Genomic DNA, 144,179 nt, shown 5'->3' with positions numbered 1-144,179 from the left:
TTTGCATGTATTGATAGAATTAGTGGATCAACAGGTATTAAACAGTTTAGATCAGTCGATGTTTGGGTCTTTATGGGTTAATCGACATTAACCTGTTAAATTCAAACTCATTATCTCACATAACCTTCGGCTTACAGATCCACACTTATACAGACAGATTTTTTAAAGGTGTGATGGTGAATTATAACCGTGCCTTTGCCTTGTTAATACTACTCAGAAATACAAACCTACTGAAGATAAGAACCAATAAAAACATGCTTCATGTCTGAGCTGATGGGATCCATACATGCACTGTGATCACACATCAAGCTTTTATATTAAACCTGTCAGTGATAACATGTTAAAAATGGTGATTGTAAAGAGGTTAATAGCACATAAACACACTCTAGGTCAGGGGTGTTGAACTCAGTTTAGTTCAGGGGCCACATTCTGCCTAATATGAGCTCAAGTGGGCTGGACCAGTTAAATAATAGTTAAAAAAAAAAAGTAAAATTACATTATGTAAATTTTTACATCTGCAAAGTTTCCTTAAAAATCTGAATAACATGAAGAACCTGAAATTTCTTGCGAAAAATAAGTGCAGTTTCAACAATATTATGTCTCAGTTTATCATTTACTCATGTGCATTACAACTTACAGATCACAGTGGATCTACAAACATACAAAACTTTTAGTAACTGGCAGAATATTGATAAAATACATTTCGGGCTCAGGAGGTAGAGCGAGTCATCCAATAATGGAAGAGTTGGCAGTCGGAGTGTTCGAAAATATCGGTACTGCAATATATCATGATATTTCATTTCACAATACTGTATCGATATTTTTAGGTATTTATTCAAATGCAGATATTGCAGAGGTTCATTTTTGTTTTTTGTTTATATTTGTTGTTGTGACATTAGTTATGTACTAATAGAATATGAACATTTGAGCAGGATCTTAAACTGTAATATCTGTAAAACATAATTTAAGTTTTAATAGAGGAACATTTTGTGATATAACATTCAATCCTATTCTGATCAAATAAAAATGTATTTGTGCATGTTCCTGGTGTAATTCAATTCTTCCAGGAGATAATCTTTAAAAAAAAAAAAGAAACAAAACCAATAAAAAAATTGCCTTTTTAACAGTATCATTATATATTATGATATATCGTATTGTGATCCTAGTATTGAGATTTGTATCGTATCGCCAGATTCTTGCCAATACACACCCCTAGTTGGCAGTTCGAATCCCGCTCTGTCCTTGTCTGTCTGTTGAGTCCTTGGGCAAGACACTTCGCCCCCCTTGCCTCCAGTGTCACTCACACTGGTGTATGAATGTGTGTGAATGTTCGGTGGTGGTGGGAGGGGCCGTAGACGTGGATTGGCAGCCATGCTTCGGTCAGTCTGCCCCAGAGCAGCTGTGGATACAGGTGTAGTTTAACTCCACCAGAGGGAGAGTGTGAGAGTGAATGAATAATGGGTCAATAATGTAAAGCGCTTTGAGAGCCCAAATAAGCGCTACAGAAATCTAATCCATCATTATTGTTATTATTATAAAATGTCACTTACTTTGGTCACTTTTTTGAGAGAGGATAGTTTGTAAAAGTAAACATGTTGATGTAATTTTTTCCTTTTACACTAAAACAAAGATTAAAGTTGTTGTTATTTGTAGGTTATGTTATTATTACACTGGTTCAACCCACTTTAGATCATACTGGTCTGTATATGGAACCTGGAATCCACCTTGGTTGTTAACCCTTTCATGCATAGTGGTCACTACAGTGGACAGCTACTCTTCAGCTGTTCTCTTGTATTTTCATGGATTTTATTGTTTTAGTTCCATATCAGCGAATACAGTGGACGCCTATGCATCATCCCCTACACTGTAATTCATACCATTACTGTAACTTTGCTGTTCTTGATAAACCTGATCTGCAGTAACATGTTTGAGTGTAAAAAAAAAAATGGTACTTGTGATTAGACTGTAATTAACAGGTTTTTTTTTAAGTTTTGGGGGTTTTTTGCATATCATCTCCATGAAGTGAGTTAGAGTATGTTAAAATGTAAGAAAACATCAGATTAGCAGCGTTAAAAACGTTTTTATTTCATAGTTCTCACATAATATATCAATAAATTCAGGTTTCTTTGCTTCTAAAATGAAATGCATGATGTCCAGCTGAGTGGACATTTTTTTAACTCCATGAAAAATAAGTTAACCCTTTCATGCATGAATTATGAAAAAAAGTATATATATATATTTTTTTTTTTTTTGATTGATTTTATTACTTAAAATTAGGCTAAAGTTGAAATGCATTTGAATTTTTTTTAAAATCTTTTTTTAAATATGGTTTTATTAAGAAGATATTTAACCTCCTGAGATCCAGGAAAGTACAAGTTTTGGCTTTTTTAATTTAATAATTGGCTTTGTTGGAAACATCATGATGCAAAAGTTTTGTTGTTGTTTTTTTTTGTTTTTCAGATGCATTTTTTTTTTTTGGAATGTCCTTTGCAGTGGACTTTTTTCTTTTTTTTGTATTTTTGTTTGCTTTTTGGTATAAATCTGCGAAACTCTTGTTCATAAACGTGGGCAGAAAACCCACATCTGGGTCTTAGGAGGTTAACTTTATGACGTCACAGAGCAGTCCAAGTTCAAAAACTAAGATGATACTTTTTTTTCACTGGGTCAAGTCACGCGGTTATGTAGGGAGTGCCTGACTACATTTTATACTCTAATTCAAAAAGTATTTAAGCTAGAGACATGAATAATACATCATTTTAAAGGTATTAACTAGTACTTGGAGTTCATAAAAAGAAACAAAAGCTATAGTGCCATCTTTTGCCATAAAAATTTGAAAAACTGCATGGTTATGTAGGGAACAAAAATTAACATCTAAATTAACATCTAAAGTGTCTCCTAACTATGAAAATTTGCTCAGATGTTCTTTAAGGTGTCTATTTTGATAAACTATGGATGCATTTTTTATTTTTTAAATATAAATATGACTTTTGGCAAGAGTTCTAAAGATTACTGTATTGATTGTACAGGGTGTCCCATAAGTCTCCATACATAGGAGACATAATACATTCCATACATATATGGTTCTAACATGTATTTCTTTATAGTTCTTCAGCAGTGGAGGACACGCATTGAAATGTGTTCCCGACAAAATGGCAGTCACATAGAGCATATTATATAAATAAAAATGGTTTATGTCAAGAAACATTTATTTTTCCTATGTATGGAGACTTATGGGACACACTGTATTGCTTTAGGGTCTATAGACACTGCCCCCATGTGGTTTGGAGAATACTGCCTTTATATATTTATTTGGAAAGTGAATTTAGTTAACAAAAAAAAAAAAAAACTCAATCACTGTTCGTTTGTTTTTTTCATGCCTAAAGAGGAATAAAAACACTCAGGGAAAAAAAAAAGTCTTGATTATGGTTCTCATAATTCATGCATGAAAGGGTTAAAATGTTCAGTGTAATTCTTTACATGTAACAAATTCATCCCATGGGCTGGATGTGACCCCTTTGGTGGGTCAGTTTTGGGCCGCGGGCCATATGTTTGACACCTGTGCTCTGGAGTGCTTCAACTTCATTTTTGTGACAGTATTTGTGAATGCATGTTTGAGTGCTTAATTATTTCACTTTTCACATCTCAACAGGCACTCCACTGCCTCCTCGTGCACCATTAAAGTGAAAACAGGCCACAAAGAGTGATGATGGATACCCCTCACCCCCCCACACACCCCACACCCCCTTCCCCTCCCACCCTCCGGCCTCGCCCCTCTCCTCTCCGCCCTCGTTTGGGGATGCAGGGGCTCATCCGTGTCTGTGGTCCAGACGCGCACTCCCCATACGCACACACGCACAGACAGAAAGCGCTGCATCGCATTGCACAAAACCCTGGAAATTGCTTCCAGCTGGCTGTGAGCAAACCGGGTCCCGACTGAGACACACAAGAGAAACTGAGACAGAAACAAAGCGCTTTGGTTGCACAATTATTTGTCCAGTGCGCACGCCGTGTTGCACGTAGTGCGCACATTGCCCTCAGACTGTGCGCTGCAGCTCAGTTCACAAATCTGTCATCAGACCTCACAAACTCACTTTCACTGCTTTAAAGCGTCTTCAGTTCGTACTTTCTTAATGCGCTTTAAACTGTGCCAAGGATTTGTACTCGGAGATCAACTCCCCAGAGCGTAAAAGACAGATAAATGTGCAGACTTTGACGCTTTTCTGCGGGTTCCAACAGCGGATGAGGGTGTGATGATGCTGCGCCCTCGTCCTGCCCTGCGCATCCTCAACGTGCACCAACCAAAACCCCCCAAAGAAAGACCTAAAAAAAAAAAAAAAAAACCGAGGAAACACGGAGAAGGAGCAGGGACAGGGAGCGGGGAGCGGAGCTTGGATGAGGCCGGCCGCAGGACTCACCAGTCGGTGTCGGAGGACTCGTCAATGACGTCCTGGTAGGCGGTCAGCAGGGCCAGTCTGTTCTTCCCCAGATTCACAGCCATGGTTCTGTCCCTGCAAGCATCCAGACCGCTGCTGATGGAGAGAGACACAGAATGACTACAGAAGCACGGAGAGGAGGAGGAGGAGGAGGAGGAGGCGGCTCTGACTGGTGGAGACAAAGAGACGCGCATTGGTGTCCGACGGGTCCTAGCGCCGGCCGCATCCGACCGTCTGATGCAGGGGTGTCAAACTCATTTTAGTTTAGGTTTTTTGTTTTTTTTTGCTTAATTCATTCAAGATTTTTTTTTTCTACTTCATTAAAGATTTTTTGGCCTAATTCAAGATTTCTTCCTTAATTCAAGGTTGTTTTTGTTTTTTTTGTTTTTTTTTTTTTGGATTAATTCAATTCAAGACTGTGGAATTTTTGCACTTGGCAAAAACATCCCAGGGGCCGAACTGGACCCTTTGGGGGGCCGCATTTGGCCCACAGGCCGCATGTTTGACACCCCTGGTCTGATGGGTCCTAACGCAGGGGTGTCAAACTCATTTTAGTTCAGGGGCCATATTCAGCTAAATTTGATCTGAAGTGGGCCGAACCAGAAAAATAATAACACTAGAAGCACTCGGAGAGCGCAGACCTCCGCCAAGGCTGATCAGTGCCCCCCCCCCCGTCGGCCCCCCCACCCCCGATCACCACCAACATTTAATCATTTCTTCCTTATCCCATTTCCAACAAACCCTGAAAATTTCATCCAAATCTGTCCATAACTTTTTGAGTTATGTTGCACACTAACGGACAGACAAACAAAACAAACAAACAGACAAATAAACAAACCCTGGCAAAAACATAACCTCCTTGGCGGAGGTAATAATAACCTATAAATAATGACAACTTCAAATTTTTGTCTTTGTTTTAGTGTAAAAAAAACCCATTAAATTATGAAAATATAAAGTACCCTTTTACTACCCTTTTACCCTTATACTTTTATAAACTACCCAAAAAAAAAAGAAAAAAATGAAATTTAAATTAAAAAAGAAAATTTAGTGCAACTTTAACAATGTTCTGCCTCCACTTGTCATTTCTACATGTGCGTTGTGGATCAGATCAACAACGACACTAAACACTGAGGAACAGGCAGAAAATAGTTCAAATTGGGCTGAATTTTCTACAGACATTTCAGGTTGTTCACATTTTAGTGTTACAGGATAGTTTGGAAATGTAAATATTCTCATAATTTAATGTTATTTTTTGCACTAAAACACAAGAAATTTAAGTTGTTAATTCTAGATTTTTTTTTTTTTTTTTTGCTTAATTCAAGATTTTTTTTTTCTACTTAATTGAATTTTTTTTTTTGGCCTAATTCAAGATTTTTTCCTTAATTCAAGCAAATTTTTTTTTTTTTGCTTAATTCAATTCAAGACTGTGGAATTTTTGCACTTGGCAAAAACATCCCAGAGGTCGAACTGGACCCTTTGGGGGGCCGCATTTGGTCCCCGGGCCACATGTTTGACACCCCTGGTCTGATGGGTCCTAACGGATCCAGTTTGGACCACATGACACTGGTTGGAAGAGACTTAAACCACCTGTGAATTTATGTATAAACTAGAAAAGCATTTGGAGAGGCAGACCTCCGCTAAGGCATATCACCCCCATCACCACTAAATTTAACCCTTTCATGCATAGTGGTCACTACAGTGGACAGTTTGTTTGTTTGTTTTGTCTTTATTTACTTCGAAATTGCAAAAACAAACAAAAAAAAAATTAAAACAAAATAAAAATAAAACATTCAAATGGACAGAAATGGACTCCAAGCACATAGAAGTCTGAATTTTGCATGGTCGAAAAGGAGTAGCAAGAAGTATAAACTGATAAGATAAGATAAGATAAGATAAGATAAGATAAGATAAGATAAGATATTCCTTTATTGATCCCACAATGGGGAAATTCACAGTGTTGTCAGCAGCAAAAATATACACATAAACATACACATACACGTAAAACGAAAACAGTCATATAAATTTGAGTAAAAAAGTGTTTAAAAGGAGAGTGCAAATACGGTTTGATATGAATGTAGTGCAATGGTTATAAATATAAAAAATATATATAAATATGGATTTGAATATATACAGATTTGGACAGGTGCGGTTTAAGATATATAAATATGGTGCCTATAGACTGTGATGCATATGGACAGTGATGGACAACATAAATGGAATGGAGGGAGGGTTGTTATTTAATTCTACCCCTCAGTGCTTTTACACCTTTATCACTAACTTGATACAAGAGTCAAACAATACTATTTTCCTAATTTTGACATCAAACCACGACAAATCCATAATGCAGTAACTGAATTACACCCAACAATATGCTCATGGCAGTATAGTCATACAAACAGACTCAACAATTCAACCATTTTCTTCAATAATTCCAGCAGATTTATCAGTACAACATCATCCATAAACAAACAGCCCTCATTGTCATTCTTAAATACTGTACCTCTCAAGAATCTTTTTTTTATATCTTTTTTTAAACTGAATTATGTCTGATATTTGTTTTATCTCCACACACAATTTGTTCCACAGTTTTACTCCACAGATGGTGATACAGAAACTTTTTAATGTAGTGCTCACTTTGTGAATCTTTAAATTTAACTTTCCCCTTAAATCATAGACTCTCTCTCTCACAAAACATTTCTTGAATATTACCAAGCAGTAAGTTATTCTTTGCTTTATACATTATTTGAATAGTTTTGAATTCCACAAGGTCAATGAGTTTTAAAGTTTTAGATTGTAAAAATAGTGGATTTGTGTTTTCACGAAAACCAACATTGTGAACGATTCTTACTGCTCTTTTTTGCAGTTATTCTACAGCTGTTCTCTTGTATATTCATAGGTTTTGTTATTTTGGTTCCATATCTTCTCTCTGTAGCACTTTGAGATTCTGCTGAATGGAAAGTGCTTCATAAATGCAACTTATTATTATTATTATTATTATTATTATTATTATTATTATTATTATTATTATTATTATTATTATTATTATTATATCAGCCGACACAGTGGACACTTATGCATCATCCCATCCACTGCAATTCATACTGTTACTGTAATTTTGCTGTTCTTGATAAACCTGATCTGCACTAGTATGTTTTAAATCAATTGCTAATTGTTATTACAGTATTTTACAGTATTACAGTAGTGATTACAGTATTTTAGGCTACTTTATATTTCGCGAGGTGTGTTTTTATTTATTTATTTTATTTATAAACTGAAACTGTGGTGAGCAAAGCACCGATATTTCGTTTAATAAAGTACTGATGGTGCATTTATTGAATGACAATAAAGAAAGTGAAGTCTGAAGTCTATTAGACCGTAATTAACAGTTTTGTTAACAGAAACAGTTTTTTTTTTTTTGCATATTATCCCCATGAAGTAATAACTAGTATTAAGGTATGTTAAAATGTGAGAAAACATCAGATTATCTGCATGAAAGATGTTTTTGTTTCATAGTTTTTCTTCTTCCAACTTCTTTTCGAGTGTAGATGAATGATTTTGGAATTTTGAATTTGCATGTATTCTGTAAATGCTTGAAATAAACAAAAAATGAATGAATGAATGAATGAATGAATGAGTAGTTTTCACACAGTCTATGACCTTCTGATAATGGGTTTTCAATACATCTTTCTTTGCTTCAAAAATTAAATGCATGGCATCCAGCTGAGTGGATGTTTTTGTAACTCCATGAAAAACCAGTTCATTAAAAAAAAAAAAAAAAAAAAAAAAAAAAAAATCAATTGTATTGTTTTTTTTATGCCTAAACAGGAATAAAAACACTCAGGAAAAAAATCTCAACTAAGGTTCTTTTAATTGATGCATGAAAGGGTTAATATATATACAGAGTCAGCCAAAATAATGTATACACACATCAGGAAAAGAAAAACTTGCATAAATACTTAATTTGTATAAGTACTTCTACATATAGATACCTCTTTCGAAGTTTGATCAAATTACGATAACACTGTACTGTTGTACGATGTTCTCCCAACAGATGGCGTTACCCTCATGAATGTAGCATCAACAAGTGACATCTACAACATGGCGGCGGTACGGTTATTGATTGAGAAATGTAAGATCATTTTAAAGTGGTACTTCATATTTTAGAATGTTGCTGAAGTCCAAAGACAACGGAGGCGTGAGTTTGCTTCAGAACCTCCAACACGTCTGACAATTTCACAGATTTGTGATAAATTCGAAACACATGGTACCGATACGTTACCCAAGCAGTAGTTCACCGTACGCATAAACGTCTGGAAGTCAATGGCCACTACTTTGAGCACCTCTTGTAACTGTAGAGGCCAAAGGTAACTTGTGTTAATGTCATGATGTCTGAATAAATTTGGTATTGAAACATTTATGCAAGTTTTTCTTTTCCTGATGTGTGTATACATTATTTTGGCTGACTCTGTATATATATATCCTTTATTTAACCAGATTTTAAAAAAGCCTAATTGAGATTGCGTATCTCATTTTCAATAGTGACCTGGCCAAGAAAAGCAGCACAACACACAGTTTCAGACAAGACATAATCAACACATAATAATAAAAAAAAAAACCAAACCCTTTCAATCGATAGTGGCAAAACAATCATCTAACAGTCAACAACAATCAAACAGTTTGATTGACCAAGCTCATTGATTTCACGTTCCTTTAAAATAGCTTTAAATTCACCTGTAGTAACAAATTCAGATAATCATTTGTTCCTTGTGCCAGAATCAACATTTCCTGAAAATTTCATCAAAATCCATCCATAACTTTTTAAAGACATACACATCAATCACCACATTTAAAAGGAAGTTTAAAACTAAAGCATTCAATAAATATAAAATATCTGGATAAACTAAGTCTATTATCAGTATGAATATAAGATTTTGCTTAGATTATATTATTTGTTTTATCTATATTATTGTTTAAAACCGCACCATGTTATTATCTTGTTTTGTTTCTGCAACTTTCCTTCTTGTAAATAGTGTAGGCCTAAATAAGCTGTTGCTTCTGCCTATACCTTTTCACCCATGTTTAATATAGAAATCCAAACTGTATGCATGTGTATATCATGTTTTGTTAAATGGACAAATAAATTACTTACTTAAAAAAAAAAAAAACAAAACTTTTTGAGTTATCTTGCTAACAGACAAACAAACAAACAAACAAACAAACAGACAAACTCCGATGAAAACATAACCTCCTTGGCAGAGGTAAGTAGTGGTGGGATTTGATTAAAAACATTTATTTAGAAAAGACATATCAAGTAAGATAAATATTTGATTAAAATCCTCTTGGTAGCATCTAAAAAAGCCATCACACGAAAATGGTGTAAAGAGGAACCCCCCCTACCTTAAATAATTGGAGAGACATTGTGGAAGAAATTCACAACATGGACAGAGTTACTTATATCATAAAACTACAGCAAGAAACATGTGAAGATCCACGGAAAAAGTGGACAATATACAAGACAGCTGACACTATGTTCTAAATGTTTGTGTTGTAAAATTTAAAAAAATTACAGAATAGCCTTTGTTCTATAGAATCAAATGAAACAGTAAAATATAAGAATTGTCTTATTTATTAGTGACCTTATAATTAATTGATCGTATTTTAATCGCAAATCAATTTGACACCAGCATTTTCCAATTAGATAGATAGATAGATAGATAGATAGATAGATAGATAGATAGATAGATAGATAGATAGATAGATAGATAGATAGATAGATAGATAGATAGATAGATAGATAGATAGATAGATAGATAGATAGATAGATAGATAGATAGATAGACTTTATTAATCCATGAAAAAAAAAAATTTGCAGCTTACAACACCTCAGAACTTATCCAGATACTGCAACACTGGCACTGACATGTGTAACAAGAAGAAGCCTAACTGGATCCAAGGCATCTTAGGTTTGGTGCAAATCAATAATAAAAAAGGTACACAGCTTGTGGATTAAAATTTAAGTATTCAGCAGCTTTGCATACAGCAAAAGACGACAAAAAACAGACAGACCAAAACAAAACAGGTGGGTTAGTAACCAGGCTGACATTAAGGTTAGTATGTAAACTGTGACAAACACCTGATAAACAACTTCCTCCAAAAGAGTTTCCTGTACAGTACTGTAAATAAAGACTTCTGATTGTATTTACACATTTCAGGGCACAGTGATGTAAAGTGTAACAGTGTTTTAACTGTTTTTCAACCAAATTTGGTTGGCCAAATTCAACCAAAAACTTTAGCTTCTAGAATGTTAACAAAGAAACAAACAAACTAAACCAAAATCAATACCCCTTGCCTCTCCTCCGGGGGGTGGGGTACTTAACTAACCCCTTGATAATGAAACCTATCAGTGAGTTGACTGGTTGTCTAGCGCCACCATCAGGCCAAACTTTTAAATTAGAACTAATGTATCTTGAAATATTTTCATACGAATACAAGTGTATGAACCCTGTTGGTTTTGGTGGTGATATGACCTTTCCATCAGGTCGAACTGGTCCTTCTACTAACTTCAGTAAGGTGGAGGTGCTGCTCAGTGTGTTCAGCAGACACACAGTCAGCCATGCTGAAGACAAAAGCCTTAAAGCCACAGGTGGAAGTAATTCATGAGCTCTGAACGGGTTCGTAACAGGATTCATCTGGAACAGCACATTTGTCTTTTTGCAGAATTGTTCTCATTTAATGATTGTTGCGGCTTCGCGTCTCTTTCCTGTGTCTATAAAAAACAGCTGGGGGTTTTATTGGATGAGATGGCAACATGTCCATTGTTCACTCATTTTCTATCATTTTATTTTTAGGTCTGTAAAAAAACCAAACATGTCATTTTAAAGCTGACAGCTGATCATTACAAAGGCCAGATGAATGGTTTCTGCTGATGCACAGTAAACAGTTTTAACAGTACTTTTATCCATTGTACAATAAATGGAGCCAAATGTTCAATAATTTGATCCTTTTGTGACAGTTTGAGTCTGTCTTCTTGTGTAATTTCTTCTCGTTAATTGATTAATGATTGGCATGTCTCACAAGGACAATGATGTCAATTAAATGCTCGTTACGAACCAGAAACGTGACGTATTCAATGATCATTTAACCCTTAAAAAACAAGAACTACTCTGGTGCTGACTTCCAAAAGATTTTTTTTTCTCTACGTTTAACCTTTTTGAAGTGATTTATCACCATTTTTATATTAATATATATTTAATTTTAGCCAAAAAAAAGGTCTCCGTTTTGAATGTCTGGGGTAGCCAGAAATTTGCAATGTTAAAATTGGGTCATGAGCCAACAAAGGTTGGGAATCAGTGTTCTATGATCAAATTTGGAGCCATACAGTGTTTATAAAAGGGCGAAGTCAAGGGAAGGTTAACATCTGGTCAAAAAAACTAAATTACAATAATCTACACCAAACTTATATTTCTGGGTAGGTACTTACTTATATTTTCAGGAAAATGTATTAGAAATGAGATAAAATTTGTAATAAATAAATAAATAAATAAATAAATAAATAAATAAATAAATACAATTTGAGGAGTTTTCTGAGTGTGAATGTTTGGAAAGTGACACAGTTTTGTGCTGTCATTCTGGGTTCATTTAATAAACTCTCAAATAAACTACATTTATTCCAAATACATTGATATTTGACTATTATATTATTTATGTCATATTCTAAACACAGCGTTTAAAGTTATTAAATGCATATATCTATGCAAAATACATTTGAATATAATGTTAATATGTATATGTATGTATATGTATACATGTGTATGTATGATAGTATATGTGGATGTGTGTATATATATCAGGGTAGAGACTGCGATCTGGTAGGATTGGCGATTCTACCAGTAGAAACTCCGATCAGAGTCTCTGACCCTAACCCTAACCGTAACCGTAACCCTAACCCTAACCCTAACCCTAACCCTAACCCTAACCCGATCGGAGTTTCTACTGGCAGGATCAGAGTTTCTACCAGTAGAGACTCTGATCGGAGTTTCTACTGGTAGAATCGCCGATCCTACCAGATCGCAGTCTCTACCCTGATATATACATACGTACATATTGCTGGTTTAGACAACGGGATGAGAGCTAATTAGCTATGCTTCTTCAACACTCCTTTTTGAATATGACTCTCTTGTTTTCTTTTTTGTGTGTATTATCATTTTTTGCGTCCTTGAATTTTCATTTCTATATTATGTTGTGTAAAGAAGTCAATTAGTCGCAATCAGGAAGCTTGTATCATTTCCATGTTTGACATAAATCAATAAAAAAATGCAAAAAATTTTAAAATATTATTTGCATATTGTAAATATTGTAAAAAAAAATAAATGTATATGATATTGATAATTGAAATTAAAAAAATGTTTAATTTGATATTTACTTTTGTTGTCCATCCGTGACGCTGCCATTTGTCTAAACTCTTTCTATTTAGGTCTGATCAAATATTTTTTTCTTCTAACCCAGGGGTGTCAAACTCATTTTAGTTCAGGGGCCACATACAGCCTAATATGAAATAAAGTGGGCCGGACCAGTAAAATAATGTATATAATAGGATAAGAACGTAGAAATAATATCAACTCCAAAGTTTTTTGTATGTTTTTGAGTGAAAAAAGTAAAATTCTGTAATTAAAATGTTTACATCCACGAACCGTACTTGATTGTAACATGAACAAATATGAACAACCTGAAAATTCTTCAGAAAAATAAGTGTAATTTTAACAATATTACACCTCAGTTTATCATTTATATACTTACAGATCACAGTGGATCTACAAATACACAAAACATTTGATAATAGGCAGAATGTTGTTAAAATACTACATACTTCTCTTAAGACCTTCAGGTTATTCATATTTTTTGTGAAAAGCCAGTCTGTAAATGTAAACGTTTTTGTGTAATTTTACTTTTTTGACAATAAAACAAAAGAAAAAAATAGCTGTTTTTATTTATAGGTTATTATGATAGTATTTTACTTTAGATTGAACATCCTTGATTGATAATATCTTCAGTGTAATTTTTACATCTCACAAATTCATCCCAGGGGCCAGACTGGACCCTTTGGTGGGCCGGTTTTGGCCTGCAGGCCGCATGTTTGACACCTGTGCTCTAACCAATTATTCAGTTGTAAAATAGATGGTTTAAGGTGTACACTGAATACATTTGAGGATGAAAATGTCAGAGGAACTTCACTTTGGAGAACTTTGGAATTCTTGCAAAAAATAGACGTTAATTTTTTTTCCATCCGTGACGCAGTAGTTTTTGATATTTTTCATTTAAAAATATTTTAAACTAAACTTTGCCCTTTGAGTCTGTTTCAGATGGCATTTAGACCTTTACAGTTATGTGGAATATTTGTCTTAAACTTGTCTGGTTCAAAAGTTAAAAATCAAACAGTAGTGGGCGGTCCATCTGGGACACCTTTGACCTCGCCCTAAAGTCGAGGGTTCTTCCATGGCTGTTGAGTCCATCAGTGGTTCCACAACAGTCATTCCTACCCTTCTACATATACTTTCATGAATACTATAGTCTAGTGAACGTTGTGAAAAGGTCCCATCGCTAATTTGATGACTCATTAACACACACAGTCGTGGCCAAAAGTTTTGGCAGTGAAACTAATCGACGCTTCGCATAAATCGGATTCATTTGCCAATAACAGTCTTGGAAACGTGTAAAATGCTTGTAATTGTGGTACAATGTACATCTGAGACACATGGGGGAAAAAAACTAATAAAGTGAAATAGCAAAGCTTATGAAAACAAAATTTGTGTCACTGCCAAAAGTTTTGGCCACGACTGTATCAGACAATAATGGGACTGAACTGAAATGCATGCTGGGTAGTTAAAGAACAGTGAGGATGCACAGAGAAATCCTTCAGTTTTCATTATAAAACAGGTCTGGGAGCTCTAAAAATTAAAGTATTAAGAAGTAGAAGAAATAATAGAATACGTCCCTGGGAAATTGTCCAAATGAAGGACTCAGTCTTCAGTGGAAGGACAGACAGCAGAACGGTTCTGCTGTTTGTAGGCCTGTAACGGTACACAAAATTTTCAGTTTGGTACGTTTTCGGTTTTGAAAGCCACGTTTTGTTTTTTTTTTTGTTTTTTGTTTTTTTTTTTGGTTCAGTACGGGAAGAAACAAAACTCCTCAAAATGTATTTAATGCATTTATTATGAATTTTTAAAACATTTTTCTCCCAATTTTTGGAGACATTAGAATATAGAAAAAAAGGAATAATATAATTCTGCTGCTATAAATCAAATAGAAAATAAAATAAATAAAATATTGCCAAAAATATTTTAAACATCAGTATTGCACTTTTCCCGGAAAGGTAGTTTTGAACCAACAACAAAAATCTAATCACAGTTCTGTCAGTTCACATTCTGCATAAAAATAACAACCAAAAAAATTCCACATGAAGTGCAACATTAAGAAGAGGGTGAACTGGTTTTCTGTTTAAACAAACTGAAGAGAAACATTGACAACAAAATTAAATTAATTATTTATTTTAGGACAGAGAACAAACTGTTTAGGCCACCTTGTGTATTTGTCTGTGTGTATGTGTGTGCAGGATGTGATTTGTCAAAAAAACAGGGGGGGGGGAGGATTAATATACATGTGGGTGCGGTCCATAACTAACGCTGGCGTGAAACAAAAGTGAAATTTTACAAACTTTCAACGTCTTACTCCCGGGTTCTATTCCTCTATTATACAGTGTGTATGGGGGAGAGAGAGAGAGAGAGAGAGAGAGAGAGAGAGAGAGAGAGAGAGAGAGAGAGAGAGAGAGAGAGAGAGAGAGAGAGAGAGAGAGAGAGAGAGAGAAAGAAAGAAAGAAAGAAAGAAAGAAAGAAAGAAAGAAAGAAAGAAAGAAAAAGTGTAAGTTCAGAACTGAAATTCACTTCACAAGACAAAAGCTCCATTTCATATAAAATCTCTCTTGTGTTCATCAGGTTCTTAATGAGCACCTCAAGTCATTTGTTCTTGTATGAAATTCTGCATCTAAGTGTTAAAACGTGATGCTCTTATATTTAACTGAAGTCTCTTTCTTTTGCAAGTTTTCTTGAAAATTCGGTTAAAATCAGTCGGACCAGTTGTGCTATTTTTGTGCTGACTTCCAAAAGATTTTTTTTTTCTCTACATTTAACCTTTTTGAAGTGATTTATTGCCATTTAAATTTGTTGTTTTCAGTGAAAAGTTGGTACTAAACTAAGAAACTACTTATTATGTACTGTACATGTTCTCAACATAAAAACAACAACAAGTTTATTATATCAAAACTGAAGCAAAACTTCACAACTGAACATAAAATTAGCATCTACACCCACTGTCATTGATCCAAGTCCATGGGCTTTACTGCTGAATCAATGTTGTAGAAGAAGACGGTGTTTCCACGGCAACTATGGAGCCTCTGAACATTCACATGATCATATGTGATGACCGTGAAAAGCTGAGAAACTGCATTTTACCTGAATTATTTACATGTATTGAGAGGATTAATGGATCAACAGTTACTAACATTTTAGATCAGTAGATGTGTTTGGTCATTAGTGGCTGTTTGGGGTTTTGAAGGTTAAAACTAAAGTAAAACAAGTTTATTTAACAATGATCGGAGCAGTAAGTACAGATATTTATGTTTAATGTAGGGAGTAAAAGAACAGGCAACTATCTTTTTCTACATTGTATATTGTGTAAAAATAAGACAAGACAAAAGCTATATTTCATATAAAATCTCTCTCATGTTAATAATAATAATAATAATAATAATGGATAATGGATTAGATTTCTATAGTGCTTTTTTGGGCACTTTTTTCTTCCTCAGGTTCTTAATGAGCAGCTCAAATCATTTGTTATTGTATGAAATTCTGCATCTAAGTGTTAAATTTTGACGCTCTTATATTTAACTGAAGTCTCTTTCTTTTGCAGATTTTCTTGAAAATTCGGTTCAAATCAGTCGGACCAGTTAAATGAAAACCAACTCTCCACCCTGTATCGGATACGCCTGTGACAGTTTACCTAAAAGCTCAATAATAATCCAATTATTTCTGTCTAGACATGTAATTTGTGTTTGCAGTAAACCCTAGCATCACTGTGAATTCACCCAAACACTTTTTTGGACAGAAGCGTGTCCTCCTAAAGCCAGACTGCGTCTCGCGCTCCTAGTGAGAACATGTTTCTGAGCAGCCGATCCTGATAACACCACCACCACCACCTCCTCCTCCTCCTCCCATCCGTCCCTGACTCACTGTCTCCAGGATCTGAGACGGTGACGTGCAGCTGGGGGCAGATCTGTTCAGTTGGTTCTGGTTTGTGGTTTGGAATCGACACAAAGATGTTTGGAAGGCAGAGACCAGGGCTGTGTTTACTCCATCACCAAAACCAGTTTGGACCAAAGGAAGTACACTCACACACCCAGTGATTACAGAACCAGTGGTTTAAAGGGTTAATGCACCTAAAACTTAAAGAAAACACATCCTCATTCACTCCAAGAGCTGCACAGAGTAGGTAAGCAAGAAGTACAAATACTTCATTCATGTATCTGTACTTTATTGTTGTATTTTTCTGACCACTTCCTTTAATCCCATTTGTACTTTCTACTCTACGCATTCTCAAAACCACCTTAACCCATAAAGATCCAGTGCTACTTTTGTGGCTGTTCCCATATGAATTTCTCCAGTGGTGTAGTCCAGGGTACACGGCGGTATACAGAGTATACCACAGGTGTCCAACATGCGGCCTGGGGGCCAAATCCAGCCCGCCAAAGGGTCCAGTCTGGCCTTTGGGATGAATTTGTGAAATGCAAAAATTACACTAAAATTTTAACAATCCTTTTAGCTCAGGTTCCACATTCAGACCAATTCAGTCTCCAGTGGGCAGGATTCAGACAAATACTATCATAATAACATATAAATAATGACAACTCCAAACTTTTCTCTTTGTAAATGTAAATATTTTCATGTATTTACACTAAAACAAAGTATAATTTCGCAAAAAATATGAATAACCTGAACAAATATGAACAACCTGAAATGTCTGAAGTACAATTTTAACAAGATTCCACCTGTTACTAAATGTTTTGTGTGTTTGTAGATCCACTGTGATCTGTAAGTTATAGTGTGCATGTGTAAATGATAAACTGAGGCAGAATATTGTTAAAGTGACACTTATGTTTTCAGTTTGCTCATGTGATTCACATCTTTTGAAAGGATAGTTTGTAGATGTAAACCTTTTCATAATGTAAATGCACTTTTTTCACTTTAAAACATAGAGAAATGTTTGGAGTTGACATTATTTATATATTATTATGTTATTATTTTACTGGTTCGGCCCACTGGTGATCAAATTTCGCCGAATGTGGCCCCTGAACTGAAATGAGTTCAACACCCCTCGAGTATACCTACTTATTTTTCAGTCATCATTGTCTATACCCTCTTCTAAATCCTCCTGATGTGCACCATTCAGTCCTATCTGAGCCAAATTGCCCATGTTTTCTCCTAGGATGGTGAAGCCATGACCAGCCCTACTCTGCCTCTAATTGGCTAGTACTCAGTACCTTTACTGATTAGATTGGTTAAGTTAAGGCTTGAGGGCTGATGAGCCAATCAGAGGCAGAGTAGGGCGGGTCATGCTGAGGAAAATATTTCTAATTTAGCGCCAGAACCAGGGCTCTGCTTAGCGCTGTCCACCTCTGGAACCTGATTGGACACCTCAGGTGCCAGTGCCACCCAAGTTGATTGACAGGTCATTGAAAGAAAGAAAGCTTTTAAATATTCTGCTCCAACTGTCTGGAACAACCTAAAGAAGGACATTAAACTGAAGGAACCGGTCTGTTTTTATACATTCACAGTCATTTTAAATCAATGGGAAAAGGACAAATGTGGATGAAGATGTTTTTTTCTAATTGACTGAATTGGGTTCAGCTTCGAGACGCTTTTAAGGAACACTGCTGTTACACTTTTAGTACCTTTTAAAATACTGGTGATGTTTTTTCTGTCTATGTTCTTATCAGTTTTAAGTTTGTTTTTAGTCCTGACTTTCATTGTGTTTATGTACAGTGGTCTGCAAAAATATTAGAACACTTGTCAAATCTTAAGAAACTGGTGTTTTGGGGGTTTTTTTTTCTTTCCCAGAGGCTGAATTTCACTTTTTTTGCCATTGCAAAAGGTAAAGGCAAAGGTACTGAGAATATATGACCTACAAATGTATCAGTCAAGTCCTTTTTTTTTTTACATTTTACTCTAATATTTAGCGTGGCCCCCCTTGGAAACAATCACAGCAGTGCATCTTTCTGGCATTGTGTCGATGTATTTTCAGAGATTTTCAACCCCAGTGTCATTCCACGCTCTCAGAAGCTCATTCCAGAGTTTCCTTAGAGTTTCCTTAGATTGTTGCCAAGGGCTGGCTACACTAAATATTAGAGTAAAATGTAAAAAAAAAGGACTTGACTGATACATTTGTAGGTCAGATATTCTCAGTACCTTTGCCTTTACCTTTTGCAATGACAAAAAAGTGAAATTCAGCCTCTGGGAAAGAAAAAAAAACACCAGTTTCTTAAGATTTGACAAGTGTTCTAATATTTTTTGCACACCACTGTATATATACACACAATGAAAGTCAGGACTAAAAACAAACTTGAAACTGATAAGAACATACACAGAAAACATCACCATTATTTTAAAAGGTACTAAAAGTGTAACAACAGTGTTCCTTGTTGAAGCCAATAATGTAATAACAGCCGATAACGTAATAAATTTGCCATTTTTAAAATGTAATAAGCCAATAACGTAATATCTGACCAACTATGTAATAAAAGTCCTGAACTGATAACACAATAATTTTTGACCAATATTGTTAGAACTTATTGGTTGGTTAATATGTTATTGGCCTGGTAAAAAAAAAAAATATTTGCAAATGTAATAACTGAGCCAATAACGTAATAAGTTATAACGTTATTGGCCAAAAGCTATTACATTATCGCACAGGTGTCCAACATGCGGCCCGGGGGCCAAATCCGGCCCGCCAAAGGGGCCACTCCAGCCCTTGGGATGAATTTGTGAAATGTAAAAATTACACTAAGATATTAACAATCCTTTTAGTTCAGGTTCCACATTCAGAACAATTCAATCTCAAGTGGGTCAAACCAGTAAAATATTATCATAATAATCTATAAATATTCACAAATCCAAATTTCTTTCTTTGTAAATGTAAATATTTTCATGCATTTACACTAAAACAAAGTATAATTTCACAAAAAAATATGAATAACCTGAACAAATATGAACAACCTGAAATGTTTTAAGAAAAGTAAGTACAATTTTAACAATATTCTGCCTGATATTAAATGTTTTGTGTATTTGTAGTGATCTGTAAGTTATAATGAACATATGAAAATGATAAACTGAGGCTTAATATTGTTAAAATTACACTTGTTTTTTCAGTTTGTTCATGTTATTCACATATTTTGAAAGGGTAGTTTGTAGATGTAAACATTTTCATTGTTTAATTTGACTTTTTTCACCCTAAAACATAGAGAAAATTTTAGAGTTGACATTATTTATGTATTATTATGTTATTATTTTACTGGTCCGGCCCGCTTCAGATCAAATTTAGCTGAATGTGGCACCTGTACTGAACTGAGTTTGACACCCCTGCATTATCGGTTCAGGACTTTTATTACGTTATCGGCCAGTTATTACGTTTTTGGCCTATTACATTTTAAAAATGGCAAATTTATTACGTTATCAGCTGTTATTTCGTTATCGGTTGTTATTACATTATTGGCTTCTACATTCCTTAAAAACATCTCAAAGCCGAACCCAAATCAATCAGTTAGAAAAACATCTTCATCCACATTTGTCCTTTTCCCATTGATTTAAAATGATTTTGAATGTATAAAAACAGACCGGTTCCTTCAGTTTAATGTCCTTCTGTAGGTTGTTCCAGACAGTGGGAGCAGGACATTTAAAAGCTTTCTTTCCCAGTTCTGTTCTGACTTTTACAACCTGTAAAGAGAACAGATCCTGGGACCAGAGACTGGAATTATCCAAGTCATTCCAACAGATGTAGACCAGCGAATATGATGGAAGCAGACCGAGGACACATTTGTCTGTGCATCCCTGACTTTGTCCTTCATTTTCAGCCTGGGCGAACTCTCCGGCTGCTTCAGGGAGCAGAAATGTGTCAGTGTGTCTTTGGTTGCGTCAGTCTCTCCCCGAGGAGCGGAGGAGGGCTGTTCTCCACGAGCCGAGGACGTCGGAGTCGTGCGGAGATCCTGGCTGCCGCTTGTTGTTCCTGCAGGACAAGCTGCTAATTAGGATCTGGTTCCTGGAGCAGCAACAGGCTGACTGTGCTGCCCTCGAATCAGATCAGCATCATGTCCAATAATAACCCAGTTGGCTGCGAGTCATTCACAGATGTCACTTTACAGGAGGCTCAACATCAGCACAAACAGTTCAGTTACATGCACATATAGAGTTTGTATGTGCGATGATGGTAGAGACAGTTGAATTTCTACACATACTATATTCACTGGGTTCATCAGACTGGAAAAAAATCAAGTGTATTTTTTTCATTTCTAGTCCACATATCTTATCACACTTAAAATAAGACATAATCACCTAAAGAGGAACTTTTCAGTGAGATATAAGAACTTATTGTCTCTGCCAAGGAACAGCGGAGGTTATGTTTTCATTGGGGTTTGTCTTTTTGTTTGTCTGTTAGCAAGAGAACTCAAAAAGTTATGGACAGATTTGGATGAAATTTCCAAGAAATGTTGATACTAGCACAAGGAACAAATGATTAAATTTTGGTGGTGATCGGGATGGGGGGGGGGGGGTGATCTGGCTTGGCAGAGGTCTGTGCTTTTCTAGTTTTTAGCTTACCGACCGACAGGCTGTAAGCTACTGACGTCATGCGGCGTCTGTCGTCCGTTACAAAAATTTCAATCGTCTTCTTCTCCGAAACTACAATTCCGATTGACTTCAAACTTGGTATACAGCTTCTTTATGATGATGTCAACAAAAGTTAGTGAAATTATTTGGATCTGGATCTGATTCTGGATTTGGTGTGACTTTGAAAATTTCCCCATTATAAGAGATAGGAAGTGGATGGATGCAATAACTCAGTAAATATAAATGATATCAAGTGTAAATTTCTCCAGTCCAGCCCTGATGGGGAGATGACCAAAACATAATGTTCACATGCTGATCAGGATCTTCTTCTGGATCCAGGAACTGACGGAAAATTTAACATGGGCTCTTATGGGGAAAACATTTCAATCGTCTTTTTCTCCCAAACTCCAGTTCTCATTGACCTCAAACTTGGTATACAGCTTCTGTATGATGATGTCAATACAAGGTATTGAATTATGTCGATCTGGATCTGATTCTGGATTTGATGCGACTTTGAAAAATTTTCCCATTATAAGAGATAGGAAGTGGATTGATCCAATAAATCAGTATCAATGATATTAAGTTGGAATTTGAATTTTTTTACAGATATGATTGGAATATGACCAAAACATGGGCTATTTCTGTAATATAATAAATACACAGAACTGGGTGATAATAAATGGCATCTGGATACATTTCCCAAAGCTTTTAACTTGGCTGGTAAGCTACAGGGCCATTGGTCCTATTTTTAGACAATAGATCTGAAAAATCTTATTTCAAGAAATCTTTCCAAGATAATTTGACTGAATGCAGAAATCTAAATCTTACCAAGTGTATTTTCCTCATTTCTAGTCCAAATATTTCACACTTAAAATAAGACATAATCACCTAAAGAGTGACTTTTCAGGGAGATGTACAAACTTATTTTTAGACAATAGATCTGGAAAATCTTATTTCAAGAAATCTGACCAAGATAATTTTCCCTTGTTCCATTGGCAGATTTTTTTGCTTGAATTAAGCAAATAAACATATATATATATATATATATATATATATATATATATATATATATTGAATTAAGCAAAAAAATCTGCCAATGGAACAAGGGAAAATTATCTCAGTGATGCAGTGCGTGAAGATTATAAGACATCGTTATTTTGAGTGACTGTTAAAATAAGCATCTATGAATTTTAATTTAAAGAAGTATATATGATATTTGATAGAAGATATAGACTGTGGTACTTGGTGTTGATTTGTTGGTGGTTTTGGTACAACTAAGAGTGTGTAGTCCAGTGGTTTCCAGCCTGTTTTGGTTCATGACCTCATTTTAACATCACAAATTTCTGGCGACCCCAGACATTCAAAATAGAGACTTTTATTTTTTTTTGCTAAAATTAATTTATTTTTGATCATGTAATAGTTTCCTATACTATGCTGCAAATAAATGTTAATTTTAGAGGACATTTAGTCTATATAATGTATATTATTATGGACGGAGGCAGTAAAGCCAGGTGTAGATTACTGCACAAAGTGAGAATTAGATTTTCCTTGGTCAGGATATGTACAGTCAGTCCAGCTTGGATTTAAAAGGCTGACAATTAATCCTGAACAAACAAGAACTCAAACTATGAATTATGAAAGAGCTGCAGCATCTGAAACCGACCACAATGAACATTTGACACATAAACAGAACCACAGTGCTTCAGTTTCAGACTCACAGTTTGTCTTTTATGGATTGGGATTGTCTGTCAACTCAACATATATTTTTTATCAGTGAGGGTTTTTTTTTGTTTGTTTGTTTTTGTATCAGTTACTAGAATTTTCAGGCGACCCCGTTTGAATTCCAGGCGACCCCATGTGGGGTCCTGACCCCAAGGTTGAAAAACACTGTTCTATGTGCTCGAAATAAAACTACTACTACTACTACTACTACTACTACAACAACTGAAGTCTTTATAATGCCATCCTTCACTTTTCCATCAATGTTTTTACATTTGCCTCCATGCAACGTGATGCAGAAGTCTGTAAAAATGCCCTTTAATTTAAAGTACAAACATCTGGTTGCCTGTGCAGTTGGAGGTTTACAAAGCAGGAATCATTCACGGATTAAACCGGGATGGTTCAGGAATCCCTCTCAAGAAGCCTCATGAAAGATGCACAGAAAATGAGCTCCTTTTCTTCTGGTTTCCTGGAAAAGTTGACATTTTCCTGGTGCGGCGGTGGCGGCGGGTCATCGTTGCCGCGGTAACCTGCCTGCCACACAGAGCTGAACCCCACATGGGCAGCCCTCGGTGCTTTTCTCCCAGGCCCAGCTGGCACTGAGCCCACATACCTTCCCCTTCTGCTCTCAGAGGATAATGGAGGGGTGGGCGCACAAACAGGGGGCTTCGATTCAGAACGAACAGGGATGGAACACAAGGTGAACCTGCTCATGTAAACACACTCTGCATTATTTATTTACCTTCAGGCTCTGTTGGGAAAGTATCGGTGGTGGGAGGACAGATGAAACAGACATTATCTTACAGCGAGTCACACTTTGGGTTCCAGTCTTATTGGTTTTCCTTCACAATAGCTTTAAATGTTTACATCACGCATCAGCAGAGGTGGGAATAACTAAGTATGGACACACACTGAAAAAAATGGGGTGTTCACCACAGACGCGTCAGGGGTTAAATCAGGGGTCTCAAACACGTGGCCCGGGGGCCAAATGCGTCCCACCAAAGGTTCCAATCCGGCCTGTGTGATGGATTTGCAAAGTACAAAAATTTCTCAGTCAAGGCTGTGGAACTCATTATAATTCAGGTTCCACAAACAGACCAATATGATCTACAGTCAAATAATAACAGAATAACCTACAAAAAATAATGAGTCCACATTTTCTTCTCAGTTTGATGTGAAAAAAATAATTTTGCATTATGCTTATAAATAATGACTTCAAATGTTTGTCTTTGTTTTTGTGCAAAAAATAACATTAAATTATGAAAATATTTACATTTACAAACTGTCCTGTAATAATAAAATGTGAATAACCTGAACAAATATGAACAACCTGAAATGTCTAAAGAAAATTAAGCACAATTTTAATAATTTTCTGCCTTTTACTAAGTGTTTAGTGTCTTTGTAGATCTGATCCATAATGCACATGTAGAAATGATAAGTTGTGGCAGAATATTGTTAAAATTGCACTTATTTTTCTTAAGAAATTTAAGTTTTTCAGGTTATTCACATCGTTTTTTGTTTGGATAGTTTAGAAAAGTAAGTACTTTCTTAATTTAATGTGTTTTTTTTTTGCTCTAAAACAAAGACAAAAACCTGGAGTTGTCATTATTTATAGATTATTCTGTTATTATTTTACTGGTCCGGCCCACTGGAGATCAAATCGGGCTGAATGTGGAACCTGAAAGAAAATGAGTTTGAGAGCCCTGGTTAAAGGGTTAAACTGCCTCCTCCTGATGGGAAAATGAGTCTGTCAGGGCTGAACGCTGGATTACACCGACTCTGCTTCCAGCTTTGAGACGGAATAAATAACACTTAGAAAATCGGAGAGTTTAATCCACTGAATTGTCAGGAAGAGCAGCCATATGTCCTGCAGAATTAGGTCAGAGCTGCTTCGAAAAACACTTTTTTCACACTTTTCTGCTGACACTTTGAAAAATTATACACTCAATAATCCACAGTGTGACACATTTTCACATGTGAAAGTATCAAAGTTCTTTTTTTTTTCTTACATTCTGTGTATTTGGTCGAGTTTTTGACTTTTACTTATTGTCATCTACCCGTGTTTAGTTTTACTTTGTAGATTGTGTCTGATGTCGACATGTTAGTTCATCCCATTTTGACTCTTCTATAGTTTTTTAGAGCAGTGATTCTCAACACACAGCAGAATATTTATGGTAAATGTTCTGCTGTGAATTTGCGTAAATGGATAAATAGTTTACCTGAAATAATGTGTCAGGGGTTAAAGGGTTAATGTTGGTTCAGTTTGCAGGCCATGCTAAGTGTCCAACATATGCACTCACGCTGTATTTTACATAAAACACTGCAAAAATCTAAGTCATACCAAGTGTATTTGTTTCATTTCTAGTTCAAATATCTCATCGCACTTAAAATAAGACATAATCACCTAAAGAGTAACTTTACAGTTAGATATAAGAACTGATTTATAGACAATAGATCTGGAAAATCTGATTTCAAGAAGTCTTACCAAGATCATTTTCACTTGTTCCATTGGCAGATTTTTTTACTTGAATTAAGTAAAAAAAAAAATAAATAAAAATGAATGAATAAAATAAAATAAAATTTAAAAAAAAATCTTGAATGAAGCAAAAGAAAAAAAATTTGATTAAGCAAAAGAAAAAAATCATGAAATAAGCAAAAAAAAATCTTGAATTAAGCAAAAAAAAAATTTTGAATGAAGCAAAAAAAAATCTTGAATTAAGACAAACTCTTGAATTAACCCCCAAAAAATCCTGAATTAAGCAAAAAAAAAAAAAAAAAAAAAAATCTTGAATTAAGAAAAAAAATCTTGAATCAAGAAAAAAAAAATCTTGAATTACGCAAAAAAAAAGGTCTTGAGTTAAGCAAAAAAAAATCTTGAATTAAGCAAAAAAAAAAATCTTGAATTAAGCAAAAGAAAAAAAATCTTGAATTAAGCAACAAAAAAAAAATTACTGAATTAAGAAAAAAAAAATCTTGAATTAAGCCAAAAAAAAAAATCTTGAACGAAGCAAAAAAAAAAAATCTTGAATTAAGCAAAACAAAAAATCTTGAATCAAGCAAAACAAAATATCTTGAATTAAGCAAAAAAAAATCTTGAATTTAGCAAAAAAAAAGAAAATCTTGAATAAAGCCCAAAAAAACTCTTGAATTAAGATTAAAAAAAATTATCTTGAATAAGCAAAAAAAAATCTTGAATTAATCAAAAAATAAAAAAATCTGCCAATGGAACAAGTGAACATTTTTTGGTAAGATTTCTTAACATCAGATTTTCTACACCTACAGTCTAAACATCAGTTCTTGTATCTCACTGTAAAGTTACTCTTTAGGTGATCATGTCTTATTTTACATGTGATGAGATATTTGGCGAGAAATGAGAAAAATACACTTGGTAAGCTTTAGATTTTTCCAGTGAAACGACCAGTTTAACATCTGCAACTGCTCATTTTTAATCCAGTTTGTGCTGTTATTTAATCAGTTCGCACAAATGAACCCGATTTACTCCGCAGGTATCTTCATCAAAGGTAATCAAGGAGGAAACACCACAGAGACTGAAGCCACAGACAAACACATTTACACAAACAAACACAAACACACAGTCTGCAGGAAACGACCTGGAGCTGCAGGGTCAGGAGAGTTAATTAATAGTAACCTACTTAACGGATGTGGGGGAGGGGCTTCAGGGATGAGACAGCAGAGTGGGTGGGTGTGGGTCATGGAGGACAACACGTATATTTGTGTGTTATATGAGGACTTTATATCATAACACACAAGGATTAAAGAGGAACAGTGCAGTCATGGTTTCATCGTCACATGACCACAACTTACATCACAACAAATGTAATAATCTTTTTACAGAAATCTACGCTAAATGGGATTTTTCAGATTTGTTGCTGGTGTTGGTGCTACAAAGCATTAGTTGCTCATTTCAACATGTCAAACTACAACAAACTGATATTTTCGCCACAAGTAATTATTGGAATGAATGTCAAAGTCTTCGTCCACCCTTTAGCTTTGTTTTTATTGCAGGATTGGAATGTGTATCTTTATTTTCTAGTCTCTTATAAAGATGTGACAAGAAAATACAGAAAATACGTAATATCCTCCTGAGACCCAGCAATGCATTTGTGTCCTCTGCAGTAGACAAGAGTTTCAGAGTTAAAACTAGAAGCACTCGGAGAGCGCAGACCTCCGCCAAGGCTGATCAGTGGCCCCCCCCCCATGGGCCCCCCCACCCCCGATCACCACCAAAATTTAATCATTTCTTCCTTATCCCATTTCCAACAAACCCTAAAAATTTCATCCAAATCTGTCCATAATTTTTTGAGTTATGTTGCACACTAACAGACAGACAAACAAACAGACAAACAAACAAACCCTGGCAAAAACATAACCTCCTTGGCGGAGGTAAAAAAAAAAAAGAAAGAAAAGAAACGTCCGCCTCAAAGGTCCCTAAGAACAGGACATGGGGGTTAAATTTTCAACCCAGATGTAGACTAATGTTATGAAGCAGGTTTGGAAGCACTTTGGGTCTATTTAAAAAAAATAAATATTTACTGAGATTAAAGAGAAACTATTTTTCAGAAAAAATACATTTTTTATATAATTTTTCATAATATTTAATTTAAAAAAAAAAAAAAAAAAAAATCCGCATGTAACACGGTCAAAAGGACACAAAAATTATACGTTACTATTTTTTTAAATATCTCTTTATTCTCTCACAGGTACATTTTGGGAATTGAACTAATTATGCAAGACCGAGTGTTTCACAAAAATGACCGCTGTTGCAAAATCATTCATGATTTATGTGCATTTAACTGGGCAGGTTCTGCATGTAACACCAGTGGACACGATGGGTTCCACACCAAGTCTGGAATGAGACTGAGACTGATGAAAAACCCACATGTGGATTAGAAAAACAACTAGGATCGACGCATTTAACACAGTGTCTTTATTTATAGTCTATAGAAGACCATTTACATGTTTTCACATCTAATGCACTGACACCTAGGGAGATTTAATGTCCATATTTGGGTCCTATTTTTGTCCCCAGTATATTATTATAAATTCATCAATTATGGGATGGCTTAGAACACAGGTGTCAAACATGCGGCTTGAGGGCCAAAACCGGCCCGCCAAACTGTCCAATCCGGCCCGTGGGATGTGAAATGTGAAATGCAGATATTACACTGAAGATTTTTACAATCAAAGATGTTAAAATCAGTTTGGGTCAATTCAAGTGGGTCAGACCAGTAAAACACTATCATAATAACTTATAAATAATGAAAACTGCAATTTTTTCTCTTTGTTTTGGTTTTTTAAAAAAAAGTAAAATTACACAAAAATGTTTACATTTACAGACTACACTTTTATATTTAAAGAAAAGGGAATAACCTGAACAAATATGAACAACCTGAAATGTCTTAAGAGTAGTATGTCTAATTTTACAAAACATTCTGCCTGTTATTAAATGTTTTGTGTATTTGTAGATCCACTGTGATCTGTAAATTGTGATGTATAAATGAAAAACTAGGCACAATATTTTTTAAAATTTCATTATTTTTTAAATTAATTTTCAGGTTGTTCATATTTGTTCATGTTATGTTCAAGTAGATGTAAACATTTTCATGACAGAATTTGACTTTTTTCACTCAAAAACATAAAGAAAACTTTAGAGTTGACATTATTTCTAAGTCCTTATCCTATTATTTTATTATTTTCCTGGTCCGGCCCACTTTAGATCACATTAGGCTGTGTGAGGCCCTGAACTAAAAGGAGTTTGACATCCCTGGTTTAGAGCAAGAGTACATTTTTTACATTTATCTGAGGTCATCATTAGGTCCATCCTGGGGGGAAATATGTCTACATTTACCTTTTATTATTGGGTCTAAAAAGATGGAAAAGTGTCAGATACCAAAATAAACCCAGTTTCGTAGAAGTACCCAAATAAATAAATAAACAAATAAATAATGTGTCTGAAAAATGGTTGCATCATGCCGTTTCCAATCAAGGCAATTAATTAATGTAAAAACACCAAAACTTTTACTTACTGGGTCTCAGGAGGTTATACTGTGGAAATGACAATAAATAAATAAATAAATAAATAAATAAATAAATAAATAAATAAATAAATAAATAATTAAATCAGAATTCAGTGGCTTCTCTGAGTTTCATTGTTCTGTGTGACCTCTGCTTGGTTTCAGCAGATTTTCTTTTGGGTCAATTCTTCGTCATTTTTGTTCAATAACATCATCATATATTATATCAGGCTTCCCTCAGAGCCTTCTGAATCAGCTGTGTTGGTTCTCCGGTGGAACATCTGCACCTTCTGTCATTTCTCCTTCACGTCTGAAGGAACGTCTCCTTATTTGGGGACAGAAATGCAAAGTCAATAAACAGACAAAAGGTTTTCTGATGGCCTTTGTTGTGCGTCAGTGTGTGTGTTACTGCAAAGGCTTTGTTGAAACTCTCATTGTGTTGTGTGCGGCAGAGGGCTATTGATCGATTTCATTGATCGGCTGCTATACTGGGCGTCTCTGTGGGAGGAGGCCGACAGGTGGACAGATGGAGAGGCCACTTAACCATCTGGAATGTGTGAAAGTGTGTCCTCTGCTTTCCTTCATGGTATCAGTCTGTCCTTTTATGGGTTCGGAGTCTCAGATTGGAGTTTGGTTTAGTGCCAGAGGTTTAGTTCCTTTTCTCCACATCTCCAGTTTTCATCTGCATTTTTCTACCGGAATGAAAACATGCCAACACGGGGAGTGGATCAGTGTTCCCAGGGTCCTACGCTCCCTCCCTTCAATTATTCATCTAATCTATGGAGGTGGTTTTAGAGCGGGGGCAGATCCGGTTCGGGTTTGGGTGGATTCCAAATGGGACCCTTTAACCCAGTGTGTTTCAACTTTAAGGTCTGGACACCTGGAATTCAAATGGGGTGGCCTCAAATTTCTAGTAATTGATTAAAAAAAACCAACTTAATTATAAAAAATACATGTTGAGTTGACAGAGACAATCCCAATCCATAAAAGACAAACTGTGAGTCTGAAACTGAAGCACTGTGGTTCTGTTTTTCTGTCAAATGTTCATTGTGGTCAGTTTCAGACGCTGCAGCTCTTTCATAATTCATAGTTTGGGTTCTTGTTTGTTCAGTATTAATTGTCAGCCTTGGAAATCCAAGCTGGACTGACTGTACACTGCAAAATCTTACCAAGTTTTTTTTTTTGTTTTTTGTTTTTTTTCCCCCCATTTCTAGTCCAAATATCTCATCACACTTAAAACAAGAAATAATCACCTAAAGAGTAACTTTTTGGTGAGATATCAGAACTTATTTTTAGACAATAGATCTGGAAAATCTTACTACAAGAAATCTTACCAAGATAATTTTCACTTGTTCAATCGGCAGATGTTTTTTTGCTTGAATTAAGCAAAAAAATAAAAAAAATAAAAAATAAATCTTGAATTAAGCAATATATATATATATATATATATATATATATATATATATATATATATATATATATATATATATATATATATATATATATCTTGAATTACTAAAACAAAATCTTAAATTAAGTGGAAAAAATCTTGAATTAAACAAAAAATAAAAATCAATCTTGAATTAAGCAAATAAAAAATATCATGAATTAAGAAAAAAAAAAAAAAAAAAAAAAAGATATATATATATATATATATATATATATATATATATATATATATATATATATGTGTGTCGAGGCCCAAAACGGAATCTGGCCCGATTCAGAATCGGGCCAGCCCAGAATGGAATTCTATTCTAGGCCGGCCTAGAATGGAATCCTGCTGCTATAATGTTATTTTTATACCATGTTTAATGCAAATGATCCATAATTCCATAATTTGTCATAATTTTACATTTCCAGTCTTACATACCTTGAGTAACTATTGTCAATTTCAGTCGCTTTCACTGTACCATATATTGGTGGGGAGTACCACTAGGTTCTATTTGTAAATAAAGTGTATTATAGTTTACAATTAAAATGTTGTTTGTTTCATTTTTTTTCTCCACATATTTGCAAATTCCATGTATTGATTTTTGTAATAATTTAGATCATTTGCATTAAACATGGTATAAAAATAACATTATAGCAGCAGGATTCCATTCTATTCCGTTTGGGCCTCGACATATATATTGAATTAAGCAAAAAAAAAAAAAATGCTCACCACAGACACGTCAGGGGTTAAAGGGTTAATTCAACGAGAAAAGGCTGGAAATGACAAAAACAGTAAAGACCTGAATACGGTAGATATCTGTGACAGATGTGGAGGCTCACCCTGCTATCTCACACATGTTTTTTTCTTGTCCAGCCCTGACAAATTTTTGGCTAATTTATTTCAACACCATGTCCAAGGTATTTTCAAAACTATTGACACTTCACCACACATTGGTATTTTTGGTCTCCTGGATGAGTTTACCCAATACTCTGCAAAAGAGTTAGAAGTAATAGCTTTTACCTCCCTGATTGCTAAACACCACCTCCTCCTTAATTAGAAATCTACAACAGCCCCTTCCAGTACACAATGGATTAATGAGGTAATGTCTTTTTTAAAAGTAGAGAAAATTAGATATTCAAAATGAGGAAACTTGAACAAATTCTATAATAAATGGCAACCATTTATGGATTTTTTGGAGACAATGTAACTCCCTTCCCCCTCCTTTTTTTTTTCTTCATTACTTACTTATTTTCTTATGTTTATGTCACCAGTTTATTTTATTCAGACTATGTCTTAATATTCTTTTCATTGTGTTGTTTGTCTGGTTTTATTGTTATTTGTTCCTTAAATAATATGCAAATCTGAAAGTAATGGCGTTTACAAACCTGGTTAGTGTTGACATCAGTGTGCCATGGTGTTGGCATGTACCTTTCATTTTCTTGTATATACATCAATAAAAATATGAAACAAACAAACAAACAAACAAAAACAGTAAAGACCTGAAGAGAAGACTAATATTTGAGTTCTGTTAAAAACATGGAAAATAAATTAGCTCTTCGGAGCAAAATTTGAATGGAGTGTATTTTAACCTTTTCATGCACGAATTATGAGAACCTTAATCAAAAAATTTTTTCCTGAGAGTTTTTATTCCTCTTTAGGCATGAAAAAAACAATACGATTGAAAAATTTCTTCTGAAAAAGAAATTTAAAACAATAATAATAATAAAAATAATTTAAAAAAATTCAAAAATACATAAAAAACAATAATGAAAAAAAAAAAAAAAAAATCTTCTGAACCTATTTTTCAGTAAGTTGCAAAAATGTCCACTCAGCTGGACACCACACATTTAATTTTTGATGCACAGAAACATGAATTTAGTGATAAACTGTGTGAAAACTATGGGGAGGGCTTGTGATTCTGGGGGTTTATGCTCAGGAGAGATCCACATAATGTTACCAATTCATGTCAGAAAAGACATGGAGTGTCTTAAAACTTTAATAAAGATATGTGTAAAAAAAAAAAAAAAAAAACGAAAAAACAACAAAATCCATGAATATACAAGAGAACAGCTGTAGAATAGCTGTCCACTGGAGTGACCACTATGCATGAAAGGGTTAATCGTCTTTGCATCACTCATTCGTCTACAATAAACCTAATGTATTTGTCTCTGGTGAGTATCTGCATGTTGTACCGTTTTCCTGATTCATTTGCGTTTACGGTGATAAAACCAGTGGGAGAAACAAACCTAAGGGTCTGGAAGAGGCCGACACTCAGCGTGGACTGTAAATCAGCCCACTCTCACACTTCAAAGGTAAATATTTATGAGTCTCGAAGGGTTAAAAGTCTGGCCGTGCAGGGAAAATACAAGTCACATACCAAAGCAGTGACAGAAAGTCTCACGCTGAGATCTGAGATCCAGAAAGCAGAACCGGGCCAGAAGCAGGAAATACAGTCTGACAGTCACATGATTTATCTGGAACCTGCAGAGGAACCCAATTCAAGGCTCATTTTCTGAATTAAAATCTAAATTAATCTACTTTAGCAGATGATATACGATATAAAAACTGCCCAAATATCCACAGTTTTAAAGCACTTTACAAACAGATGGTCTGGTCACAGTACAGGGAGGGCGGGGCTTATTGTTCATTGATGGGCCGTTCCATCCTTGGCTCTTTCTTACCTTTGTTGGTTTGTGATTATTGTTGAAATATATTGTATTATAAGTTCTGCAGACTATCATTTAGATCACAGGTGTCAAACATGTGGCCCAGGAGCCAAAACCGGCCCACGGGATGAATTTGCAAAGTGCAAGTTAGGGCATCAAACTGAAAAATAATATAATAACCTACAAATAATGACAACACCAATTTCTTTCTCTTTGATTTAGTGCAAATAACATTAAATTATGAAAATGTCTACGTTAACAAACTATCCTTTAACAATAAAATGTGAATAACCTGAAAAAACCTGAACAACCTGAAATGTCTAAAGAAAATTAAGTGCAATTTTAACAATTTTCTGCCTGTTACTAAATGTTTTGTGCCTTTGTAGATCTGATCTGTAATGTATATGTAGAAATGATGAATCAAGGCATAATGTTGATAAAATTGTACTTATATTTCTTCACAAATAATTTTTTTTTTCAGGTTATTCACATCCTTTTTGTTCAGATAGTTTGTAAATGTAAATATTGGCAGAATTTAATGTCATTTTTTGCACTAAAACCATTTAGAGTTGTCAGTATTTATTGGCTATCATGCTATTATTGTACTAGTAGTACTAACAGTAGTTTTTGTATGAATTTTTTCCCCTCATATCTTGATTATATTACATTTTACTAAAGAAACAAACTAAAAATGATGAGCACTTTAATTCATAAATGTGATCCAGCAAAGGCAAATATTAAACATATATGCTTTTTAAATTACTTGTAATTGCGATGAAGGAAACATCTGTTGAGTAACATAAAATTGTTTATGTTGAATTAAAAACCCACAAATGCAGTGGGACTACCACACCCACAAACACTGACTGAATAACAAAAATCTGAACACCACACAAGGGTTAAAGCTCAGATTAAAGTTCAGGGTTATTGTATCGAAAACCAAGAAAACTGAAGAAGAAACGACTTTTTCAGTAAAATCTATCATTAACTGAACATAAACCCAGTGTGTCCATTCACTGTCATTGATCCAACTCCATGGATTTTACTGGTGAACCAGTAAGTATTTTCCGATATTTATGTAACACAGTCTATTTCGCAGCAGTGTGGATATGTATATGATAGTGTGTATTGTTATAATTACACAAAATCTGTTCATTTTATTTTTATTTCTTTTGGTTGGTACCTGACATTGTGGGCCTTCGGGTCAGTGTGTGGAACTCTTAATCTGAGTCTGTTCCCCAACAAGCAATTTACAGTGTGGCACTACGCGCTATAGCCGGAGTTTTCGCGCCTTTGCCTCTTCCCTTTTCCCTTTTGTTCCGGATTTCTGTCGAAGAGGTAAGCAGCTGAGCGGTTCATGAAAATTTTTGGTTTAGCCTCTGTTAATTTTTTTACATGAACTGGCTAGTCCAGGCTGTATGAGGTCCTTATGTGCTGAAACACATTTCTGTGTCATTTTGGTTTGTGTAGGAGCTTGTTTTACGGGGGTCACTGACCGGAGGTTTTTGTGTTTTTCTGTCACTTGTCAGCTGAAGAACAAACAGAGACTGCCTCCAAACACATATGTGCGGGTCTCGTCATTAAAAAGAACACAACGCAGAATCCGACGCCACCGGTTACATTTAAACTACTTATTATGTACATGTTCTCTACATCATAATAACAACAAGTTTATTATATCAAAACTGAAGCAAAATTCACAACTGAACATAAAATTAGTGTCTGCACCTGCTGTCATTGATCCAACTCCATGGGTTTTACTGGTGAATCAATGATGTAGAAGATGACGGTGTTTCCACGGTAACTACGGAGCCTCTGAACGTCCAAATGGGTCATATCTGATGACCATGAAAAGATGAAGAACTGTATTTTACACCAATTATTTCCATGTATTGATAGGACAGGTATTAAACAGTTTAAATCAGTAGATGGTTTTGGTCGATGGTGGATGTTTGAGTCTTTATGAGTTAAAATACGTAACATTTAATCTCTGAAGCAGATCATTTCTAAAAAATTGTAGACCGGTGTTAGAGCTTTGACAGTTCACATGTTCAGATAACAGTTGTAAATCCCAGTGAACCTCAAAAATCTGCATAAACAGGACAATTAACAGTGACAACTAATTACAAATAAATGGAGAAGATTGAAATGTTGGTGGATTTTTTTTTCCACCATTTGTTATATTGACTTAGATTTATTGACTTATTTGTCATTAGATTATTGGTTGATTATGTATGAATGAATGAATGGTTTATTGTTGGTTTGTACAGTAATCACCACACACAGTACAACAACCACAATAAACACAAAAACACAAAAAAAAAAAAAAAAAAAAAAAAAAAAAAAAAGGAATAGGCCAGAAACAGAAGCTTATTTTTTGCCTTTTTTTTTTTTCACCTGACACACCACTTATATTAAACTAAATGTGTTCATTAACACATCTACCATCTCCACTTAATATTCCTGAATGTTCTTATACTAATGACATTTTTTCAACTTTATCAGAGAAGTGAACAAAACTTCACAACTGAACATAAAATTAGCATCTACACTTGCTGTCATTGATCCAACTCCATGGGTTTTACTGGTGAATCAATGTTGTAGAAGATGACAGTGTTTCCATGGTAACTACGGAGCCTCTGAACGTCCAAATATGGTCATATCTGATGACCATGAAAAGATGAATAACTGTATTTTACACCAATTATTTACACGTATTGACAGGATTAGTGGATCAACAGGTATTAAACAGTTTAGATCAGTAGATGGTTTGGGTCGATGGTGGATGTTTGGGTCTTTACGAGTTAAAATACGTAACATTTAACACATTTAATCTCTGAAGCAGATCATTTCTAAAAAAAATTGTAGACCGGTGTTATCAGAGCTTTGACAGTTCACATGTTCAGATAACGGTTGGAAATCCCAGTGAACCTCAGTCCAGCCTCACACTCTCACAGTGAAGGTAACAAAGCTCCTGCAGCAGACGGAGGAATGTGTTCATTTCCTCTTTGGTGCGAGTGTTTACACACCACACGTTTCTGAAACAGAAAAGCAAAGTCCTGCAGCGAAGGAATGCGCACACAGACCGATTGTTTGGCAGAAACCTGATGGGGTTAAGGGGACGGTGGTTTGTTGACCCTAAAACAAGAAGCTCAGTCCTGTCCTCTTCCTTTCAATTCTTTGTTTTTTGGGGCATTTCATGATTGCTGTGGGTTTTCTGTCCATGTTTGTGGACATGCATTTCACAACTTTAAACAAAAAAAAACAAACAAACAAGTGGTTCCAGGCACAACAAGCCCCGCCCCTCGCACGTATTGTATCTTATTTTGGCATCGATCCAGCTGATGTCATCATGTCTATGCGTGTGCTGATGTCAACATATCAACTGCCTCCATATATGTGCCAAATTTGAAGTAAATTGAAACAAAATTGATGGTTTTATAGACATTTGAAATTTCACCCATTATAAGTAAATGGGAGAAAAAAAAAAAAAAGATTTTAAAAATTCATTAAAAATTTGAACTTTGACCTACTTTTCCCAAAATCTAATCACATCTATTATGAGTCACTAGTAATCTATAAACCCAGTTTGGTATGAATTCAACCAAGAGTTTTTCTGCTAGAGTATTAACAAACAAACTCAACCAAAAACAACACCCCTTGCCTCCTTTTCGGGGGATGGGGTACAAAAAATAAATAAATAAATAAATAAATCTGTCCACCACAAAGGACATTCCATAAAAACGTAAAAAATGCACCTGAAGAAACTGTTGCATCATGATGTCTCCAATATAGACAATTATTTAATTAAAAAAAAAAAAAAAAGCCAAAGCTTGTACTTTCCTGACATTTCCTGGGTCTCAGGAGGTTAAAGCATCACACACTATATGGACAAAAGTATGTGGACACGTTGAATTCAGGTGTTTCTATTCTAACAGGGATCTGGGATACAGAACAATAATGACTAATGTCAGAATATAGTTTTCTATTGGGATAAATATCACTGAGTCAAAAACACCTAAAGCATCCTTGTTTCTTTCAACGTTGTTTCATTTCTGACACTAAAGCACTTATTCACCCTGAAATCATGCATGAGAAGCAAGAAAATAAAGCCTTTTATTTGCTTTGAAATGTTCTCTGATGCTTCACTCATGTTCCTCAGAGTCCCTTTGATTTGGATGAAAATACTTCAGATCTCTGCCACCATCTAGTGGCCAAAGAGAGGAACTACAGGAAATTAAGTCGAATAGAATAGAATAGAATAGAACAGAACAGACACTTTATTGTCAAACAGAACATACACTAACTGGTGCACATTAAGAATGAAATTCCAATGCAGAAAGCTCGCCATCGGAATGATAAAAAACAAAACAAAAATTATTTGAGATATAAAAGTATGAAAACTGCTCAAAATTTTATTGATCATTTTTTTCCCAGTTGAAGCTCATGTTGGAGCAGATTTACTGAACACTTTAACTTAATGAAAATAAATTAGATAGATAGATAGATAGATAGATAGATAGATAGATAGATAGATAGATAGATAGATAGATAGATAGATAGATAGATAGATAGATAGATAGATAGATAGATAGATAGATAGATAGATAGATAGATAGATAGATAGATAGATAGATAGATAGATAATTTGGTTTTTCATGGTATACAAATGTAGGTTTTATATTTCTCTGTTAAATATCAGGTACATTTTTCAATACATCTTTAATAAATACTTTCATTTATGTCCTAAACTCATACTTCTATGATAATGCATCTATTTTATAATAGTGTAGGATCCTGCAGGAGACATGCATGTACTTTTGACCCTTATGTTCACCCATGAAAAGAACTTAAAAAAAAAAAGAAAAAAAAAAGATGAATTTAACATTTAGAACTAATAGCAATAATGTTGCATGTCAAATAATAAAATGATTTCAGTATCACAATGAATTTAAGAACCAAAATTGCTGCATTCAGCAATTAATAAAATAAGACGAACCAGTCGCAGAGCATGGGGAGTCACGTAGAAAAAGTAAAATATGAAGGCCAAGTGGTAAATACTGAAGTAAATAATAAAAAAATAAAACTGCAGGTGAACATCAAACTGTCAAAAATCCAGGAGATTAGAAATGTGATGTGTGTTTTCATTTTTCCTCAAACTCAGCAATTCTGGGTAAGTTTCTGAAATTAACTGAGTGAATATGGAGCAAAGTTCTGCTGATACAGATATTTTATCAAACATCCACAGATTAACTGTTTACATTATTGCATCTATTTGCCTGTTAGTGCAAAAAACAAGAAAAACAAAAAGTCAAAATACACTAAAGTGTGCAGGTCAAAGAAAAAACAACTTTTAATATAATCCCAAAAAATCTGCATAAACAGTACAATCAACAGTGACAACTAATTAAAAATAAATGGAGAAGATTGAAATGTTGGTGGATTTTTGTTGTATTAACTTTGATTTATTGACTTGTCATTAGATTATTGGTTATGTTTAATGTATTATTAGATTTATTGCACACATTTGCATATTTGGGTGCATCACTGTAATGCAACTTCTGCTTATTTTGTTAATTTTGCTGAGTTAGTGCTTAGGTTTTCTGACTATTTTTTGGTCATATCTGTTCATTTTTACTGTTTTTTTCTGTTCAACACCCAAGATGGAGAAGTTAAATTAATAAACTAAATCCTTTGGTAAAAAAAAAAAAAAAAAAAACTTTTGCAGGCAACATAGCATCAGAAACCGTCATCAGTACCCATCATCACACACATCCTTAACATGAAAGACTGAACTTGGTCACTCACCCAGTGTTTCCAGATTAAATCCATGTCTTTCATTTTCAAATCCAAATAAAATCCAGAAGTCGACATTTGGAAAACACTATCACCAGGTAACACCACGTATCAGTGAAATCATGACCAGGTGTGTGTGTGTTTTGTGCAGGTAAAACGATGCTTGAGGTGATTGGTCCAATAAGAAAACCACCAGACTAGGGGTCACCGGAGGTCACTGGGCTTTTATACAGGGTGTCCCATAAGTCTCCATACATAGGAAAAATAAACGTTTCTTGACATAAACCATTTTTATTTACATAATATGCTCTATATGACTGCCATTTTGTCGGGAACACATTTCAATACGTGTCTGCTGAAGAACTATAAAGAAGAAATATGAAGAAATACATGTTAGAACCATATACAGGGTGGGGAAGCAACATTTACAATGAACATTTAGTTGTTTTTTCTCAGCAGGCACTACGTCAATTGTTTTGAAACCACACATATATTGATGTCATAATCATACCTAACACTATTATCCATACCTTTTCAGAAACTTTTGCCCATATGAGTAATCAGGAAAGCAAACGTCAAAGAGTGTGTGATTTGCTGAATGCACTCGTCACACCAAAGGAGATTTCAAAAATAGTTGGAGTGTCCATAAAGACTGTTTATAATGGAAAGAAGAGAATGACTATGAGCAGGGCCAGATTAACACTTCATTGTACCCTGGGCAACAATATTCAAGGGCCCCATCATCACAACCCCAGGATCCCTATAATCTGGCAAAATACAGAATAAATTCCAGGAATATATGTAAATATACCCCATACTTCAATATCTAACTATCATCAAATGCATTTTGATGTACAAATGTGTAAATGCTCGTAGAACTACAAGTGCACCACTATAGCCTCTTGTCAAGGCCACTCACTTGCATATGATGATATGAAAACAAAACACATTAGCATCAGTATAATCTAAAATTGATCCACTACATTAGAAAGAGAGGGAAGTGTCCTCCATTTTCACAAAAAATAAATAAGAAACCATTTCCAACGTATCCAGTATTTATTTAAGAACACTTTTTGCAGACAGTTTCATTTATAAGCAAAAGATAACCAGATATTTTAGTTATACCCGAGCTACCCAGGGCCCTTCAGAGGTCACGAGCCCCTGGTCAGTTGCCCATATGGTTAATCCGGGCTTGACTATGAGCAAAACTATTACGAGAAAGTCTGGAAGATACTATTAAAGAAGAATGGGAGAAGTTGTCACCTGAATATTTGAGGAACACTCGCGCAAGTTTCAGGAAGCGTGTGAAGGCAGTTATTGAGAAAGAAGGAGGACACACAGAATAAAAACATTTTCTATTATGTCAATTTTCTTGTGGCAAATAAATTCTCATGACTTTCAATAAACTAATTGGTCATACACTGTCTTTCAGTCCCTGCCTCAAAATATTGTAAATTTTGATTCCCCACCCTGTAGGTGTTTTATTTATTTTCTTCTATTTTGACATTCATATTCGAAATAAATACATCAATTAATCAATCCATCAGAGTTTTGCTTCCCCACCCTGTATGTATGGAATGTATTATGTCCTCTATGTATGGAGACTTATGGGACACCCTGTAGTATAGATTCTTAGCATTTGTAGATAAAAAAAAAAAAAAAAAAAAAAAAAAAAAAAAAAAAAAAAAAAAAAAAAAAAAAACACCACTAACACATCAGTGTATTATTAACAGATTACTTTTATTATAAATATACAGTGTTAAGATGGAATGGTACCTGACACTGCCAGCCGTTACAGAAAAATAATCATTAACTGGGGGTTGTGCTGCAGATCCGCAACCTTTAAATCAAACATATGCATTAATAGAATCAATAGAAAAACATTTCGATTCAAGTCAAACGCCACGGTGGCAAATCTGTGATTAAAGCAGGAAGCGTTCGCTCTTTCATCTTCAGCACAGTTTGTAAAGAACACATGAAATGGAGGACGTTCCTGCCCTGAAACCAACCTGGGGTTAATGATGAAGATAAAAATGAGGAGGAAATGGTGTTAAAATGAGAAAACAGGAAGGTGATGAGACATTCATCAGTCTGTTAAACATCCAACACTTAGAGGAGCCACAGGAAACGTTTGGCACTGACGAGGGGTCTTCAGATTAACAGTGTTAAGAGTTTAAAGGGGCAATTTGTAATATCTGCTGTGTAGTCATTAAAAACATCGTCTAAAATTATCAACAGAATGTGACAGCTGTCGACGCCTTTGACTTAAAACCTAAGAATTCAATGAACTGTGTTGCAAAGATACTGAAATTAGCATGCTAACTAGCTAGCCCTGGTCTGTGGCTCTTTTTAGTCGCGTTAAAGCTGAAAAACTGACATTTTGACGGTCTTCTTAACTTATAGTCGCCACACTGTGCATCATGGATCTTACAAACTCAGGTACGACATATTAAGGTCAAAATATGTGAAAAAAAAACAAAAACAAAAGCGTGTTGCCTACATCGCTAAATTTGTAGTTTAAAAGGGCAATTTGTAATAACTGCTGTTTAGATCATTTAAAACATCGTGTAAAATTATCAACAGAATGTGGCAAATGTCGAACCTTTTCACTTAAAACCAAAGAATTCAATGGACTGTGTTGCAGAAATACTGAAATTAGCATGCTAACTAGCTAGCCCTGATCTGTTTTTAGTCAAGTTAAAGCTGAAAAACGGACATTTTGACCGTTTTCTTAACTTATTGTACCAACACTGTGGGACATGGATATTATAAACTCAGGTGTGAAGTATTCAGGGTCAAAATATATGAATAAAATAGCAGAAGCAAGTCTACATCTCTAAATTTGTAAACAATGAAGCTACGCTAATTAAAGGGGCAATCTGTAATATCTGCTGTTTCAATCATTAAAAACATTGTCTAAAATTATCAACAGAATGTGACAACTGTCCACCCTTTTGACTTAAAACTAAAGAATTCAATGGACTGTGTTGCACAGATATTGCTATTAGCATGCTAACTAGCTAGCCCTGGTCTGTGGCTCTTTTTAGTCATACAGTAAAGCTGAAAATCTAGCATTTTGACTAGCTTAACTCATTGTGGCCACCCTCTGTACCATGGGTTTTATAAACTCAGGTACAACATATTAGGATCAAGATACGAGAATAAAATGGCAGAAGCATGTTGTCTATGTCGCTAAAGTAAACAAATAAGCTTATGTGGACCCTGATGCCAACTTGTGCCAATTCTACAAAAAAAAAAAAAAACAAGTTAATGCTCTCGTCTGGTAAGTTCTCCATGTCATTAAACTTGTGTATATGTGTAAAGCTTTTACTGTGAAAGAACTGAAGTGCTGGATCTCCAAAAGAATGAAGAAATAATTGGCGTCTCTGTATAGTAGACATTTTTCTTCACCTTCAGCGACCACAGCTTACAAAAGTGTCACTTTCTGGTAAAATGTCTCCCCCTTCTGTTGATAACCAGAGTTCATGTCTGAATTTTCAGAGTCTTACAAATGAACCCTTTAAAACACTGACTCAAAGTTAAACGGAAAGGATTTTTTTCAGTGTAAAACATTAGAAATTTTAACATTTCCGCAATTTATTTATAGTATTGAACTCTTTAAAGTAAGTCCTTATAAGAAATAGATTTTTGCTGAAAAGGACCAAAACTTGCCACAAAAACACATCTTGTGTGAATGATTCGATGATCAGAATTTGGTCTGTTTTCGTCTTTGTTAGAACCTCCTTCAGGTCTTTGTTAAACCGTCACCCGTGGCTCCGTTTGTAATCCAATTACTTCTCTTGGTGAACACTGGTCGCTGGATGAATGTCACCACTGAAACCTGAACGCTCTGATTGACTAACGGCCTCTAGGTGTCCCTGTCGAGTCCAGTAGGTCCAGTTTTTCAGCGGCAGACGAGCTGAATGAACGTCCTTCCGTTGCCGTTCAGACGAATCCACCGCTGCTGCCGCCGCCCCGATGTGGCTTTAACACAGGTTCGATAAAAACGTCACAAAAACAGGAGCAGTTGTTCATGTTGATGGCATGAAGGCGAGATGAGCAAATTTAACTTTCATTCGCTTACAAATATTAACTCCAATTAATATTTTAAGGATATCAGGCACTTAATTTGAAGTACTTTACATAAATGAGCAGTGCCGTTAAGAGACTGATGCTGAAGTAGTGTGCAAAACACTGGATATAACAAATCTGTGTGACATGCATAACAAAATGTAAACATTTCATCTTAAACTTTAAAGAAAGACAATGAAAATATACCTAAAGAGAAAAAAACTTTACAAACTAAAGCTTAAATAACCAAAGAAGAAAACTCAATAACATGCTGCTCAACTCTAAACTAAACCATCTCCCTCCAGACGTGTCGTCGTCAACATACAAGACATGCAGAGAAAATTAAAAAAAACAACAAAAAAAAAGACTAAGGCAAATGTTCAGATTCAGGCTGAAACACAAACCGGTTCCACCACAGTTTGTGCTGCTGCTTAAATGTGACAGAAACACCTCAATAAATAACTGTACGAGTATGTGAGACATTGAATGCATCACCTTTCTCCAGGAAGCTGAGAACGGACGGGGTTGGAGCTGCTTTTTAGTGACGTTAGAGATCACAAAGCTTGTTTTCTCATCATGTTAAGTCAAATTATCACTTTTTTTTTTTTTTTTTTTTTTTTTTTACTTCTTATGCTTCTCAGAGATCAGGAGGGCCAGGCCAACGTGTAGACGACATCTACACAACTGTACAGGTGACTTAATGTGAAAATGTCAGATTAGGTATCGACCTACACTCAAGGTAAATGTACTGAGAAAAACAAGCTTCACATGTTGAGAAAAACAGTTCTTTCCACCCTCAAAACAATGAAATAGTTCTGAAATGCCAAAAAAACAAACATTAAAAAAAAACTCATGACAAATCTTGAGATAATGAAATAATCATCTGTACATATTGAAATTCTAGATTTGTTCAAGACAATGAAAGAAATAACATTACCACATGAAAAGTTGTAAATTTGAGATAAAGTAATTAATCACAAGACTTGTTCTTGAGATCACAAAATAATTTTCCCATTGTCACGTGAAAACCAGCTTTGCTCCTCTGAAATACGAAAACAATCAATTTCTGTGAAAAATTGAAAAAAAAGGCATTGTCAAAAAGATAACAATGGAGTTAACATGTAGAAAACAAGCTTTGCTCTCGTTATGAGAATATGAGCTTTGTTTCTCAAAACAAAATTAGAAAACAAGGATTGCTCTCGAAATTTAATTAGAAATACCATGTGACCTTGAGGACATCAGCGTTGTTACGCCAAGATAACAGAATAATTAACTCCTCATGAGGAAGCCATTCTTTGTTATGTTGAAATAACGGAATAATGAACTCGTCATCACAAGAAAACAGATCTGTTATCTCAATAATTAAACCTTTAACGTGTTCTTACGAGAAAACAAGGTTTGCTCTCACAATAATGAACATGTCAATAACGAGGCTTACGCTGTTGGGGGCCGACACCAGGGATATGTCCCTGAAATCCCCCCCAATCCTCTGCTATATAATAAAACAAAGGGGGGTAGTTATGACACGAAGGATATCCGGCCTGAATAATGTCAGAAAAGATATTAGATATTTTTTGGACGATCAATGTGAGCCAAGTTTGAGCTTGATTGGCCGACTACGTCCTAAATGTCCAAAAAACAGAGCTCCCCCAACCATTTGGAAAAACCACCTGGTGTCCAAATATGACATCATATCAACTCAAGGTAGTGACATGAAGAAACAGAACTGTTAAACAACCGATATGAACTCAAACTGAGCAACATGAACCTGATAGTGGTAGAATAATGGTCATGGAATCAATTTTTCCCACAAAATTCCACCTATTGAATGAAAATGACCCCATATGAACTCTGAATGGTAGACTGAACATGGACATTTGTAATACGATCAATATGAACCAAATTTTTATCTCAATCGGCCTACTATTGCTTGATTTATGTCCAAAAAACAAATTTTCAACCAAAGCGCCCCCATGTGGATGACTTATAATACTCCTGAACTGTTTTCAGATCGGCCAGCCCGATGTCGGAGCCCGTTCTTGCACCAGTTACAATGGGAACCGAAAACCCAAGTGCTTACCCGCAAATGGCCCGCGGTCATACCATTATGTGAGTCCATGACGCGGAGCAGAGAAAATATCAACAGTGCTATGGATTACATCACAGACTACCTGTGAGCCTTTGTACTCTTTATGGGTCAAAACACAGTAATGTCCCGTTAGAGAGCGAACTTTAATTGCCATCCCAACTTTTATTTCAATATAAAGTAGCTCCTTGTTTTGGATAATCCCTTATGGTCCAACTAAAGCAAAAATGAATTTAAAAAGGAAAAATGTGGGTCATTCAGCAACACTAATCTGTCATTGTCTCTAAAATGTCCCGTCAGAGAGATTTCAAATACCGTGTTTTGACCCTTATACAGATCAGTATTTATCTGCACCAGACCACGCTCCAACATCTGCTGTGGAGAAGAAGGCAGCGACGCCCAATCCACAGATGGAACCTCAGCAGGACACCACGGACCAACCTGGTGACGTCCACTCATGTCGTCACGGTTCGCTTAGAAAAAACAGGTTTTACTCGGTGCCCGTTGGGAACCTAATTTTCTGTTCCCGAACGCTCTGATTTTCAGTGTGAACACGTCGACCGGTTCAAAATTAGGATTAGGAACCAGCACCAGCACGGTTCTGTCGGACTGAAAACAGTTAAAGAAGCTGAAATCCAAAGGGTTCTTCCACTAGGGGTCCCCTCTGTTGGTTATCAAGGAGAAGAAATCCAACTAAATCTGTCACAGTTATCGCCAAAAAACCAAGGAGATCTGGTAGCAGCGTTCGGGGTAAAACAATTATATACCCAAAATGGAGTTTTGGGGATGTAATCAATGAATGAACTTGCTTTACACATTTGTTCTCATGATGGAAAAATTACCTTATGATCTTGAAAAAAATTATATTTGTTACTAAGATGAGAAAACAAGCCTTATTATCTCAAAATACTCCAAAAATGAGCATGTTATGACAAAAAACAAGCTCTTTTCTTGAGATACGAGAAAAAATAACGTGTGATTATGAGCAGAGGCACCGTCATCTTGGAATAATAAAACAATTATCTTGTTATGAGAAACTGAGCTTGAGATAAATTCATGATCTGAACATAACAGCATGAAAAAAAAAAAAAAAAAACCCAATACAAATAGATTTTCGGGGATATAATGAATGAATGAACATGCTTTACATGTTTGTTCTCAAAGATCTTGAGAAAATGACATTTGCTACTTCAAAACAGCATCAAGGTGAGAAATCAAAGCTTACCATCTCAAAATACTCCATGAATGAGCATGTTATGACAAAAAAACAAGGTCTTTTCTTGAGATATGAGAAACATTTATGTGTAATTATGAGAAGAGGAACCGTCATGTTGGAATAATAAAACAATTATCCTGTTATGAGAAACTGAGCTTTTTTAAATCTTGAGATAAACTCATGATCTGAACATAACGGCATGAAAAAACAAAAAAAACAAAAAAAACCCCAGAGTTTTGAGGATATAATGAATGAATGAACTTGTTCTCAAAATGGAAAAATTACCTTGTGATCTTGAGAAAATGACATTTTTTACTTCAAAACAGCATCAAGATGAGAACACAAGAATTATTATCTGAAAATACTCTATAAATGAGCATACTATGACAAAAAACCAAGCTCTTTTCTTGAGATATGAGAAAAAATAACTGTGTGATTATGAGAAGAGGAACCGTCATGTTGGAATAATAAAACAATTATCCTGTTAGGAGAAACCCAGCTTGAGATAAATTCATGATCTGACCATAACGGCATGAAAAAACAAAAAAAAAAAAAACACATTAAGTTTTGGGGATATAATGAATGAATGAACTTGCTTTACATGTTTGTTCTCAAAAAGGATAAATTACCTTGTGATCTTGAGAAAATGACATTTGTTACTAAGATGAGAAAACAAGCCTTATAATCTCAAAATACTCCATAAATGAGCATGTTATGAGAAAAAAAACAACCTTTTTTCTTGAGATATGAGAAAAAATAATGGGTGATTATGAGAAGAGGAGCCATCATGTTGGAATAATAAAACAATTACCCTGTTAGAAGAAACTCAGCTTGAGATAAATTCATGATCTGAACATAATGGCATGAAAAAACAAAAACAATCCCAAATGTGACCATTCTCAGCTTCCATACATCAGGCTTCAGATTAACTGCATTGATGACTTAATAACTTCCCGTTCGATGAATTTTTAAGTTATAGGAGAAACAGAATCACAGAATAAAAGTTAAAACACACTCCTCCTCGTCACTGCTTGTGTTTCCCATTAAAAAACGGAGGAGAAAATCCTGAAAACATCCCGTTAACCTTTCCAAAGCGTGACCTGTGTAATGCGTGACAGCGGAGGAGTTGGATTTCTGTGGCTTTGGTGCATCTGTCGCGCTACAATCTAATGTTCATTCACCCACAACCGTTTAGATCCGTCTCACATGATGCAACAAGTCAAAATAACACAGAAAAACGGCAAATATTTCCATCAGAAGTCCTTTTTTTTTTTTTTATCCGCCATCTGTTTCTTTAAAGACATCTAGATAACTTGAGATGAAAATATCTGCTGGTTTGATTACATAGCAGCTACATAACTAAGAATAAAAAGCACCAATTCATCTTGGTGTCGTAGCTGATTCCACTAGTAAAATAAACAGATTATAAATATGGAACAAAAAAAAAAAAGAAAAAAAAAAAAAAAACATGAAGCTAACAGGTACAGTAGGTGTGCAAATCTAAAACTGAGGTGAAGGAAACGGCTGATTAAAGGGATACCTTGATATTTAAGGGTTTTTCTGCTGGGTGGTTTTCACAAGTTTTCATGTTGGCACTTAATAGAAAAAAGGAGGAGAAGGAGGAGGAGAAGAAGATGATGAGGAAAAGGAGGAGAAGATGGAGGAGGAGGAGGAGAAAAGGAGGAGAAGCAGAAGGAGAAGGAAGAGAAGAAAGGGAGGGAGGAGGAAAAGAGGGAGAAGGAAGAGGAGGAGAAGAAAAAGAAGAATGAGAAGAAGGAGGAGGGTTGGTGTGAAATGTCAAGCCTTTCTTTGGTGAAGTGAACTGAAATCTGGAGGTTTCATTTCTGCTGGTTCTGGTTTTAACATGTGATCTGGATCATGACTGAAAACTGGTAAAATATCAGAGCGGGATTCAGGATCGGATTTGATCGCGGTCTGATGAGGATTTAACAACATCTGGGACAATATACGACATGAGGAAGACACTGAAAAAAAGGAACATCTGACTTAAACGGACCTGAATTTGGCAGATTTATCTTAAAAGAGCTTTTTTTTTTTAGATTTATTTACTTACTTCCAAACAAAGAATGGGAAAAAAAACAAAACAAAAACAGATGCTGATTAAGGCTTTAAAACCTAGCATTTGTTGACTTCTTAATATCTGACATTAAACCTGTTAATTGGTTTAATTGTCTTTTATATGCTCCCAGTCTGATTAATGACAGGTTTACAGCTTTAAAAATAAGACTGTGAAGATCCTCAGGTCATAGAATCACACTGATGGAACAGAATCAACATTTATAGTTAGACGTGTTCGGGTGTTAATGATGTGATACAGATCAGAATGTGAACTTATACATTCACACAAGGACTGTTTCTGTTAGTCTGGGTTATGTTTCTTCATATTTTTTATGCGTCTGATTTCAACCTGTCCATTATGTTCGTAGACAGTCGTGGACGGAGCGTGTCTACGATGTCCAGATTACGTACAAATATTACATAAGATTCGTACAAACCCACCGTTCATAAGAATCTTTGTGACCTAAGCATTAGGGCTCTTTCCTTTTTGGTCTGTTTTTCCATTTCTGTCAGGTAGCAACTTTCTTTATTGTTATTAGAAAGAGAAAATCGATCTGTTTTTTAAAACTTGATTTGTTTTGACACTGAAGAAAAAAACCAACAAAAAACGCCTTGAAATTCTATTTTAATTCCTCTATTTTGAAACGAAAATCAATTAACAACTAGTTTTTCTTATGTTTCTGAAAAATACAATTAGCAAAAGATACACAGACCCACCTCCTGCAACACCAAGATTGATGGGGGTTTTTTTGTTTGTTTTTTCTGGGGTATTTTTTTATTATTTTATTTTTTTAAATTATTTTTACTGCTGTTTTGCTATCGCATTGGTGTTTCATCGATGAGCCCTGAAACTGTACTGACAGTATCTAAAGAGGTTTACAGCTAAGACTTGATTCCATTCACCACCCCAGTCAGTGTATCTTTTGGTAACTGGATTTTCTTTTTTTTGTGTTAATTTTTGGTCGTGAAACAACAAAGTAATACTAAAGACGCAACAAGTTCACATCTGATTTTCATTGTCCAATAAGATTAAACTACAGGGGTTTAATGGACCACAATCTGCAACATCTACAGCGGTGTTTTTCAAACTTGGGGTCGGGACCCCACGTGTGGTCACCTGAAATTTCTAGTAATTGATAAAAATAAAAATAGAAATTTACTAATAAAAAATATATGTCGAGTTGACAGAGACAATCACAGTACATAAAAGGCAAACTGTGAGTGTGAAACTGAAGCACTGTGGTTCTGTTTATCTGTCAAATGTTCATTGTGGTCAGTTTCAGATGCCGCAGCTCTATCATAATTCATAGTTTGAGTTCTTGTTTGTTCAGTATTAATTGTCAGCCTTGTAAATCCAAGCTGGACTGACTAAATATCCTGACTGAGGAAAAACCAATTCTCCCTTTGTGCAGTAATCTACAAGTGCTTTACTGCCTCCGTCCATAATAATATAGATTATATAGACCAAATGTCATCTAAAATTAATGTTTATTTGCAACATAGCACAGCAAACTATTACAAATTAATTATAGCAAAAAAAAAAAAAAAAGTCTTGAATCTTGAAGTTTTGAATGTCTGGGGCTGCCAGAAATTTGTGATGTTAAAATAGGGTCACAAGCCAAAAAAGGTTGGAAACCACTGATCTACAGTCAACTATGGTTTTGTTTTTCTGCAGTAAGAGCCAAAAAATGATGTGAAAACAACTCAAATGGGAACTGGTTAATGAACACCGCGTCTTCAATCATTCAGAAAAACACTGAAACCTGCCTGTGTGTGGACGCGACTGTGACAGTGCCTGCAAAGCTCATTAAATTAAAGATAAAACCCATCAGCCACAGTCCAGATCACATGTTAGTGCTGCAGAAAAACAAAGAATAAAAAAAAAAAAAAAAAGAGAGGTTATGGACCAGCATGCATCCCTGTCACCCGCCCTGATGCATACTGGGATAGGCTCCACCCACTGAATCGGATGGAGAATCTGAAACAAATGAAAGAACCTGAGGTAGACTGAATGTGAGCCGACATGTTGGTGTGTTTCTGCGTTTGCTTGAGCGACCGGAGCAGCGGTTGGGATGTGGCGCCGCCGTGTGGACGCTCTGGGAATCGCTCAGAGGCAGAAGGAGGATGGGCTGGATATCTGAAAGGGTCAGTTTGGATTTTCTGAAGGGATTTATCGATAGAGAACAGTGTTTTATCGACAGTAGATGGAGAAGCAGACAGAAGGATTAGCACTGGAGTTCAAGGAAAGAAAGGAAAGTATATTTTAGATTAAAAAAAAAAAAAATAGAAAACAGAAGAGTTTAACCCATAAAGACCCACTGGTACTTTCATAGCAGTTTCCAAATTGATTTTTTCCTCTATTTAACTTTTCTTAAATGATTTATCACCATTTATTACAATACTATCCTCTTGTATTTTGCATTTTTTTGCTCTAAATATAGGTCAATACATGATTTAATTTCCTAGATTTAATTTAGATGCACATGAAAGCTCAAAGTAAATCCAAAGGTTAATATATCAAAACAGAGAAAAAGTGAAGAAAAATTGACTTTTTCAGCTCAGATATCATTAACTGAATATAAAACAAGTGTCTCCATGATCCACCACCATGGGTTTTACTGGTGAATCAATGTTTGTAGAAGATGACGGTGTTTCCACGGTAACTACAGAACCTCTGAACATCCAAATGGGTCATATCTGTTGACCATGAAAATTATTTACATGTATTGATAGGACTAATGGATCAGCAGGTATTAAACATTTTACATCTGTAGATGGTCACTAGTGGGTGTTTGGGTCTTTATGGGTCAAGTTTACACAATATTTAGGATATTTTCACTGGTTTCACAGTAGCTCGTCTAGGCAGGCCAATAAATCACATTTCATTAATTGCTTTGGCTGATTAATTGGTGCCAGTAAGAGCATTTTAACAGTATTGGCAGAAGTTGGCACAAATATTGGTCAATGACTAATATTAAGTGGAAAACAGGGGAAAAAACCCCATTGAAGAACAGCCCAAAATGTAGTTTTATTCAGGATATTATTTTAACTTGGATGTTCTACTTAATATTTATCCAGTTTTCAATAAAGTGAAAGGAAGTTAATTCAGAGGCAGTACGTGTTTTCAGGGTCAAATTTGGGGGGGGGGGGGGGGGGGCAGTGATATGTCAACTTTTAAAATTATTAGTTCACCTCAACTGCCTTTTACCACCTACTTAATCCTGTATTACTGTTATCCAATATTAGATTATAATTAAATGGAGAAATACTGCTTTTACTGATCTATTCACTGACTTGTAGTCTGTAAAAAATCCAAACCATATGTGAAGTATCCCTGCCAGGAAGTAATCTGCTGTCTTCTTTCCCCCTGTTACCTGGATCATTTGAAAGCCAGGGCTCAACTTCTTTCATGTTAAAGTTCCACCAAAACATAGTCCCTCAACAATTTTTTGCAAAGCAGCATAACCGCACGTTTGGCTTTGAGTTTTTTCAATACATTTATGATACAGTACAACCCTGGAGTCTCCAAATTAAGTTAGCAGTGTTTAGTAAGTCCTTGGTTTTAGGGATCAAAACATATCTGAGTGGTGTGGACGTCAGGTGCAGAAATGTATCTGTGAGGAGATAGTCTGCTTCTTTGCATGCAAGTCCTGTCTGCTTCATTAAACTGAGGGCATCTACTGCAGGTAAACACTGATCAAGCAGAAGTACCACAGACAAACCCACTTCACAACATCCAAACCAACACAATTATTAAAGCCAACAAAGTTGTGAATGTTAGTGTCGAATCCTGGTTTATTTCTCATGGTTTCAGTTTCAGCTCCATGTACGAGTCCTTGAATTTAGGCATTAAAAACTGGCTTTTTTTTTTTTTTAACTTTAATTTCTTTTTCTTTAAATAACTCAGCCATCAAATGAGCTCTAGGATCGTAAAACCCGATACCCAGCCCCACTGAGCAGTGAAGAAAACAACTCATCAGGTCCAACATCAAGGTATCTCTTTACATGAACGTATCTGAGGCCTGTGATGAACCAGATCACCACAGGCCGTTTAAGGCACGTGTGTGTAAGAAAAGGGAGTTTATATAAGTTCAGCTAACGAGCAGGACTATAAATGCTTCACTTAACAAGCTATAATGTGAAGACTGAGGAGCTTCTCACTCCGGATAACATCTAAACACTTTATCAGAAAATAACTATTTCTCTACAGATGTAGAGTACAATTTAAAAATGACACTACCAAACTACAGTACACTCTAACTGCTAATTACTGGAGTCTTGATGCATAGCATCACCCATAGATGTAATATTGATTTTTGTTTTTAGGTAATATGGATCATATTCAATATTTCACTGTAACATTGAATAGTGGAGTTAATAGTGTTATGATGGGTTATGGCAGTGTTTGTTAGTCACAGTCTCACTCCTCTGTTTCTTTTTTTTTTAACTGAAAAAAGGCTGAAACCAACAGAGAAGGGAAGAGGAACTGATAGTGATTGTCATGAGTCTCTGTGTCGTCATTCCCCTGCTAAGTCCAATCAACGCCATGGTTGAAGACCACGAAAAAAAACAGGAAATAACAACAAGAGATGAAATGAGAAAAAACATCAACAGAGGCAAAGAGAAGTAGTGAGTTCAGATGAAGAAAAGAAACATCCCTGCTCCGTGTTTTCAGGCTTTAAAAACCCGCTGGGGATTTTCAGATCCCAGAACCAACAAGCCCATCAGAAAATGCTAATATCAACAGCATGAAGAATGCTAAAAACAATGTACGTTTAGTGTTTCAGAGCCCGAGCCTCCTCAGCTCTGCTGGGCCAGGACCAGAGCAGTGGGCTGAGGCAGGACGGGGCTCGGCAGCCCCTTGGCGGAGGCCTCAACATCGCACTCCATTTTCTCTACATCAGCAATCTGCTGACCTCCAAAATCCCCAATCTGGCCCGCTGAGGTGGTCACTGGGCTTTTGCTATCTTCCGTCACTTCCTTATTTTCCGTCTCTTCCTTTAACACCTGTCTGGTCGTCTTCTCCTCCTCTTCTGACTCCGTTTTGCTGCTCTTCTCAACCTTCACCGCCTCCTCCTCCTTCTTCACTTCTTTCATCGCTGCACCTTCTGCTCTCGCCGCTTCAGTTCTTCTGGATTCAACAACAGACGCTGGAGGAATAAACTTGGCCAGCCTCGTCCCATTCAGATCTTCCTCCAGCTTCACCTGGAAAGGTGGCAGGCCCAGCAGGAAGGCTCTGATCCTGCTGGGGGAGCTGAGGTCTGCCGGCTCGTCCTGGATCTTCATCTCTACATCCTGTCCTCCTGCTCCTCCTTCCCCTCCCATTCCTCCAGAGCCAGGCTGAACCCCCAGGCTGAAGTCCTCGGCGGAGGTCTGCTCTGCACCACCAATTTTTGGTCTTTTTGTCGAAGGCTGATCCCCGTTGGTCATGGCTCTGCTCGGCTCTGGTCCCTCTGAATGCGGCCTCTTAGCTGGGAAGCGTTTACTGAGATTGAGAGGCAGTGCCTGCTCAGGGGGGGGTGTAATGGGAGAACAAGGGGGCTTGGCTAATTGTACATGGTCCTGGGACAGCGCCTCAGACAGTCGGCGGGTGAAGGTCTGGAACTGTGATGAGCCCAGACGAGTCCTCATCAGCTGGCGCACCTGAACACTGCAGTCCAGATCGAGAGGCAGGACCCGGAGAGGGGGCAGAGGTAGTCTGTTCCTGACCTCCCGGGTGCCTCCTCTCTGGGCCACCTCATCCACGTTGCACCCCGAGCAGTGGTTGTGGTGCTGGTGGAGCAGGTGAGGCTGGGGCTGGAGCTGGTCTCCGCTGGGGTGGGGGGCATCAGGGCTTCCGCTTTTGGGCTGCAGGGTGTAGACGGTCGTATGGTGCTGCTGTGTTGGGTCTTGTGGCGTCAGGGCCGGACTCTCCAGGCCTCTCTGTACACCCAGTCGGTTCCTGAAGACGTCCAGGGGACACATGCCTTTGATAGGGCTGAATCCGCCCAGAGAGCCTCCGACAAAGTGGCGAGGCAGAGCAGAGAGGAGGACTCCTGGAGTTGGAGGAGGAGCCGCAGACTCCCCTCGCTCCTGCTTAAGCTCCTTGGGTTTGGGCTGGAAGGAAAGGAAGGGGGCGGACATGGGGGAGAGGTCGGGGGTTAGGGGCAGGTTGACGGAGAGGATGGCCGGCTGGATGGGCTGCAGAGAGGCTGTGTGGAGAGGCTGCGGTACCTGATGGAGCAAGTAAACAGAAGGTGTTTAGAAATAGACCGCAAATGTATTCTATACCTTTAATTTAACTGTGTATGTATACATTTAATATTTTAATTATTTAAATCACATTAAAACGCTGTGTGTGGAGGTGGGCCATCTGAGACAAAGATCATGTGATCATTTTCTAGACGTTTTAAGCTGTGTGGGATGACTTTCTGTTGTTTTACTTTGTACATATTTTGCCAAAGTTTCAAAAAACCTGGAACAAATCTTCTCAATGATGAAGTAAACAATACTTTTCTGAACATAAATCTGAGACCACTACAGTTTTATCATTATTATCATCAGGCTGTAGAGCCTTATTTTATCCTGCCTGACTTTTCAAATTAAACAAACATGTTTTTACAATCTGCATTTTCATTACTGTACTGCTGACAAATTCCTTACTTTCTCATTTTACATCATTATTTCTTCAGCAGTAAAACATCTTGTTATACAAAGTCTACAGATTCAAGTGGATGAACCAAACACTTTCAGTGCTGAAAGATGCTGAATAATCATTCTAAATATGCCCTCCATAAAATACTGTAATTACACTATGATAGCGTAGTTTTAAAAGCATGACTGTATTATTGCTCTGAACAATTAGAACAGATGATGAATTCATCTTCCACCATCTAAGACCATGAGGTCGCCCAGCTCTTACTGATCTACAAAATGCTTGCCGCTGTGGCAGGCTGTGATCAGGTCTTACCCTGTGTGTGTTGCTGGCAGTCGGTCCTCCTCGGCCTCTGCCTGGAAGCAGAGGACTCAGATGAATCTCAGCCACCGCCGGCATCTTGACTTTGGGCTGCTGCTGGGCGAGCAGCTTGGCTTGAGCGAGCAGCGTGGCCTTGTTCCGTTTGCCCGGCGGTCGGCCTCGGCCTCTCTTCACCACCACGGTGCCGTCAGGGTTCACAATCTGCAGCGAAACAGACCAGCAGTAACATTAGAGAGTCCTGGTATGAAATCTGAAAATCATCTGCAGTGCAAACCAACCTTTAACACAACTCCAATCAATATAAACTCTGTAATTAGAATGACATATTTCTGTAGTGTTGGGGATTTCTTAAAGAACAGTCCTATGAGAAAATGGACCTAAAGTAGTTCAGTGCAGATTGATGATAAATAAATGTCACCTTGTCCAATTCCTAAGCCTACATTCTAATTGTTTAGATAGTAAGACTAATACATAAAATCCATGACAATATAAATATAAATAAAAAGCACAAACAACTAAACAAACTAAAAACATTAGGCCTAAAGTTGCATTCCAGGAGATAAGAATAGATCAGATAAATGATGAAAAACTAAAACACACACAGCTTTGTTCTATTAGTTCTTTTTTCTTTATAAGAATGTAAATATTTGACACTACTGGCCAGATGCCTTATTCTGTTAAACTGGAAGAACAAAAGTCCTCCAACTCATCAGGCTCTGTTAAAAGACATTATGCAACACTTACATTTAGAGAAAATCAAATTTTCATTAAAGATAATGAAAAGTTATTTTATTCAATTTGGCAGCCCTTTATAGATTACTTTAATATTAAGTTAGTAGGCAGACCTCCCCCTTTTGTGTATGTGTGTGTACATGTACATGAGTGCAGGTGTAGTGTTCTTGTTCTGACATCACATATATTGGATACTGTATATGACTTTATTATATTACCATTGTTTTAATTTCAATAAAAAGAGTTTAAAAAATGTAAATATTAATCAGATATTTTATGGAAATAAAACCAAACTTGAAAATGTACCTTTATTAACAATAAATCATATGCCGGCTCATTTACTTGCATGAGATCTAGAAGAAAAATGTCTAAAGTGCATTCTGATATTTTAGCCCAAAATTACATAATTTCTATCAATGAAATATTACTATAAATTAAACACTGAGAAAAGAAGGAACGGGAAATGAACAGACACAAAGAATCTGACAGGGTGTGTTCACTTACCATACGAGGAGGGGGAGGAGGAAGAGGAATCTTCTTCTCTTTGGGTTTCGGTCCTGGTTTTCTGCCCCTCGGAAGTGGCTTCCTTCCTCTGATGCCTCTGGGCTTTGGAGGCAAGGGGGATTCTGGGATTTTGAGTTCTGTTCCTCCCGCTCTGAGGTGCTCCTCATACGGAAGCATCAACCTGAAACACAGACAGTCAAGAATAAACAAATGTTTCATTGCATTTTTCCTTTTTGTCAGAAAAAAACAGTCTTGAACAGATTCTAAATGACATAATTAAACCTATAAATTAAAGTTGATGGATTGATGATGTTTTTCTAACGTCTTTAAACTGTTCTTTGCCCGGGTTTTAGAATACACACCTGTGATTTTATACTTTCCTTTCTTGACATTTACATTATTCATTTTGATGCAACATTCGTCAGGTTTTTCAGCCACATGTGAATAATCTCAGGAAAAACACCAGTTTGAACACACAATAAAAAATTATGATTCATCGGTTTATCAAACTACTGAAGCCAACTAAAACTGAAAAGGCGTGAGGAAAAACACCAAGAGGGAACACCTGGCTCCAAAAACAAAAGCAGTGTCAGTTATATGGAGTCATAATACATTTGAGGATTATGTCCTTAAAGCCTGATTTTCATTTTTATTTACTGTGTATCGTGCCAATAATAATAATAACAATGATAATAATAATAATAATAGCATATGACCATCTCCAGGCAACTGATAAAAATTGTTATGATAATGATAGTTTGGACCAAGAAAAAAGCCAAATTAATCAGCTAATATGAAAGCTGAATACAAATTTTGTATGTTTGGAAAAAAATCTGATTTCTTTCATTGTATTAGAAATTGAATAAACTGAACATCTAAGCCAAAATAGTAAATACCTAAATAGATGAATAAATCTGAATCACTGACTATCGTTACCTTCATAGCATAAAGCCAAGTCATATTTTTGGTCAAATTATGATATCTGCATAATTTTACTCTCCAAACACTGCTGCTTCATTTGATGCAGGTATCACTATTTGGCCAAAAATATGACTTATGAAGTTATGATATGAGGCTAACAATATCAAAGTCAAAGAAAGTGATTGATGACTTAAACAGGGTTTCTGCAGGTATCAGCAAATCTAATTTAATGCCCTTTTTAATACCACTTTACACAAATTTAATGCCCACGTCCAACTGCAGATACAGTTTTATGACAGTTTTCCGTCGACAGGCATTAACCAGGTTCTGAATAATTCCTCCTCTAATGACTTCTGCTGACACTTGCTTTTTCCCATTTTTCCCACAGCATGAACACGCTCACAGCACGTTGCATTCCAAGCATCCGGTGTTGTGACTTTGTGTATCGGCCATAAACAATAGTCAGTTAAAGGGTTCCGCCTGTCAATCATCACACTATACTTCCAATCAAAATTATTCGATGCTCATATAATGAAAATAAATCATGAATAACAGTGCTTTTTTTTTTCCATCAAGTGTATTTAATTTTTTAATGCCTCTGGACATTGAATTTAATGCTTTTTAATGCCATTTAAGGCCTTAATTTTGACAAAATCCATTTACTGACTTTTACTGCTTTTTAATGACCCGCAGAAACTCTGTTAAATGCAAATGTACATTAAAAACTGGAGTGATTTGTATCTATCGCATTATTATATTAGTAACATTACACACTGGACTGTCTGCATTGAAGGAAGACATTTAACAGTTTTCTCCACAAAGATCTGCAGGGTTATCAGCCCATCACAGCCTCCATGTTTGTCATTTTCCACCCTCTCGGTGCATCTGTTCAGAGGATGCGCCTGGTTTCTGTCAGTTCCTGATGGACCTGGTTTGTGTTGTGCTTTTGTCGTGTCGCTCTGACCTCTCATAGTGTCTCCTGGTGCAGGTGGCGGCGCTGGTGCTGCCGGGGCATCCTCCCAGCTCATTGTAGACCACTTTCCACAGACGGTCCGACGTCACCTGTGAAACACAAAGACCCTGAGCTCTGTGTGCATCCGTGGGGCTCAAACACATTATACAGTGTGTCATTAGGGCTATAACCCCACGGCAGATAATGCGGTATTGTTCAACACAAGGCTCAATTCAGAGCAGCAGCTGAATCGGACGATTGAGCAGCCGTTCTGTTGCCAACAGTGCAGCGCTGTGGCTGCTGAGCTCAAACTGGTCCTGCTTTGGTCCCATCTTGTTGTTTTTGTTTAGTGTGAAGCTGTTTATTTACTGTACACTGTTCCTCTGAAGAATTAGTCCTTTCAGTCTTATTAATACAACAAATGCTGACGCAGTTCTACGCCTCTAACAAATAAAATAATGATAAAACATGTAGCATTTATTACTTCCTTAAATCCAATTTTTTAAGTAAATAAATAACAATTAGGGCTGCACGATTTTAGCAAAAAAAAAAAAATCCCTATTTTTTCCTCTAAAAACTCGATTTTCGATTTTGATTTTGATTTTTGGGTAAAACTACAAAAGACAACAGAAGTCAGCATGTCGTTTTCATGAGCAGCCAACCATGCAAGGCACTGCTCTGACCTCAAATCTGTGATGGTATCACGTGATGAACCCACAGAAGTTTTTTTCTTAATTAAATCTTGATTGAATGAAGTAGAGTATACAAACAATGTATACAACAAGAAAATAACAGAAGTTTGCCAGGGGGAATACACTATAATACAATGTCCAAATCAGAGCAAATACTTATGTTTTTTATAGCCTTTTTGTTTCCAGATTTATCTAACAGCTTTAAATAAAGTTCAACATCTTTCAAAAAATAAATATTTGGTTTTGTGTTACAGAACTTACATTTGTGAATGAAAAATTTAGCAAGTAAGAGGACTAAATTATATATATATATATATATATATATATATATATATATATATATATATATATATATATATATATATTATTATTATTATTTTTGTTTATTTTTTTTATGTATTTATTTTTTTTCCTGGGTATCTGGGCCCACAGAAGTGATACCAATGTAAGTCAGTGACAGGCATCAGTCGTGCGTGCATGTGTGCGTGTACCACGTTAATATTAGTTATCCACATGCGGTTCTATTTAAAGTGGGGGATCCGTGCGTGGAACAGACCGACCCAGGACACACTGGAGGGATTCTATCTGTGGAGCTGGTGGATGTGTGTGGGCACAGGGCTGTGTGGGCTCCTCTGCTGAGACTGATGACCCGAGACCCGGACCCGGTTCGGAAGAAAACGGTACGGTACGGATCCGGGACAACGTAAGAAGAGTGATCCGCATGCAGTCATATTTCAGTTGCGGGATCCGTGCATGAAGCCACGGCTTACATTGCTATAAGTACTGCGGGCTCATTAACACATTTAAAGTCCGGTCATTACACGGACTTCTGTGACAGACCGCTGTCACTGATAGGAGGAGGAGCCTACGGGAGCCCGCTAGCGCGCGGCCCGCAGGCACGAGAGATATGAAATCGATTTTACGATTTCCCTTTTTTAAAAATCGTCCTAATTAAAAAATCCAATTTCGATTTAAAATAGATAAATCGTGCAGCCCTAATAACAATAATTAATTTTATTCCGAGTTTCTTCCAAGGTAAATTTAAGATGTTAAATTTCACTTGGATGGCAAAAACCACAGCAAGAAGTTCCTGAATGGGGATGATGGGGGTTTTGCACCTCAAGTCTGTGTCGGCTACACTGAAAAATCTAAAAATATTTTATAACTCTTGCATAAATGAGCTAAAAAGGGGAACATATCTACAAAATATATAATTCATTCATTTTCTTTATCCTCACTAGGGTCATGGGGGTCGCTTGGAGCCTATCCCAGCTACTTATGGGCGAAGGTGACATGTCACCATTTCATCACAGGACTGACATATACAGGTTAGGGTTAGGCCTTGGCCTGCCCTCAGTGACATTTTCAGGCCTAAACAAGTTGAATTAACTTTGAAAGGCAGGAACAGCTGCCATGGGTAAAGAAATGAAATTGACATGGTGGCCAAAGTGTTAATGCTGTAACCTGGCAATTTTGTGGAAAACAAGATGGATGCCCCCCATTGGCCCCTCCCATGACCTTCGATTGGATTTAAATCCCACTGCTACATCACGCAAACCAGTTTTACCTTGGATTGCGCAATTTGCCCCTGCTCACTTATGTATGAAAACCTGGGTCTGTAAATTTGGACAAATATCCACCAATCCCCTACCTACCGACATCCATAAAAGAAAATTCCAAAAATTATTAAATGTGGAACTGGGGGTAATTTTTTAAAATGTATGTTTTTTGATACACCCTGTAGAGACAAACAATCACTCTCACATTCATACCTATGGGCAATTTAGATTAACCAATTAACCTATCAGTGCATGTCTTTGGATGGTGGGAGGAGCCTGAGTACCCAGAGAGAACCCACACAGACACAGGGAGAACATGCAAACTCCACACACAAAGGTCCCACCCCCATCAACTGGTGTTGGAATCGAACCTAACCTCCTTACTATGAGGTACGAGTGCTATCCACTACACCACCGTGTCACACTAAAATATATAAAACCAGCAAATTTTCTACAGAAACAGCTGTTGATTCTGCTAGGAGATTTATTTTCTCAGTACTTCCTTTGAAATGAAAAAATACAGAAAATTTCCTGGCTTTATACATTCAAATCTTCTATGTTTTCATTTCAAAAGAAGCGCTGAGAAAATAAATCAATTTACAGAATTATCAGCTGTGTTTCCATATGAACTCAAGATAACTTGAAGCTAGCTTTGGAAACGTCACAAAAAGGAAAAAGTGAACGTATGAAATATGGTGGTGTCATCAGATGGTGTCGTCAGATGGTGGTGCTACAGTCTCCATTAAACACGGCTTTAGTAAACACAGTATTAAACACTAAAGCACATCTTTGCGCTGTCAACTAAGTTATGATTTACACAGATGACAACACACTGAAAAAACTGCAAATTTATGAATATTTTTAGGAATTAAATCACTTTACTCCTAATTTCTTAAGTAAAAGTACTTGCATTATTTTCTTAAAAGCATTTAATAAATGCAAGTGGAGGTCATGTTTTGTTTAATTAACATGTTTTTACAGTATAATCTCTAGTTTTAGGCTGTAAAACTGTTCACACCATCTTTGATTAATTCAAAAACTAATAATAAAAAAAAGCTGAGACAAGCTAAAACCTTGTAAATTCTACAGAGAAGACAAACCTGAGGATGATGAAGGTAATGTGTGACTAAAACGCTAAATGCTGGTGACATCGTTTTCCCGACCCTGATGATTTTATTGGTAGTTAACAGATGCGATGATGTTAAAAATTAAAAGCCGTCAGCAGAAATACGTAACACCACCTCATAATAATAAAGCATTTCATAAAATTCTGAATCACTGGTGGCCATTATCCTGCAGTGGTGCCGCTGCAGAATGTATACAAAGGATTAAATGGAAATTGTTTAATAAGAAAAGTCAATAAAACTCTATTGGTTTTTTGCATTTTCAGTTACAGCGTATTTGACCCATGATTTTCATAAATACAACAAAATCTAGAATTAGGTCTGTAATGATCTTCAGAAGAAAAGTGAAAGCAGACAGAACTGTGATCCAAAATATTGACGGTTTTCCCACAGATACTAAATTAAAAGCTTTTACCCTCAGCAGAAATACATAACACCACCTCATAATAATAAAACATTTCATAAAATTCTGAATCACCAGTGGCCATTATCCTGCAGTGGTGCTGCTGCAGAATGTATACAAACGATTAAATGGAAATTTAACAAATTCAAACAAAATATTCTGTTTTTTAACCTGCCTTTTACTTTTTACTATATGTTTTATTGCTTGTTTTATACTCTGCATGTTTACTGTACGGTGTCCTTGAGTGCCAAGAACAGTGTCTATAAATAAAACGCATTATAATTATTAAAATAGACAACATTCTCAGATAAGCTCTTAGAGACATTGCTGAGATGTCTACCTGGAAGTTGCTTTTCAAGGTGAAGAGCGATTCCTTACAAACCATGGTCACATTATACTCAAAGACCAAACATGGACAAACATATCTGCCTGAAGGGGTCGTAAAAGTCTGGGAACCAGTTCAGCGGCGCACCGGTTATGTGATAACCGCCGCTGTTACATCCGGTTCAAAAAGCGTAAGGTGAGATGAAGTCACTGACACTCACCTTTTCGTAACCTCCGAGCCGTTTGACCACGGAGTACATGAGGAAGAGGTCGACTGAGGACAGACAGGACGGCCCGATTCAACACCAGGCAGCAGATGAGGCGACCCGGACAAGAGGATGCAAATGAGAGCAGATGAAAATGAAAATCAGGTTAGATTTTAACACAATACACAGAATGCTGATGTTGTCACTGAAGGGACCGTTTAAATAACCAAATATCCATCTGTAAACTACCTCTAATGTGCTTGAATTCATTCAGTTTAAAATAAGAAAAGTCAATAAAGCCCTATTGTTTTTTTGCATTTTCAGTTACAGCGTATTTGACGCATGATTTTCTCAATTACAGCAAAATCTAGAATTAGGTTTGTAATCTTCAGGATAAAAGTGAAACCAGAGACAGAACTGTGGTCCAACATATTGATGGTTTTCCCACAGATACTAAATTAAAAGCTTTTATCAAAAACAACAGCCAAAGCCCAAAGATTTGTTATAAGGTTGAAGTTATAAAAAGGGGAAAATATCTATAAAGTATATAAAAAAGAAAGTGCTGAAGTAAAATATATAAATAAATCAATAATCAAAATCTGCTGTTTCAATATAATCTGCAGAGAATTTGAAGTAAACTTTAACAAACTCACAAAAAGAAAAACAATTATAAAATATAAACTGATTTGAACTGAATAAACCAAACTACATAGTGTCACCTGAAGGTGGCGGTGCTGTCTCCATTAAAACATGGCTCTAACAAACAGTAGAAGAAGTAGGACATTCCGTTTCCACTCACTAATCCATTTCTCTTTCTGTTCTTATGCACCTGAATCACTTCCCTCATGGTGAACAACTTCGTAGATGACTCCATCATAAACACAGTCTGCTTGTTTATAGAACAAACCCAAACGTCACTCTGGCCTTTTCGGAAATTTTGTCACATAGTGCATTGCAGGAATGGGAATCCCACGAAGCAGCAATTTCTCTGTCTCTTGGTGAAGCTGAACCCAAATGTGTCCTTTTCCTCCATCTACCAACTAGACTCATTCTGTAAAACAACCTGGTGGACCAGAGAAGTTTAAAATGGAGCTATCTGACTCATTTTCTTGCTGAATCTGAGAAACCGCTTTCACTTGGTCACAATTCCCACAATGCTCTTTGCCACAAAATTTCTGAAAAGGCCCGAGTGATGTTTCAAGCACAGAAAGACTAATGGATTAGTGATAATTAGGCTTTCAGTCTGGTTTTACAAATTTGAAAAAAAAAATGTGTGATTAAAGTCAGAAACTGCTTTGAAGCAACTGGTTTGGTGTCGAGTTCCAGATGTATTTACTCATTACGGTAATTATTCATCTGACTTAGGTATTCAGTTTGGCTTCTGCTTTCTAAAAAGGACAAAAATAATACATAATGACAAAAGTGTTAAATGTTTTTCTACTGACAGTGATATAAGTGGTATTAGATATTGCTATTAAACCTCCACAGTGGGTTGACCTCTATTTTCCATTTCACATTATTCTAAATGAACTCCTCTTCAGAAAAAGGCCAGAATCACCTCAACTGACTGTAAAAACCTTTTGTAAAATTGAAAATGTTCTGTGTAACCATGTGCAAATATATTGTAAATATGAATATAATATTTAAATTTAAGTCTGAAGTCATGTATATTGTATAAATAATACATAAAGAGAGATAGATAGATAGATAGATAGATAGATAGATAGATAGATAGATAGATAGATAGATAGATAGATAGATCTATCTATCTACATAAAGAGAGATAGATAGATAGATAGATAGATAGATAGATAGATAGATAGATAGATAGATAGATAGATAGATAGATAGATAGATAGATAGATAGATAGATAGATAGATAGATAGATAGATAGATAGATAGATAGATAGATAGATAGATAGATAGATAGATAGATCTTTTCTCTTTCAGGCACAACAGTTGTTCCTTTTTTTTATTATTCAATGTTTTTTTTATTTTTGTCTTGTTCTATTTTTTTCCCCTATATTTTGTATTATGTTTGTGTCTGAAATAAACTAAAGTTATATTTATTGTTTCACACATGTAGACTTTCAGCCTTGCATGTTGGGATCAATCTTATCTTCACATTTATCTTCAGTGGACTACAATAAAAAACTAGAAAAGCACTCAGAGTGCAGACCTCTGCCAAGACAGATCTCTCTCCCCCCCGACCTTGACCTTTGGCCTACTTGGCCCAAAATTTAATGGGTTCGTCCCCGGGCTTAGGGTAAAATTCGGTAAAGATGGTTGTAATAGTTTTCCCATGAAGTTGCTACCAAACAAACACACAACGCAAAGTGATCACAATACCTCCTGGTGGAGGTAAAAAGGCTGAATAGAGGAAGACTCACTCTTCTTGAAGCCGAGGTTGGGGACTTTGTGGATGGGTGAGCCGTGGCGCTCCATGAAGGCATAAAGCTGATCCAGGAACAGCTGCTCCTCAGGGTGAGGGAGCCAGCTGCCTTCACAGCCGACCTCAACGCTGCCCATCACGTTCTCCTGAAAGACAAACGCAGCGCTCATAAAACATACAGACACGTTTTAATAAGACAAGTGACAATGGTATTAAAATCTGGAGCCATTTCATTAAAACCAACCTTTTCTTCTGTTTTGTAAAGAAGAAACATGTCACATGGTTTGACTTTGATGCATTTTTATTCATTTTCAGAATAAGATCTGTTGTTTTTAGGATGAATTCACTGCTGATGTTGGTCTGCACAGGAGATTTGTTGAAAATAACAATGTATAGAAAATCCCTGCATTAATCCTTTAATATAAAGTAGTTACAAGAACTTAATCCTCCACCTTAATCTATTTTTTTATTCATGCGATGAATCTTTTCGTTATTAGAGAAGAATTTTTAATGGAAACCTTAGAGATATTAATCTGCACCAGACAACAAATCAATATGGTGGACCTCTGTGTTTTATGTAGATAAGTAACACATAAGAGGGAGGAACTATCAGTTATCATAAACAGAAAAATAGAAATGTAGTCCCTAATACAGAAGTAAAAGTGTTAAATAAACAACAGACAGCAGATGAAAAAAGGCATGTTACACTCTTTGACAGTAATTGTCACTACATGTACAATGACACCTTTCATTTTGGCAACAGGAAGTGAAAACATCATGTGCAATAATATGACAGCTAATTTAGATTTGGGTGTATCTGTGCTTCTACAATACAATAACTGACTGAGGAAAAACAATAGCTTTACAATTTGTTCTAGTTTAGTATATTTTAAGGTTTATTTAATGTATTTAGTTATTTCTTACTCTGACTTAGCACATTCTGTTCAGTAGTTATCTGGTTTGTAATAAAGACAGTTAATTTGAGATATATATAATTCACTTTCATTTTCTATGTTGACATTTAATGGTGGAGGGAGAAGAGTGACATCATGCAATTAATCCTGTCCGTTTTTTTTCCAGCTCTAAATTATTGTCTAAGAATCCACTGTTGGTCGACCCTCTGAACATCACATCTTCACGATGCAACACAACTTAACTGTTTAACTAGTCTGGATGCAACCTTTAGTGTCGACTCTGTACCCAAACCTAAGACATAACTTACAATCACTGGTCTTTATTAAAAACCTGCAAAAACAAGCTGAAAGAATAATAAGAAAAACTAAACAATAATACAACGGAACCAAATTATTCCAGTCTGACCAGTGACAGACACAAACACCCACCTTCATCCTCTCTATCCAGGACTCTGAATGGCTGGAGGTCGGGGAGTCTTTGCCGTCGCGGCCTCTCCTCTTACGAGGACGTCCTCGGAGACTGAGAGACGGACATCCTGCAGAAAGAAATTAACACAATCTACATGAAAATTTAAAGAAAGCAAGAAAATAACCGGAGGATTTATCATTTATTTATGAATAACACATCAGTGATGTTTCTGCACTGACTTCTTCATGCTTGTTCAACCTTATTTCTTCAATGATTGAATGCAGTTCTAGTTTCTCTGTGGTGGATTACTTTGTTAATGTTTTTTTTTTCTTTTAAATTACTTATACAGTCACGGAAAAAATTATTAGACAACCCCTTGTTTTCTTCAATTTCTTGTTCATTTTAATGCCTGGTACGACTAAAGGTACATTTGTTTGGACAAATATAATGCTGACAACAAAAATAGCTCATAGTAGTTTAATTTCAGAACTGATATCTATCCATTTTCTCTGTTTTCTTGATAATAACCAAAATCACTTCAATTCTTACATCAATATCTATGTCATTGTACTGACAAAAACAGTGCTTTTAGTCATTCCATGTTTTCTTTTCTGTCCGTTTTAGTCACATGATACACACAAGAGTTAGTACTGGATTGCATAACTATTGTTTTTGATGACTTTTGATGGTCTAATCATTTTTTTCTGCAACTGTATGCAGAGATGGGCTCCACGGCCAAAATGTTACCATAACAAACTTGCTGATATGACTCGATATACTGTATAATTATTGTGATAAAAGTCAAGTCATTACAGCTTTAAATTTAGTTGAAATGATGATTTTCAGTCCTGGGTGAAAACTGAAGAAACCAGACGGTTATTTGTAGTTTAGAATTCTTTGTCACTGTGATGAAAATGAAATGAAAACAATGTAAGAGATGGAACAAAGTAGCATAAAATACAAAGTGACAAGAATAACAAAAGACATAACACAATGAAAACAAAGCAACAAGATGAAAATGTAATAAGACAAACATTCTGTTTAAATGTGAAACCACATATTTGGGAATCTACTGTTTGAGTCATGGAACGTTAAAGACAAAAAAATTACTGGCTATACTGTTGGCAGCCAGTAAGAAATCTGTTACGAGAAAATGGTTAAAAGTAGAACCACCCACCATTAATGAATGGATTGGAATTGTCTATTAGATTTATATTACAGAGAAGATATCCTTTTCCCTCAGAGTTGAAAAAGAAAATTTTTTTTAATATCTGATCCAAATGGACCGAGTATGTAAAACCAATCAGATGTGATTTCATTTGATTGTATTTGTGCTTTGTGTGAAGCTATCCACTTTTATGTGAGGTTGTGATCGTATGAGGTGGTGCGCTCCCCTGTTCTGTTTTGTTGTGTTATTGTTTCAACTGAAATTAATGGTCCGTAAAAGGAAATTCTAGAAGGGCAATATGGATATCCAATCCAATCCAACTTTATTTGTAAAGCACTTTAAAACAACCATAGTAGACCAAAGTGCTGTACAGAAAAATAAATAAAAAACAAAATAACAGTACAATACAAGATCAGATTAAAAGACATAGAACAACTGCAAAAATAACATTAAAATTAAAAAATTAAAATAAATAAAAATACAGAAGAATAGATAAAGCCTAAATAAAAGAGTAAAATACAAGAACAGATTAAAACATAAAAAGCTGCATAATTAAAAACAACAAATAAGAACAATATAGCAACACCAAATAAAACAATGTAATAAAAATAATACATTGATATAATAGTATATGATATAATCATTGAAACTTTCTATATCCATTTTATTTTCTGGAATGATTAAGGCTGTAATTAATGTATGTGATGGTCATTTGCCTTGCCAATAAAAGATAATTTCAAAAAAAAAAAAAAAAAAAAAAGAAAAAAAAAAAGAAAATGTAGTAGGACAAAAAACATAAAAACATGACCCAACAGGACAATATTCAGACACTCACTGAACTGCCAGGTGAAGCTGACGGTGCTCTCCAGGGTCGGGTGGTGGAAGGTGTCTCTACAGTACATCACTCGGGTGTTGGGCATTGGGAGCTTGACGCCCCCCAGGGCCAATAGGTGGGGGTCCTGGAGCCCCGGCCCCGTCGCCCCCTCCTGGATCCGCCTCTTCAGGGAGCGGTAACGGCAGTACTGAGGGTAGCTGAGCACTTTGACCCCCTGACGCTCCACCACGCCGTCTGAAAATACACAACAGACGTCTGAATGAGCCTCTGTTTTAGATCCATAAATGAAAACAGTCCTATTTCTATTCCATCTACACAATACGGCAGCATCTGAAACACGACAACCCCCATCCACAGTACACAGCGCTCACTGAATGAAAATAATGTGAATCATATGCTGCGATGGCCTTCAGTCACCAAGTTTCAACCACAGTGAAACCACAAAAAGAAAAAAAATCCACCACACAGTAGAGTTACAGGACAAGAGTTTAGTTTTAGAATCAATTCATTTACATTTTTATAAACTCAGAGCAGTTTTACAGAGGACTGGGTGATACAGCTAAAACTGTTCAAACCAACACTTCGATTTGTGAGTGAGTGAAAGAAGATGAAAATGTGACAAAAAAAACTAATTCAGACAAAAGACAACAAAAAATAAGAAAGTTAAAATCAAGAAATGTAAAACAGGACAAGGCTGGACCAAATAAGGTATTAAAAAGAAAAGTAACAATGACAAAAAAAAGCAGAAAAACTGGACAAAAACAGATGAAAATGTGATCAGACCTGAAAAAACACAATGGAAAACAAGACAGAAAACAAGATGAAAAACAACATGAAATATGAGAAAATAATGTGAAAACAGATAAAAACTGAATGAAAACAAGATAAAACAAGACAAAATAAAATGAAAAACAAGACTAAAATGAAAAAAAATATGAAAAAGGAATGAAAACTAGACAATTTCCACACACGGAAATCGTGAGAGGGGCTCGGGGGTCACGACGTCGATTCTATTCCGAGGTTGTTCACAACAACAGGTCCCGCTCACAATCACAAGGTCACATCCACGTCCAGGCCAAAGCGGCGCACAGCCGAGGCAAATTTCTGAGACCATTAGATAGCACTATGAATCTGATTCAATATCGCCGTGTCATTTTGTTTGAGGTGGGGGCAACATCAACCAGGTCAAGTCTGGTGCTGATCGGACCAAAAATGACTGAGTTACCGTGCGGGACCACTAGGTGGCACTGTGGGCCAGATTCCGTATTTTCTTCAGGGCAGGAGCAACATTAACCACATCAAGTTTGGTCCTGATTGGACAAAAAGTGACCAAGTTACCGTGCGGGACCACTAGGTGGCAGTGTTCAGCCAGATTCAGTATTATTTCATTCAGGGAAGTACTAAAATCAACCAGGTCAAGTTTGGTGGTGATCGGAACAAAAATGCCAGTTACTGTGGGGGACCACTAGGTGGCAGTATCAGCCTAATTTAGTATCATTTCATTCAAGTCTGGACTATCAACCAGTATTCATTCAGCTAGTATTTACAGCTTGCCCCCCCCCCCTTAAAACCTACCTATACTCCTGCACCAATGTAATTTGACTAAAATGACCCTTAGTAGACCTGTCGTTGCCACGGTGACGTTCAGGCTGTTTGGGAGAAGTGTGCTCAGAAGGCAGAGAAAGAGCTCTGGAATAGGTCCCAAACAGCTGCTAATTACGGAAAACCCGTAAAACATAGATGAAAACTACAATGATCGTGACTGGCACGAAGAGCTCTGGAACACAAAGATGTAGGTTTCTTGCTTGTACTGTGAGAAATGACTGAGTTACAGCAGTGTAAAAACAGTCAACTTATCAGGAGAAGAACGATCCGTTTGTACTGATTTGAATAGGAGCCGAGGAGGGATTTGCCCCTAAACTACTGCCTGCCATTTCACTTTAGAAAGAGCTTGGTCTTCAAACATAGGTTCATATGAATCCCAGGAACTGTGGCTACATTTTTGGAAAAAATCATTTGCCTCCTATGTATCGTTTGGCCGGGAGGGCAAGTTATTCAGAATATTTTGAGGTGATTTTTGTCTGGTTTCACACTCTGGCAAGACAGGAATGTCAGGAATGCGTGCTCCATTTTCCTGTGATCTGACAAATTTGACACTTTTCTAGGACCCAGCTATCAAAATCGTAAACCTCATCCTCAAACAAAGTACATTCCTGCAGAGACATCAAAAATGCCTGCGTTTTAAAGTTTAAATGAAGTCTGTAGGTGAAAGTATGGTGAAGTAGTAGCAGTTGGAAACAAGTGGACTTGTCTGGCTGATTTTTTCCTCTCCCCATTCATTTCTATGGGACTTTTTCGCATGTTTTTCGTGAATAACTCTGCGAAAAATTTGCGAATCTCTACCAGAAGTAATATCACACTATTCCCAATGAAACCGCACGTTTTGATGTATTATTTGCAGGGGTACTCCCAGCGCCCTAGGCCGCCTTAATCAGCGAGATCTTGTCCGGAAGATGAGGAATAATATGTGAAAAGAGATGCGAGCAACAACAATAGGTGCTCGGGCCTATGGCCCAGAGCCCCTAACGAGACAAAATAAATTGAAAACAAGGCAAAAATCAGATGAACACGAGACAAAAGAAAAAATGTGACAAGAATGAGGTAAAAACTAAAACAGAAAACTTGATGGGGCAAAACAAAATCACATCTGTAGTATGTGATGATTTAGTACTTATTTATTGGTTTACTTTGTTTTGTTTATTTGTAACAAAAATAAATGAATGAGTTTTTCTTCCACCAGATGAAAACTTACGCCATCTATATTATTAAAGGGAAGTGGACTCTGTGTGTGTGTGTGTGTGTGTGTCTCAGGCATCACACAAAATCCGTACAGAGCTGATTGCTGCAGTTTGTCATCCTTATGTATTTTTGGTCTTGTGAAAACGGCAAGTTGATGGGACCAATATTTTGGGAGATATTAGTAATTTTGGAACACAATAGTAGAGCTGCACAATATCGTTTGAGCATTGTCATCGCAATGTACGTATACACAACAGTCACATCACAGATTCTGCAATATAGGAGATAAATGAACTCAATGTGTTCTCATCTAATTTCACCCTGGGTACCTGACACACACTGCACACAGCAATCCACCAATCACAATTGTTCTTAATCAGTTTGTTGAAGCAGACCACGCCCCTGCACATGGAGTGAGTCTTTGGTAACCCCATTGAAAAATGAGCAACGAACAAGAGAAAATCACCGAAAACGAAGACTTGGTGCCAATAAGACAAGCAACGTCAGTTATCTGGAATTATTTCAGCTACAAGGATGAAACTGAAATATGTGTTCTTTGTCGATATGAGAGGAAACAACTAATTTGTTTGACCATACGCTTACTTTTTTAGGTGGTAGCGCTGGTGCTAGCAAGATAAAAATTTTAGTAGCACAAAGAAAAATTTAGTAGCACACAAAGTTGGACAATTAGTTAACGTGTTTATTAGCTAAATTAATTTGATGCTGATCAGAAATTCTAACAATGTTGAACAACAATTAAACTGATTCTTTAACCTTTATTTTTCCTCCACCTGAATACAACAAGATGAATTTAAACATTTTCAAATATGAAAAATCAACAGTGCTATATTTTAAATGCTCATCAGTGAACAGTCTGTGCTGGTCTGAATTAGATATGGCTTATTGACAAGAAACAATTCTGATCAGTCCCATAATTCAAAATAGATTTTACTCAACAAAATGTATAAAGATCCATTTGACTTAACAATATGCTTCATTGTGCTTGAAAACGTTGGGGCTTACACTGTTCGAAGGTTTGAGAGAGACCGATATGACACCAGCACAACTCCTTCACACTTGTGCTAGTGGATGCATATTTCACTTTGCACAGAATGACTTTTAGTAAAAAATGCCACGGAAAATGTTGCACTGTACAGCCCCGCTATACAATAGCCTTACAATCATGTTGCTATGCCCAGAATCATAAAATCGTCATTGAAGTGGGTTACCTAGTAAAAGTAGGGCCACGTTGCCATGGTGTCAAATTTCACATGCAGAAACAGACATGCCAGCTGAGAGGTTATTCAACTCAAGATGCCAGTAGAATTTACCAAAAAAGTAAAGAAAGTAAAGGACTGAACTGGATCAGAGGATCTAGACCCTGTGGTTCCCCATGGGTCAATGTGCTAGTCTGACTGATCAGCTTCAGCTCTTAGATCCAGTTCAGACCCATTTTTCTCTTGATGATGGTCAAGTTCCGACATCTTAGCCCACATCTACAGGACGTCAGGACCGCATTCTTCTGACGTCTGGGTAAAACTCATGGTTCCAATGGCTTCATGTTAAAATGTGTGTAATTCTCCAAAAGCTTTCCGATATCCAACAGTGCTTCGTGTGTGGATGTACCTGAACACATCTGAACACCAGTCTGCTGTTCAAAGCCTCATCCAGTTCAAATGGACTCTGAAGTGTGAATATTCTGTTTCCTCACTTGAAGAAAAGGTGTCAAAAAGAAGTAAATTATTTATTCTACCTTCGTAACATTTACTAGTATAGATAAAAAGGCGGCAAACCCTCCACTGATGCATCATTCACTCTTCTGACTAAATTCCTTATTTATGATGCATTTGCAAAGACACATTCCAAAGCCAGTGTGTTCCACTTTACATCCACTGCTTTGGCTTCTTCTGCATTTTAGGGTGTAAATGAGTGGATTTACATACTGAGCAGGAAGTGAGACGTGACAAAACGGACTTGAATGCAGGTCTGAACGGGCCTTAAAGACCTGCATTAAAGTCTGTCCTGTGATAATGATCTAAAGTGTTCGACTATGAACGTGTTTGTTCAGCTCATATCAAAACAAACAACCTTAAACGTGTCTCGGCTTCAGATCAGATCTGATGTTTACGATCATCTATAACCTAAAACAGTATTAATTTCAAGTTGGACAGGCTGGATTTGTAATGTTTTTTGGTTTGTTTAATTCACTGTGTTGTTTGAAGGTGATGGCTGCTGGTTTTAAAGCAGTATGTCATCTTTCCTGTTAGTCTGTTCCTGTCAGTTTGTTCCATTAATTCTCTTCATGACACTATAGTCTTTGCATAAAGTTTTGCCTCTTTATATTAATGTTATTAATTTCTGTATTAAAATCTTTGAAATTGAGATTGAAATGGAAAACTGTTCCTCACTGTAGCTCAGAACATCTGAAAAAAGAAATCTGAAAAGAACTGAACTGGCAAAGTTAAAGAAAACAAAACTAAAACCTCTGGCCACAGTTGAACACTCAAGAGAGTGTTTTTCAACCTTGGGGTGGCCTGGAATTTCAAGTAATTGATAAAAAATAAAAATAAAAAATTACTAATAAAATATATTTTGAATGATTCAATATATATTCCATTATAATTAAAACACCATACACTTTTCCTAATAAAAATTAAGTTCAAATAAAATGCAGGATACAATATCTGTGAGGGTATATCTTGATTGACCCGATCGGACACAGTCGCAATCAGAAAACCGAGCAGAGCAGAGAACGGAAAGATTTCTTTCCCCGCCTGACCCTGCTAAGACATCTCCAAGAGAAACTGAGAAGGAGACACCAAAAAGGTGCACTATATATATTATATAGACAAACTGTCATCTAAAATTAATGTTAATTTGGAACACAGTACAGCAAACTATTACATTAGTGTTTTTCAACCACGGGGTCGGGACCATACGTGGGGTCGCTTGAAATTGATTAAAAAAAAAAAACAACTTACTAATAAAAAATATATGGTGAGTTGGCACAGACAATCCCAATCCATAAAAGACAAACTGTGAGTCTGAAACTGAAGTGCTGTGGTTCAAATGCTCATTGTGGTCGGTTTCAGATGCTGCAGCTCTTTCATAATTCATAGTTTGAGTTCTTGTTTGTTCAGTATTAATTGTCAGCCTTGTAACTTCAAGCTGGACTGACTGTACATATCCTGACCAAGGAAAATCAAATTCTCACTTTGTGCAGTAATCTACACCTGGCTTTTCTGCCTCCATCCATAATAATATACATTATATAGACTAAATGTTGTCAAAAATTAACCTTTATTTAAAATATAGTATAGCAAACTATTGCATGATCAAAAACAAATTAATTTTAGCAAAAAAATGTCTCCATTTTGAATGTCTGGGGTTGCCAGAAATTTGTGATGTTAAAATGAGGTCACCAGACAAAAAACTTTGGGAACCACTGAATTAAGGGCTGATTGATTTTTATGATCCTATATGATGAATTATTCTACAATGCACTTGCCCAGCACCTTCCTATACCCTCCAGATTTCTAAACAGAAGGACTCTAAACAGATGCTGTTATATCGTTAAGGAAGCAAAAGTAATGTGTTATGTTGTGTAAATGTGAGATGGGGGTGGGATTTAATAAGTTTTCTTCTTCAAACTCCTTTTTGAGCAGAACATATTGAATTTATTTTGTTATTACTAGTGTCCATGACAATTGCTATTTTTCCATGATCGCCTTTGTTTATTAATGTATTTACTCTGCCATTAATTCCTTGTCCACAAAAGATGCTTGATTTTTTTCTTCTGCTCAAAACAAATAAATGAATAAATGAAAGAAAGTGACAAAAAATTTCTACGATTTCTTCTTGGTTTCTTATTTCTTCATCTTGACCACATGTATATATGTAAAAACGTCTTACTTAACCAATAATTTTTAAAAGAAGATGCATAACTACTGTATAAAACACAAAAAGACAAGAAATGACATGAAAGACACAATGAGACAGACACAATGTAAAAGATGCACTGTGATGAAAACTACAAAAGACAGAAAAACGACAGGAAAAAAACAACATAATTAGATGAAAATGATGTGAAAAAAAAAAAAAGCCATCTACAATACAATAAAACTAAATGAATGACTTCTACTGCATTTGCATCGAGCGTCCATACAACTGCGGTAGTGCTTTGGAAACCCTCCTGAGAGTTTGGAACTGAAACACCTGAACTGGTTTTAGTTTAGAAACTCCAGATTTGTAATGTACAAAAAACAGACACTGGAATGAGTCAGACTTCTGCATTCACTAGTAGTGAATCACTACCTGATTTACAGTCCTGTGCAAAAGCCTGAGTACAACATTAGGTTTTTTGGTTTATTTAAGTTCTAATGTCCACATATGTGTAATTCTGCCTCTGTCTTCAGATCCAATCTAAATATATGACAAGTATGTACAACAGTAAAAACTACAGTTTCTGGGAAAAAACAGCCTCTACAAACCAAAGTGGTGGTGGTTAACCCTTCTGTCCAGACGAAAAGAGATTTATTGGATTTATCTTCAGATGTTTTATACCAGGTTTCATTCAACACATGTCAGATGTTTCTATTTGTTTGTGCTTCTTGTCACGGGGTCAGGGGTCACACGAAATAAGGACTATATCCTTTAGAACACATTAAATTCAGTTTGTTTTGTGTGTGTGTCTTAAGGCTGTGCATATATTTCCTGTATTTTCATGCAGTATCGGAAGAGAATGGAATGACGAATAAATATGCATGTTCATTTCAACCCTGTAAAAACAACACAGCTAACAGTGGAATCAGACTTGTGCACTGTACTGTACATCCCTTTCAACTGACCCACTGTGGAAGAAAACAAGGCAAGAAAACAAGCCGGTAATTCAACATGGATTGCTGTCTCTGCTACAGCGTGTGCTGGCAAATTCTGATATTTATCCTGATATTACCAGTTAAATAGTAAATACTATACTTATTACACTTACATGGTGCATTTTCTACACCTCCATGGTGCCAAAAGTGCTTTACAAAGCCTCGCATTCACCCATTCACGCACACATTCATACACCAGTGAACGGCTGCTGCCATGGCTCTACTGGGAGCAATGTAGGGTTCAGTGTCTTTCCCAAGGACACTTTGGAGCCAGGATTCAAACTGCCAACCATTTGGTCATTGGACGACCCGCTCTACCAACTGAGCCACAGTCACCACAAATTTTTTTTGCGATTTCTTCCAAGTTTCTTATTTCTTCATCTTGACCTCATGTACAAACGTAAAAAAAAATGTGTCTTACTTTACCAATAATTTCTAAAAAGAAAAGATGCATAACTACTGTATAAAACACAAAAAGACAAGAAATGACATGAAAATACAATGAGACAGACACAATGTAAAAGATGCACTGTGATGAAAACGACAGGAAAAAACAACATAATGAGATGAAACTGATGCAAAACAATGCGAAACAGTTACACTCACAGCAGGTGATTTGTGATCTCATGGTCAACAGTGTTATCAGATACTCTCATGTGATTTTGAGCAGAATGTCATGATTTTATTTTAAATTCTACCAAACAACGATAAGGATGAAGACATAATTGTGTAGATGCAGCTGCAATCTTCAAGTTCTTAAACATGTTTTTAAATTTGTACTGGATCATAAAAACTGTGAATATTTTATTTTTCAACAGTGTTGGAATGTCTAAGGCTGTTCACCTCTGTGGACTTTCAGAAATATTTGCGCATTTAAATCTGTAATATGAAGCTGTCATCGGAGTTTCACAGACTGCATCGGCTCAGTATTGAGTCCTCAGTCCATCTGGACACATTCCTGGTTAATGCACCGATGATTCCCATTATTACCCCCCCCCCCTAAAAAAAAGGGGAGGCTTTTGGTTCGGTTTGTTTGTTTGTTAACACTCTAGGAGCAAAACTATTGGTTGAATTCATACCAAATTTAGTTTATAGATTGTTACTGACCCAGAATAGATCTCATTACATTCTGGGAAAAGTAGGTCAAAGTTTAAATTTTTGATGAATTTTTAAAATCTTTTTTTTCCCCACTTACTTATAATGGGTGAAATTTCAAATGTTTGTAGCTGCAAAACTACTGGGTGAATTCACACCAAATTGACTTTATAGATTTGCCAGTGATCCAGAATGGATCTCAATACATTTTAGGACAAGTAGGTCAAAGTTAAAAAATTTTTAAGAATTGTTAAAATCTTCCCATTTACTTATAATGGGTGAACTATGTGCAAGGGGTGGGGTTTGTTGTGCCTGGCACCACTTATTTACTTTGTTCCCAGTCTTCAAATAACCAATTTTGAATATGTTCCCACAAACCATTAATTTATGACTGAAGAGGATTTCCTGTTTTCTAAATGGTTCCTATATTATTCTTATAGACAAAATTTCCAAGCTTTTCCAAACATTAAAAATGACAATTCACAATCATCACTTCAAGTACTCAAAAGAAGTCTTAATCTAATACATTGTCTAAATTTTGTGATGAGATTCATAATAATGCAAAAATGCACCTTTGTATTTAAATAATGACACCAAACATCAATCCCAGCTTCCAAAACCTCCACAAACTGAATGAAAAAATGGGACTTATAACATGTTTCGTACCCGCTTTAAATTGTGGATTCAACAGCTAAAAAAGAAAAAACACAACTTGTTGCTTCAAATGTACAAAAACTAACTTTAAGAATTTATGTGGTGTGACTTTACATTTGCATAAACTAAATTCTGGCTTTTCTATAACTTGTCAAATTGTTCAGTATTTTCCAGGTTTTTCATGACATTTCAGACCCCTGTTTCTCCATACGAGCTGCTGTTGGGTTTGATGGTGGATTCAGTTTTTCTTACTTTCTATTTTGTCTTTGAGCGGTTCGCTGTTCCTATCATTCGCATCTCCATCGTTCAGTACAGGTTTGTGGAGGCCATTTGTCCCGCTGTTGGTGGGTAGCGACGGCTTCAAACTCAAACTCCAACACGACGGCCCCGAACACGACCATCGCACCAGGTCCTCCACTCGCAAAACCATCTTCCTGGAAACGGCCAGAACCTCATCCTGAAACAAAGAGATTCATCATCATTATAGATCACAGAAACTGAAATTACAGCTGTATGGTCAGTAGACACTTTGGATTCTGAAGGATTACGCGGTTTCACAGGTACAGACAGATACAGTGGCGGAAAAAATTATTAGACCACCCCTTGTTTTCTTTACTTTCATGTTCATTTTAATGCCTGGTACAACTAAAGGTACATTTGTTTGGACAAATATGATAACAACAAAAATAGCTCATAGTAGTTTAATTTCAGAGCTGATATCTATCCATTTTCCATATTTTCTTGATAATAACCAAAATCACTTCAGTTCTTACATCAATATCTACGGCATTGTACTGACAAAAACAGTGCCTTTAGGCATTCCATGTTTTCTTTTAGGTCTGTTTTAGTCACATGATACACACAGGAGTTAGTACTTGCATAACCATTGTTTTTGATGACTTTTGAAGATCTAATATTTTTTTCCGCGACTGTATATCTATTTTTTTTTTTAACAAAGAGAGACCCAGTGCTACTTTTGTGGCAATAACAAAAAAATATTTTTTTCTCTCTATTCAACCTTCAAGTGTTTTATCACCTTTTATTATAATATTATCCTCGGTTTTATGAATTTTAACAGAAAATCAGGTATTTTCCTGTGCTCAATTTACCTACCATGTACATGTTCAAAAAAAGCTCAGAATAAAGTTGAGGGTTATTATGTCAGAAATAGAGAACACTGAAGAAAAAGTGACTTTTTCAGCAAATCTATCATTAACTGAACATAAACCCAGTGTGTCCATCCACTGTCACTGATCCAACTCCATGGGTTTTACTGTTGAATCAATATTGTAGAAGATGATTGTGTTTCCACGGTAACAACGGAGCCTCTGAATGTCCAAATGGGTCATATCTGATGACCATGAAAAGATGACAAAGTGCATTTTACACCAATTATTTGAACATATTGATAGGATTAATTGTTCAAAAGTTGTTACATATTTTAGATCAGCAGATGACTTTGGTTACCATTAGCTGTTTATGGGTTAATTACAGACACAAGATAAAACAATAATGGTTACAATTTTCCAGACTATTGGTGTATGCAGATTGAACCATTGGTAATATTAGGTTTCTCATCAAGATTTAACAAAATAACTCATAAAATTAAAAACAAATAACTGCCCAGACTTTTTTTTACAGCTATTTTGGTGTTCTAACATATATTAACTCAAAAATAACCAGTAAAAGATAATGGAAAGGTTTAGGATTTTCTACTTAATTATATGATTCTTTATAGTTTACATTATAACTCCGAATTTACAGTAAGTGACTGAGTTAATTATGTTCATACATGTTTTATTTGTTCTATGCAGGTAAATGGGTGGAGTTCTGTTATGTAGGTCAGAGGAAGCAGAGAGGTATGTAGGTTGTGTTTGTTTTGTAATTATCTTAAATACCTCCTTGGATTTAGCTGTAAGGGAAAAATACATGTGATAAAAAGCCAAATACTGGGTTTCAACAATAAAGGCACATTTAATCCATGATTTGTTTTAATCACCGTTTAGTGAAAGTAAATGTGAGTAATTTCAGATTTCTTACACTCATTTAACAAAAAAAATTTACTAATGTGAACTGAAATCATGTCAGCTTCAGATTTATTTTCACTTTGAACTTAGAAATATTAAGGTTGAGGTGAGCAGCTATGATTATCACAATATAATTTTATATGACCAAGATGCAAGTTGACTGCATTTGGGTTTTACTTCAGTTAGTAGATAAATTATGATAAAAATCACAAAATGTCTTGTTTTATCTTTGTCTTTTTGCATTGTTTCCCTTATTTTCATGCTGTTGCATCTTTTACAATCATAACAATAAAAATACAATAATTTAAAAACAAAAAAAGGAGCAATATGCATGAGATTGGTGTGTTTGTCTTATTGTGACTTTAACATGCTTTATCTTTTCACTTTCTGCAAATATATAAATAACCATCAAGGCCTTCAAACTTGAAAGAATTATTTTTTTTTTTATTAATTTGATACAATTAAAGTTTATCATGAGAACTGTATGACTCAACTCTAACCTAAATGCTACATTAATTATAGTATTTATAGGTCAGTTAATTGTCATAATACATTCCATTTCATTCCTTGTGTTTTTATTCAAGGCTGTCAACGCTCCTCAGTTTGTTTTTACAGCTGTAGTGAATAAGAATAAAAACAGCGTCTTTGAGTTTTCTTCGTCACGTCTCGTCTGACTGGATGTTCTCCAGTTTACAGCAGTCGTCTCCTCCCATTCCAGTTTGTCAGCTGTTCAAGCGCCTGACCCTCTTCCCCCTCGTCGTCCCCTCCCCCTCCTGGGCGGCTGCCAGGTGGGAGCTCCACACATTCCTGCTGCCGTCAGGTGTGAGCTCATTAACACTAAAACCAGGAGACTGACTGGGGAGTCACCGGTCTGAAGCCGCAGTCACCCTCTCAGCGTCGGAAACAGGAAGTTACTCTGCAGCAGGAATCAGCCAGCATTTTAATCTATTCTGACTCTGGTGATATGATACACAACAAATTTCACTTCATTAATTCTGCATAGTTTAGGTTTTATCATTACAATAATATTCCACTTCAAGATCTACAAAATGTTCTGATGTATTTGTCCAGTTCTGACCATAAAGAACACGTTAAAACTACAACTATCATCTTTTACATAATTTTCATCTTAGTCAGTAAGAATCATGTTCTACTCATCTTTATTTTCATTTAATGCTGCAAAATGAAGAAAACTATTAAATACTAAAGCATGAATTCAGAGACTAAAGGTGTACTTTTGCATTTGTCTTTTTTGTTATTTTTATTGCTTTTTTTTTATCCATTTCATTTGGTTTCATTAACTTGATTTAATCACTATAAGTTCAATATTTATCTGGTTTAAGACAAATTACTTATTTACTGACGCATTTTGAGTGTCATTTATTGGCAGAGATTGCAAAAGTACTCACATTCTGTACTTAAGTAGAAGTACAGCTACTTGTGTGAAAAAATACTCTTGTAAAAGTAGAAGTACTGATTCAACTCCTTTACTTCAGGAAAAGTAAAAAAAAAAGAAAAAAAAGAAAAAAAGTACAACTTCTCAATTGTAATAAAGCACAAAATTAAAAAGTAAAACAGCATTTTTTCCCATAAATGAAACAATACTTATTTAATTACACAAAATCATCTAAGTTTCTAATTCCACAGTGAATGGTACTGACCAGAGTCTTGCACCAAGTCTGGTACCTAACAGGTAACCCGCAAAAATATGTGGGGACATGAAAAAAAAAAAAAAATTATAAAAATTTTATGGGCACAGGAAAAATTAAATGCAATGCGGGCGGGTAGCGGACAAGGAAGTGATAATCTTCAGGACATTTACTGATGATGATCACCTAATTTGACTGTGGTTGATCCACAGCAAGGTTTGTTTTATTTTGAAGTGAGCTTCACCTCTGTTTACATCCACCCACAGACGTCATTGAGCTGCACATATTAGAGATTTATTGATGGTGTGCATTTGGTTGGGTCACAGTACTCAGCTTTCCTGGTACAGGCATAAAAGTTTGGAAAAAGTGTACCTGTGCAGGACTCTGGTACTGACCCTGTGCTCCTTCTCTCTGCTACATTGATTTTCCCTCTGAAGTGACATATTTTACGTACTGTCACATCCAATTAGTTTGAAAAAGTACCAAACCTATTCTGAGAATGTAAGGAGTATAAAGTACAGATATTTACGCAAAAATGTAGGGAGTAAAAGTAAAAAGTTGCCAGAAAAATAAATACTCAAGTAAAGTACAGATACCTAAAAAATCTACTTAAGTACAGTTTACTTCCCACCTCTGTGCACTGGATGAGGGGTTTAGATGACATCAACAAATGAATCAACTATTGGATTTTTCTGTCTTCAAACTGTCATTCAGATCTCAATTTCTAAAATTCCACTACTGAATAATGTACATTGAATTATCTAAACATGTCTTGCTTTATTTGAGGTTATAATTATTCAGAGTTGTTTGTTGGCTTTTAATATTAAGATTATTAATGCTTTCAAATCAATAGAGATGAGGAAAAAGAGAGCAGAGAATAAACAGGTGTGGAAATATTTCATTCCAACATGCATCACTGAACATTTTTCATAAACTTCCTCTTTCATTTTTCAATGTTGCACCACACGTTGAGTCAATGAGAAGCGTTTGCCCACAATAAATGTCACAACATGAGTAAAGTTAACTTAACAGACCTGTTTTTCTACAGACATAAGTTGTGTTGATATTATAAACTGTCACCAGCAGGGGGAAATCACATACCAGAACACACTTAGTTCTACCAAAAACCGCCAACGAATCACAACAAGTATCCACAGACTATCACTCGCTGAATAAAGTATGAATCTCATTGTTTACACACATCTGTATTATGGTATCATCAAGTTTTCTTCTTCAAACTAAAACTCATAGACTCTTATTTTAAGTCGCTTCAAAAAAAAAAACACTGTCTTCTAATCGTCATGTCCTGCATCAGCTGACAGTTGACATTATAGCTCTGTTAGTTTGGCTCTTTTTGTAGACAGAAAACAGCCACAGTAAAACTATAAATCAGCTGTTTTCTGTACGGGTTATGTTATCAATACCTGCACTGTTTGGAATCGAACAAACAAGGTCAGAACCGTCCCAATTTAATCTGAGCTAAATTAAGTGGATCAACAAATGGCAATGTAGCAAAGGTAATAACATCACATAATGAGGCTTCCTCTGACAAAGGCCGACAGCAAGGGTATATCCCCGAAATCCCCCCAGTCCTCTGCTATATATATATAAATCTATCCATGATAATTGTTAGACAATTGAAATGAACTCAATTTGACCTACATGGACCTGATAGTGGCAGAATAATGGTCAGAGAACTAATTTTTCCCATAAAACTCCACCTAGTGAATGAAAAAGACCCCATATGAACTCTGGATGGTAGACAGAAAAATTTGGACATTTGGAAGACAATCAATATGAACCAAATTTTATCTCAATCAGCCTGTTATTGCTTAATGTATGTCCAAAAAACTGACTTTCAACTACAGCGCCCCCATTTGAATGACTTATAACACTCATAGAAAAGCTGAAATTGATAGGGTTCTTCCATTAAGGGTCCACTATGTTGGTTATCAAGGAGAAGATATCCAACCAAATCTGTCTTAGTTATCGGCAAAACACCAAGGAGATCTGGCAGCAGCGTTCGGGGTAAAACCATTATATCCTCGAAACTCAATTTTGGGATATAATAACTTTATACCTTCATAAGCCTCAAAATCAAACTCACTGTGGTACTGTTTATCTGTCAAATGTTCATTGTGGTCGGTTTCAGATGCTGCAGCTCTTTCACAATTCATAGTTTGAGTTCTTGTTTGTTCAGTATTAATTGTCAGCCTTGTAAATCCAAGCTGGACTGACTGTACATATTCGAATCAAGGAAAATCAAATTCTCACTTTGTGCAGTAATCTACACCTGGCTTTTCTGCCTCCGTCCATAATAATATTTATTATATAGACTAAATGTTGTCTAAAATTAACATTTATTTCCAACATAGTATAGCAATCTATTACATGATCAAAAACAAATTAATTTCAGCAAAAAAAAAAAAGTCACCGTTTTGAATGTCTGGGGTCACCAGAAATTTGTGATGTTAAAATGAGGTCACGAGCCAAAAAAAGTTGGAAACCACTGCACTACTCCCTCTAGTGGTCACATAAATCCACCGGTCAGTTCATATCTCTATAATCCAACACACTGGTATATTTAGCAGAACTTCAGAACTCTATTATAAACACTCTGATACATTTTTATGTCACATTTGACTACTTAAAAGAAGAAATATGACATAAACCCCTTAGAACCTCCAGATTTAAAGACAACACTGTCGGTGAGACAGATTTTCACAACTAAACTGTTCATGTACAGAAACTGATTCCTGTAAAAACAGCTCTTAGATTCCTTTTTCCCACAAGGAAAAATTTAAAGCTCTATATGGAGACATCCACAGTGGAATATTGAAGTTCACAATGTGGAAAACTTGGTTTCAGACAGGTCAGAGGATTTACATTTGGGTAACGCATTAGTTCAAATCCCAAAGGGGAATGTCGTGTGGAGGCTGAGCTGCAGCCTGAATATGAACCATGTTAATCAAAAACACTCAAAGATCTGCAGACACGTCCACATCTCAACACTCCTCTGGAAAAAATAAAAGCCCCTGTTTTTATTATTCATAATTACATTTGGTTCGTGATTTTCATCCCCAGAAGTTAAAAAAAAAAAACATCCAGTGAAATGGAGGAATGCAGCTGAAGATAACTGAAACTGTCTGCTTTAGGTCTGTCTGAATTACAGTGGAAGAGAAACAACGCAGAAAGGAATGGATGTAACATTTTTCAGTGTTGAGAAAATGAAACCATGCTCAGGACGTGAAACATTTAACACACGCAGGATCTGGATATAAATTAATTTATCTTAATGTTTATGTTTGAAGTATTCCAACCATAAAAGAATGAATTCAACTAAGAAGTAAAAAGAAAAAAATCACTTAACACTTCATCTAAGTTAATATTATATCTATTACTTACAAGAGTGTTTAATCACCGCCCACTCTTTTATCAGCTGACAGCGCAGTTATTTATTAAGACTTTGCAGTCACGAGCAAACTAGGAAAATAATTAAATGATCAATGTTTATCTGTATAACAAGACAGATAATGAGTTAATTGTTGTGTATACTGTTTAGCAGATACTGCAGAACTGGACTGAAAAGAGAACAGGATGAACAGGATGAAACCGTGACAATCAGCTTCTATTTACAGCCTGTGTGAGAGTGAAAGAGCTGAACATGAATAAACTTTGTTACCTGTGATATTTGAAGGTTCATCTAACGCTTTACAATAATTCTGCGGTGTTGAAAATCATTTTTCATCAAATTTACCAACAACTGATGATTAAAGAATCACTGGATACTAGACAAACCAAACCACCTCTATATGAATGAATAAATGTAACATGTCTGGTGTTTTCGTTGTAGATTTTTTCGTGAGTGTTTTTTCTTATTTAGTCAAAATGGAGGTTGTTGTTACGTTGAGGCTTCACGTTTCTGTCCATCAAAGTCCAGTAAATAAAGATTTAAAATAGAAGATAAGACTGGACATATTACATATAATCTACAATCCTATCAGAATTGACTGACTGAGCGCCGTTGCCCTGTGACCTTTGACCCACCTCTCCGTGCTCCCTGGTTCGACCCTTGGGCGTGTCCTCAGGCAGGAAGTACAACCTGGCGCTGGCCAACAGGTGGGGCTGTGTCTGGTCCTCCCACAGTAAGGTCACCTGGCGAAGAAGAAGAAAAACACATTTTAAAAGGGGTCATATTTATCTAAACCCACTTTCATTACTCTTTGGTTCATTTATTTGTGTATTTGGACCCTAATAGTTCGTAAAGTTTGAATTTGAACCCTCCAGGTGCTGCAAAACTATCTTTATATTCATTTAGGCAAAAATCAAGTTTATATTTATTTATTCATTTATTTATTTATTTATTTATTTTCCATTTCACTATAAACATGTAAATATGCCGGAGTTAGTGTCAGTGCTAAGTGCTAAGAGTGGATTTCTACAACCCGTTTCAATTCCTGCTTGATGTGTTGCATCTATAACTAGTTATGTCACAACATTTGCACATATAACGTCAAAACTTCCAACTAACACTTCTCCAAGTGCAACACAATTGTTTGTTAGCAGTTGTAATCCATAGTGAAAATATGTCCAAACTTGGAGCCGATTACATAAAATATTCAGTTGTTGGTTGAACGGGACAGAGCAGCACAGCCAACAACCTGGAGGGGGCGGGGCCTGAAGTGGCTCATGTGCATTTAAAGGGCCAGCACTCCAAACCACCTTCCTGGTATCATTACTCAGAAATAGGGTTGAAGATGGACCTGTGGAGTTGAATTAATGAATAATTCAGACCCAAGCAGAGCATTTACAGTTTGTGTAGACCACAGGGAAATGTTGGAAAATGAAGAATTTCATTTAAAAAAGCAAAATATCACTCATTTAACAAATAAAACTCAATGTTTCAGACTTTTGTTGTACTCCTGGAGATTCTGATGTTGCATCAGAGTCAGTGTTACAGAGTCATAGCTTTTAATGTTTGGTCTCAAAATTTCTGAAATGTTCTGACCAGTTTTACGTCATTTCCATTGTGATGAAATTTTGTAAAAAAAAACCAAAAAAAACCAAAAACAGAAGAATCTTTAGAGTTTAATGAAAAAAAAATTAGATAACATTAAATCATCAAACTGCATTTGAGTAAATGAGGGTTTCTGTCCCATCACATCTTTAATGCCTTTCTGTCTTTCCTGTCTGTCTCTTGGTAAATGTTTTTGTTTTGAAAAGATGTTTTATTTTATTTTCTTCTTGCTGCATCTTGTAGTGTTTCCATCTTGTTGCGTCTTTTATTGACATCTTGCTATATCTTTTGTTGTTGTTTTTTGTTTTCTGTTTTCATCTTATGTCTTTTACATTATTTTTGTCTTTTGTTACATTTTTTGTTCTCACATTGTTGCATTAATTTCCACCTATGTTTAATGATAATGTGATAAGAATCCAGACACAGGTCATATATTTGGATTAACTGTGTGTTATGGGCTTAAGGAGTCTCAGACTTTATGAATGAAGTGAAAAGCAGCAGATGTTTCAACATTTCTGCTTCCATTTCAGATACTCATTGTTCAGTTTTTATTATTTCTATTATTACTGAACACACAGATTATGAAACATGCTTCACCTTCGATCACACCTGAAACCGTTCAGAGGTCAAATTAATGTGAAGAAACAGCAGTGTTGAAATGAAAACTTTGTAAAGTGTCCCTTTTAGTACTGTGTCCTTGACTGCAGACCTGCTGGAACTTCTACTGCTCTGCATTTCAGACCAGGAATGTTCAGTCATCCGGTTTGGTACATCTTGTCTTGTTTCTTTTTCATTTTGTTACAGCTTTCACCCTTTTCTAAACAACTGCATTCAACAAAAGAGCTATTACAGATTGAATACAAGAGGAAGGAATGTTCTTCATTTCAGACATTTCCAGAAACTAAGAATATTTATCTCACCTGGTTGATAACTGATCAATGCACATACTTCTTGACATTTGAAGGATCAAATATGAAAATAATTTTTTTAATATATACCTGAGTATTGGTGTTGTATACTGTGGATTCTAACAGAAATGTGCCATTTCTTTCGCTTTTCAGATCAAACAATTCACTGATAAAATGAACAAATAATTGAATAAAAGTATCAGTCACTCCAGGTATGACTTCTTTACTTTTATTTAAACTGGATTTATGTGAATATTTGTTCAACAATGCAGATATTCTTTATTGTTTTAAAAGGTCTGAATACTTTTTACAGCACTAGGACATGTAATATGCAGCGAGTCTGGTTCTCATTCAGCATTTGCTTGTCTTTACTGTCATTTAAGTAAACACATTAACCCAAAAACCCTCCCCTCACGTCCTTTATGACAATCAATCACTGTCAATACATTTCTGTCATCCTCGATACAATTCAATCTCATTAGCACGCGTCCTTACTTTTTCAGCTCGCGACCTAAATTGACTAAATTTAGCCTTGCCGTGGGATGTAGGCTCAATAAAACATACTGTTGGTCTTCTATAGCTCATGTGAGCAGGACTGTGACCCATTTAGGGCTCGATTCACATTTTACACACTGAACTGGTTCGCACATGACTGGTCTGAGTCGACACTTTGATTTAGAACTGAACAGAAACACAAAAAATGTGTAATATTGCATAATATTATGGGTCAGGAGGTTTGGTGTAAATTCTGAGAGACTGGATCGCCTCCAGGTGACGGTGTCAGTGACCGGGGGCCTCACCTCAGCAAGACATACAGGATCCTGCGGTCCACACTGGATGAAGTAGAACTCCCCAAGTTTCCAGACCTGGACAGGGCCATCGGGTCGAGTTCTGCTGCCCACTGACTTATAGAAGGCATAGCTGCCTCTCTGGCAGGAGGGAGCACCCAACCACTGAGGAGAGAAGACAAGAAGAGGAGATGAGGAGTTAAGGTACCATCTGAGCAACTGGACACTGTCCAGGGTTTGTACACAAAGTCAAATTCAAGCACTTTTAAGGGTCATTTTCAAATTTTTCCAGCCCAGCACCTTATCGCTGGAGTGAAATACAGTTGCGGAAAAAATTATTAGACCATCAAAAGTCATCAAAAACAATGATTATGCAATCAAGTACTAACTTTTGTGTCATGTGACTAAATCAGACAGAAAAGAAAACATGGAATGTCTAAAAGCACCGTTTTTGTCAGTGCAATGCCATAGATATTGATGTAAGAACTTAAGTGATTTTAGTTATTATCAATAAAACATGGAAAATGGATAGATATCTGCTCTGAAATTAAACTATGAGCTTTTTTTGTTATCATTATATTTGTCCAAACAAATGTGCCTTTAGTTGTACCAGGCATTAAAATGAACAAGAAATTGAAGAAAACAAGGTGTTTGCTAATCATTTTTTTCACGACTATACCTATCTACAGGAATACATGTACTTGTGATTATTTTTTTCCCTTTTCATCACAGTGATGTACATTGTATCATGCTATAAACATCTAAAATGCTGTTTCATAATAGTAAAAAGTTTAGAAATTAAAAGGAGAACACAAAGTTTTATCCAAAATAAGGGAAGTCACTTGGTGGTCTTCAGGCACACTTGCACTGAGCCAAAGATTAAAATAAAATTGTACTTGCAGTCAACCTGAGAACTCCTGCTAATTTTCTTATTTGACATAAACTTTTGTTTTTCAAAATGCATCATCTCTATAAGTAGCTTTGGCTTGAAATCTAACCTGGCAGAGTTCATATAAAAAATAAATCACATCACAGTTATAATTGCAAGCACACAAACTAAAATTCAAGCACTTTCCAGACCTTGAAAACACAACATTGAAATTCAAGCATTTTGAAGGATTTCAAGCACCCGTATGAACGCTGACTGTCAGACTTCACATCACACCAGATCAACTCCTCTGAGACCGAAGTGGACTGTGGTTAAATTAAATTTCAGACTCTGCCCACACAAATACAGATAATTTATTAACATTTGCATCTACATTCAGGACTCATCCATGTGTAAACAGCTTTTTGGGTCACTATAACAGATTTTTTTTTTAGTCTGGTTTATGTGTACCCATGCAGAAATAGACAGACAATTCACACGTCTGTTGTCGTTTTTTGTAATGAACACGCTCCTAAAAACAGCAGCCGACATGTTTGATACATAGACCTGTGTTTCTTTGCATTTCAATTTAATCAGCATTATTCAGTGGCAAAAAAAAAAAAAAACATGTAACAGTGTTAAAATACTGAATATGAAGGAACAAAGAAACTACCTTACAGATAAAATCTATCAGATCAGAAAGTAAAAGGCCAGGAGTTGAATTCAGGGTGTGTTCCAGCTCCAGATTCACCTCTGGCAGCGACACGCCGTGAAGCTGCAGCAGCTTGCACGAAGGTGTTATTTTCACATGTATCCACTCATAGCAGGATATTGTAATATATTAAACAACTTGCAGAGGAAATGTTAAAAATTAACAGCTGGGACTGTTCAGGCTGGTAGAATCAGATCTGCAGCCTCTGATACAACTCATGCGGATGTTGACGCTGAAACTGTTTCACACAAAACGACTGATGACACGTTTTAATCACGTGTGTTGGGTAAGAGATTTTATACATGAATAATGATGAAGTGCCTCTGCATTCATGACAAGCTGAAGCATTTCCTTTATGGGCTGAGCTAAATTCTATTTCAGATGAAAAAAATCTTTAAAAATTCCTCTTGGATTTGCTGGAAATGCAGGTTCTTTGACAAAACCGTAGTCAATAAGTATGCTTCTATTCAGCTGTTAAATAATTATATTTGTGTATTTCCATTTTCTGCTGTAATACACCTTAAACACAAATATTGCACTTTTTGTTGTTTAAACCATAAAGACCCAAATATAAACCAGTGACCAAAAGCACCTACTGATCTAAAATGTAATAACTTTAGAGCCACGAATCCTATCAATACATGTCAATAATTGGTGCAAAATACAGTTATTCATCTTTTCGTGGTCATCAGATATGACCCATTTGGACATTCAGAGGCTACTTAGTTGCCATGGAAACACTGTCATCTTCAAAAACATTGATTCTCCAGTAAAACCCATGGAGTTGGATCAATGACAGTGAAGGGACACACTTGGATTATGTTCCGTTAATAATAAATTTTACTGAAAAAGTTTTTCCAAGTTTTCTCAGTTTTTGGTATAATAATCCTCAAATGTAATCTCAGCATGATTAAAATACATGATCAGTAAAATAAATATAGGAAATGCAAAATAGTGAGTGTAGTAGTATGATAAATGGTGATAAATCACTTAAAAGGTTAGAGAAATATTAGCCTAATCTGGGAACAAACACAAAAGTAGCACTGGGTTTTTATGGGTTAATAAATGAAATTCTGAATCAACATTTTATACATTTTTGTTTTCTTTCAGACATTAATAAACACAACCAAAAAGCTACATTAAGTATGATTACAACTATATTCATTCATTGTCCAACACACTCTTTCAATAGACAATTATTTTTAAGATGTCGAATATCTAGGAGTTTTTAATTGATGTTATTAAATCTGACAAAACTGTAGCTCCTGGTTTGTTTCCACGCAGCAGTTTTTATTCACATTTTTAGTTTGTATATGATAAAGTATCATGGAAATGGGAAAAAAAATCTAACTGAAAATATCACAAAAAAAGCTTTTACATGACAGCTACACTGGATAACAAAGTGAAGAGATCGTATCTCTATAATTCATGGTTTTCCCCATAACCTTCCATTATTTTACTTCATTCTAAGACTTTTCCAGATTTGTTATGACTATGAAAACTCTGGAAGTACTTTATTGGAGAAAATCAATATCCATCAGCTCAAGGAAAGACAAGAAAACAAAATAAAAATCAGTGAATTATTACAGAGAATATTTAATCTCCAGCAGATTGTATTTTGATTGGGTATAGATCTGAAACAGCACATTAAATAGAACGGTGTGTTTTCAGAGTTAACTGCAGAATGTGGACGGCATCACTCAGTCTCTCTAAAAATAGTCACTAAGGGAAGTTCTTTATGATTTTATCTGAACTGCGGAATTAACAGAAACAATATTAGCCTGTGTAATTACATAGTACTGAACTTTTTATCACTTAATAAATGAAGGTCTGAATGATCACTCTGTAAATTTCTCCTTCTTTCGTACATTTGATAAATAAAAGCTTTAAGTTAGCACAACATGAGCCTTTGTAAAAATATAATAACAAAAGATCCAGAATTTAAGGAGAGGTGATGAAACAAACAAACAAAAAAAAAAAAATCTGTCATCCGAGTTGAGATGCTGTATAAAACCTGCAAAATTAATGTCACAACACCCCATGATAATTTTTTAATGCTAGTGTAAGTAGTGCGTAAACACGTCGCTGATTTGACATTTCTAAGTGAGTAATCTGTGCATTTTCATTGATAACAAGCAAGTCAAAATTGGAATATTAATAATAACTGCAGTATGATATTTTCACCAGGTCATGCAGCCACAGATTTATCTTGCATTTATGGTTTTGATGCAGAACTTGTGTTTGTAGTGGAGTATTTAAACAGTGAGGTATTAGTAGTTTTGGGCTACCTTCAGACTGCAGGTAAATGTGGCTCAAATCCGATTTAATTTGCCCACATGTGACCTGTATCCGATCTGTTTTTCAAATCCGACCCAGGCCACTTTCCCATGTGGTCCTAAATCCGATACCTATCTGATATTTTGCAATGCGACTTCAGTCTGAACAGCCAGGTCGCATTTATCCGACCTTTACGTCACTGAAATGCAACAAATGTCACAATTCTGATGAGAAGTGGCGGGAAAAACATATTTACTTCAGTAAACAGTGCATACCTGCGTGGTCATAAGATAAGATAAGATAAGAAAAGATAACCCTTTATCAGTCCTACAAGGGGAAATTCCAGGTTTACAGCAGCAAAAGTACAAGCACACGAGCAAAGAAGTGCAAAAACAAAAATTATTATCTTATTATTACATCAGGACCTCTTTTGTGCATGCAGGTCACTTCAGTGTCGCATTCAGTTCATACTCAAAACTGATCGAAGTCGCATTTAATGTGTAATATGAACGAGCACCAAGGTTATTATCGTTAACGAAAACGAACGAAATGACGAAAACTAAAATTGAAAAAACATTTTCGTTAACTGAAATAAATAAAAACTCTAATTAAAAGAAAAAAACGATAACTAACTGAAACTGTATTGTGAGCTTACAAAACTAACTAAAACGTATAAAAATTATGGATACAATTCCCTTCGTTTTCGTCTCTGTCAATGTCGGATTGATATGAAATTAATTTATTTCACTTCAGCAGTTTGAGCTGGTGACACCATAGGACACTTCACAGTCTGTCATGTCTGGTCATTTGTGGTTTCCAGTCGTCTTCTGGTCCCCACTCTACCTGGAACATACAGACTAAAGCTGGGACACAGCAGCACAGTCCTGTCTGGGGTTTACTGTAGTGATACATGGGTCGGGTTTTTTTTTTTTTTTTTTTTTTTTTTTATGGCGTACCGTGTGTGTGCGCGTGAGTGACAGACAGAGCTGAGCTAAAGGACAGTCAGTGTTGAACTAGCATCCAGGTTAAAACTGGAGAGTTTATCACCATGAAAAGGCCTTCCAAGCCCTGAACTGCACAGTTTAGAAGAGGAGAAAAGAGGAGGATGAAAACTAATCCAATTACAGAGGTGTGGAACCTGTTATAATGTTAAAAAACGTTTGATGTTACTAGCTACAGCTAGCTGAACTGAACTGAAGCAAAGTTGGCTAATAATGGAACTGGAGATGATTAAGAGATGAGAGATCTGCTAAGGTGTGGTTTACTGATGAGGAACTGGGTTATATATGTTTATAAGTGGTTTGTATATGTTTCTGTCTGCTTTAACTGCTGGTTAGCTGGTTTATAATAGGTTCCTATCTGGTTTAACTGCTGGTTAGCTGGTTTATAATATGTTCCTATCTGCTTTAACTGCTGGTTAGCTGGTTTATATATGTTTCTATCTGCTTTAACTGCTGGTTAGCTGGTTTATATATGTTTCTATCTGCTTTAACTGCTGGCTGCTTTGTGCATCTCCTCTCATACTTTGCACATCTTCGCATTGTTTCACGTAAGTGACGTTGTGTATGGATTGCACCCCACCTCAACCTGCTATAGGGAATTTATACATTGTACGGTACATTGTGTCTCTGCTCAGTCCATGAGCCGCCCTAACCCGACCCCCAAATAAAGTGTCCAGGGTAACACATATCCACGCCTCACTAATTTCTTTGAATAGGATGATGAGGAAGATAAAATATATGAAATAACTAAAACTAATACTAAAACTAAACTAAACTAAAACTAAGCATTCAGAAAAAAACGATAACTAATAAAAACTAACAAACCTGCTCTAAAAACTAATTAAAACTAACTGAATAAGAGAAAAAAAAAGTCAAAACTAATTAAAACTAAACTATAATTAAAAATCCAAAACTATTATAACCTTGACGAGCACACAAAAAAAGATTGGATTTCACCAAAAAATCCGAATCGTGCATTGAGACCTGCTGTCTGAACATAGCCTTAGTCTTCCACCACATAAGTAAAGGCCACAAAGAGTTAAATTTCGGACGCAACCTGAGCTGTTGTTAATCCTTCAGTATCTTGCATGTCAGTTTATAATCATGTCTTTATATACGAGTTTATCCTTCTTTCCTTTGTTCAAATAGAACGTGAATCTTATAATAAAACATCACAGGAACGTCATTATGATGATTCTTTACCCAGAGGATGTTAGAGCTGTTATTAAACTAAACAGATAGACCTTCATCTGCCCTCTTATTTATCTTAGAATTAGAAATATAACCTTATTCTTTATTCTATCGAAGCTTCCCCTTGTCGCTCACTGACAACTTCCTGTAGGAGCAGCAAAGTAAAAGCCCTGAATAATCCGTTTATGATGAAAGGCTTTTATTTTGAAGCAGCTGCAGTAACAACAAGTGCTGAATTTCAGTGACAACATCAACGACTCGTCTGACTCACTTCCTCTGCAGCCAGGCTTTGTCACATGAATTTTTTTCCCCCTGAACTGGTCTTTTCAGGCAGCAGAACAATACAACTCAGCCGACTGACGTGAGATTTGATCATGAACTACGACTTATACTAGCAACATAGATACAACTACCTTTGAATGGAGAAAGAGGGGTTGAAAACATGCTAAGTGAATTCAACTATTCTGAAATATACAAGGTTTTCAGAGCTGTTACTTTTACATAACAACTAGAGGCAAATAAATCTAATTATTTCTCACTAAAACTCACATCATGGCATGATTTTTCCTTGTTTTGTTCAATGAAATAAACTATTCTACTCTTAAATGTCTGATTCAGTATGGGACATTGACCACATCTGTCAACATAATGAGAATGTTTCATTAAATATCATATTGACCTAGTTTCGTTATGAAATCAGTATGAAACGAGACCTGGAACGATTAACTGATGATTAAACTGAGTAATTCATTAAGAAAAATTTACCTTATCCACAAAGTTCATCTTACTTCATGTTTTCATCTTTTTATTTAATTCTTCGCTCATTTTCATTCATAGTGTTGATTAGTTTGTCCATGTGTCCTTAAACAAAGGCTCATCCACACTCATGAATCGCCAACTCGCTGAACTGACTGATAAAAATTATTGATATTGATTGATAAATGTTTTTATTTTGACATTTCACTGTCTACAAGACCTTTTTGAAAGATTCTTGATTAAGTAAAAGACTTACAAAAGTCCAGTATTCTTAAACATGATCAAAACCTTTTTTTTTGTCAAAACACCAAGATCAATGTTTTTTTTTTTTTTGTTTGTTTGTTTTTTTGGGGGGGGGGGGTATTTTATTTTATTTTTACTTCTGTTTTGCTATCTCACTGGTGTTATGTTGATGAACCCTGTACTGTACTGTCTGTTGTTTCATGACCAACAAATAAAATAAAATAAACAAACTAAAGCAGATGAGAAGATGACGGTCAAATTGCCATTTTTTTGATACAGATGAAATGTTTTTCAATCTTCAGTAAATGACAAACACTGTCTTGGAAAACATGTAAGCCCATATTTTTCTTCCTCTGTTAAAATTATGGTAAACGGTAATAAATTACTGTAGCAAAAGCTTAAATATTGCAGTGTATCAATCAATCAATCAAATTAAAGTAAAGTAAAATTTTTGCCACTCACTGTATAAATTCTGTCACACTTTTCTATTTCTACACTATTAGATAATTTTACTGTTGCAACAGGCCAAATTAACAATGTCTAACAAAAAACTAAATAAAAATGTGTGCAGTGTAGTACATATTTATTATTCTCTTGGTTTTAGATTTATTTCTTTATGACACTACCTTATCAGTATTTCATTACTTATTTTATCTCAGGGTTTGTTTGTTTTTTTGTGTTGACCCTGCATCGTAATTTCGTTCTGCAGTGCGTCTCAGATATAATTTTGCTGAATGACAATAAAGTGATCTGGTTCTGAATATGCAACTCATTTACACAAAAAAAGACAAGTAATATCACTAATTCACTCATGAAATTAACAAGAACTGACCTGAAAAACAAACTAAAAGGATAAAATGAAACTAAAAACCAATGAAAATCTCAAATCTCCTCCTGATATGATAACGTGAATATTTCTACAGGTGAGTCATCCATCGGTTCCCTGTGGAAGTCTGTTTTAAAGGACATATTCCTTATTATTTTAAGCCTGAGGTTCTTCGTTGTGTGTTAGTAATGTCCGGTGTGTCATCTGTAGCCCCCTCTCGTGTTGAGCAGCTCTTTATTTAATCTGCGGCTCAGTTTACGTCGTGTTGTTTACACTCTGGATGTGATAAAACGCTGCAGAGGAGCGCTCCATTTGCGTCTCCCCACGGGCTGCAGTTTGTGAGAGTTTACACATCCGGAACAATAAATCGAGCGCCTCTCGAGAGGCTTCGGCCGCCTGAAAGCCAATACCGTGGTTGCAGCTTTGATTTCAGGGTTTTGTGTGAGGTGGTGTGAGGAGCCCGGGGCCCGTTACACCCAACGCGAGGAGCCTGTTACACCCAACGCGAGGAGCCCAACACCTCAAACCAAACACACCTATAAAATGGAGGCCGCTTCGCCAATTTCCAAGGCTGCATGTTTCCCTCCGGCCTTGAGTTTGGTTAAAATACAGACCATTAAATCATCACTGTTAAACACTGAGCAGCTACAACCGAATGCCTGTTTGTGATCTCGAAAACAATATTTATAATACCTGTATGTTCTAATATCAGTCTGTTTCTGTCAGCAATGTTTAAGATCATTTTTAATTCACAAACAAAAAAAAAACAAAAACTATTTAATCAATTTGTATCTGAAAAGAAAACAATGAGATTTAAGTTGTACATTTACAGGCAGAACAATTTTAATATTCTGACTTTTAAGTGGAAAAATTAAAAAAAAAAAAAAGTAACTTAAATATATTCTTGCTTATTAAAAAAGTAAATTTATGACCAAAAAAAAAACATGCTTTATTTAAGAATGAAGCTGGAAACTTTGAAGAAAAAAACATTCATTTGTAAAAAAAAGAAAAAAAGAAATTCTCTTAAGTTAAACTGGTTAAATGGATGAAAACAGCAGAATATTTCACAAAATTAAATTTCAGAGAAAAGGGCAATATTTTCTACAATTACAAACTCAAATTTCCAAGAAAAAAAAGCCAATTCTGAGATTTAAGTAAAAAATTTGAGGAAAAAAAATTCTAACATTTACAAGAAAAACCTCTACGATTACTATTACCATTTTCTTCATACTAACACTATGAAGAAAAAAAATCTGTCAAATTGGGGAAAAAAAAGTATATTCTTTGCAATTAATGTGTCAAATATAGGGGAAAAACTAAAGTTTATTATTTAAAAAAAAAACAAACTGTAAAATGATGTGTTAAATATAAGGACTTGCAAATTATTCTGAGATTAAAATGTAACAAAAACTTACTGTATTTTGTTTCAGTTTGTTATATATTTTTTCACTTATTCACATATTATCTAATATTATCTGGCAGCTGTTAAACTAAATAAATGAACTATAACTCTTTAACAACTCAATGAAATGTGTTTAAACAAAGATTTGATGACCGTTTGAATTATTTTTACAATAAAATGGAAATTAAAGTATAAAAATAATGTCAAAGTAATATTTTTTTCACCAAACAGATCAATGATAAATGATGTGGTTTTATTTCCAGTTTGGTCCAGTTTGTTCATCCCTTTCTCTGCCCCCCCGTTTACAGTCATCTCTCTGTCCAATAGGAGAAACAAGGTCAAAATACCCCCGAGCAAATATCATACACATGTAAACAATGTGATAAAGAGAAGACAATTTTGTAATAAACTCTCCAGAGTAATCGCCTTCATCTGCCCATTTCAGCGTCAGACTTTCAGTTTTGTCTGCACTGGTTTCCTGTTGCATCATCAACAGTATTTCTTAAACTAGACTCAACGACAGATTACAGATTCTACCTGAACTTGACACCGATGCCAAATGAAGTGACCTGATAATTTAATCACAACAGAACTTTAACAACCACCCAACCACCTGTGGAGAACAGTCTCATCTGTAGCAGCTATTTCACTGACCTTTCAGACTCCAGTCAATTTAAAAAACACTTTAGTTTCTACCATCAAGATTCAAAAATACCCCCCCCCCCCCCCCAAAAAAAAAAAAAAACAAGTACTGTTTACATGTTTACCGGTGCTAATGTTTTCTTGTTGCACTTTTTACAACTGATTAAACCGTTTTTTTCAAATGAGATATTAGCTAGTGGAATACTGCAGTCCTTGAAACGCAGCTTTGTTTCTGATGAAAATGGCATCAAAATGTCCATGAGCATCTTTAAAAACTGGAGTGGTGTTCTTTTACTATTGATGCACAGTTATTTAGATTTCATGCATTCATTCACAAAGCAGCGCTAAGTGGAAAAGTGCATTGACTCATGTTTTCTTTTCTGATTCTTGTTAAGTTTTTCCACTTGAGTGTGTGTTACAGTGATGGTAAAAGTATGAAAAGCTACAATAAAATCACTCAATTTTTATTAGTCATATGTACAGCCTGTCTGGTTCTCCCAGGTTTCAGAGGGGTTAAAGGAATGATGTTTGGGAAGAAAATGTAATGTTTTTGACTAAAAATTCCTCGTATCATGATAGTTAGACGTCATTGTGTTCTGTGACGACAGTGTCTTCCACCTGTTGCAACAACAAGAGGAAACATGACTAATTTGTTTGACCATTTACGCTGGCACCACACAGCTATTATGTCCTCATGAGTAGTTTTTCATATCACAATATATATATCACAGGGTTAAAAAAAAAATAAAAAAAATCGCAGTGTCAGTTTTTTCCTATATCGTGCAGCCCTAATGTGCAATATTTGATATCCTGGACCAGGGGTGGACAACTCTGGTCCTCGATGGCCGGCATCCTGCATGTTTTAGATGTTTCCCTCTTTCATCACACCTGGAAGCCATTATATCGTTATCAGGCTTCTGCAGAGCATGATGATGAGCTGATCATTAATTGAACCAGGTGTGCTGGAAGAGGGAAATATCTAAAACATGTGGAATACCAGCCCTCAGGGACCGGAGTTACCTGCCCGTCCTGGACGGATGTCTAAGGGATCCACGCACCATCGACATGCTGAAGGTGAACCAGCATGGCAGCTCAGAGCAGCGTCACAGGTACAAAGCCAGAGTTGAAGACCCTCCGTCTGCTCTAAGGTCTCCGATTTGGAAACATTTCGGATTCACTGTCAGTTATGTCAATGGAGAGAGACAAGAGTGGTGTCCCGGCATTGTTTCATGAAGGTTAGTTAAGTCAGTTGTTCCCAACCTTTTTTGACTTGTGACCCCATTTTAACATCACAAATTTCTGGTGATCCCAGACATTCAAAACAGAGACATTTTTTGCTAAAATTAATTTGTTTTGATCCTGTAATAGTTTGCTAAACTATGTTGCAAATAAAGGTTAATTTTAGAGGACATTTAGTCTATATAATGTATATTATTATGGATAGAGGCAGTAAAGCCAGGTGTAGATTACTGCACAAAGGAAGAATTTCATTTTCCTTGGTCAGGATATGTACAGTCAGTCCATCTTGGATTTACAAGGCTGACAATTAATACTGAATAAACAATAACTCAAACTATGAATTATGAAAGAGCTGCAGCATCTGAAACCAACCACAATGAACATTTGACAGATAAACAGAACCACAGTGCTTCAGTTTCAGACTCACAGTTTGTCATGTCTTTTATGGATTGGGATTGTCTCTCTCAATTCACCATATATTTTTTATTAGTACATTTTATTTTTATTTCTATCAATTACTAGAAATTTCAGGTGACCCCATTTGAATGCCAGGTGACCCCACGTGGGGTCCCGACCCCAGGGTTGAAAAACACTGGGTTAAGTTTTTTTTTAATGAAATTGGTTTCCTTCACTGTTCTGAAAACGTAGGGCTGCTCAATTACAGAAAAAAAAAAAATCACGATTATTTTAGCAATAATTGAAATCACGATTATTAAAAACGATTATTTGTTAACCTTAAAGTTGTTTATTTTTTTCTTGCAAAACAATGTAAAATATACTCTTTAAATATAAATAAAGCTTTTAACCACTAAAACAAAGTATGTTCACTTTTGTACGAAACAAAAAAATCTTTGAATGCAAATAAGTATACTGTAAATTCAAGTACGTTTCCTTTTGTAAATAAATAGTGCACTGTAATTAAACTGCAACAGACTTGCCATAGAACTGTAGCAATTACAAAAAAAAAACCAACCTCACGTAAAGTGCAAATTATAAATCCAAGTATGTTCAATGTAGTATGAAACATAGTAAATTCAGTGGCGTGCTGTGAGGTTTCAGTTAAGGCCTTCTGTATACATCAGCCATCTAGAATACGCATGTTAGGGTTATACAGGTCAGGCTTAGGTTAATACGGGAGTTGCAGCATAAAGAGATTCGGAAACTGAAGATTGCATTGCGGACGAAGTTGTAGATGGAGTTGTTTTTATGTGTTTTAGTTTTTCATAAAATTATGATAAAGGCGGCGGTGGTTAAACTTTAGATGGTTAAAAAGGTTTGTTGTGTTACCGGTCGGTGCGGACACAACTACGAAACATTTTTTGCACGTGATGCGTTTTTGCTCTTCGTCTTCTTCACCAAACCCAAAGTGATTCCATACAATTGAATTTGACTTGCCTTTTTTGTTTACCAAGCACTTCTGCTGTGATTCTCCTGCCATTTTTCCAAACCACTAGGTACAACTTTCCTCTTGGGGTGGACCTGCCGGCTAGCTGGCAGCAGTAGCTTAGAGGGGGGCGGGGCAGAGCAGCTCAAAGTAGCTTGCGTGCGCGTGAATTCAAACAACTCAAAATTAATAATTGTTTTTTCTCGATTACATAATTTTTGTAATCGTTGCGTGTAATAATTGAAATCGTAATTGAATTTCGATTAATTGCACAGCCCTATGAAAACGCATCAAAAATCTATCGAACTGTAGACCCCTGTACCGAAAATGTAGTGAACTGAAATTTTTCTGTACCGTTACACACCTATTGGACACATTATGCAGGTCTGAAATTAACTGACTTCAGAAACTGTCATGTCAAGTTGGTTTTATGCCATGTCTACACGAATGCAGATATTTTTTAAACAAGTATCTTCCTATTCCATTTTCCCAGAAAACCTTTGTTTTACTAAATATCTCTGCCCACATTGCAACACAGAAACCACTACAAACACATAGACAAAATATTTTTTGCTGTACTGGCTGGTCTGTCATGAAGTTGAACAGCAATGACCAGTTATGTGTGGGTTTGCGTTACTTAAGTGTATTCTATAGTGTATTACATAGACATCACAACACCAATGCATCTGTCCAAACTGACCTTGATCACCTGCGGAGAAAACACTCATTCATGCACATAAACAACCTAGATTTGATGTTTCAGGTGCAGGTTCATTACACAAAAACAATATTAAACAAGGAGGAATTGACATATGAAACAACTGTTTGCTAATCTCCTTGTTTTCTACACAGACATGCCCAGACTGGAGAGTTCATAAATCTTCATTTTGGAAGGAGTTAAAAATCTTTGTTTTCATGAGAGGGGCAAATGTAGAGGGAAAAAATGTTTTCCCAACATATCCATTTTGATGTTCAGAGATTATGTTTTATTTATTAATGTATTTATTACTGTGACTTGGTTGCTCAGTTCAATGTTGCTCTAGTTTCTCATAGAAAGTTGTGTAATGCATTTTTATTTTCAGGGGGTGAGGATGGCATTGATTGGCTGTGGGACTTTGGAAGGAGTTTTAAGATGATCTGTGTTTTCGTGAACATCAGTGAACATCATTTACTGGACAAAAGATGGACAACATGGAGAAAAAATATTTGATGAGCTCAAACTCACAATAAATGTGGAACTAAAACCATAAACAATCCATGCAGGAGTAATTTTGTTCTATTTTTAGTCATTTTCTGTCAAAGTCAGTAATGTCAGTTTAAAAGGATGATATTGATCAGAGTACGTTCCAGTTTCTACTAATAGTCCATAAAACAAGTGGAAGTTACTTCATTTGTACGTGTAGTTAGATTTGTTTGGTACAAATTGGTCAAATCCACTTTAAAAAGGCAAATATCAACCTCTGACACTTATAAAACATCTTCCCAGCACAGATTAATCAGTGCAGCTACAATTACATTATCTTTTTTAACATTTAAATATCCTGAAGAGACCCTTCATGTTTGGTGAGTAAATGCACTGGGGGCCATAAAAAATAATACTTTGAATCCATTTGTATTCTAAATATCACTAAATATTGTGTAAAGATACAGAAACAATGTTGTAACAAGCTGAAAAAGTTGAAATGCGATGAAAACTACATAAAGGCATAAGATGACAACTGCAGTCTTTGCTCATTTTCTTTCATTCAATTTAACTAAATTATATAATCTAAATATTTTTCTTGAGATTTATAACAAAGTCACCATATGCAAAGAATCTCTCTTGGGTAACAAATATAAAATGTCAGTAGCGTCAATGTGACGATGAATCAGAGCATAACACAATCTACTGCTCTGAAAAACACTAAAGCACTGAAAATGTTGAAGAAACTTTGTCTGAAGAATAAAAAAACCAGTGTTCTTATCTTATTTCTAAATCTATCTGAACATATTCAGTATCCAGACACCTCTAAAAAAAAAAAAAAACAAATGGTTCCAGGCACAACAAACCCCACCCCTCACACATATTGTCACTTATTTTGGCATCGATCCAGCTGATGTCATCATGTATCTATGACTGTGATGATGTCAACATATCAATTGCCTCCATATATGTACCAAGTCTGAAGTAAATTGAAACATGTTTTTTTTAGACATTTGAAATTTTGCTTATAGTAAGTAAATGGGGAAAAAAAAAAGATTAAAATAATTCATAAAAAATTAGAACTTTGACCTACTTTTCCCTGATGTAACCACATCTATTCTGGGTCACTGGCAATCTAAATCCAATTTGGTATGAATTCAACCAATAGTTGTGCTGCTACAGACATGTGAAATTTCACCCATTATAAGTAAATAGGGGGAAAAAAGATTTTAAAAATTCATTAAAAAAATTGGAACTTTGACCTACTTCTCCCCAAGATGTAATCACATCTATTCTGGGTCACTGGCAATCTATAAACCCAATTTGATATGAACTCAACAAATAGTTTTGCTGCTACAGACATGTGAAATTTCACCCATTATAAATAAAATCACAGAAAAGATTTTAAAAATTCATAAAAAATTGGAACTTTGACCTACTTTTCCCAAAATGTAACCACATCTATTCTGGGTCACTGGCAATGTATAAACCCAATTTGGTATGAATTCAATCAATAGTTTTGCTGCCAGAGTGTTAAACAATGAAACAAATAAACCGAACCAAAAACAACACCCTTCGTCTCTACTTCAGGGGGGTAATAATCCAAACTCGTCTCAACAAATTAACTGGTTCTTGAATGTGATTAGTTTTATTATCTACCTTAATTCTGTTGATAAAGACACACCATTAACCACTGACATGTGGCGCAGAGGAAATATAAAACAGGAGAAAACAGAGAAACTCCAGAGGAGCTGTTCACAGTGTTCTTACGTACAGTTCCTGAGCTTCTTTCAACTGCTGATGTTCTTTGAGGACAATGAGCTGCCATTTTGGATGTGGATCTGCAGCCTCCGTCAGTTTGTTAATGAGCTCCATTAGAAACATTACTCACAAATAACTCAGAAATATGCATGGTGTCCACACACCGAGGCAATGTACAAAGCATGGAAGTCATCACGCTGAAAATTAAACAATGTGGACCTGTTTGAACCCTGCGCTGAGCCTCGGCTGAATGTTAAGAAACTATAAAAACCGCCTTGTGTTAAACACTGACGTCTTTTCTTTTTGCTCTTCGGCTGGAACAGATTATATTTACTTAAAGGCTTCTTACAATAATACTTCATTACTATACTTCAGCATAGTTTTAACTACCAGTACTTTACTGGAATATTTAGTTTTCTGATGAGTTTAACATTCACACACTTAATTTAAACCAAAGTGTTGAAATGTTAATTTAGTTCAAGGAGAATTGTCCACTATTATTTTGTGTCATTGTTCAACTTCATGATATATCAATGCTGATTTTAACCAACATACATGAAACACGGAGAAGACTGGTGAAAACCAGACACGATAAATTGAACAAGATTAAAAATACATAAATACCAAGATGAAAAAAGTAGTAAAAGATATAATGAGACACAAAATGGAAGCAATGTTAAGGTCATAATATGACAGTGATGTAAAAGACACAGATAAACCAAGAAAAAACACCATAAAACACAGTTTAAAAAAAAAAAAAAAAAAAAAAAAAAGTGGTGTAAACGGTAGGGATGTACCAATCTGATATTGGTATCAGATATCAGTCCGATCCAGATGCAAATCACAAATCAGATATTGGTAAAAAAGTGCCGATCCATACAACTGATCCAAAGTGCTTTTTTATTCATTACTTTGCTGATCTGTGTCGCACACTTTGTGATACCAATGTCAATGCAACGGGTGACTTACTCATTGTGGTAGAGATCTTTGATTGTGGAGAGAAAAAGTAACAATAATGTAGCATGGAGGCAGCTAACACCAAAGTGTCGGCAGTAGGGCCAATATTTGACATTTGTCATGCCAACAGCTTCCACTGCTACTGCAGTATCTGTAACGCATGTGTTTGGAGAGGCGGCAGCAGCATTGAAAAGTACAACACAACTAACCTTATTAAGCCTTTACAGACGCATCATGTCAAAGACTACAGCGAACAGCAAAACTAAGGCTAACGAGCAGAAGCAGTTAACTTTAACGAGTGTTCTAAAGAGCAGTGAAAATCTCCCCAATGGCAAAATGAAAGCAACAAAAATAACGGAGAAGATCCTCCAGTTTATTGTTCTGGATGGTCGACCTCTACAGGTTGTAGAAAATGATGGATTTAACCGCCAGGTGGAACCCTTTGAAAGGTAAATATTAGGGGTCCAGCAGTATACATTGTACCATTCGGTATACCCCTAGCGGTTCAATACGACCATGTATCGAAGTACGGCTCATTTGTCATTTTCAAATGCCATTTCTGGACAACTCATGTTTATATTAGAACTTTGCAAGATGACTAACTAATGGTATTCTACGATCAATGGTTGGAGCTGGATGCAGTGCCAGAGCCCCGGCTGTGCGCATTTACAGTATTTATTTTAATCTCTCCCTAAGGGTAGGGAATGGATGGGGGGGGGGGGGGGTATGTTGGGATGGGTATTTTTGTTAATTATGTAAAAAATTAAATAAGAAGATATATTAAAAAAAAAAAAAAAAACATTTAGAAAAAAAAAAAAAAATCAAAGATATTTTGTTTTGTCTGGTGTGAAATCAAACTGAAACATTAATAGTTTGGTATTTTGCTTAAAACTTACTTTATAAATACCTAATAATAAACACTGTAGGACATGTTCTGACTCAAATACTGAATTAGGTCATTAAGTGTATTCACTTTAACCCTTTTCAGTGTTCATACAAACAAACTCTTTTCTAATTTTACCTTCAATAATAAGTCCTCAAAGAAGGAAAAGGTCAAAACTACCTGATCTAAAAATTAATCTCTTCTCATCTAACATCCAAAAATATTTACTTTCTCATCACATAAATAAACAGCTAAATAAGAAGCAGGAACTAAAGAACGACCGGTATTTCTCTCGAGAAATGAATGAAAGTATTTCCTCTTAAGAGTCATGTCGTTTCTGTTGATCAGTTCCTGGACTAATTGAGTTCTGTGTGAGTTTCTAGAGGATGACAAAGCTCCGGAGGGTGAATGATGGACTGAATATCATCAAAATGTAATTAAAGATGTGCATTTCAGGTGAATCCACTGAAAATCGGTTTGATTAAAATGTTAAAGTGATGATGTCTAAGGTTTTTCCAGTACCTTCAGTTACATTTAAGATTTTGACCATATTAAGTTTTATTTAGAATCATTTCTTGAACCACTACAGCTTCACCAAGTCACTGACTATGTTAAATAATGCTTTATTATCCAGAATTATACACATTTTCTGATTAAGAAGTTAAATGTGTTAATATCATGTCTGTGCAATATGGATAAAAGTCATTAAAATTACAATCTCTCATCTTTGGTCAATTTTTTATCAAACTAAAAGTATTAGAAAGATGTGGTTTTCAATCGCAAAAAAAATATGCAAGAAAAAGATGACGTAGAAGATGCAACAAGATGAACACAACATAAAAGACTCCGCAATTTGATAAAACAAGACAAAGATGATAGAAATTATGCAAAAGTAAAAGACACACAAAATAAGAAACATGACAAAGTCTAAAGAAGTTGTGATATGTAAAATACACAACAAGACATAAAAGATGTGACAAAACAAAAACAATTCAGATGACGTTGAAGATGGAACAAGTTTAGAATACAAAACAAGGTGGAACAAGACGTAACAAGTTGTAGACAACAAAAAATGACTCGAAACAAAGTAAAAAGGCACAAAGAGATGTAGACTAGTTGTACAAAATGTAAAAAAATGAAATGAAAAAGATGCAGGATGAAAAAACGTACAAAAAAAAAAACACGTTTCAGACAAAAATGACAAAAACAACAAATGAAATAAAAGGAGAATGATGTAAAAGATGACTATATAAAACATACAAGATGAAAACAGTGAATTACTGTTTAGTGCCAATTTCTTTCATTCATAAAAACTAACCTGACATTCAACAATGAAGGTCGACTGATGGGGAGGTTTTAAAGGTTGATGTAGATTTTGGAGCAAGAAAAAAGCCAAAAACAGATTCAACACCGAGTCTCACCCATCCTCCATCCCAAAAAATTAACATGAGAAAGCCTGAGATGACCTTTGACTTAGATATTCAGTTCGACTTCTTCCAACGCAGTGAAAGTAATCAATACCAAAATAAACAAATTTGAAACCATTTAACAAACTCAAAGCAATCAGTAAATGTGAAAGTGAACATCACCCTAACTATAAAAATCTACCTTTTAAGTGAATATTTTCCCTCCAGTTTAGAAAGCTAATATTAACCATCAGAGCATCAGAACAAACTTATTTATAGATCATAAATAAAAAGTCCATCGGTGTTGATTATCAAGTCTACCTTTAATCAAAATGAGCTTAAGTGAAAAATATTGTCTTTTTTTAGATTAAAACTGGAATATGTTGTGGCTGTGAGAGCAGCCTGTGTCATTTCTGCGATTCTGAACCATCTCTGATCCTGTGTGATGCCCTGTTTGGAGCTGGAGGCAACGTAGACAGAATTACAGCAGCTTTAAATGAAACATAATATGCAGCCATACAGCTGCAACACGCAGGCTGCAAACGACCTCAAATATTAAACAGATATGTCTCCGGCACTGAAACACGGCTGTTTATGGAGGCTTTTGTCATTTCTGGATTTCTTGTGCGTAACATTTTCATCTTTAGTGAGGTGAAATAAAGTTAAATATAACTATGAGCAGGCTTATTATCCAGATGAAATAATAGGCCTAGTGTATAGAGCTCAGGGTGTGGTCGTCTGTGCAGCTGCTATCCATTTAGTCATGATACATGGGATATGAAGATTCACTAAATAAATGCACATACAGTATTTCCTTCCCCTCTTGCGCCAGAAACAGTGTTCGTGTCTGTTGGAGAGGATTTTTTTCTTAAACAACCAGTCGTTCCTGTTCGTCCTGTAGCTGCTGTGATGTCTAAACGCTGCTTTTCTTCTGCCTGACGCCCTTCACCTCCCGCCTGCTGTTGCCGCCGCTGCTTCCCAAATGCAGAATATTCTCAAATTCTCACTCCTGTGTTGATCATCCACAACCCCCCGCCACCCCACCCCACCCTGCACACCCTCCCCCACCCAATACCCATAACCCACCACAGACGGCCCCTCCTCCCCCACCCCCGACCGCTGAAGCTCTGCAGACCAGCTGCAGCAGGCCTAGGATCAATTTTAGGCAGATACTGAATAAATGTCACAGCAACAGATATACACCGGCTATATTCGGAGTCAAATATGAATAGCAGCTTTAAAAAAAAAAGAAAAAAAAAAAAAAAAGCCGCCAGATAACATAATGCAGTGACATAATGAACAATTACGTCACTGTGGAGTAGCACAGACACAGTGGGAATACTGTGAGAAACCAAAAACCAGTAGTGAAAAACAGCAGCTATGAGAAAAAGATCACTTAACACTTCGGGAACATGATATGTGGACTGCAGGAGTTATTATGGAGTGATAGCAGAATGCCAGGAATATCATTAAAATAGACAAGGTCACAGTTTGAATGTCACAGTCTATATCCTGCTGTAACTGAAATAATACAACCACAGGAGATAGCAGAAAAAGACTGACTCGCCATGGAAAATATGAGGGAAATAAAAGTCACTGCAGCGCGACACACACAATATAAACGCTATTCAACTAAATTATGGGTATATTATAGGTACAGCACGCTGGTGAAAGACACAGAAACATTAATCAGTGCCATAAACACACTGTAGGAACAGTGAACAGTCGTATGTCATTAAAAAAACCAAAGGAATCTCCAAAACTCAGAACTCAAAGTCCACCAGAGAACATAGTACCCATTATTTTAGTGAAAAACACGCATTTACAGAAAAATATCTAAGAAACAAAGGTTGACCTGTGTTTTTCCAACTTCTTACTTTTACATTTTTACACAAAAATATCTGAACTTTCTGCATCTTACATTTTCAACGACAGATTTATTGCTTAAACTTAACATTAAGTCAGAGAAATGACAACTATTTTAATGATAACACAAAATAAAGCTACAAAAAAATGACGTATTCAGATGTAATCTGAGTGCACTTCACAACCTATACTTTTTATGTTGCGTAATAACGCAGTTAAAGCAGTGATTGTACTTTTACAGAAGTATGTGTATTTCTACTGAAGGGACAGTTTGGACATTTGTTGCCAACAATGGAAAAAGAAAGTTATTAAGAAGACTATTATTTGATCAATATCATTAGGGCTTTCTCTGCCATCATTAAGCTGAAGAACAACAATAAGATGGTGACAAAGTATAATTTTAATTATGATAATACTATAGTTTTTTCCCCCCAGTCTCAGACTTTTGTTTGACTTAATAAATAAACCACTCCAATCATTTATTGGTTATTTAAAATAATTGACTGAATTGACGCAGTGGATAATTAGTGCAACATTTAATATTGTAGCTGTGATTGTATGCGATTACAAGAATCACATGAAAAATCACATTCACTTTTTCAGATCTAATGTTCATCAGGTTTTGTCTATGTTTTTTTGGGTGTTGCCTATTTAATATCTACTCTGGGTCTTCCCATGAAACTGGGTTTATTGTGGTACTTGGCACTTTGCCAGCTTTTTTAGATCCAATAATAAAAAGAGAAATGTAGACATATTTTCCCCCAGGATGTACCTAATGATGCAAAAAAATATACTCTTGCTATGAGCCATCCCAAAATTAATGAATTTTTAATAAAATAATGGGGCCAAAAATAGGACCAAAATTGGGACAGGAAAAGCTACTTAGAAGTCAGTGCATTTCATCTGGAAAACATGGCTTTAAATGGTCTTATATAGACTATAAATAAAGACACTGTTAAATTTGATGATCCTAGTGGTTTTTCTAATCCAGACATTGAGTTTTTCATGAATTTCATTCGAGGTTTCGTGTGTAACCAATCGTGTCCACTCACATTACGTGCGGAACCAGTCCATTTAAACACAAGTAAATCACAGGTGATTTTGCAACAGCGGACATTTTTGTGAAACACTCTGCCTTGCACATTTACTTCTATTCCCAAAGTGTGCCTGTGAGAAAATGAAAACATATTCAAAACAATAGAATAATAGAAACTGCTGGAATATTGACTAGTCATAATTTCTGAGGAAAAAGCTGATATCACTGAGTTGTCTGTGGATTTGCTTTGTGTATAGTGTGGGTATTGGAAAAAAAACCTGAAAAAAAGACAGGGGAGTTCTTTATAGAAACCTGGTGTCCGTGTTACATGCAGATTTTTGTATGCGAGCGTCAAATAAAAATGTGTTAAATTTGAAAAATAGTTTCACTTTTTCCTCAGTATTTATTTATTTTAAAATAATAATAATTCCAAACCTCCTTCATAACATTAGTCTACTTTTGTTTTACATCTCTGTCCTGCTTTTAGGGATCAGTTTCATAGAAGCATCCCTCGAGCTTTGGTAAGAATATTGACACAAAATTACAGGAAATTTATGGGGTTTTTTAAATTGAAAAGTGCTAATATTGTTTCATGGGAGGACTCCAAACCAAATTCCATCCATGAGATCTGATCGTATGTTGGCAGATCTAATACCTGATGTGAACACACTGAGCACACATTAGGAGACATGCATCAGTTTAAATAGAAATGTGTCTGAATACTAAGCGGACAACATCTGTGCAAATAAAACTTGTCAACCAACAGCCTCATATTCGACATCGGAACATTTCAAGAAGCCCATACAGAGCACTGCAAGTGTGCACATCTGCCTCTGAAAACACTTGGAGATGTTTTCATCACTAACATAAAAATGCCATGATAAGAATTTTTTAAAAAGTCGTTAAATATTGTTGACATATTAACGTTTCAGATGCATCAATTGAGTTTTGACACCGACAGACAACAAAACACTTCAGAGTCAGATTGTTTGACAGCAGATGTAACTTTCCACTATGTTTCAGACTATAGCAGATATTTATTTGCACATAGAGCAGGGAAATCAAATCTGATCACACTGAAGATGCATTAGGAGACTATTTTTAATACCAAGCCTGGAAACTGAGGATTGGATTCCAGGTTTTGCCGATATATCCAAAACCCTGCATCACCCCTTTGACTGTTAAACACTGTATAACTGTTGAACTAAACATCTACATCTATGTAATAAATGTCACATAAATGTGGAATTGAATGTCAAAATAACCATTTTTTTTTTACTTTTACTTCCCCTTAAAGTCTGAATTTGTTGTTTGGAACTATATCAACTATCAGCTGCCAACAGAGCTGAGTTCTGGTGATACAGAGTGTGTTAGACAATCTGATTAATTTGTCAAAGTAACTAAAGGTTTAATGTATAACATTAAAATATATTCATGTGTTTAGTTTGTCTGACCTGGTTTTGGGGTCAGATCTAGTCATTTTTTGACGTAAACCGACTCCATTAATAAGCTAATGTGTTGATCATCCATGACCCCCACACACCCATCCTCCCTCATCCAATACCCACAATCCACCAGAGTTGAAACGAGTATAGCACCTACACCTGTTGCAGATGTGGAAGCAGATCGCATTCACACAGCATCATACCGTGCTGGAGTCTATGCAGTCCGTACCCAGGACTACCTTCTCAACTGGACTAGAGCACGGAACGGTTGCATTCACATGGATAAAATTAAGCAGACTTTGGGGTCCAGCGTACCCAGATACAGACTCGAGTATGCTGTGTGAAAATGCCCTGAGAGTGAATGTGTGGATTTTGACAAAAAAGAAATGGTGCATTGTAGGTTTTTTCATGGATGTAGAAAACTAAGACAGTTGTTAACTTAGTAATGAAATCAGAACAACAACCACAGACTCAAAAAACTTGCATTCTGAACCTTTAATCATCTAAATGTTCAACATCAGCTACTACAAACGTAACAAAACCCAGAAATACAGTCATGGACAAAATTATTAGACCATCAAAAACAATGGTTATGCAATCAAGTACTAACTCCTGTGTGTATCATGCAACTAAAACACACAGAAAAGAAAACACGGAATGTGTAAAAATACTGTTTTTGTCAGTACAATGCCATTGATATTGATGTAAGAACTGAAGTGATTTTGGTTATCATCAAGAAAACATGGAAAATGGATCAATATCAGCTCTCAAGTTAAACTACTATGAGCTATATTTGTTGTAACCATTATTTTTGTCCAAACAAATGTTAATTTTAATGCCTGGTACAACTAAAGATATAACAAATGGAAGAAAACAAGGGTGGTCTAATAATTTTTTCTGCAATTGTAGACATAAAATGAAACCTTTCCAGTCAGATTTATCTCTATTGATTGCTAAGCTACAAAGCCCACGAGGACAATAAAATCTACAATTGATTCTGTTGAGTTTCTGTAAATTGGCTTAGAGTCTGGTTTTGACCAACTCTATATGTAAAGTGTCATGAGATAACTTTTGTTATGATTTGGCGCTATATAAATAAAATTTGATTGATTGAATTACAAACAGAGATAGACTGATAGCACATTTTATAAACCAACAGCAACCAAGAGTTAACATTGTTCTTTAAATGTGGAATAACTGAAGGAAAATAGTTCCTCAAAAGATTAAATCACACCCACCTAGATACTGAGTTCCACATTTAATGAGTTATTACCTTTGAAAATCCTCCTGAGGTTAATTCTCCGTGATTGATTCAATAATTTGACCTATTTTTCAAGTCAACGATCAAGTTAGTTTCACACATGTATAGTGGATTTTAATTGTCAAATTTAACCATTGTTATTTTATCAGTTTTTAGTAATCCACAATTGGTGAACTTCTTACCGTTTCACTTTCACATCTTATTGACAGCTAAACATTGAATAGAGGTAGCAGCAAATTAAAGGCCAAAATATACTAATTTGGAGCAGACAATATTTAATACCTGATTAATCAGTCAAAATAAGGCCCAGCAAAATATCTGACGATTAGAAACCAGAAGACTGTTGAATTATACACCGACATAAAACTACAAACTACCCAAATAAATATATCAATGAACACAAACCAAAGCCATGATAAATTCTGAAACTGAATATGAAAATAACAAAAAAATAAATAAATAAATTCTAGGTGCAATAATAAACTTTTTTTTTTTTTACTCTTATTGACTCTCAGAACCAGTATTTCCAGTCTCATATTAATTACTGAAGCCAGGTTTAACACACAGGATGTGGCCAAAAAAAAATCCTAATACTTTTCTTTAACGTTATGGAGAAGTTACAAGTTTAATCTATTTTTTCTAGCCTATATGAACTAAAAATATGTTTCACAAATGTCCTCTCTTTACTCAGACTATACCTGGATAACAGGATATATTCTGAATATTTGTTCACTTCTGCGATTCAGGCATTTTTCACAATTTTTTTCCCAATGCTAGAGTCGATCATATTTATCAGCTTTGTGTTGGGGTCGGATTTGTGTACAGAATTGGATGTTTGTTAACATTTGCCAACACTGGTTGACTTAATTTGTCAGATGATGTGTTGATCATCCACAAACCCCACCCCCATTTGTTTGTAAAATATCTTATTGGTGCTGGTGGTTGATGTCTAGTTATGCATGGAACTTAACCGCATCCATCAGAATAAGAATGTCCCTGTATAGATGTGTCTGTACTCACCTTTTGTTTTCCATTATCATATAATACCATCTAAGCTCACAGCTTTGGACATAATTGAGACCACATTTGACTTTCTATTCAAAATGCATAAAACCACCGTTCAACATGACCTTTTTGATAGTAGATTAGATTAAATTTCAGCATTAAATCCATCAGGGGATGGTATAATGGTCCCATAGAATCCAAAATAGTACTTGTTTGTGATGTTAGATTTATTTCTTTGAGCCTGTTCGATCGCAGCAGAGGAATCAAGTAGTTTACTGGAAAAATACTCAGTGTTTTTCTAGTTTCCATTTTTGGTCTAATTCATTGCCTTACATACATGTTTAACTGTATTTACTTTGTCTCTGGACCCTTATTTTTAAGCTATGGCTTCTTGTGGTGTCCCATTTCACAAATCTCCTGTGTATTTATCCACGATTTTGTGTTTGTGAATTCACTGAACAGAAAAAAACAAAACACTGAAAAATAAATAAATAAATACAAAGACAAAATAGCAAAAGATGCCACTGTGATCTGATAAACTTAGGCAAGTTGGGTGAAAAAACACTGAATGGTTTTAAGTTCTGCTCAGACAAAAAAACTCTGAAGGATGTACAAATATACTGATCACATACTCCCACGTTATACACCAGAGATATAAAAATTACAGTAAAATAAGTGTTATAGTTATATGCATGAATTAGTGTTTTCCATCTGGGTCTTTCCGTGAAACTGGGTTTATTTTGGTATCTGGCACTTTGCCAACTTTTTTAGACCCAATAATAAAAGAGAAATGTAGACATATTTCCCCCCAGGATGTACCTAATGATGACCTCAGATAAATGCAAAAAAAATTATACTGTTGCTCTGAGCCATCCCAAAATTAATGAATCTATAATCAAATACTGGGGCCAAAAATTGGACGAAAATTGGGACATGAAAAGCTACTTAGGCGTCAGTGCATTTGATCTAGAAAACATGGCTGTAAATGGTCTTATATAGACTATAAATAAAGACACTGTGTTAAATTTGACAATCCCAGTGGTTTTTCTAAAATAGACATGAAGGTTTTTCATGAATCTCAGTCTCATTCGAGGTTTCGTACATAACCCATCATGTCCACTGGCGAAATATGGGGAACCTGCCCATTTAAACAAATAAATCTCGAGTGATTTTGCAACAGCAGTCATTTTTGTGAAACACTGCCTTGAATATTTACTTTGATTCCCAAAATGTATCTGTGAGGATGAAAAGATATTCAAAAAAATAGTAGCGTGTAATTTTCGTGTCCATATTACCGTGTTACATGCGGATTTCTATATGCGTGCGTCAAATTTAAAAACTGTTATATCTGGAAAAATTGTTTCTTTTTTATCTCAGTAAATATTTATTTTTAAAATGGACCCAAAGTGCCTCCAACTTTGCTTCATAACTGCTTTTAGGAACTGGTTTCATAGAAGAACCCAGATTGTTTTACAACATCAAATGTTTTTCATTTATTGTTTTTAAGTCCATAATTGGGTTTTAAGTACAATTTTTTCCTCCATTACTGTGTTATGAAGCAAAAAATTCAAGTGTATTTTGACAGATTTTTGGCTTCATATTAATGAAATTCATTGTCTTTTCGATTCTTTGTCACAGTGATAAGAATGACAAGACAAAACACAATATTAAGTATTTAGATTAAAATGCCTTGGAAGTACTGAAGCAAATATTAGTCAAAAATCTAAGGATTAATTGGACAGACATTTAGACAAATATGAAAACAGGAAATACAGATTTACCACATCTATTGTAGAAATATTCTAAGTCCTAGTTTTAGGAAGAGCAGAGTATGATTCACTCCACATCAGTCTGAGCTCATGTCATTGTATTTTGGGATTTTTATAGATGTTTTTACACCATAGGAGCAGGTGGTATGACTAATATGTATTGTAAGACTTTTATATTTATAGGTACAAGGACAAAAAACATTGTAGAGAAGAAAATCGGGTTACTACTGAGACATGTTTAGTGGTTCAAGGAAACATGTCAACTAAAGTAGCATTTTTACAAATAAGACCATTTTAGGATTGAACCAACGCTAATTTTTATTATCAGTCAATCTGTTAATCAGCTTCTAATTACAGTGATTGATCATTTTATGTGTAAAATACTAGAGGATGTCTTTCCAATGGTCAATAAACTGTAAAAAACACATTTGCTTTGCCTAAAGATATTAAGAAAACTAAGAAATAGTCAAGATAATTGGCTTTTTCCCTAAAAACTTGTTAAAATAATCACTCATCCTCCTTTGATAAGAGTCATAGAATAATCTTTTTCTACCAGCGGTTTGACTAAAGCTAAAATCAATACTGACACATGGTTTTTATTCCACTTCATGTCATTGGGAAAATACTGGCCCTATAATCAGGGAAATATAGCAGCATTAGGAAAATACTGAAACATACCATTAGCTGATAATTGAATATTATTGGGATTTTTAAACATATGATTAGAGAAATGGCTACTTGATATGAATAGGGAGAGAAAATAATTAATGATAAAAGATTACAGGAATACTGAATACAACTGGACACTACAGTAATGTTATAGATATTTTAAGAAATATTTTGCCAAAAAGGAAGTGATAGCCCTTATCAGATTTTTTATAGGAATCAATGAGCTGAGTTTATTTATGAATAAGTGAAGAAATTAGATGTAAAACTAGAGGTAAACAAATTTATCATTTCTTTTTTTCCAATATCAGCCTTAATTTTGTTTTTTGAAAGCTGATATTTGATCAGTAGTAAAAATGATGTAAGATATTTGATCAGGCACCTGTGTGGGCAGCACTTGAAGTTCAATAAATGTTAAAAGAGTACTATGTGCAAGTGTATTAATAATTTCATTTATACTGCTGTGTAAAAATCTTAATTATCCGAGTGTTTCAATTGTATTTTCTGGTCAATGTGCTTTTAAAATACATAAATAAATAAATTGGCCTTAAATATCAGCCTCAAAAATTGGCATTAGATATTGGCCATCGACCAAATTTATTTATCTTTTTCATTATAAAATTGGCCTTAGAAAATCCAATATCAGTTGACCTCTGCTTAAAACAAAAAAAGATTATATTCATGTTTCCAGATTCTATACTACAGAGTATCATAAAGGCATTACACTAGGAATACAACATTTACTTTCTTTGTATATTATCCTCTCAATTAATCGATTCTTTGGTCAAAAAACACCAGAAATGTCATAAAAGTCCAAGATATCATCATCTCTTGTTCGAGCCACAGCATTAAGATATTCAGCTGCTGTCAAAGAAGCAACAAATAAGGAAATACTGGCATTTAAGAAGCCCAGAGATTCAGAGAGGTTTGGCTTTTTTCTATTAAAAAAAAACCCACTCAATTTGTTATTGATTATCAACACAGAACAATGCTGCCATTATTGACTGAAAGCAGATCTCAAACACCACCATTGTGTTTTCCCACTAAACTGTGACACTCTTCACTACCACAAAACTATTTAAATTGTAAGAATTGAGGCTTAATTTTTGTGCCGTGGTGACATCAGTGTGCATCAGTAGATACAGCTCCTCCATTTTGGACTGAAAGCACTGCAGTTTCCACTCTTCGACAATCTGATATAAAACAGCATTAAGTTTAAAGCTCTGTTCACACCTGACTAGTTTAACCTGAGGACATTGAACTAAGCACGTCTCAGTTCTTTGCACTGCATTCATATTTCTTTAATGTAAGTTTTTTGACAGTTTTACCTTTAATCAAAGTGTTGAAGGACAGATGGTGTATTTTTTTATATAACCCTTTGAGGTGAATCTGTAAATGTGACATTTCACAATATATTTTTCATAAAAAATATTACTGATACTTTTCTAATGTAACGACTCAATACTGTTACCTCAGCTGAACCATAGATGAATGTCCCTCACTGAATGCTGCCGTTCAAGTCATTACTTAATTGAGATTTCACTCTTAAAAGAATTTTAGGTTTCCTCCTTTTTCTGCGTCATGAAAAAACGTCCTATATTTGCACCAAAACACACTTGAATCCTTAATTTATAATCCCGAGAGCAGAATCCTGGAGACAGGCTGAATAAATACAAAAAAAAAAAAAAAACCTCTGTTTGGTGAAATATGTAGTTAGTTTATTTTACAATTTTTACTTTTATTACAAACAGGTCTACTCAGGATTAAAATGTCAGACAATTATTACTAAATACTAGAGGTCAAGCATAAATATTAGTGTGAAATGGACAAACTAAAGTAAATGTACACCTATGAAAGTGGGTAATTGATATATTAAATCAACATAAACCAGTACCAGTAGGATTTAGCTCCAATAGCAGTCAATGGTTAGCCTAAAATCAATATATTTACATTATAATATAATAAAACTTATCAATCACAATGATTTTCACTGGTTTGATGTTCAGCGAGTCTATTTATTTACTGCTTGAACATGTTCTGTTCAACACTTCTTTCTAATAAAGTCAAAAGCAGTGATTTCTAATAGAGTTGAGAGCTTTCTTTTTTCCCTGATGGGGGGGCGGGGGGGGGGTTAATATCGAACAATTAATCACTCTGTCCTGTTGAAACCTTTCCAAAATCCACTGTTGGTCAACATCCAAGTACGGAAGTATTTACTTTATACTTCACCTTTTTTATATTAAAGACAATAATGATAAATACTACTGTTTCACTCCTCAACATTTAACTTAAGTAAGATTAAAATGAAACTAAGAGCAGACGACCTTAACTAAAATTTGATGTTGGACTTTTATCGTATTTGCATTTAAGTTAAATAGTTACTGTTTGTCACAATGAGTTTCTTCATTCACTGAAAAAAATAATCTATTAATAGTTAATACAATTATAATTCAAGCAAACTGACAACATGTTGTAAGTAAAATGCTCATTTCTGACACTTATTTAATCATATTTTACAATAAAAAAAAAGATTAATATATTAGGAGGTTTAGATCAATGTTTCAATTTTGCTATTTTGTGTTACTACATTTGACTTTTCTGCAAGTTTTAAGAACCAAATATTGCTTTTACTTCAGTTTATTGACTCTTCTGTGACTTTTTCTCTGTAGAAATACATTATGTGTCAAACTTTCAGATCTGAAACACAAATATTCTACAGATTAAAGATGAAACTCAAAGTGTTACAACTGCTCCATTACAACCATTTTTATTTATCAGGTATTTTTAACTTTTTCAGCTTGTCTTGCTTATACTTTGAGTCTTTTAAAAGCCATTTCTGACTTTTCTCTGTGAAAATTTTACATTAATACATCTTATTGATAAACTTCTTACTTTGCTAACAAACCTTTTGGGAGATACCGAAGCTGAGACAATAAGCATTAAAACTACTTCACTCAGATTTTTTTTTTATTCATCATGTGACAGTCATGTCTCATTTGTTAAGCAATTTGTAACTTTTGACCAATGAGAAGCTCTATAAATACTGTATATACATTTTACTGGTTTACGTACGGGCTTAGGTCAAATTTGACAATTGACAAAAACTGACAGTTTGACGAAACTTCTGTCAATTATAACTTATATTCATGATGCATTTTTAGTTTTTTATGCATTTCCCTTACTTTATAATGTACTTTTATTTTTGCTTTTAATGCTTGCCTTAATGCTATCATTTTTGTGCAAATTTCAGGTGCTGAGGCCACTTTTTAATGCCTAAAAAATACATTGTGTCTTTTCTATTACTAAGACAGCTACATGAATGCATTTCATTTACTTTCTAATGTTCTTTGAGTCTAAACTAACGACCTCCAGCACAAACATTCTGCATTATAGGAGCTGAAGCAAATGATTTTGAAGCCAATCTATTAAAAATGGTTTTAGCTGTCGTGTATGTTTAACTTTTATTACTCGTCTTGCTCTTCATATCTATTTTATGCTGTTTTTTTTTTTACTTTGAAATTTGCGACTTCTTCTCAGGGAAAACTTCTACATAAATACATTTTCCTGGTTGACTTACATAGTTTGTGACGTTTAGTCAAAACTGTTTGAATCCATTCTACTTCACAGTGTGTGGAAGTGAGTTTGTGTAAAATTAGAGAGCTCTAACACAAAAATGCTGCAAATTATAGGTGCTGACAGGAAACATGTTGAAGTCAATCTATTAAAAACATTGTACATCTAACTTATTCCTTGTCTTACTCTTAATATCTCTTATACCATTTTTTTTTTTTTTACTTTTGCACATCAATTTGTGACTTTTTCTCAGTGAAATGCTTTATATAAATACATTTCTTGAGATTTGTTTGCTCAAAACTCTTTCTGAATCCATTCCACTTGCATCCAAACATGCTTTGTGTCAAAATTACAAAGCTCTAACACAAAGATTCTGCAAAATATAGGCACAGGGACAAAAAATGTCGAAGCTAATCTATTAAAAATTGTTTCATTTTTAGTAGACGTTTTATTTTTATTTATCTTTTATTCTTCGTCTTTCTCTTAATATCAGTTTTATGCTGTTCTTTAGACTTTTGCACGCCAATGTGTGCCTTTTACTCAATTAAAGTATTTATATAAATAGCCTGTATCTTCCTGTTTAACTAACATCCTTTGTTTCTTTTTCCCAAAACTCTATATGAATCCATTCACTTCCCAATACGCTTTGTGTCAAAATTAGAAAGCTCTCAAATTCTGCAAAGAACGGGTCAAGGACAAAAGTGTTAAAGCTAATCTATCAAATATGGCTAATTATTGGATACATTTAATTTTATTCTTTGTCTTGCTCTTAATGTCTGTATTACGCATTTTTTATTACTTTTACACAAGCAATTTGTGCCATTTTCTAAAAAAAATAAAATAAAATCATTATATAATGACATTTTCCTGATTTCTGCTTAAAACTCTATATGAATCCATTTCATTTAGGTCCTAAAATGCTTTGTGTCAAAATTAGAAAGCTCTCAAATTCTGCAAAGAACAGGCAAAGGACAGAAGTGTTAAAGGTAATCTATTAAATATGGTTTAAATTACTGCACATGTTTAGTTTTTATTCTTTGTCTAGTTTTTAATGTCTGTTTATTACTTTTCACAAGCAATTTCTGCCATTTCCTCAAAAAAAAAAAAAAAAAAAAAAAAAAAAAAAAACTGCTTCATCTAAAGATATTTTCCTGATATTTGCTTAAAACTCTATATGAATCCATCTCACTTAGGTCCTAACATGCTTTAAGAGAGCTCAAAACATGTTAGAGAGCTCCAACGAAAAAAGAAAAAAAAAAAAAAAACAATTCTGCAAATTATAGGCACTGCAAGAAAAAGTCAAACACCACTTCTGGTCTCTCCTCCATTTTGCAAATAATACTCACAGAATTTGAGTTAAAAAGCATTTCCAACGGAGAAAAGGGTGATTATATAATGTGGTATCAGTTCTTTAACATAAATGAAGGACAAAATGCTCTCCTTGCTCTGTTTTTATCGACTAAATGAGTTTTAATGAATATCATAGGGCTTTTTTTTTTTTTTTTTGCCCTGGGGGAGGGCCAGCTGAAGCAGTGCTCCAGCCTAGCGGTGGAAACGAGGCAGGGCTGAGCAGGCAGGAAAATAAAAGCCACATAATATAATCTGAGCCCCGAGAGGCAGCCCTGTGTCTAAAATGTGAATATACACAAGAGTTTAAGATGGAAACCCTTAATCTGCAGCCTGCCCACGTCAGTTCTCGTGATATTTCTGGGGATGCTGATTTTTCTTTTCTTTTTTTTTTTTTTTTGGTTGTTTTTTTTTTTTTTTTGGTTTTTTTTTTTGTTATGTTTTTTTTACACAGTTTTCAGCTCGGTAAGGAAGGAAGAGGAGGAGGAAGGGGAGGAGGGGTGGGGGTGGCGAGAAAAAAAAAAACGCGACGAATATTAATAATAAAATGTCTCCTGCTTGGACAATAAATAAATAAATAACCTCTAAACACAGCCTACAGTACTGACCTTGGGTATATCCTGTTATTCAAAGCCTCATAACTTCACCACAAGGAAAAAAACATTTAGATGCTGCGAGAAATTAATATTTAAACTAAGGCATTATAAAAAATATACAACCACTGCTGGGATATTGAATATTTCCCACGCCACACATGAAGCATTCCAGTCAAAATGTCAGACTTTACTGCTTTTATTTCGACTACACTGCCCTGGCTATGTCCTTTGAATGTTTCCTGGGTTTTAGGCAGGACTAATCCTCGCTATTTCAAGTACAAAAACTCCACATTTCCTCTTCAAACACACACACACACACATACATACATACACACACACACAATATTCACATTCCTCCTTAAACTGTGGCAATTACGCCGGAGACAAAATGTCGGGGGATTTGATAATAATATCAATATGCTCCCTATTAAAAAAAAACAACACTACTGCTGCTCCACCTAGTCCCTGTCGAAAAATATTTCAATCTTTAATATCACGTCGATGTGGGATTTAATTTGGAGAGTTTCCGTTCAGAATTAAAATGTCGTAACACCGACACGCTGCTATCGCCGTTTTTTGGTCAAAAAAAAAAAAAAAGGTGCACGAGCTGAAAAGTTTCCTGATATTTTCCGGCAGGCACACGGCCAGAAATTTAATTTTATTTCGCTAATGTGTTGTTAGTGTGGGTGGGGGTTGGTAGCCAGAGGAGAAGCGGAGACAGTCGACACGACACACAAAGAAATTAATCATTAACACAACGAAAAATATCAGAAATATTAAACTGGAATTGAACGGCTGAGTGTCGGATATCAAAGCAGGCGACAGCTCGCGCACATAACCGTCAAGGATTGTGTAAAAACGCCGATATTTTTAGCTTATTTTCAGCCTGTGGAGGAAAAAAAAGTTGAGTCTGCTTGAATAAAGTTGTAATTGCAGTCAGAGCAACTCTCGGGGCTTGGTTTTGGTTGATATGGGAAAACAATCAATACGACATGGTCAAAGTAAATGAAAGAAAACGCCGAAAAGGCCGAAATTTTACGCGACACAAGGTTAAAATTATTCCCCCTTCAACAGGTCAGAAATCTGCCGGTTCTCAGCACCACAAATGTACATTTATTAGGAAATAATATCGGCTTTACCTGTATTGCATTGTGCTCCATTGCAGTCCTGCATTCCCTCTCTGAGGCCCCTCTCCGGTTACACCGCCGGGACTCGCCGACACACAAACAAACGCACCAGAAAGGGGGAAAAAAAAAGCTGCTTTTTTAGTGGAAATGGGACAGGATCTAGGTGTGGCCAAAGTTTGCCACAGACTCCAACTTAATGTTAATATTGAAAAATGAGCGATTTCCCTTTTGTATTTCGGCAGCGACGCGTTCCGTAAAAAATCATCACGATTGGAGGCCGAAAATTGACGAAATTGCGCCGAACTGTGCGCAAAAACGCCGGCGGCGAACAAAGGAGACGCGTATATAATTTTTTCGTCTTACATTCACAAATCAAAATAGTTGAGCTGATCCCAGAGCTGTGTATGTGTGTGTCTGTGTGTATGTGTTTGAGCATGTACGGCGCATGCGCGGAGCAAGACGCATGGCGATGGTCTCCAGTGGTCGGAAACCCAAAGCAAAGCCGGGAGGAAGCAGAAAAAAAACGCGAAAATATCAGTCATTTCGGCTGCAGAGAGAAAATCAGACTCATACAACACCCGGCAGCTTTAATCTGCACTACCATCCACCAACACCACCTATTTATTATTGTTATTATTATTATTATTATTATTATTATTATTATTATTATTATTATTATTATTATTATTATTAGTGTCTAAATGATTAAGAGCAGGCTTGATCTCCTCTCACAGATATTTAGTCCGCACAGCTCGGGTTAAAAATACTGTGGAGACACACATCAGCCTGTAATGACAGCATCCAAACACTAGGTCTAAAAATATGCATCTGTGGAGCTGCCACATTCACATGCAGACATTTTATTGTATGAAAAATAATTTTAATAATAATAATAATAATGATAATAAGAATAATAATAACAGACGTCTCATGCACCACATGTCACTGAAATCACACCTAAATAATGATGTTATGCAAGGAAAGGCATGAATTTAAGGCTGGAGTTGATGATAAACAAAGGATTTATAATAAATGACCATGTCTATTACCATGACAACAAAGGCTCAAGTGCATCAGACTGTAATCCAGCTGTATGTGATTAGACAGATTACAGACTTTAATATTTAGATGAATTAATGCATATACTGCTGATAATTATGCTTAATAAATCCTCTCAGCAAAGGACAGCTGTGGGAGGTTGATATTTTTGTTATTCTTCTTATTTTGGCACAGAATAAATGTAATATTTTCAAGATTTGGCTCAAGTATGAAGGGAATCAATAAAAATTTGCAAGGCTAGAATAATAAGTGGTACTTGTTTAAGGACCACTTTGTGAAAATCAGGTTACAGAATGCTTCATGTAAATATAAAATGAGAAAAGCATTGTACATGGAGGAAATAAAAAGAAGAATAAATGCAAATCATGATCAGAAAAAGATATTAAATGAGAGATAACTACTAATGTAAAGACTGATCAGATTCACACAACAAAGAATAAATACAATGGAATAAACATTTATTGCTGTTCATAGAGTAGTAGGTTTTATTTAGCCGCATTTCAGTTGGTAAAATTATGTGCAAATTTAAATAAATAAATAAATAAATAAATAAATAAAAACTCAGACAATACAGATAAAAAGGTTTTTACTTTAATGCAAAAACATTTTGGGCTCATAATTTTTGGACATAATTCATGTTTTTCGCAACACGCACGGTCCCAAAAAACCAAATGTGGGACAAAGATTATGTGTCTCAGGGGAGATGTTGGTTATGTTATCAAGGAAGGAGAGGCAGACTAATATTTAATGTCTAATTTAGTATAATATGGACAAATAATACAAATATGCAGTAATAAGGTGATAAAATTTTCAAAAAACACATTTTGTACATTTTGTCCTCTCATGTCTCCTTCATGTGCTTTAATAGTTTCTTCTCTTTCTAATAAGGATTTAAAAAATATTGAATGACTTTATCGAAATAAACAAAACAATCAATTAAATAACAAAATATTGACAAAATATTCAATAAATTCAACTTGTACATCAATATTTTATGTCTTATGGTTATTTTATTCTGAATTAACCTGTAAACAAGCAGAAATTAAATTTTTTTTGCAGTTTTTCTAAAATTCAGGTTATATTTTGTAACATTAAATGCAAAGCTCATATTAATCTACTTGAATTCATGTATTTTGTTCAAAATGTAAAGACATTGTCTCAATAGTGGGACAAAGTGGGGACGAGGGATAAAAATACTGGGATGTCTTGAACAAAGTGGGTTAAAATGAAGTACTTTTTCATATTTTTTATCATTCTATTAAACTGGTGACACGTTCAATTTGTAGTTAATTTATTATTTATTTATGTATGTATAATTATTAAGAGTAGAACAGACTATAGATCAGTATTCTATTCTAAATATTTCATTAAATTATATAAGGACATCTGATGTTTTCAATAATCAAATATAGTTGAAAATTTGAATATCTCTGAGTCATTAACATTTACTGAATTCTCTATTGATAACCAGACATTTCATAAACATGGAAAATAAATAAATAAATAAATAAATAAATAAATAAATAAATAAATAAATAAATAAAAATAAAAGTTTTACAAATCCCTAAATTTTACTATCTTGCATAACATTTTTAAACATGATATAACTTTTAAGAGTGGGACAAGTTTTCATTTAATTTCAAAATCTGATTAGAGGCCGTTTAGTCTTATTTTTGTGAAAATTAAAGAACATTTTGAAGCTTTTAGCATTTAATAATTTATACAAGGATTTCAAAATACTAAACAGTAGTGACAAAGAAAAGCTCAACACATCACTTATATGAGATCTGATTTTCCTTTCCATTTAATCCTATTAAACGGTGACGTTAGCAGGAAGTCGCTGAACACTAACAATACTTTTATTGTCAAGCAGCAGCAAATGGTTTTCAAATGTGTTGTTTTATTGTATTTTCAGTTGCTGATCAGTCAGAATGTAATGAAATCAAACCATTTATCAGATTCCCTGTGTTTAAATGACTTGAATGCCGAAGTTTGACATCATCTGTTTTTATAGTGACATTTAAGATACGATGATGGAAAATATGGCTTGTTTCAATTAACGAACAGGAAATCACAAAATGTTTTTGTGCTTAAATGTAACAAACAGGATGTATTATTCCAAAATTTTGTTTTATTCAACTGGTTATGACAAAATCTAGATATATTTTAGGAAAACCTAATGTCAGCCAAAAAAAAAAAAATGTTCATTTTGATTCCCTGTGTCACGCAGCAGTAATTTAAGTATTTTTACCCCAAAATTTTATTTCTGTAAATTGTAAAAATGTCATGCAAAAGTACTTACTGAGACTGATTCATACATGTATTAACCCATGAAGACCCAGTGCTACTTTTGTGTCAGTTCCCAAATGAATTTTTCTCACTATTTAACGTATCTTAAGTGATTTATCACCATTTATTATGATATTATTCTCTGTATTTTATGTTTTTTCAGTCTAAATCATGTATTTTCCTATATTTAATTCACTGATCATGTAGATTTTCATAAAAGCTCAAATTAAAGTTGAGGGTTACTATATCAAACACAGAGAAAACTGAAGAAAACATCAGTTTTTTAGTAAAATCTATCAATAACTGAATATAAACCCAGTGTGTCCATCCACTGTCATCGATCCAACTCCATGGGTTTTACTGGTGAATCAATGTTGTAGGAGATGATGGTGTTTCCACGGTGACTACAGAGCCTATTAATGTTCAAATATGGTCATATCTGATGACCATGAAAAGATGAAAAACTGTATCTTACACCAATTATTTACATGTATTGATAGAATTAGTGGATAAACAGATATTAAACATCATAGATGAATAGAATCTTTTGGTCGCCAGTGGCTGTTTGGGTCTTTATGGGTAAAACATAGAGATCAGTTATTTAGTTTAAACACAGACTATTGAACAGGACATGTGTCCCTGTGTCACTGCTGGATCTGTCCCTTCCATGAATCACATTACTTTTCTGCTGTTCGTCTTTTTACATTCAATGTTGAATTACTGAAAGTTAAACTGTTGGCAGGTTGTTAAGGATTTTAAATCTGACATTAAAAAGGTGAAACTGACTTTAATCATTAATATAAAAGCAAACTGAGAACAGATGCAGCAGTTAGTTCGTAGTTAGAGTACATCAGTACTTCTACTTCTACCACAGTCATTTATTATGGATAGAATGTGTGGACTTTTACCACCTCACGTTAAGGATCAGACTCAGCATTTTAAGGCTTTAAACAGCTTCACTTCAGTCATTCAAGCATAAAGACCAGTTTTTTCATGTCTTAAATTCACTTTTTTCCATATTAAAGCTTTGCAAGTTGCTGACGTGTGTAATTTTTCTTTTGCATCATTATGTGTCTTCACAACATCAAGGTTGATTTCACTGAATAAAACAATAACACATGAAAAAAAAAAAAAAAAAAACAATTAATATGATAAATTTAAAAAGACAAAGACAATGAAACAAGCATCACTAATGGAAAACAAAATCAAAGTTGTAACAAGACCAAAAAAAAAAGGCAAAAATGACTTGAAGACAATGTGAAAGACAAAAACTTGACAAACAATATGCAAGAGGAAACAATGTGCAAAATATAAAAGATGAATATAATGTAAAAGATATAATCAAACAAGAGAAAAGCAACAAGAGACAAAAAAAAAACCAAGACAAAATGTCATAAGATGAAAAAAAAAACAACCACAAATAAATAAATAAATATGAAGTTAAAGACAAAACAAAACACAGGAAATGTAAATAACATGACAAAACAGAACAACATAAAAGACATGCAAGTTGAAAATGTAAAAGAAAGTAAAAAGTGAATATGATGAAAAAGATGAAAACAAAATGAAAACAAAACAAAAATGAGGTAAAAGATGAAACAAGATGAATTCAACTTAACTCATAAGGACCCAGTGCTACATTTGTGTCGGTTCCCAAATGAATTTTTCTCTCTATTTAACTTTTTCTAAGTGATTTATCACCATTTATTATAATATTATTCAATCAATTTTGCATCTCTTTTCCTATTTTTAATTGACTGATCATGTAGATGTTCATAAAAGCTCAGAGTAAATTCAAAGGTTATTATATCAAAACAGAAAAAACTGAAGAAAAGGTGCCTTTTTCGGTAAAATATATCATTAACTGAACATAAACCCAGTGTGTCCATCCACTGTCATTGATCCAACTCCATGGGTTTTACTGGTGAATCAATGTTGTAGGAGATGATGGTGTTTCCACAGTAACTACGGAGCCTCTGAACGTCCAAATGGGTCATATCTGATGACCATGAAAAGATGAAGAACTGTATTTTACACCAATTATTCACATGTATTGATAGAATTCGAGGATCAGCAGTTTAGATCAGTAGATGTTTGTGGTCGACCGTGGACGTCTGGGTCTTTATGGGTTAAAAAGACTAAACAAGATGAAAATGAAAGTAAAAGACTTGGCGTTATATCAAAGGTTCAGTCAACAGTTCAATGACCTACTTCTTGCACACTTGAATACATTTTAGAGCTTGTACTTCTTTGCTTTTACTGCAGTAAAGACGTTGAATCAGTACTTCTACTTCAACCACAGTTGTTTATCATTTATATTAGAGGAAATGTGTTGACTTTTACCACCTTTATTAACCCATAAAGACCCAAACATTAACCGACGACCAAAAGCATCTACTGATCTAAAATGTTTAATACCTGCTGATCCACTTTTATGATCAGTTAATGATATATTTTACTAAAAAAAACTGATGTTTTCTTCAGTTTTCTCTGTTTTGATACAATAATATTCAACTTTAATCTGAGCTTTTATGAACATCTTCATGATCAGTAAATTAAAGATAGGAAAATACCTGATTTATACTTAAAAATGCCAAATATAGAGCATAATATTAGGATGAATGGTGATAAATCACCTAAGAAAGGTTAAAAATAGAGAAAAATTCTTTTGGGAACTGCCACAAAAGTAGCACTGGGTCTTTATGGGTAAAGTATCCGACATTTCATGGCCTTAATCCTCAAAGAACTAAACAGGCACTAGCAACCAAAAGTGATCAAAGTAACTGTTGACACATTAATCCTATCAATACATGTAAATAAATAATGTAAAATGCAGTTATTCATTTTTTCATGGTCATCAGATATGACCCATTTGGACGTTCAGAGGCTCTGTAGTTACCGTGGAAACACCGTCATCTTCTACAACATTGATTCACCAGTGACACCCATAGAGTTTGAGAAATGACAGCAGTTGTAGAGGCTTGTTTATGTTCAGTTAATGATGTATTTTGCTGAAAAATCCACTTTTTCTTCAGTTTTTTGTTTTTGTTTTCATGTCGCGTAATAACTTTTGAATTTACTCTGTGCTTTTGTTCCATGATAAGAAAATTAACCCTTTCATGCATAGTGGTCACGACAGTGGACAGTTATTCTACAGCTGTTCTCTTGTATATTCATGGGTTTTGTTGTTTTAGTTGCATAACAGCCAACACAGTGGACGCTTATGCACCATCTCATACACTGACATTCATACCATTACTGTAACTTTGCTGTTCTTGATAAACCTGATCTGCAGTAATATGTTGGAGTGTAAATCTATTGCTAATTGCTATTAGACTATAATTAACTGTTTTCATAATCAAAAAGTTGTTTTTTGTTTTTTTTTGCGTATTATCTCCATGAAGTGAGTAATAACTCGCATTAGAGCATGTTAAAATGTGAGAAAACCACAGATTAGCAGCATTAAAAATGTCTTTATTTCATAGTTTTCACACAGTATATTACTTTCTGATGATGGGTTTTAACGCTTTCATGCATACTGGTCACTACAGTGGACAACATTTCTCCTGTTGGTCTCTTGTATATTCATGGGTTTTGTTGTTTAAGTTCCATATCAGCCGACACAGTGGACGCTTATGTATCATCAAATTCACTGCAATTCATACCATTACTGTAACTTTGCTGTTCTTGATAAACCTGATCAACAGTAACATGTTTCAGTGTAAATCAATTGCTAATTGTTATTAGAATGTAATTAACAGTTTTCTGAAACAAAAAGTTGTTTTTTGTTTTTATGCATATTCTCCTGAGACCCAGCAATGCAGTGTGTCCTCTATAAGGGAACTAAAATGCTGTCCATTGCAAAGGACATTCCATTAAAAAATCAATCAGTGAATAAAAATTATTTTAAAAATGTATCTGACAAAACTGTTGCATTATGCAGTTTCCAATCAAGACAATTTTTTAGTGTAAAAAAGCTAAAATTGTCAATTTCCTGGGTCTCAGAGGATATCATCTCCATGAAATGAGTAATAACTAGTATTTGAATAGGATAAAATGTGAGAAAACATCAGATTAGCGGCATTAAAAATGTTTTTTTTTTCATAGATTTCACACAGTTTATCACTTTCTGTTGATGAGTTTTAAATACATGTTTCTTTGCTTCAAAATTAAACGCATGGTGTCTAGCTGAGTGGACATTTTTGTAACTCCACGAAAAATAGGTTCATAAAAAAAAAAAAAAAAAAAAAAAATTCAACTGCATTGGTTTTTTTAATGCCTAAAGAGGCATAAAAACACTCAAGAAAAAATATTGACTAAGGCTCTCATAATTCATGCATGAAAGGGTTAAATATATGTTTCTTTGCTTCAAAAATTAAATGCATTGTGTCCAGCTGAGTGGACTTTTTTGTAACTCCATGAAAAATAGGTTCATATAAAAATTTTGCATTGTTTTTTTCATGCCTAAAGAGGAATAGGAATACGAACAGTCAGGTAAAAAATCTTGACTGAGGTTCTCATGATTCATGCATGAAAGGGTAAATATCAGAAACCACATGCTTTTCATTGAAAAATCCAAAATGCAGAGGATAAAATTGTCATGAATGAAAATAAATAACTGAAATGTAGAGGAAAATTCAATCAGAATTCTAGGTCTTTAAGAGGTAAAGTCACCATGCTCAACACATTTAAACAAAATAAAAAGGTAAATGTGTTTTATGCTTTAGAAACCAAAATATACACGTAAAACAACCAGTGTTTACTAATAAATGAAAGTGTCTCTGACTGAAATACGCAACCTCTCATGAAAGCACAGTCTGTTTCACTGTAGATTGCTGATGTGATTAACAGCACTGCTTTGCTGATTTTCCAGAAAAACGTGATCACACACAGGCCTCATGCAAGACGCTGCAGTTCCCACCTCCTTCCAGCAGGGGGAGGAAACACGTGCCTGCTGGTTCAAACTCCCATAAAGCCTTGAGCAGGGTGATGTTCATGTAGAGGCAGGCCTCGACACAAACACTCAGCCCGTGCAGCCTTTGTGCGCATGAAAACCAGCACAGATTAGTCTTTGTTCTGTTTGCTTTTTACTGCACGGATCTGTTTTATTTTCTACAAGTGTCTGTGGACAGAAACAGGAGCCAACGTCTGGTATTAAGCAGGATTTCAGTCTGGTTAATTATTGTTTCTCCTCACATTATCTTTTAAATATATATTTAACAAAAGAGGTTAGGCTGCACAGAGACAGAATGCCACAGAAATAATGCACAAAGTCAATAATTAAACTGAAAAACCCATCTTTAATCAATGGTTAATGTGTTGTTAGTTAGTTTTTCCATGTCTAAGGCACTAAAGGGGTCACTACTGCTACTGAAAAGTAAAATCTAAAACATGAAGCTAAAAATGGCATTTTTTCTTCTTTGTGTGTCGTTGGTGAACTTGTTTCCTGTGTACCACAAATTTTTGTGATATAACAGCTGCATAATCACCTCCTACTACTACTTAGAACAGAATAGAATAGAATAGAATAGAATAAAACAGAACAGAATAGAATAGAATAGAACAGAACAGAACAGAACAGAATAGAATAGAATAGAATAGAATAGAAAAGAAAAGAAAAGAAGAGATCAAAATAGAATAGAACAGAACAGAACAGAATAGAATAGAATAGAAGAGAAGAGAACAGAATAGAATAGAATAGAATAGAACAGAATAGAACAGAATAGAATAGAAAAGAAAAGAAAAGAAAAGAAAAGAAAAGAAAAGAAAAGAAAAAGAAAAGAAGAGATCCGAATAGAATAGAACAGAACAGAACAGAATAGAATAGAATAGAATAGAATAGAAAAGAAAAGAAAAGAAAAGAAAAGAAGAGATCAGAATAGAATAGAACAGAAGAGAACAGAATAGAATAGAACAGAACAAAATACAATACAGTACAATACAATACAATAGAACCGAATCGAATCGAATCGAATCGAATACAATAGTATAGAATATTCATTTATTTATTTAACCTTTATTTACCCAGTCAAGCAATTAAGAACATATTCTTATTTACAAATGCAGCCTGGTCAAAGAGCAATAGAACAGAATAGAACAGAATAGAACAGGCTTTATTGTCATTTCTCCAGTTGTGCAACGAAATTGCACAACTGGAGAAATTAATATGAAATTGTATTAAATGAAGGTAATATTTTTCCTGATGATCACACAAAAGAAATAAGGAGGCTATCTATGGAGCCACCCGAGAGCCATAATGAAGAACAAAACCCAAGAAGAATAACAAAATAATTGTGGACATGTAAAGAAGAATAAATAATAAATAAGCAAATAACTGTGGAGGTACGAAATAAAATAAAATAATAAATAAATGCAGAATTAATGCTTTTGCAGGGAGAAATATTGACTTTGTTGGGGACTATTTTCAGCGGCGGATTAATCCACGTCTGAGCAGGCTATTATTGGCATGCGGACGTGTGCGTATGTGTGACTGGGAACAAATCAGTAAAATGCAGATTGTGTAATTCTTCATTTTAATTGACTGAGCCACAGTTCATTTAACCCAGCGTCATGTGTTCATTCTGTATGTCGACAAAATGAGAACACACTGGTCAGAACAAACATTAAATACAAATATTAGAGTCTCAAAAAAACACATTATTTTTGTTGTCTTTTGTGTGTTTATGATTCAGATGCTCATTAGCCACAAAAGCAGAGAAAAAGACATTAAAGACCCTGAAGTCACTTTGATCATTAATGTTAGAACAGACTGAAGAACACAAACAGCAATTAAACAGCTTCAGGTTCCCTTTGGGATCGGTTCCACATCAGTAACACGCAAAGTAAATGTTTGAATGGACAGAGAGACACGAAACAAAACAACATGATATGAAAGCAAAAGAGGATGAAATGATACGATACAATAAAATGAAACAAAACCATATGATACAAAACAGAGTATGAAACGATATGATATGAAACAATATGATATGATATGATATGATATGATATGAAACAAGACGATATGATACGATATGATTAATATATGAAACAATATGATACAATGATACAAAATAATACAATATGAAACAATATGATATGATATGATGTGACATGATATGATACGATATGATATGATATGATATGATATGATATGATATGATATGAAACAATATGATACAAATATGATATGATACAAAACAAGATAATACAATAAAATACAAAACAACACAATATGAAACAATATGATATGATATGATTATGATATATGATACGATACAATATAATATGATATGATATGAAACAATTCAATTCAAATAGGATATGATACAAAACAAGATGATACAATATCATACAAAACAATACAATATGATATGATAAGATATGATTATGACATATGATACGATATGAAACGTTATGATTCGACATATGATACAAAACAAGATGATTCAATATCATACAAAACAATAGAATATGAAACAATAGGATATGACATGATACGATATGATATGATATGAAACAATATGATACAAATATGATACAAAACAAGATGATACAATATCTTACAAAACAATACAATTTGATATGATATGATATGACATGACATGAAATGATACAATGCAATGAGTTATGCTATGAAACCAAATAATATGATATGACAGAAAAAAAAAGACATGACACAGTACATTATGACATCATACAAACAACATGGTAGATTATGATGCAATACGAAACAATCTAATTATAAAATGATACAGAACAAAATGAGACAAAACGATAAAATACAGTACAATATGATCTAAAACAAAATTATATGATATATGATACAGAACAACGATACCATGCAACGCTGCATGATACAAAACAATAAAATATGATACAGTAGGATACAAAGTGATACGATGCTACACAAAAAAGCTGATAGGATAGAGTACAATGTGATCCAATGCAATATAAAACAATACGATCTGATACGATATGAAATAACAAAATACGAAATAAAACAAAATGATGATGCAAAACAAAATAATGCAATAGGATTTGATATATTATGAAATAAAACAAAAATAATATGACATGACATTATACACAATAATATACAATACAAAGTGAAAAAACACAATGGAGAACAATATTCTATAATAAAATACACTGACTATTGTTTTGATTTTTGTGAAACATTTAGTAAATGTCTCTAAATCTTTGACAAATATGTAACAGTTTGGAATAGTGTCCTATTTTGTGGCTTATTTTGTTTGGTTTTTTTGTTATTTTGAGGCTTATTTTGTTCATTTTTGCTCATTATTGTTTATTTTGTCATTTTTGTTCAGTTTTGTGAATTTGGTTCGATTAAATATTTAAGCTGCACTGAGTACATCTGAATTATTAATACTTTACGTCTTTAAATCTATACTTTGTTCTTTCATTTCTCGAAGTAACAGTGAAGACCTTCAGCACATTCTACCTGATTTGACTGATATTTCGTCATTAAAGATTCAACAACCCCTTGAGCAAAATGATGAATCGCTTATATTTTTTGACTGAATATTTTTTTTGTTGTTTTTGTTTATTTCTTGTGTTTGTGTAAATGTTCCAGGTTTGACGGGAGGATCACGGAGCCGAGCAGCTGGAGTGGCTCTTGACTTTCACACCCAAATTAGCGGCGGTGAGGCAGGGACAGACTGCAGCAGACCGTCTGCAGGAGCACAGAGGTGCTGACGATAAAAAAAAAAAAAAAAAAAAAAAAAAAAAACAGGCTTCAGGCTGCAGCTATAGTTTGTCCTCTGTGTGTCAGTGAGAGCTGCAGCAAATAGGTCTGCATCACGTTCAACAAAAGGAGGAGTTATTCTGCAGGGAAACACACAGAGGCACCACTTTATTTAGGATTTATATTCACCGATTTATAGCAGATTTAATATTTTACTACTGAGCATCTCAATGACAAAGGTGTTGAGGCAAAATATAAAATATACACTTACATTTTCTCACTGATCCAATCAATATATGAGTCATCTCTGCTCAAAATATGCTCTAGATAGTTTTCATTCATCTTCAGCATTCTTAAAATCAGCTCAAATTACATGGGATTAATTCATTTTGCATTTGCATAAAGTTTTCAACATGAGAGTCCGGAGGTTTATAAATTATTTCATCTTAACTGTCATTAATGATGTCATGATGCACATTTATAGTCTTTACCTGATGAAATAAAACACACAAATGAGGAAAGAAGAGGAAATCTTTATTTTGATTTGATTTGATTTATTTCGAACATGCAATGAAATTTAACATATTTGTGAACAAGCAAAACATGCGTAATAATACAAATATCAACAATCATAACAATCTTAGACAGAAGAACAGCACAATAGTTCCACTTTCATGCCCAAAAAGGGGTGGGAAGAAGTGCAACAACATCTTTAATATCTATACTCACAATATATGTGAGTGAAATGAAAATTACATAAATATTTAACCCTTTCATGCATGAATTATGAGAACCTTAATCAAGTGGGTTTTTTTTCCCTGAGTGTTTCTATTCCTCTTCAGGCATGAAAAAAATTGAAAAATTTTTATAAACCTAATTCTCATGGAGTTCCAAAAATGTCCACGCAGCTGGACACCATGCGTTTAATTTCAGAAGCAAAGAAACATGTATTTACTGATATTCTGCATCAAAACTAGGAAATAAAAACATGTTTAATGCTGCTAATCTGATGTTTTTTCACATTTTAACATATCTGCATGGAGATAATATGCAAAAAACAAACAAACAAACAAACAAACAAAACTTTACAATCTAATAAAAATTACCAATTTTTTTACACTCGACCATGTTACTGCAGATCAGCTTTATCTAAAACAGCAAATTTACAGTAATGGTATGAATTACAGTGTATGGGATGATGCATAAGTGTCCATTGTGTTGGCTGATATGGAATTAAAACAACAAAATCTATAAGAGAACACCTTTGAACAGCTGTCCACTGCAGTGACCACTATGTATGAAAGGGTTAATATCAGATACAGAATTTTTAATGATATTATGTTCTATTGTGTTTAGATTTTGTGTTTTACTTGACATAAATATACATTTCTGTCATCTGATTCAAAATTGAAGAATGTTTATCGTCATTATGTTGGATAAAAAAAATAAAGGGAAAATATGAAAACACTCAAGAATATATACATCAGTGTAAAAACACTAGAGAGTAAGTATATCTAAGACTATGTACATTAAATATAGAAAAGAACTGTAAACAGTCCAGTGCAGGAACAGTATGTGCAGTTAGGATTCAACTGTGTGCAATATTATGTGCAAATAAAATAGGTAGTATGCAGAAAAGGGATATAATGATGCATAGAAATTCATCTGAATGCTGGAAATGAAGTGTGCAATGCTCACTTCATCTAATTCCCTGCAGGATTCCTCCTACTTATACCGATTGCTGGTGAATATGAATATGAACATGAATAGAATTCACATCCTAACTACTGAACTAATGATCGTACATGACATCACAGTTGTGGTTTCCTGCTTTCTCGTGAACGGTTTCAGTTGATTTTATCAACAAAGTACATCTACTCATATTTGAAAGCCTCTTAATGAAATGTAATATACATAACTGTGCAATATTCAAGACTGAAAATTGAGGTGTTTTTTTTTATTTTTTATCAGAGAACCAAAGTTTCTTCATACTCACACATAGTTTTTTATATGCAAATTTATTCTACCTTCTATATTCTATAATTTTCATATGCATATTTATTTTATATTCTGTAGTTTTTTATATGCATATTTATTCTATCTTCTTTAATTTTTATATGTATATTTATCCGATCTTCTATCTTCTATAGTTTTTATATGCATATTTATTCTATATTCTATAGTTGTTATATGCATATTAATTCTACATTCTATAATTTTTATATGCATATTTATCCTATCTTCTATATTCTATAGTATTTATGTGCATATTTATTCTATATTCTATAGTTTTTATATGCATATTTTTCCTATCTTCTATATTCTATAGTTTTTATGTGCATATTTATTCTATCTTCTATAATTTTTATATGCATATTTATCCGATCTTCTATATTCTATAGTTTTTATATGCATATTTATTCTATATTCTATAGTTGTTATATGCATATTATTTCTATATTCTATAATTTTTATATGCATATTTATCCTATCTTCTATATTCTATAGTTTTTATGTGCATATTTATTCTATATTCTATATTCTATAGTTTTTATATGCATATTTTTCCTATCTTCTATATCCTATAGTTTTTTATATGCATATTTATTCTATATTCTATAGTTTTTATATGCATATTTATCCTATCTTCTATATTCAATCATTTTAATATGCATATTTATTCTATATTCTATAGTTTTTTATATGCATATTTATTCTATAGTCTATAGTTTTTATATGCATATTTATTCTATATTCTATATTCTATAATTTTTGTATGCATATTTGTTCTATCTTTTATATTCTATAGTTTTTATATGCATATTTATCCTATCTTCTATATTCAATCATTTTAATATGCATATTTATTCTATATTCTATAGTTTTTTATATGCATATTTATTCTATAGTCTATAGTTTTTATATGCATATTTATTCTATCCTCTATCTTCTATAATTTTTATATGCATATTTATTCTATCTTTCATATTCTATAGTTTTTATATGCATATTTATTCTATCTTCTGCATTCTATAGTTTTTATATGCGTATTTATTCTATTTTCTAAAGTTTTTATATTAATATTTATTCTATCTTTCATATTGTATAGCATTTTATGTGCATATTTATTCTATCTTCTATATTCTATAGTTTTTATATGCATATTTATTCTATCTTCTATCTTCCATAGTTTTTATATGTATATTCATTCTGTCTTTCATATTCAATAGTTTTTATATCCATATTTATTGTATCTTGTATATATTATCCTGTATATTTAGTGCTTGTTTGTATTCATTGCTGCCTGCTGAGCCAACTGCATCAAAATGTATTTTTTTGTTTATATGTTGTTGTTTTTCTGTCCACGATGTCTTGTTAACAATCACTAATAAAAAAAATGTAATTTTTGATGTGAAATCTCATCTAAAGTCTATGTTTTATGAATGACTCATGAATAAACTTCACTGCTTTTCTTCAAATATTGCCTTCATTTTCAGTATTTGGTATTTTTGTACAGTACCCCTCAACGACCCCCTCAGAATCAGCCTGTGACCCACTTCAGGGTCACGCCCCACCAGCAGAGAAACCTCCTGTGATCTGTGATGAAAATACAGAGGAACGTGTCATTATGCACATTAAGCATCTACTGCAACGAATGAAGAGTTTAAGCGAACTTTAAAGTGTGAGATTTCCGCTCAGAGGACTTCCTGAGTCTTAACCACAGCTGCATTGCATTGAACACCGACACAGAAACGTCCTTTTACTTTCTTGTGTGAACAGGTTGATTTATCTGTCTGTACTGAGAAAACAAGGCCTATTATAACTAGATAATGTGGTAAATTAGCTGCATTTGAATAGTTTTTATTCATCAGTTCAGATCTGCACTGTTCCTTTTAAGCTTAAAGTGTTTGTCTGTTTTATCTGTTTATGTATTTTGTTTTTGTTTTTTCTCATTCCTATACTTTTTTTTGCTTCCCTGCTATAATGCTTTTAATGTTTTACGTAAAGCAGTTTGAATTGTCTTGTACATGAAATGTGCTATATAAATAAACCTTGCCTAAATTAAAGAGGAAATGCGCAGATTTGAGAATATACATCTTCCTACTGAAGCTCAGTCGCCTCAGCAAAATGTCTAAAAGACTAAATATAAACATAGATGAACCTGACACAGTTTTACACAGTGGTGGAAAAGGGACGACACTTGTGAGTGTGTCTGTGTCGCCACAGCTCTATGTTGACACTTCCTAAATGGGTGCTTCTATGAAACTGGTTTATTTTAGTTTCTGTCACTTTTCCAGCTTTTTAGACCCACTAATCAAGGGTAAATGTACAAATATTTCCCCCCAGGATGGACCTAATGATGACCTCAGATAAATGCAGAAAAAAATGATACTCTTGCTCTGAGCCATCCCATAAGTAATGAATTTATAATCAAATATTGGGGCCAAAAACAGGATCCAAATATGGGCATTAAATCTCCCTAGGTGTCACTGCATTAGATGTAAAAACGTGTCTGTAAATGGTCTTCTATAGACTATAAATAAAGACACTGTGTTAAATGTGTTGATCCTAGTGGTTTTTCTAATCCACACGTGGGTTTTTCGTCAATCTCAGTCTCATGCCAGGTTTGGTGTGGAACCCATCGTGTCCACTGGTGTTACATGCAGAACCTGCCCAGTTAAATGCACAGAAATCATGAATGATTTTGCAACAACGGTCATTTTTGTGAAGAACTCAGTCTTGCATAACACTGGTCTACAAGGAAAATGCTTCCAGAATAAAAGTAATGAAATTTTACCACATGAGAGTCACTGATACAGAAAAATCAAGTCAAAAATGCTGGTTGGCTGAACTTTCCAAGACACAGCCTTGGGTCAAAATGTGAAATTCAAGAATTAACGAGAGAATGGGTTTGACTCAAAAGGAATATTTGTCTCAGAGCTACAAGATCTACTTCAAAACACTGTCTGCACATTAGAATACATTCACTTTACAGGTTCTATTTAGTGGAAGATTTATAAAACTATTATATAAATGTACATAAACCAATATATATGTGTAATAACACTTCATCATATACCTTGAAAACATCAGCAAACCGGCACTTTTGTCAATTATTTTCCAATTAATCTTATTAAAATACGTAACATTTAGCACATTTAATCTCTGAAGCAAATCATTTCTAAAAAAAATTGTAGACCAGTGTAATTAGTACCTGTGAGAAAATAAAGAGATATTAAAAAATAGGACCAATGGCCCTGTAGCTTACCAGCCAAATTAAAAGCTTTGGGAAATGTATCCAGATGCCATTTATTATCACCCAGTTCTGTGTATTTATTATATTACAGAAATAGCCCATGTTTTGGTCATATTCCAATCAGATCTGTAAAAAATTCAAATTCCAATTTGATATCATTGATTGTTTACTGATTTATTGGATCAATCCACTTCCTATCTCCTATAATGGGGAAACGTTTCAAAGTCGCACCAAATCCAGAATCAGGTCGAGATCCAAATAATTTCACTAACTTTTGCTGACATCATCACACAGAAGCTGTATACCAAGTTTGAAGTCAATCAGAAATGTAGTTTCGGAGAAGAAGACAATTGAAATTTTTGTAATGGACGACAGACGATGACGACAGACGACGGCGGACGCTGCATGACGACAATAGCTTACGGCCTGTCGGCCAGTAAGCTAAAAGTAGTATTGCGTTATTTTCGTGTCCTTTTGACCATGTTACATGTGGATTTTTGTATTAAATATAATGTAAAATAATATAATCATGTGTTTTATCTGAAAAATTGCTTCTCTTTTATCTCAGTGAGTATTTATTTTTAAAATAGGCCCAAAGTGCTTCCAAACTTGCTTCATAACATTAGTCTGCATCTGTTTGGAATTTTTAGCCCTATGTCCTGTTTTTAGGACCAGTTTCATAGAAGCACCCAAATACAAGTGGTGTCCGGCAGAACAAACCCCGCCCCCTCGCATGCATTTCGCCCATTAGAATTAAATGGGAGAAAAAAAGATTATAAAAATTTGATCTTTGACCTACTTTTCCCAGAATGTAATGACATCTATTCTGGGTCACTGGCAATCTATAATCCCAGTTTGGTACGAATTCAATCAATAGTTTTGCGGCTAAAGTGTTAAAAAAGAAACAAAGAAACCGAACCAAAAACAATAGCCCTTGCTTTCCCTTCAGGGGGCGGGGCAATAATAGTATAAAATCTCAGAGTAAATACAAAGGTTATCATGTCAAAGCAGAGAAAATTTTAGAAAAAGTGACTTGTTCAGCAAACTCTATCATTAACTGAACAAAAATCCAGTGTGTCCATCCACTGTCATTGATCCAACTTCATGGGTTTTACTGGTGAATCAATGTTGTAAAAGATGGCGGTGTTTCCATGGCAACTACAGAGCCTCTGAACGTCCAAATGGGTCACATCTGATGACCATGAAAAGATGAAGAACTGTGTTAAATAATTTAAATTAGTAGATACTTTGGGTCGCTGGTAAGTGTTTAGATCTTTGAGAGTTGAATCCACTCAAGTTTAACAAAGGATGAGTTTTAGACGGAGGTGGAAAATAAAATACAAACACTTCATTAAAGTAGTTTTTCATTTATTTGTTCATTTTTCTGACAACTTTTTACATGGACCCCCAAATATCTGTGCATTTTCAAAACAGGATTGCTTTTTTTTTCAATGCATTCATGGGAGATTTTTTTTTTTTTTTAATTCTACATCAGGGGTCTCAAACATGCAGCCCAGGGGCCAAATGTGGCCCATCAAAGGTTCCAATCTGACCCCTGGGATGAATTTGCAAAGTGCAAAAATTCCAGTCAAGGCTGTGGAACTCATTTTAGTTCAGGTTCCACATACAGACCAATATGATCTACAGTCAAATAACAGCAGAATAACTGACAAAAAATAATGACTCCAGATTTTCTTCTTGGTTTGATGTGAAAAAAAAAAATTACATAATGCCTATAAATGACAACTTCAAATTTTTGTCTTTGTTTTAGTGCAAAAAATAACATTAAATTATGAAAATATTTACATTTACAGACTATCCTGTAACAATCAAATGTGAATAACTTGAACAAATATGAACAACCTGAAATGTCAAAAAAAATTAAGCACAATTTTAACAATTTCCTGCCTGTTACTCAGTTTTTAGTGTCTTTGTAGATCTGATCCATAATCATAAAGTATAAATGATAAGTTGAGACATAATATTGTTAAAATTGCTCTAATTTTTCTCAAGACATTTCAGTTTTTTCAGGTTATTCACATCTTTTTTGTTTGGATAGTTTATAAAAGTAAGTATTTTCATAATTTAATGGGGGGGGGGGGTTTGCACTAAAACAAAGACAAAAGTCTGGAGTTGTCATTATTTATAGGTTATTATGCTATTATTTTACTGGTCTGGCCCACTGGAGATCAAATTGGGCTGAATGTAGCCCCTGAAAGAAGATGAGTTTGACACCCCTGCTATCAAGAGTTAAAAACAAACATTCAAACTTAAGTGTAATTTTGGGCCAAATCCACAAAAGATGCAAAACTGGTGCAAAGACCTGCAAAAAATGGAATTCACTGCAAAATGCACTAACAAGCCGACAGTGATCATGTTGCACCTGGTTCATGTGCATGGATGTAAACTAGGGAATATTCATACATTCGGTGCAAAATCTGCTCTTTTTTTTAATGCAAAGTATTGTTGTAAAAACTGCACAGTTCACAAAAGACTAGTGCAAACTGCTGCACACATTTCAACTAAAGCAATTAACACCTCCAAACCCTGTGTAAACTGAACATAAATCCCCCTCTGACTCACAGTCTCTCAGTTTCTCTGCCTCCAAATATCGTCAAACAGACACACTGGCTCAGTACCAGTGTTATCTATAAGGTACATATGCATTTTGTACACATGTATTTGTCCGTATTATCCCACAGTAATGGACTGAAACGGCTGCAGAACACACAATATGAACCCTGTAAAGCCTGAACTATTATATCATTGACAGAAAATTCCACTTCTTTGACACTGGAGCCTTTATTGGTCTTTCTGAACAACCCCACACATTTTTTTATTTTTTTTTTCAAATATAAATTTCCATGTATGAGTTTCAATTTTGTATCATATTTAATATATTGGGTTTCAATGCTCAAATATTATTTTTGAACATACAAAAACATAATATAACACAAACATGTCTCACAAATTGGTAATTCCTTTTCTAAATTGTCAAAGTTCTTCCTCATTAATGACAGTCTTGTAGTGTCACTGGAAAGACCTCTGGTGAATGAATTCCTCCCCCTGGTGGATTATCTGTGTTTTGCATGTATCTAATTGTATACATCAGGTTTTTCAAGGAAAAAATATCACACTGATCATGTAGAGGGCTTCAAAACTCATGGGTCAAATATGATACTGTTGGCGTTCTAGGGTTAATGCAGTGGTTTCCAACCTTTTTTGGTTCATGACCCCATTTTAACATCACAAATTTCTGGTGACCCCAGACATTCAAAACAGAGACTTTTTTTTTTTTTTTTGCTAAAATTGATTTGTTTTTGATCATGTAATAGTTTGCTATACTAGGTTGCAAATAAATGTTAATTTTAGAGGACATTTAGTCTATATAATGTATATTATTATGGACAGAGGCAGAAAAGCCAGGTTGAGATTGCTGCACAAAGTAAGAATTTTATTTTTCTTACTCAAACTATGATTTATGAAAGAGCTGCAGCACCTGAAACTGACCACAGTGAACATTTGACAGATAAACAGAACCACAGTGCTTCAGTGTCAGCTTCAGTTCATCATGTCTTTTATTTATTGGGATTGTCTCTCTCAACTCACCACATATTTTTTATTTGTAAGTTTTTTAAAATTTTTATTTTTATCAATTACTAGAAATTTCAGATGACCCCATTTGAATTCCAGGCGACCCCACGTGGGGTCCCGACCCCAAGGTTGAAAAACATTGGGTTAATGACCTTCAGATCCTGACTGATGTGGTGTTAATGTAGTTAAAGCTGCAGCACCGTGTCTGTGAATGCCCACAGTGTCTTTTGGAGTTCAGAGACGCTGTGATACTAATGTTTTATACAAATACCAGGTATATTCAGTGACATATAACATTAGTTTAGGAGTCAGGCATTAATCAAACATGTTTCAAATCTGCTTCAGTGATAATAACTGGAGTCTGTTCTGAAAGAAATCTTACAAATGTGCAGTATAAACATTGGTTAAAGTATAAAAGTTGGTTAAAGTTGGTCAGATTGAAGGGAGTTCTGTGGGTGTGCTCCTTAAAAACATGATCTGAAATT

The 144,179-nt window shown here is 35.0% G+C and overlaps 2 protein-coding genes across 5 annotated transcripts in view; both read right to left on the bottom strand.

The window, feature by feature from the left end:
• The window catches only part of dbn1 (drebrin 1), a 308,178-nt gene extending 303,601 nt beyond the window's left edge, over nucleotides 1-4,577 (bottom strand). For all 4 annotated transcript variants that reach the window (XM_030153990.1, XM_030153991.1, XM_030153992.1 and 1 more), the window contains exon 1: nucleotides 4,416-4,577. In XM_030153990.1, coding sequence (XP_030009850.1) covers nucleotides 4,416-4,498 — 83 coding nt within the window. In that variant the 5' untranslated portion in view covers nucleotides 4,499-4,577. The remainder of the gene's footprint in view (nucleotides 1-4,415) is intronic.
• A 46,813-nt stretch (nucleotides 4,578-51,390) lies between these two features.
• Nucleotides 51,391-123,201, bottom strand: LOC115433328 (AT-rich interactive domain-containing protein 5B). Its single transcript, XM_030154675.1, has 12 exons — nucleotides 122,801-123,201; nucleotides 88,379-88,531; nucleotides 85,701-85,808; nucleotides 78,230-78,434; nucleotides 68,553-68,786; nucleotides 66,570-66,676; nucleotides 65,225-65,372; nucleotides 62,849-62,901; nucleotides 58,538-58,635; nucleotides 56,653-56,833; nucleotides 55,411-55,617; nucleotides 51,391-54,674 (listed from the first exon to the last, which is right to left on the bottom strand). The coding sequence occupies exons 1-12, from the start codon at nucleotides 122,819-122,821 to the stop codon at nucleotides 53,262-53,264; spliced, it is 2,928 nt and encodes a 975-aa protein (XP_030010535.1). The 5' UTR covers nucleotides 122,822-123,201; the 3' UTR covers nucleotides 51,391-53,261.
• Between the last annotated feature and the right edge of the window lie 20,978 nt (nucleotides 123,202-144,179).

The sequence above is a fragment of the Sphaeramia orbicularis genome, chromosome 14, assembly GCF_902148855.1.
Source record: "Sphaeramia orbicularis chromosome 14, fSphaOr1.1, whole genome shotgun sequence".
Taxonomy (NCBI): Eukaryota; Metazoa; Chordata; class Actinopteri; order Kurtiformes; family Apogonidae; genus Sphaeramia; species Sphaeramia orbicularis.
The sequence above is the reverse complement of the archived record's forward strand: the minus strand, read 5'-3'. Positions and strand labels throughout refer to the sequence as shown.

Excerpts from the sequence above, each read along its gene's own strand:
- LOC115433328 (XM_030154675.1), bottom strand. The coding sequence starts at position 122,821 with ATGGAGCACAATGCAATACAG. Across the intron at positions 56,834-58,537 it reads ACCAGGAGACACTATGAGAG|GTTGATGCTTCCGTATGAGG; the intron begins GTCAGAGCGACA and ends TCTGTGTTTCAG. Across the intron at positions 54,675-55,410 it reads CTGCCAGCAACACACACAGG|GTACCGCAGCCTCTCCACAC; the intron begins GTAAGACCTGAT and ends TTGCTCCATCAG.